This window comes from Sitophilus oryzae, unplaced genomic scaffold, assembly GCF_002938485.1.
Source record: "Sitophilus oryzae breed Bouriz unplaced genomic scaffold, Soryzae_2.0 scaffold_811_pilon_pilon, whole genome shotgun sequence".
In the NCBI taxonomy this organism is placed as follows: domain Eukaryota; kingdom Metazoa; phylum Arthropoda; class Insecta; order Coleoptera; family Curculionidae; genus Sitophilus; species Sitophilus oryzae.
In genome coordinates, this window is record NW_022147430.1 from 1256653 (window position 1) to 1390616 (window position 133964).

The window sequence follows — 133964 nt, forward strand, 5'->3', positions numbered from 1 at the left end:
ACAACGAAGTTACAGGGTGGGCAAAAGTGCCTAATACCTTCGAGAGAAGGATGTGTATCAACTAGGCAGATATCTGCCATTGTAGCCAGTCGATAGTTTTGCCACAATAATTCTATTACATTCTGATTTGAAGATTAATAATGTAGTACATGTATGTTTGTTTTCTGTAGTCTTTTGATATTCCGACAAGGTAGAATGGTAGAATGTAGAATGTTTAGGAGGGGAGTTAATCACCGCGACCTTACAGATCTATTGTGTGTTCCCCTTTCTTGAGTTATAACTCATCATACAGTCCCAAGGCTTTAACAAAAGTCAGTATCTGAAACGGTTCCACAGAGACCAGCTCTCCATCCTTGACATCAGCCGTACCAAAGCTCATGGCACGAATGGTCGTCGTCTCGGTGCACTCAGTGACAATGTGTTCTGGTGTTTCCCCATTTTCCCCACAAAATCTGCATTCGCCGTTTTTTCTCAGATTCAGCTTACTGAGGTGTTCGTTGAGGAGAGAGTGTCCTGTTAGAAATCCCGTGACAATCCGAAGATTGTTTTTACTTAAATCAAGGAAAACCTTTGATTTTTCTCGGTCGTAAGTTCTGAGGAACTTTTTCGAGTGTCTTAGACCGTTGGAGGATACCCATTCCAAGTTACGGATAGAGTCTTCCAGATTCTTCAGTTTCGCTTTCAGTTGGTTCCCGTTTGGAAAACAGAACGGTTCTGGTCCAGTTAGTAAGAATGTTCGCTCCTTTCCTAGCTAGATCATTTGCTTTTTCATTGCCTTTTATCCCTTGGTGAGCAGGCACCCAAAGTAGGAGGACTTTATTTTCTTTGCCTAATTTGTTGAGCTTCTCTAGGCATTCTTTGACCAACTTCGAATTGATGGTTACTGAGTTGATCGCGTGTAGTGCTGCTTGATTATCGGACAGGATGGCAATTTCCTGTTTTCGATAGTTCCTATCTAAGATAAATTGTACGCATCTTTCGATAGCGTAAATTTCTGCCTGAAGGATACTGGGATAGGTGCCCATTGGTTCGGAGTATTTGGTTTTCAGCCCAAATACCCCTATCCCGGCCCATGCTGTGGTTTTGGAAGCATCAGTATACCACGTTATGGTATGGTCTTTTATATGCTGAGTTATGGTATGGTCTTTTATATGGTCTTTTATATGCATTGGAAGCGTTTCTTCCTTCCAATCCTTTTTATTACTCAATACTACAGTGAGGTGTTTCTCAAAGTTTAAAATTCTTAGTATGTCATCCACTGGAAGTTGGAGAAGTGGATGACAAGGTAATGCCCGTTGCTTGATTTCATATCTTAACAAAAAAAAATTGATCGAACCTGATAAAAAATAAAATATAAATAGAATAGTCTCCATTAGTCTCTAAGTTAAAAAAAATATGAAAATGGATTAAATGTTATTACAGTCTAAAACTAAACTGTATATTGTATGATGACTAAATGTAGAAATAGCGATGACAGTAACAAAAAGACTAATCAAATATTCAAACTAATAATGCTATCAATCCGTGTCTATCATATTTGGTAAATTTATGAAAAATTGATTAAATGTTATTACAATCTGAAACTAAACTGTATAATGTATGAACTTTTATAGAAATTAGTTTCTAGCAATTACCTTGAGATAATGAGTCTCGCAGAGGCCATTAGCTTTTAATTGTTCAATACTTATTTTATATACCACTGATAGAAGACGTTTTTACTATAAACTTTAAGCATTTATGGTTGGTTAGGCAAACTTGTGTTACGAGTAAAAAGCTACTCAAAAGCTATGTTCCGTTTGGACTCTATGCAGTGGCGTTTACAAAATATAACTATTTTTTAGATTTATCTTTCAGTGGCAAAATACCTAGGCTTTTCAAGAGTCTTGTTAAAAAATGTAGAATGTCTAGAAGGGGGGTAATCAACACCACTTTACAAATCTATTGTAAGGTCACGATGATTAACACCCTCCTATGCATTCTACAAATATATTATGTTTGTAATTACTTCCATACGATGAATAAAAATGGTGCCAGAGCCAGTATATATTTTTAGGGAACAATTTCTGTTACATTTTTTAGAACAAAAGTAATTTCAGTTTAAGATGCACATGTTTTTCTCGATCCTATTCAAAAGTGAAAGTTTATGGATTTACTGTTGGTGACGGTTGGTCTTGTGAACCCTTGTCTATTAATTTATGACCGAAGACAAGGGTTCCTTCGAGGACGTAGTTCAAGTGGCTTTTGAAGTAGGTATTGAGTTAAAAACATGTGCCTTATTTTTTAGAAAACTGAATATTTGGGATTTTAGTCTTTAGTATCGTATAGATTTTAAAGGGAAGCGGAAGGCGGAGTCGTACCGGGTTTTGTCAAATTTACACTTTTCCATTCTCTTTTTAGTTAATCATTTATTCGTGGATTTTGTTTATTATTAGTTGCAAGTAAGCTCAGTAGTTTGTAACATTTTATTTAAAATTCACATAATTAATATAAATGTACAGAATTATTTTATTTAAATAATTCAAGTTTAAGTCCTCGCACCGAGATGGCATTCTAAATATTGTTATTATCTTTTATTTTTTCTACAAGTTTATTTCTGGCTAGTTATTTCTGTCCAGTCGAAGTTTGTTCGTCACTTTATATCTGACGGTGTATAGTCATACCTCGTGCCTACCTTCCCTCGCCATATTGGTGGCTAAAGGCTGAACCCGATAGAGCTATCGGCGTTTGTTGGCATTTTGCCAATTTGTTTGGGAAAACCCTCTGAGCCGAGATAAGACTCTTAATTTAAACGTAACGTTGAGTAACGTTTCCTAATACCTTTCTTTTCTTTCTATAGGGTTTTAGTTTACGGCAGAATTTTATTGTAAGGCATTTTATGGTGGCTTTATTTTCTGGTGCCATATTGTCTTTTTGGTCTTTTTTGTACCTGACATTTGATCCACGTTTTGTCCCTACATTTCACACCGGGAATAACGGAGGAATCTCGTGAATCCACACAAGTTTTCGATCCTGTCTGTCCAGAGACGTTTTATACCACAATCCAGTTCCAGTAGCAGTTCACTATAACCAGCTTGTGACCAGAACGGATAAAAAGGCCAGATCATTTAATAAATAATTTAAATTCCTTTTAACTCATTAAGCCCTTTAGGCATATTATATATTTGATTGCTTTAGAGTTCACTTTAATATATTTTACACATGTTATGCATATTTCTGATATTCACATAATACGTTTTTTTAATATAAAGAGTCCCTACATTTTGGTACCAAGATCGCCAGACTTTATGCGGAATAATTAGTAAAATATTAATATTCAGAAGCGTGCAGATTTAACTACCATTTTGAGTTATCTATTTTGATACATACAATTTAACAACAAATATTTTCAAACATCAAATTTTTCATAGTCTTATTTTATCCTATTTAACATTTAATTATTAATTATCCTTAGTTATTATCTCAGCGTTCCATTTGTGTAATTCCTAAAATAAGTAATACCTATATTCTGAGTTGATTTCTCAGTTCTCAAATTAGAAGTTTTCGAAAGTAAATGGAAAACTAAGTGGCGCCCAGTATCTTATAAAGACGTAAGTATCACAGTTTAATTTTCACTAGCTTACGACCCATTGCTCACCGGCGAACAGCTTCGTCGCATAGTATTAGTTGTTTTAATATTTTTCCAAAAGAAAATTCTTATAAAAAAAACATTCCATCTTTTTTTTAAACTGCTAATGCTACAAGTTAATAAAGGTTGTATATATGTAAATAAATATGGCTTTTATTTCCAAGGAGACGTGTTGTTAAGAGGTAGGTAGTTTTAGTGACACGACAAATGGCATGAATGCTAGCTAGGGACTTACCATCGATAATAATTTTGGTTAGGTCAAGCCCTAGACGCCATTTACATGGCCCTTACTTCTTTCTTTAATGAAGCTTACTGCCAGTTGGTCTTCAGAATGTTCAGAAAAAAAATATTTTTTACAAATAGATTTGTGTGTCCGAAAACATTCTATCCTTTTTTAATATTTTTTTTTTAATTTTTTATAATTAGTGTTAATTTTTGACAAGTTTTATGTCAATTTTTAGTAAATAACGTCTACAGATTGATCTCGCCAAAATTTTCATCGATTATCATTTCTCAAAGTCTTTGACTGACTTTTAATAGTAATAATTGCATTGTTTTTATATACGTAAAAATAAAATCAAACATGTGACCATTTTTTAATTAAAATTAAAGATAACGTGCTTTCTATTGAATATATGAACATGATTTCTATTAAATAAATAAAATGCTTTTTTGTCTATTATAATAACATGTTAAAAGATAATAAACAACAATGAAATAATTATATACAAAAAATAGAGTTTATAATAAACCTAACCCTGATTACTATTCTTCTGTTTATGACCAGTAATATTTTATGCGCAATTTAGAGAAAAGCGTTTTCAATATGCTCATTTTCTTGCCTAACTTGTTGTGCTCCTCTAGGCATTCTTTGACCAACTTCGAATTGATGGTTACTGAGTTGATCGCGTTAAGTCAAGCAGCACTTAACGCGATCAACTCAGTAACCATCAATTCGAAGTTGGTCAAAGAATGCCTAGAGAAGCTCAACAAGTTAGGCAAACAAAATAAAGTCCTCCTACTCTGGGTGCCTGCTCACCAAGGGATGGAAGGCAATGAAAAAGCAAATGATCTAGCTAGAAAAGGAGCGAACACTCCACTACCTGGACCAGAACTGTTCTGTTTTCCAAACGGGAACCAACTAAAAGCGGAACTGAAGAATCTGGAAGACTCCATCCGTAACTTGGAATGGGTGTCCTCCAACGGTCTAAGACACTCGAAAAAGTTCCTTAGAACTTATGACCGAGAAAAATCAAAGGTTTTCCTTGATTTAAGTAAAAACAATCTTCGGATTGTCACGGGGTTTCTAACAGGACACTGTCTCCTGAACGAACACCTCAGTAAGCTGAAACTGAGAAACAACGGAGAATGCAGATTTTGTGGGAAAATGGGGAAACACCCAGAACACCTTATCACTGAGTGCCGAGACGACGCGCGACACGACCATTCAGCCACCATGAACCTTGGGTACGTCTGATGTCGAGGATGGAGAGCTGGCCTCTGTGGAGCCGTCTCAGATACTGGCTTTTCTTAAAGCCCTGAGACTGTATGATGAGTTATAACTCGTTATAACTCAAGAAAGGGGAACACACAATAGATCTATAAGGTCGCGGTGATTAACTCCCCTCCTAAACATTCTACATTCTACATTCTTCAATATGCTCGTTGTTACAATAGGAATAGTTAAAACAAAAGGAACGTGTTAGAACTTGTGTTCTTATTTACTCAAATTCCCGAAATTTAATAGAACTAATACGGTAAAATATAGACTGTGAGCGAAAACGGCAATTCGTATTTCATATTGGAGCCATGCCATATTAAATGCATCGGAATAAGCGGCGAAACATGTTTTTGTCGGTTATGCAAAGTGGATAAAAATAATTTTTCTTTGCAAACTAACTTGATTGAAAAAATATATACACTTCATACCAAATAAACCTTTAGTCACGCGATTAACCTCGACAGGTACAGAGTTGCCGACTTTTACATATTTTCCTTTAATTACAATATTTTAGGAAACAAAAATGAATGTACTACTACATGTAAAGTTTTTTTTTTCTACAAGGTCTGGTAGTAAAAAAGTTTAAACCTAAAATATAACAGCACAATTCACTTAAACCAAAAACTCGTAATGATAGAAAACTACTGCAACTGCAACTGTCAAAACTAATCGAAATGTCAGGAAATAAAGAAATAAATGTGGCAACTAGACATTTTCTACAGCACAGATACCACCTAAATCGCCAGCGGAAAATTTAAATTCCACTTAGTCAGCACGGCGTCGAATATGTCGATGGAGGTATGTCCAACTCTTAATTTAAAAATCACGCCCTCGATAACGTAACTAAAAGTTATTTAATATCTTATTTGGTATCGCTTAGAGTGTCCATAAGCTCTCAATAGATTATCTCTTTTGTATGTGATTATTTTTATGTTATCGGTATCAAGAAAGGGCAATATATTCAGTAAATAAAGTTAAATTTTAAACTAAAGATACTACATATAGATTTGTCCTAGCCCCCTAGGCCTCTGTAAAACAAGATTCGGAGGCCTAGCTTTCAATTTTTGCGATAAGTAATAAGATAACCGCGATACTTCGTATCTCGGTTATCTTATTACTTATCGATACTTCGTATCTCGGTTATCTTATTACCTATCGAAAAATTGAAAACTGAGCGTCAATAGATTTTCGCTGGGAGCTGTCATTCTTGAAATATGACTGAAACTTAAAAATGTTATTTTAAATGGAATATCCCCTTTATATTATTAATAACAACGATGTAATTACATAAAAAAACTGCAGTTAATAACAAACCTAACCCCGATTACAATATTTCTCTTTATGGCTAATAATACTTTATTCGCGGTTTAGAGAAAGGTGTTTTACTATGCTCGTTGTTAAAATCGGAATAGTTAAAACGAGGTGAACGTGCTAGCACTTGTATTCTTAATTACAGAAATTCCCGAAATAACCCGGTAAAATATAGACTGTGAGTGAAGACGGCAATTCGTATTTCATATTGGAGCCGTGCCATATTAAATGTATCGAATAACTCCAGCTATATTACTACCCAAAATTATTTAGCTACTATCAAATATACAGGGAAGTTTACCGAAATCTTTACTGTATACCAGGGTCGTTGTACAAATTTCCATAAGTAATAAATCTGGAAGTAAATAGTTCTGCTTCATTTGTATACAACATAATAATTATTATATAATATATTGACGTTACAACACTTTTCAAGCTTCCAGAAAACTAATAAAAAATTAGAGAAAAATAAAGAAAAAGTATAATAGTATAAAACTATTATAATATGAAATTAGATAGACACTTATCGTTATATTCGAGGAGTGATTATGAATCCATTTGTAATTAGGTAGTTTGGAATATGAAACTAAACGTAACGTAAGTGCTTAGCGACGAATTTTAAGTGACTAAAATCCAACGTAATATGACGTTGGTAATTGGTAGGATTACATTCCCATTAGGTCAGATACCGACGTCGAGGTGACCCGAATCTGTATTCCCCATTTAGGTGCAAATAAGGGTCGTCAGGCGGTGGAACCGACGTTGGTACCCGACGTCGGGTTTATTGAACGCGACGTTTACCCGACGTTAGATAACGTCCAAATGCTACTTGGGTAAGCGAAGACGGCAATTCGTATTTCATGTTGGAGCCGTACCATATTAAATGCAACGAATATCTCCGGCTACATTACTACCCTAAATTATTTACTTACTATCTCAAATATACAGGGAAGTTTGCAGAAATCTTTATTGTATACCAGGGTCGATGTACAAATTTCCATAGGTAGTAAACCTGGAACTAAATAGTTCTGCTTCATTTATATACAACATAATAATTCATTATTGACGTTAAAACACTATTCAAGCTTCCAGAAGACTAATAAAAAAATAGAGAAAAATAACGAAAAAGTATAATAGTATAAAACTAACAGTACAAAGAAGCGGTGAATCATAGCTTTGTCGGTAATGAAAAATGTATAAAAAATAATAATTATTGTTGTTTGCAAACTAAATTGATCAAAAAATCGAACAAGAAAGTATAGAGAGTGGATAATCTCTCAAGTAGTAACTTCCTTCCATTTTATCGGCATCAAGAAAGACAATATATTAAATAAATAAAGTTAAATTTTGTTTTTTGTAAATGTATGTGTCCGTCATTTTAATTTTAAAGTAGTTAAAGAAATAAGTTGATACAATAATTGGAATGCAAAACGAGAAATTAAATTATTTCTGTAAGATGTCAGATTTATTTCTCGTAATAATTGTAATGACTAGGAAATTGCACATCACCATAATTATAAAAGAATACAATAATCTACCGTTTATATTACAAAGTAAATCTACACTAACTATATTCTCTACCACAACAGAATTAACTTAAGAATATAGTTTTTAATAAGTAGAATACCATATCGTGTAATTGCCAAGTCATTATAAAATATGTCTAATATTGATACTAACAATTTATAACAAAATTGTTGAAAAGGCGCCTTAATAAAAACTAAATAAAATAAACTGACTTGGTTTTACATAAGATATCACAATTTTATCTAGTCAAAGAACTGCGTTGCGAGACTTGACATTTTTTAAGTGAACCTTCTTTACGTGCGATGGAAGTAAAAATTGAAGGCCGTAACACACGAGCCGACAGGGCCGTGACACACGAGCTCGCGAGAGGAAAAGTGGTAACGATCTTAGAGCGTCGTAACTCGGGTTCTATGTTAGCTAGGGGGTTGAAACTCGGAATGTAGATGGAACTCGAAGAGCTCGAAGAACTTTTCATGATATTTTGACGACATTTCGTGCATTATGAAACCCCATCATCAACGGCGAAAAAGTCGTCCATTTAATGGGTCTTTGGAGCGTCGTAACTCGGGCCCTATGTGAGCTAGGGGGCTGGAACTATCCCGTTTTCATTTTCATGATATTTTGACGAGGGTTCGTACACTACGAAACCCCATCATCAATAAATCAAATTAAAAAATCGTCCGATTTAAATGAAATTTTGGTATGTCGATTGATTGGACCAAGGCCAACTTGACCGTGTACGACACGTGTCACTGTGACAGTTAGTTTTGACGTAACAAACGTCAAAATTTGATGTCGTCCGATCGCGACCAAATTTGGTGGGTAGGCAATGCGTGTCCCACCCTCCAAACTTGGATACGACGTTTCGTTTACATCTTCATCAGGGTGGGATTAAAGATTTGATATGAAAGAAAAATGTGGGTCAATTTCGGCATAATTGGCGACGGGCTACAGGATGACGCCCTCGACCGCGACAATTCGAACCGATGATGCGTCTAAATGGACAAAATCATCAGGATTTTTCTTAATTATGGGTCGATCGGAACCAAACTCAGCAAGTGGATAGAGGTACCCGAATGGAATCCTCAGATGGACAGACGGACAAACAAAAGTAAGGAGAAGTTTCACTTTAAATATGCGTACAGGGTGTCCCACTAAGAATAGCTCTCGGCTGTATCTCAGAAAGTATTAGGCGTAGGGCCTACGGAAAAAAATATTTATAACTAAAGGGACTATGAGAAATTGCTGGAAATTATTTTCAAGTTTGTAAAACGACCGCTAGAGGGCGCAACTGCAATGAAAAATAAGCAAATATAATTTTTACAGAATTTTGCCTAGATAATAGGTACTATAAATAACAGCTTCATAATCTTCAGTAAATTTTGGATTTTTTTTTGTTAGAACCACTTTCCCCCTTGTCTATCTTTATTTAAATGTTAATAACTCCGGACTGGATGATCAGAATCCAACGAGCGAGGGCTCGTTTAAAAGAGCTTTTCTTACTTTATATTGTACCATAAAAATAATAATAATAAGGTTTTGAATGTAGACGCTAAGAGGCGCTTTCTTACAATTTAACAAACAGCGCGTTTTTTCAAAAAAATTAAATACCATAGTATATGTAATTTTAGCTGATAGTAAAGAGTAGTAAAAGCTTAAAAAGTCAGCGAAAACTGCATCGTGATATCTTCTTTCAAACCAAAGATATTAGCAAAATTATAATAAATACCAAAAAATAAGCCCTTAATTACCTTATTTTTACAACACGGTATCAGTAGCCCTCTTGATTATGCCCATTCTAACAAAAAAAATAAGATATAAACAGTTTATTTTAAAATCGACGAAATACCACAATACTATAATACCACACAGATATATTAATATCTAATAATAATTAAGATATCAATAACAGTGAACAAGAAACGATAATTCAGTGAAGTCATGGCAGGCTTTCGAAAAAAGTTGCTTTTGATGTAATAGAATTAACGTCAATTAGATCAACATTTTGATAGCCTTAACAGCGTTTTTTATCTTTTAATTGCTTTTTCAAAATGTCTTTATTATTTGAAGCTGTTGGCATTTTGAAAAAGCAATTAAAAGATAAAAGACTATCAAAATGTTGATCTAATAACAATTTGACGTTTATACTATTACGTCAAATGCAACTTTTTTCCAAAGCCTACCATGACTTCACTGAATCATCGTTTCTTGTTCACTGTTATTAATATCTTAATTATTAGTTATTAAAACATCTGGTATTATGGTACTCTGGTATTTCGTCGATTTTAAAATAAATTAACTGTTTCTATCTTATTTTTTGTTAATATGGGCATAATCAAGAGGGCTACTCTTACCGTGTTGTAAAAATAAGAAAATTAAGGGATTATTTTTTGGTATTTATTATAATTTTGCTAATATCTTTGGTTTGAAAGATGATATCAAGATGCGGTTTTCCGACTTTTTAAGCTTTTACTACTCTTTACTATCAGCTAAAATAACATATACTATCGTGTTTCATTTTTTTGAAAAAACGCGCTAGGTTTGTTAAATAATAAGAAAGCGCCCCCTAGCATCCACGTTCAAAATCTTATTATTATTATTATTATGGTATAATATAGAGTAAGAAACGCTCTTTTAAACGAGCCCTCGCTTGTTGGGTTCCGATCATCCAGTCCGGAGTTATTAACATTTAAATAAAGATAGATCTAACCTTCCCCCACTACTTTATTTTAGCAGATAGGGAAAATAGTTCTAACAAAAAAAATCCAAAATTTTCTGAAGATTATGAAGCTGTTATTTATAGTACCCATTATCGAGGCCAAATTCCGTAAAAAATATATTTTTTTATTTTCTTATTCAGTTGCTAGCGGCCATTTTTCAAACTTAAAAATAATTTCCAGCAATTTCTCATAGCCCCTTTAGTTATAAATATTTTTTTTCCGTAAGCCCTACTGCTAATACTTTCCGAGATACAGCCGAGAGCTATTCTTAGTGGGACACCCTGTACATAGTGCCTCACAATTTTTTTTACATTCTGTTTTTGGTGAGATTTTATTATATTAAATTTAGTCACACTTTTAATAAAGCATTTCTATGCGCAGATATTATTATGTACAAACATGGCACTCGTTGCATTTAGTTGTAGTAATATAATTCACCGCATCATTTCCATTAAATCTGCGGAATTTATATAATTAAGAGCACGACTACAATACGCGCAGACCCCGTTTTAAGCTTGCCGCGTTCCACGTCCACAATGTAATGAAAACGATGCTCTTTGGACGACGAATACAATTATTACTGACATTCGCGTACGCGGAGATTGTTTCAAATAGTGTGCAACACTGTGTACGCCACATAAGGAAGCTTGAAAACGCAGTAATAGGTCCTTCGCAGTTAATAGTCCGTTACGTTAAAGTCTAGTACGTAATTTTAAATTTTAAATTCTGGAATAAAAATTATAAATAACAAAATATTCTAACAAAATATCGTCATTAAAACGGATGCAGGAAAATTGTCCAAAAACAAAGAAGCGAAGGAGAACTACCCGAAAAGAAAATTGACCGAAAATATAGTTCCCTAAAAATAAAAATCACCGGAATACAATAATTGACAATAATAGAAATTCTTGATCAAATATTGAAAAATAGTGATTTTTGGTAAAAAATGCTTTAATACATGGGCATTTAAAAATGCCCAGAAAGTGTTGCCAGAACTCCGGATTAATCCGTAGATTATGGATTTTGGGTACAGTACGTTAATAATACGGATTTTCTATCATTAAACAATTTAATATAATATTATATGATTAAATAAAGAACGGCGTCAGAGTTGGCTTGGAACTGAAGATTGCTGTTATTTAATATGTAAAATATTATGGTAAATGTCAATAATCGTCATTTACAAGCCAACTAAACGACTTTTTTCGATCATACGACATATTCAGTACCTATAAAAGAATTTTTATTTCGATTATTTATTCTATGTTTAACACGAATAAATGTTCAATACATAAACGCGGATTTTTCATCCAAAGATATTTTCGACAAACGTATTACAGATATTACACGTTTTAATATGGCAACACTATCGCCTGTTAGTTCCACACCGTCTTCGATATGCCTTCGCTGGCCGAATTAGAGAAAATGAGTGTTTTGTGCGTTGGCCGAAAAGCAAGTGGTGGATCCACCGTACAGCACTTTAGACGTAAGGGGTAATCAAATCAGCCTTGTCACGAATTCGCCCATTATGTTGCGTATCTTGCCAATTCTTTCAATCAACGATATAAAAGTCTTTGTGTTGCATAATACGAAGCGCGTTGGAATTGGAACAAATACAACTTTTAAGAACATTGAATGACCTCCATATACAGGGTGTTTCAAAAACCATGTGCCATCTCTCGTGGGAAGATTCCTCAAGTAAAAATAAGATTTCTTTTTCCTATCAACATATGTCCAATTCTATTTTGTTTCGTAACTACAGGGTGTTAAATTCTTAATAACTTGTGAGAAGACTTTTCTGACTGTTTTTGCTGTTTTTTCTTCGGCCGTAAGGTATTTTTGAAATGAGAAAAAAAATGAGCTCTTAATCTTATCTACTTTTAATATATAGGGTCTTCTATTAACGAAAAACAAATTTATTACATCAATGCCTGCGACATTTGACAGCGTTTATGAAAGAACATTTTCAGTTACACGTATGAAAACTTGACTAATTTTTAGTAAATGTATGGATTAAAAAATAGCAATGCTAAAGCATTTTATTATGATTTATCTATTATTGGAAATACCCTTTATCTATTATTGGAAATACCAACTTTTTTTTCAGTTTCTTCTAAGTCGGGAAATAATTGTTTAATCTGCTTCTTAATAAGACTAAAATTAAAAAATATGTTGCGATATAGATTTTTTTATGATTTTAATACGCCAGGTTAAATATTGTTTATTTGATTAAAATTTAATGAGTTCCGCTTCAACTCCTTTTTTAACATTTTTCTACTAAATAGATGTTGCAGGTTAACTTTAGTAAAACAAATTAGACGCATAAAATAATTATTTAGTAACTAAAAATCAGAATTAGGTTTTGATTAAATTTTAAAATAAGAAATTATGGTCTTCCTTTGGGTTAATACAATTTATATTAAGTTATACAGGATTGCTCTAGGATGTAAAAATTGTTTCTCTAAATACTTCTTTTATATTGAGTACATATTTTAAATTTTCTAATATATTTTCCTTTCATTCCTCGGTTAATATCATCATAAGAAATAAACTGCTTCTTAGGATACGTAAAGAGGATAAGGTACCATCAATTCTCACTACAAAAAATGTTCAATCAATTAAGAAGTTAATGTACCCAATATATTACCGTTAAGCGTTAAGTCCAATCTTATTCAATTTCTTACTAAGTAAAGGTTTTGGTACATTGTCAAAAGCTAATTTTATATCTAAGGTGACAGAAAGAAAAAAAATAGTTTTTTATGCGTAAAGTGTTTTTTCTGCGGTTTTTTAACAGAAACAAATAGTTTTTGAAGCGTAAAAATTAATTTTTTACGTGTAACAAATAGTTTTTTACACGTAATTTTTTTTGCGTAAGAAAGGTTTTTTACCAGAACAATAAGTTTTTTACGTGTAACAAATAGCTTTTACACGTAAAAAAATTTTTTTGGGGTAAAAAATTTCTTTTGCCAGAAACAATAAGTTTTTGACGGGTAAAAAATAGTTTTCTACGTATAACAAATAGTCTTTTACACGTAATTTTTTTTTCGTAAGAAAGGTTTTTTACCAGAAACAAGAAGTATTTGACGCGTAAAAAAATAGTTTTTTACGTGAAACAAATAGATTTTTACACGTAACAAATAGTTTTATACGCATAAAAAATAGTTTTATACGCGTAAAAATAGTTTTTTTACGTGTAACAGTTTTATTCGCGAAAAATATTAAAAATAGTTTTTACGTATAACAAATATTTTTTTACACGTAAATTTGATTCGCTTTTACAAAATTTGTATTAAAATATCAATATTATTATGCGCGTCAATACGTTTCGTTACAACTAGCTCGTGTGTCAGGGCCGTCTCGCTAGCTCGTATGTCACGGCTTTGAATTTTTACTCCCAGCGCGCGTAAAGAAATTTAACTCTAAAAATATCATAAATCATGTCCTAAAATTGCGTTAACAACTAGTAATATTTACTATTCTATTATATAATTATAATTATTTATTATATTATATTATAATAATTATAACAAGTAACCACAACACTACAACATAAAAAAACTATACACATATAAACTAAAATTCGTAAAATAAATGGCAAATAATAATTATTGTTTTTACACACCACTGGCACTAGCAGTAGATTGTGTTTGTGGCCGAATTTATGCCCCGGCTCGTCCACAATTCAATCCCAGCATTTTTTATCTTCGTCTCTTCAACGCTAACCGCGCCGATCTCGCCAATCTTTTTCTCGCAGGATTGATTGTTGAACGGACCGGGAATGCACGAGCTTGCGACGTTACTAATTGACATCCTGATAGAAATTGCAGACCTGCCGCGTCTTTTGCGTGTTTTAATGGACGCAAATCGAAAAAAACGCTTAAAACGGTAAAATCGCAAAAAAGCGTTTGAGACGGAAAAAACGCAAAACGCTAAAAACACTTTCTGTGTGGCCGTGGGCTAAGGCTGGCCACTGAGAGGATTCATGAAAGTGATAGTTCTTGTCTGCCCATTTTAATTCTGAAATTTTTGGAATGTCGTCTGTCGAAATATTCCCTGGCTCGTTAGATAGACGTTAACAAAATATGTATTTGACTTTTCGATTTTTTTAAGTATTTGAAAATGCAGGATAATAAAATAAGTAAAAACACATATTCATAGAAAAAATATATTCATATATATTTACCTAAAACAAGTTCTACAAACAGATGAAAGTTGAGCAAAGCAGGAATATCCATTACAGGAACATACAGATATTCCATAATACACTACCATGTTTTAAAATAGAATAATCTCATTTTTAATTAGTCGTTAAATGTATAGAAAAAAAATTACATACAAAAATGTTTATTTTTTGTAGCTATTATAAACTTATAAATGTCGTAATGTTTAGATTATTTCATTTTAATATTTTAATGGGAACTCTTAACGGGAAATATTTAACTGAGTAAATAATATTTTATAAATTTCATACAGAAACGAGGAAAAAATGTCAGAAACTGACAGAGATATAATCAAACAAGATTATCAAACAATAATTTGAGAAAAATATTTCTAAAAAAAGATATGGGATATTGTCACTGTGTCACTATCAAACTAAAACAATTTTCTATGTAAACTACTTTTCTGCTACGATTTACCAAAAAGAATGGAGATAATACTATACTAAGGGCTGGCAAAGATTAGTCTTGGGTCCAGATTTCCGTATGTAAGAATACAATGCGTTTATAATGTATTAAACAAAGAGAGAACAGTAAACACGTTACCAGGCGCCCGAAATAAACCGAGAAACTGTGCACATTGCTAAGAGACGTTGAAGGGGATAAGCAGATTTGTCGCAGACCACCGGTCGACCCAATCAGTTCTTCTGTCAGTACCTAAAGTTCTAGGGAAAGGTGTACAGGGTGTGTGTTTCGATCGAACTATGCGATTTGCTTCCACACATCGACCCAAGTTCCGACCCAAAAGTAATAGTTGCCAGCACGGTATAACATCTCCATAATATTTAAAAAAATGTCAAATACAATGTACTTCAGTTAGGCAATACCTATATTTAAACACCAAATAATAAAATCACTTCAATTAAGTATGCCAAATGAATACTCAGTATACTTTATAAATGCATTTTCTCATTGAAGAATTTCAAGCATAGTAGAACAAAATGATAACTAAAAAGTAAATTTGGTATTTTTTAAAAAAAATTCGACGATATTCATAGAATAGAAACCAAATTCAAAATAAAAAAATATATGTATATTAAATAAAATTGTTATGTTAAATCAATGAAACTAAAAAAATAAAAATTATATTATCAAATTATGAATATCAATACCGTATTTCAATGAAAAATTCTAAATATAAGATCTTTTATAGTATTTACGTCCAAAATCAAATGAAAAAATATATTTAAAACTAAGGCGTCTAAAAAATTAAAAAAAAAGTCAAAATAATCATGAATATAATAAAACTTAAACTGGAACTTTAATACTAAATCTGATGACAGTGCAAAAGAATGTTCCTTATAGTCAAAATAAACTTGGTTTATTCTCATTCCAAAAAACAAACAATTTATTCCAAAGGCTATTGGAATATAAAATCTAAATAGTAAAAATAAAAAAGATTGTTATGTATAAATTTTAGAGATGTTTTATTTTTTACGTACTTACTATCAATGTGTAACAAATAACTGGAAAAATTGGCACTTAAACTAGGACTTTATAAAAGTTATCTTTTAAACTAAATAAAACGATGGTTGGATTTGTTTTTCGCATTTTAACGTTCCATATTTCATCACAGATTTCATTTATGTACTGTCTTTCTTTTTGGTGTCTGAAAAATAAAAAATATATATCAAAGCGATACAAACATTACACCCAAATAAAATATTTATCTAAAAAATAAAGAATCAAATAAATAGATGACAAATAATAAGCTTTCAAAATCTATTTTACTAATAAATTTAACGGGAGCTTAAGAGAACCTATCGGTATACCCAAAAATAAATATAATCATCGGACTAGTGGTGGGCAAAACCGTTATTTTTAAATAACAGTTGAAACTGTTACTGTTATTTATATATAACAGCTTAAAATAACAGTTTTTTTTAATTTTCTGACATTAATCTTAAACGTCTAATATAGCATACACATTGTCAAATGCACAACTCAAATCAAATTATGTTTTAATTTTTAGAATATGTTTATTATATTATTAATAATTAAGAAAATAATTATTAAAAAAATCAATGTTAATAATATTAAAAAAAATAATTAGCTTAAACAGTCTTTTATTTATTTAAGTAGTTGAAACGCACCAAAATTCTAATTCATTTAATCTTATTTTTCCAAAATTACTGATAATAGGCAGCTCCGCTTTTTTTCGAAAATTAGATTTTTAATGAATTACAATTTAAAAAAATTGGCTGGTCGTTTCCTGCAACAATCAGTTCTCTCAATATAGCAGTACATAAATGGCGACGTTAGTTGGAGCTGCCTTGCTCTGGGTTTGCAGCAAGAACCGAGCAGCTCGATTTCCCACAAATTTATTAAAATGGAGCTGCCTGGTTATTGCAGCAACCCCTTCAATTATAGAAATATGAGCTCTTTCCGCTTTCCTGAAAAAGATAGTAAACAACTTTATTATTTGTTATGATATTTTCAAAACGTGTTTATAAAGAGACATCTATCAGGTACCTATGTACAGAGTGGGTCAAATTCGACGCTTTTAAATGCAAACACCCTTTCCTATAGGAGATAGACAAAAACTAATATCGGTGTCTGGAGCTCAATTTTTGTCAAAAACATGATGGTGAAAACCGCATATCGATATGTGTTACCGTTTAGGAGTTACGGGGTGTTTTTCAAAAATATGCATTTTTAACAAATCGCTGTAACTTTTTTGCTATGGAAAATTTTGTATTTCTATGAAAATTTTTCCAAAGCATCTTTTTACGTAGAATTTAATGGTTTAAGTATAATTTTTTTAAAATTAATAATTTAAGAATTATCAACAGAAAATTTGATTTTTTAAATGGAGCACGCTGTATATTTTTAACTCATTGAAAATAAATTAAAATTACCATTCCAAAAATATAGCACACTTGATATTTTGCTCGATTCCTCTTCGAGATATAGAGTATATAAAAATTCGCCCGCTTTAAATAAGTAGGCTTTGAACGACACCGGCCGTAATGCAAAAAAATTCTAGCTGTAAGCATCAATTAAAACGAAAATAATATTTGCTATGAGAGATGCAGAATTTTATTAGAATTTAAAATATATTTAACCAACATCAACACATTTAAACTATATTTAATAACAATAAAAATAAATAGCAAACCAAGACATGAGATTTTGCTACAGGTGTTCAACATATCGACAGTCTTCTGTTATGGACAGACGGGGCAGTTTTTGAACATTTCTCGCGGAATTCATTAACTCAGTAGGGGTGAAAGATACCCTCTCATAACTGCTAAGTATGTATATATATATATATATATATATATATATATATATATATATATATATATATATATATATATATATATATATATATATATATATATATATATATATATATATATATATATATATATATACGCCCCGGCTCAGTGTATTTTTTCTACAACTGGCTGGATATATTTTTCTATGGTAAGTTAGGGTAAATGTCATTTATACTGTATAAATTTTATAAATAGGATTTGTTTCATTTAGCAGAACAATGTCTAATTATTATGAAGAAGAGCAAGAAAAACTTTGTCGTTTATGGGAGGAAGTTGCATCAGAGGAAGAGCCGTATGATGAAGAAGAGGAGTTGGCGTTTCAGGAAAATCAAGTTGAAACTCGAAGCACTGATAGCGAATCCGAACAAGAGTGTTCTGATAGCAGTGACGACGATGTACCCCTTGCAAAATTAGCAAGAATTCCAACTTTCGTTGGAAAAGATGGCACAACGCGGTGGCATAAACATTTCCCAAACAAAACAGTAAGAACGAGAAGGGAAAATATTATTGTGCGATTACCAGGCGTCAGAAACTGTGGGAAAAACGCCAAAACACCCGTTGAATGTTGGTCGTTATTTTTTACTACTGAAGTGCTCAACATTGTAGGGGAGAACACAAATCACTATATTTCTGGATTAGCGAAAAATTATGCGAGAGAGAGAAGAGGAACGCCCGCACTATGAAACAAATGTGCCAAGATCGGTGAAATAAAGAAGACAAGAAGTCGCTGGAACACAAGAAAATATGAAAAATGAAGAAATCCAACCAGGTAACAGAAGAAGATGCTTTTTTTGCAAAAAGGATTCAAAAACCAAATATTTTTGCAAAAAATGTAAAAAATTTGTTTGTCTCTCTCACATGGAAGCTTGGTGTCCTGAGTGCTCAGAAATTGCCATAAATTAATAAAAACTATTGTTCTATAATATTTTTATAAAGTTTCACTAGAAAATCTTATTTTGTTTACCTATTTACCAGTTGTTTCCTAGTTTTTAGAAAATGGTATATTTTTTGACAACAAATTTTAGAACAAGATAAAATTTGTCTATGTATATTTAAATCATGTTCCTATTATAATATTTGAATAAACTAAGGTATATTTTTTCAATTAAAATATAGTGTTTTAATTTTTTTTCCAAAAAACGCGATATTTGACGATGGGTCTCAGAGACCCGGCGCCCCGGCTCATGAGCTACACAAGGGCGCCCCGTCCGCAGGGTTAAAAGTGCCCAGTTTATGATTGTTTCAATTCCTATTGAAAAGCTCATATCTAAAATAAAAGCTTCTTCTAAAACGATATAAGTATGTCCTTGTTTACGTGCGGTTCGTATTTCTTTTTATTTTATCAGTTGCAATCAATAATTATTTAGATAAAAGAAGAAAATTCATTTTAGTGTTCGGCAGGTGTTCGGTGAAATTTGGGTGAGATGAAAATGAACCAAATAATAGTAGTATTCTTTCGTTCTGAACGAAATGAAAATTTTCACTTAAACTGATTTATTCCTACGTGGTATAGGATATAACAATGATTTCTGGATTTTTCTATATCGGATCGTTCCTTTCTTCGTCGATTCTCTTTATAAATCAGTTGTGTCAGTTAAATCAACAGTGAACATTTTCAGTTCGTTCAGAACGAAAGAATACTACTAAATAGTACTAATTACTAATATTCGTCCATAACAGGTTATGTTTTATGTTCATTTGTAATTCGGTTACCACAGATATAATATAAAATACTACTAATTTTTATCTCGATTATATCGAAAAAGATAATTCGAATTAGTTAGTTTTAATTTAGTATCGAATTAGTCGTATTATTTAATTCGAATTTTCCCAACACTACTGATAACTTCAGCGTTCAGAGGCGGTGCGTCGTCTTGTTGGAAAAATATGTTTTCGAGTTCCATTAAGGGCATATCATCAATAAGGGGTCCAAAGCCTACTAGTTAAAAGTGGCGAACTTTTAAAAATTCTGTATTTTGAAGGGGATTGTAACAAAATATCAAGTGTGCTATATTTTTGGAAAGGTAATTTTAAATTCCTTTCAGTTAAATAAAAATATATAGGGTGTCCCAAATAAAAAATCAATTTTTCTGTTGATAACTCTTAAATTATTAATTTTAAAAAAATTATACTTAAACCATTAAATTCTACGTAAAAAGATGCTTTGGAAAAGTTTTCATAGAAATACAAAATTTTCCATAGTAAAAAAGTTACAGCGATTTGTTAAAAATGCACATTTTTGAAAAACACCCCGTAACTCCGAAACGGTAACAGATATTGATGTGCGGTTTTCACCATAATGTTTTTGATGAAAATTGAGCTCCAGACACCGATATTAATTTTCGTCTATCTCCTATAGAAAAGGGTGTTTCCATTTAAAAGCGTCGAATTTGACCCACCCTGTACATATCCAAATTGTTACGTTAAAATAGTTTGCTTTTTGTTAACTTTTTTTTAATAATTCGAATCTAATTCCTACTTCTGCATTTAAAATTGGTAGGTGGGTGGGCAGAATAAACACTGTTATTTTTTGTTATTATAGAATTTTTTTATTTATTTTTATGTATAAATAAATATGTTTATAAAACAGTACAATTTTTGCTTTTTTATATTTTCCCTTATACTAGTATTCTTTCGTTCTGAAGGAACTGAAAATTTTCACTGATTTCCACAAATTTCCCGCCAGCCAGAATGTGCGATAATGTCTTACGATACGTTTTATAAGACAGCAATAAAGACGTACGTTAACTTTTTTTTAATGCCAATTGGTCTCAAAATTGTTATTCTGAGTTGCGCTACGGGAACGCGGTCCCACTCTTTACAATGAGATTTGTCAGTCTCTTTTTATTTATTTGTCTATGGTTTTACATGAGATCTCACAACATACATATATGGAACAGGTGCCTTTATATAAAAATCCAAATTTTCAAAACAATCATATCACCAATTCACCTATTACTATCGCCGAAAAGTCAGTTACCGTAAGCGGCTAGACAGCTAACTTTTAATCTATAAGGATATTTCGAGATTTTTCATTTGTTCCTTCCATTATAAGCTTAATGATACCTAAAATTCAACATTTAAAGTTTGTGACACTTCTAGAAGTACCTAACCATTATATGTTTGTGACACTTCTAGAAGTATATGACACCATTCATATACAAATAAAATCAGATAAGATCAATTTGATTAATTCTAGTTTCCTATCTTTCTCTAGACTGGAAAGTCAGAAACCGTATTAATCCGTAAGGATATTTTGAGATAGTTCATTTTTTTTCTTCCATTATAAGCTTAGCTACCTAAAATTCAAAATTTGTAGTTTGTGACACATCTAGAAATACCTTAGAATGTTTGATGATGTCAGTGAGTCAAGTACTGAAGGTACGATTTTAGATAATTTTACTACGGTTCTATTTAACAATTTATTTTCAGCAATTATTTCAGTGCTTTTTAGTAGCCTTAATATAAGGCTACCTATTGTTTTTTTTTCATTTGTTTTTTTATATATCATATAGCTACAGTTTTTTCTCATAACAGCACGTGCTTAGACTTATCGTAAGATAGTTACTCTACTATCTTTCGAGTTATAAATAACTAATTATTGTCTTTATTTTTTCTACCTATATATAATATACGGAGACGCCACAACGTGGAACAGGAACACAGACAGGTGTTCGATACAGAGTCAGGCTGTCCGAGAGAAACAACTGCTGCAGGAGTACGATCAGGAAGATCCCAGGAAAAGCAGGCATTTGGTAAGTAAAGCTTTTATAATTTCATTATTAACGACTATAGTCATCTTTGAAAAAACTTTCCTTGCCAGAGGGTGGCTTCTCCATACCTGGACCCTGTGGTGGTTATTTTTCTCGTTTGACTCCTCGACAGATAAGATTTTTCTGATTTCTTTTTCTCGCTTTATCTGTCGATAAATTTTTTATTAATAATATTTTTTTTATAATTTAAATCATCGTCTCTTCGTATTGTTTTTTTTTTGGATTTTGTTTTTTTAGCACGTGCAAAGCAATAAATAATTGTCTGATGGAACCACATTTTTTTATATTTATCTAATAGAATCGTACCTATAGTGTGGTAGTGGTCTTGATATTTTTTTTATTAAATTGATTTTACATTTTTTTGAGAGAGAGACAGAGAGAGATATACATTTTATCTTTGCCTATTTTTTTAAAATAATTTGGACAATACTCAATTCTAATTTCATTTAAGCTGTTATAGCCAGATTTCAAAATTTATTCAATTGAATTAAAATTTTATTAATTTAATTATTAATATTAAATTTTCAAGTTGATAGTAGAATTTTGTCTGCTATTCATAATTTTTTTATTGGTTGGCTTTTAGAGAAGACTAACAATTTATTGGTTAAATACTAATTTGTTTTTGATGCCTTTTGGCTTTTGTATTTTAAAATTGATCAATTTTAATGTTAATTTTAGAGTTAATTTTAAGTTGATTTTTAGTAGTAGTTAATTAGATTTAATTTAAATATTGTTAAGGTAAATAACTATACCTTTGATTTAAATTTTGATTGACTCTCATTGTACATTATATTGGCAACCACAGACAGTCGACTTGGTACTGTAGAACACTACCACATAACTGGGTACTTAACCATTATTTGGAATAGCATACTGCTGTTTATTATCTTCTAGGAAGATACGAGAACTGACCCTCCCCATAAGTAGCTCACGCACTGAGACTGGTGGAGTCTCACAAGCTCTCCAAGATTAGCCAGACAATCACGCTACCCACCAGCGGATGAGTGCAGCGAAGAGGGCGAGGCCTTTCTCCCAATCAACTGAAGCAGAACCATATATCTAAGTATCCCAGTTAATTACCTATTTACTTTATAATATAGTCAAGACTGTCACAGCCAGCCAATTGTACTATAGTGAGAAATTGTTAAGTAAATATAAGTTAGTATTTAAAAAAAAATAATATCTTGTTTTATTTAATTCCAAAGCATACTTCTAAATTCATCAACATCTAGAATTTTGTGGGTTATATACGTTCATTATTATTTTATTAATTTATCGTCACACGTCATTTACCAGTTGCCTAATTACGAAAAGTTTCATATGACATTAACCTCAAAAATGATCTTTAAAAACAAACAACAAACAGAGCAACAAATGAACAAATAGGTACATAATGACTGATAATGATAAGTGATAATAATAACTTTAATGATATGAAGGCTGATGAAGGTAATTATAAACATTATTTTGAGTTTGTTTAATAAAATATAGGATACAATATAACTAAGCAAAATCAAACAGTTTTAGACAACCAATACAAGATTTAGAACTTGACATCGTGATAAACAAATTATACATTCAGGAACTCGTTTAAATATTATAGGTAAGTAATATTTTCACAAAACTAAACATTTTAGCATAAAATCACAGAAAATATATAGAATATTACCTATGATAAAATGTTAAATACTGATGTATATTTATTCTAATCACATTTAAATTTAAACTCAAAATTTTCATAAAAAGAAAATGATAATTTTTCGTAAATATAAAGTAAATAATATTACATATTTCAGGTTGATTGACGAATACTCTACAGTTGATTAGAGCCCAAGAACGTCCACACCTTATTTCACCCCGTTAGAGGGCGAATTTCCAAAAATTGTTCCTTAGTGCTAAATTACGTTACATAAGGAACGTCTGCGCAAAATTTCATAATTCCAAAACCGATTTTAATGAATTTTTGTACAAATTTTCATCCCTTAATTCTTATGGGGCGAATGCCTAAAATCCGCTTCTGAGTACTCACTTTCATCACTTGAGGAACCTCTGTGTAAATTTTCATACTTCTAGGACAGATTTTTTTCAGAACGTTCACCCCTCATTTCACCCCCTTAGAGGGAAAATTTCGAAAAATTGCCTCTTAGTGCTAAATTAAGTTACATAAGGAACGTCTACGCAGAATTTCATACTTCTAAAACCGATTTTAACAAATTTTTATACCATTTTTCATCCCTTATTTCTTATGGGATGAATGTCCAAAATTCGCTTCTGAGTACTCACTTTCGTCACTTAATTAACAATTTCCAAATTTCAAACTCCTCGGACTAATTTTAAAAAATATGCAAAATTTCACCCCCAGTTTCACCCCTTAGGAGAAGAATTTCCTAAAATCGCTTTGAACTGTTAAGTTACGCTACTTAAGGCACCTCTGTACAAAATTTCGTAGTCCTAGGACATGCTTTTTTTGTATACAAAAGTACCCCTCATATCACCCCCTTAAAGAGCGAATTTCCAAAAATTGCCCCTTAGTGTTTAATTACGTCAATCAAGGAGCACTCGTGAAAAATTTCATACTCTTAAACCAGATTTTAACAAATTTTTATGCAGCCTTTCATCCCTAATTTCACCCCCTTAGCGGTCGAATTTTCAAAAAATCCCTTCTTAGTGCTCATTTACATCACTTAAGGAACCTATGTGCCAAATTTTATTTATTACTATATAGATAACCTTTACCCTTATTTTCAGCTAATGAATATTAAGAGACAAATAATAAAAATAAAATCTAAATTATAAATTTCATGGCTATAAATATCATACATATGCATCTAGAAATTCTGACTTTCAAACATCCACTGCGACTAGTATTTTGATATCCAATTGTCTAGTATTAAAGTCCGAATATACATTTTCCCTGGGTTTGGCCGGGAATTTGCTTATAAATGTGAACAACCGGCTACGTCGCTTCACATCGCGTGGCCGTGGCGTGACTCCAAATTCGTTCGTTTTAAAAATATTATTAGATTTGGCTATAGGCGCCCTCTGTGTCATTAATAGGGAACTGTCTCATCGAAAACATGCTGTTCCGTAAGCAATAGCCATCTGGATTATGTGTTATCTGTGATATTACTTACATGAGGTATAATTACTAGATATTTTGATAATCTAGCCAGCCACAGTTATGTCCTCATGTTTAGTAAAAATTAATATTCTTGTTTTATCCATAACGAAGTTACAAGGTGGTCAAAAGTAAATAAGTGTCGCAATGTGCACAAATACGCTGTGAAGTACGGATGTGCTCGACTTGGCGTATATTGAAAGCCCTAAATGGGAAGTTGATGGCTTATCTAAGATAAAATTTACTTACTTTGAAATACACTCTTCTGCCGCCCTAAAGAATACGTCTTCCGATTTGAAGTCTAAATACGAATTTAAAGTCCTCACTATATTTGATTCGGCAGTAATTCCCACCACGGTTATGAATCCACACAATTTTTTAAATAAACCATCTAGCTGAGTTCTCGTCTAAAACATTACATTATAAATATCAATATAAACTCACTGGCAAAAAAACCGGCCACCAAAAATTAGACCTAATTTCAAAGTTGGATTTCTCGCGAACCACTCATTAGATTTTGATATTTTTTTTTAAATTGTAAATTAATTCCTTTTTAACGGATGCTACGTCAGAAATTTTTATTCCGAATTTATTTTGAGCATATACAGGGTACAACAATAAGACGAAGTTTTTTGCCCGAACTTTATAACACACTGTAGGGTGCAGCAGAGGTAGTAGCTATTGCTAAATTAAATCACATTGTAGCTTCATCTTTTGTGAGCATTTTGTTTTTTTAATCACCACATTATCTCTTTTTGTATTGGAGATATGCTGTTTTAAAACGAACTTCTCAGAAAAATGCTTCGCAGGCAGAAAGTTTTATGTATAAATAATCAAGGCGACATAGGTGAAGAAGGATTTATGAGTATTTGCCATTGCCTGGAAACTTATATGGTGAAATTTTGATAAAATAATTTAGTACACACTAAAAACACGGTGTGTCGCTAGTGGTAAGAAAAATAATTTTTAGAGGTTACTAGTTTATTTGGTTGCCTGTGATAGGCATATACAGGGTGTTTCCTAATTAATCTAAAAAATAAAAAATCGTTAGAAAACGAATTAAGGCTCTTAATAAGTATATTTATTTTTTTCTCGACAACCGTTTGATGAACAAGAAAAACTCAAAAGATCAATTTTGTTGAAAAAGGATGGCCAGTCAAGAAAACAATATATTTTCTTTAAAAAAGTAGTGGTGTACCATTTATGTTAAGCAAAAAAATTTTTAATTTTTAACACCCTGTAGATCAGAAAGGAAGTACTTTAGACCTAATGGTTATATAAAAATTGTTTTAAGAACACATGAGAAATCACACCATATTTTTTTTAGACTAATTCGAAAACACCCTGTATATTGTCAACTTGACAATGACTGCTGATAAATCAAAAAATACCTTTTCAGTGAAAAAAGCCTGATTTTCGCAGGAAAAATTTTGATTTTTATTGAATTTGGGCCTGCGTTTGCAAATACTCGTTTGTTTTTTAATTTTCTATCTATCTAAATTTTAAATATCATAGTCAGAAATAGTTTTATTATTTATTAACTGTAAAAATGGTGTTTTCTTGTTGTGTTGCATCTTGCAAAGAAACTAACAAAACTGCAAAAATGTACGTGTTTCCAAAAGACGATAAGGTATGTATCTTAGATAAAAGAAAAATATATGGTATGTATTCGTTGTTTGATTTTTTTCGTTCGCTTTAAAATCTATAAATCTCGGTCTATTCATTAGACAGCCAGTCGACTTACGATCATTTACATGAAACTCTGTAAAATAAATAAAAAAATAAATTGTAAAATATATATATATTCTTATGTTTTATTAAAGTTACTCTGGTATACTAATATATCAGTGTAACTTTAAAAATAAATCCTTTGAATTCAAATATAAACATAAAAAACATTTACAGCAGAAAAGGCGAAGGCGCTGGGTTAAACGTAGTCTCCACTAAAAACACGGAGGGGCGCTTTGACCCAAAATTTTACTATTAAGTTTCATATCTATCTTAATAGTAGATTATTTTCTTTTATCTATGGTATTTGCAATATGACAACAACGGCTGTCAAATTAAAAAAATGTCATTATATTATATTCCAAACGGATGTTGCTCGTATTGTGGCTTTAATTAAGGATGGGCGAAGTCAACGTTATGTCTCCGATACCCTGGGTACTGGATATATTTAGAACAACAGTCCAGGATGCCTGGAATCGATATATGGCAACGGGAAATTTCACCAGGCGAGTGGACACTAGATATTAGTCCCTTAAAATGTATTTACCATTCATTTTAATTTTCATGTATGAGTTAGTTTTTAGATAAAACCTAACTACGTTCTGATGTTTGACTTGTTTTTAAAGCTTTTTTCGATGCGTTTGTTTAAAGCAGCGTATCTCCAATACAAACAAAGATAATGTCGTGATTAAAAAAACAAAATGCTCACAAAAGATGAGGCTACAATGTGATTTGATTATTGTGTTACAAAGTTCGGGCAAAAAACTTGGTCTTATTGTTGTGCCCTGTATATGCTCAAAATAAATTCGGAATAAAAAGTGCTGACGTAGCATCCGTTAAGAAGGAATTAATTTACGATTGAAAAAAAAAACAAAATCATCAAAATCTAATGAGTGGTTCGCGAGAAATCCAACTTTGAAATTGGTTTGTTGGCACTGTTTACTAAAAATAACCATTTTATTTTGTGAATCTGCCACAGAGGCATAGACATTTTTTAACATTTATTATAATGTCGCTTTAATGACAATCATCCTGTAAACCCTATTGCATTAATATCCCACCTGCATATCATATCTTCTCTTTGCGGTGGACGATGCTTTTCCAGAAATAACTAACACAATATCCACGACTGGCTCAGAATCATTTTTATCCGTATAACTATTCTTGCTCTCCGATCTTGAAAGTATATTACTCGTCTGCGTACCCTCAACAATACTATCACTACGGCTTCTAAAGAGTTTCGAGAAATTATCTTGCAAATCTAACGTATTGTAGGTTTTCTCTTGAAATTTATCAAAGCTGTAAAATAAAAATATGTGTGTCTCTATGATGAAATATATTTAAAGCATACACTGTTATTACCTGTCCTTAGAACTAACGTCCCAACTTTTAACGCGAACTTGATCGTTGTCTTTAAAAATAAAAGCGTGAGGCACCCCAATTTTCATAAGTTGTTCTTGAACCTCGACAGAATTAGTTTCCTCAATTAAAGAGCTCTTTATTCCATGTCTCCATAAACATTTCAGCATCTAAAATGTTACGAAAATACAATTAACCTAAATTTAAATAAATTTTAACTTTGAATAAGAAGACTAAGGAAGGAGCATATCAAAAATCTTAGGTACACCGCGATGGGCCTCAAATATGGCCGACTTAAATTCCGGTTTATCAGTGTAGTTCTAATTTTATTTTAAAAATGTAAAACTATGATGTAGGGTAGACGTGGGGTAGACTCAATAATTTGTGGTTTTATTTTACGTTGTGAATAAATGTTGGTAGTTATTAAAATTGTTATAAAAATATATAATTCTAATAAAAATAGATAAGTTATAATAAGTATTTATTAACACAAACATCCGATACGCTACTGAAGCAGTTAAGTCAAATTAACGTACCTAAATTCTTTGACATTTAATCTTTGACAAGTAATAAATAAAAGCTAAAATGCAAGAAAAATATATAATTTAGTTAATTTAAGTGAATTTCATAAATGATCGGTTTACTACACGTATGTATATTATATAGTCACTTACTAGCGAAAAGTTGTTCCATTATTTCACTCAATTTTTGCCGAGATCTACAGCACGCTACACAACCAACTACTTTAGAATCTTTTTCGATAAATAGCGATAGTATCACTGTTAATTTAAGTTCTGCCACAATTTCTATCTAGATTTACTACCTTTATACAACTATCAGTAGTAGAATAAATAATAAATAACATAAAATAAGCTCCGTAAAGACTGACAAATCCACAAAATTTCAAATCAAATTCAAATGTGTCAAATGAATCGTCAAACAGAACTGTCAAGGATCCCCACCCTAGAGTGCTTTTATGGTGCCTTTTCCACCCACCATGCATGAATACATGGATAGCATTATGCTCCTTCCTTAGTCTTCTTATTCAAAGAATTTTAAGGACAATTTTTATAATAGTACATCCATATGAATCACGTGACGGAAATATATAAATAGTTCCTAGAGATGCTAATAAAAGGTATGTCCGAGAGGATACATGACGGTGACAGTTATATACCATTTTAGTGCAGGGTTGGCAAATATCATGATATTTATATAAATATCAAATATCAGATATATATCCGATATATATCTGATATATATCCAATATATATCAAGTTTTGATATTTATTTTTGCTTTTATTTTTTATGTAAAACTGCGTTTAGTATCAAGTAAAATCAAGAGCTCAAGCAAATGTATTTATTTCAACTTAATTATTGTTGCTTTGCACATAATAGGAACAACATTAAAACAAAAATATATAAAAAAATATACAGAAATTCTAAAAAAATAAACAGGAATTCTAAAAAATAAACAGAAATTCTAAGAAATGAACAAAAATTTAAAAAAATAAGAAAGAAATAGTGAGGGAAATGTATAAAAAAGAAGAAAAATATTAAACGGCTCAGTCCTCAACAACTCGCAACCGTATACACCATTCTAAAAAATAAACGGAAATTCAAAAAAATAAACAGATATTCTAAAACTAACAACAAACAAATTTATGATTATTTATTTATAATTAATCGTCAGATTCGTCAGAACTATTATTATTAAAGTTACTGTTTCTGGCAAAGTTTTTGGTACATTTGAATTGACCCAGATCCAATCAATATTATCTTTTTTTGTTTTTTTCTTTCTGATTGTTGAGTTTTATTTTTTATAAATATCATGATATATATCAAGGTATAAATATCATGATATATATCAATGATATATATCCGATATATATCACTGATATATATCATGCCAGCCCTATTTTAGTGAACAGATGTCAGTCAACATTTTCCCAGACTCGTTCGGCAGACTTTAGGTATCTGTATTTATTACTGACAAATGTCAATTTTTTACACACTCTATACGTTATCAGATAAATAATTGAATGCAGAATGCCGAATTTTTAATATCCAATTAAAAATTCGGTCATTTCCTTTTTTATATTTTATTATTGTTGTATAATAACTAATGAATTGTTTTGAACGACACACATATATTTAATATCAACTAATTGTTAATATCAATTAATAAATTCATTGTTGCCAACCACGGACATAACTGGAATTTAAATTTCACGCTGGAGATTCAGGTGGTAGCTCTGCTGTAAAAAATGTCAAGTTTATTTATTTATTTCTTGACATTGTCATTCTTTTTGACACTTTAATTTTGTATTACGAGTTTTTGGTTTAAATAAATAGTGTTGTGGTACTTTAAGCTTAAAAATGTTTACTAGCAGACCTTGCAGTCGAACATTGTTCTTTTTAGAACCTATTTTGGTGCAAAGTGTACAAGGTAGCTTAATCGCCGTAAAAAACGCATCGCAACATTATTATAGATTATTATAGAAGAATATTTTGAACGGGAAAGCAGTAGTAAAGGCCCTTTATGTCCCTTAAATTCTGTTAAGAAGGTGAGTTTTGTTGATAATGTAAATAATAACAGTTTGTACAGGGTGGCGCACCTCATTCGCCTCAGTTGATTATACGAAAACGGAAAGATGTAAAAACAAAATATTTTATGGGTATATGTAGGGAGACAATGTGCACAATTTAAAATTATTTTGAAATATACAGGGTGTTTCAGAACTAAGATCTATACCAAAGTTATATTTTTTCTTATGTAACACCCTGTATTTTATTTCATTTTTGGATTCTGGGGCCCAAAAAAATGCATTTATTATAAATTATTATATATTTATTAATGTATAAAATCTTTCGTATTTGAGATATTTCAAGATATTTAAATTTGCATGCTACAATAGAATAGACTATTAACACCCTGTACATTACTTTTCAGAATGAATTCTCATGCTGAGTTTAAAGGTAGAGAAATAAACTTTACTGAAAAATGGTATTGGTTCCTTAAATTTATACAGGGCTATCAAAAGTTGCTGATCTATTTTAAGGATATATTTTATATAAAAACGTCGTTATTTCAAATGCAACACCGTGTATTTTTTTAAATAAATCGAAGCAGATTTAAATGCTCTTTCAAACTATATTAGGGTTTCCTATATCGATCTAGCTCAGATTTTGAATAAAAAGCGATTTTTAAATAAAATTGCAATCAAGATGGCTGGTGTCGCCATGGTAAGTTTCTAGTGACAGAGTTAGTAACTATTTTCAAAGTCGATATTAGTTTATGGACATTATTATTTATAATTTTAGTTTACAGTTTATTTAAATTTACCTACAATAGTTTAATAAGTAAGTATTCATTATTTTATCAAGAAAAATAAAGCAGTATTTACTGGCGGAACGAATAGATATGTTACTAGTGATATTATTTTTGTGAGGAAAATTGCTTCTTGGCCTCAAGGGCTTATGCTCAAAGATATTCAAATAGGAATCTTCCTGATAAGCATTTCATTGAAAAACTTCTTGTCCTATTTTGCAGAGCTGGTAGTGTGCTTTATAAAAAACCTATTAGGCAGAAACTTGTCGTTGGAAATGAAGAAAATGAATTTGCCGTAATTGGCTCTTTTATAGAAAATCTATATATCTACAAGTCATCGTAAAATAATTCAAAGAACTATCTCTTCGTTTTTCTTGATAGAATAATAAACACATATTTAATAAATATTATTTATTAAACTATTGTAGGTAAATTAATTAAAAGTAAACTGGTATAAATTTAAAAAAGTCCATAAACTAATTTCTTTTTAGTTTAGTTTTAATTTTGAAAATAGCTACTAACTACTACTAAATAACTGTCACTAGAAACTTGTCACGACGACAGACAACACTAGCCATCTTGATTATAATTTTATTAAAAAATCGCTTTTTATTCAAAATCTGAGCTAGATAGGTATAGGAAACCCTAATATAGTTTGAAAGAGCGTTTAAATCTGCTTCGACTTATTTAAAAAAATACATAGTGTTGCATTTGAAATAACTAAGTTTTTATGTAAAATAAATATTTAAAATAGACCAGCAATTTTTGATACCCCTGTATACCTTTAAGAAAGGAATAACATTTTTCTGTAAAGTTTATTTCTCTACCTTTAAACTCAGCACAAGAATTAATTCTGAAAAGTAATATACAGGGTGTTAATAATCTATTCTATTGTAGCATACAAATTTAAATATCTTTAAATAGCTCAAAAACCAAAGATTTTAAACATATTTAACCCTTATAATAAATACCTTTTTTGGGGCCCAAGAATCCAAAAATGAAATAAAATACCGGGTGTTCCATAAGAAAAAATTTAACTTTGGTATGGATCTTAGTTCTGAAACACCTTGTACATTTCAAAATAATTTTAAATTGTGCACATTATCTACCCACATATACCCATAAAATATTTTGTTTCTACATCTTTCCGTTTTCGTATAATCAACCGAGGCGAATGAGGTGCGCCACCCTGTATATTAACAATTAATTTATTAGAAAGACAACAGTAAAAATATTCTAATTCTACTTCTAAAGTAAAATGACAGACAACTGTCACTTTCATGGATTTGTCATCTGGACATTCTATAAAATGTTATACAACCACTTACTTTAATTTTCTCTTTCAACAAATGATTGCTTCCAACAGAGCAAACTACAGTATCTAATGTAGTCACTTTAGGTAACTCCTCAGAATCTTCTTTCTGTATCGCTTGAACTAGCTTGTCCAAAGAAATTGATATACCTAACAGAGAAAATAATCTACATATAATTGAAGGGCTTATTGTAATAATATGATATGCCAGAAATCCATAATTATGAATAATTATTAAATTTCACAGTTTTGAAAAAATGTGTAAATTTAACTATTATAAAATATAATATAAATTTGAAGACGTTTTAGAGTTAATTTAGTGTAACAAGGCCAGACACTCCGGACAGTTTATTCGTGACGTCATCAACTGGAGGCCTAAAGTTTGATTGCATTCCCAAGTAGCATCAATCTGACTTCGAACTAAATCTGAACTGAAGCGACGTCAGACTTTGTGCAAATTTAGGTTGGGTACTGGTGATACGACTGGTGACGTCGCTTTCCTATTAAAAGTGACGTCGTTGGATCCGAGTCGGTAAATCCAACGATCTGTCGACGTACAAAATAACAACGTACCATTTTTATTAATTTCCCAACGTCGTTCCAACGTTGGCTTGCACGACGTACCTATACTTGAACTAGCCCGACGTCTACCCGTTGTCCGAATAGGATACGTCTCACTGATAATCCCTAAAGTAACGTCCAATTATATTTTGTTGTATTTTATGTTCATATTGTTAACCTAATTTACGTATCTCTATTTACGTCCATAAATACAACCCATTAAGTAGCATTTGCGGCCTAATAAACATCATGAACATAACCTAATAAAAGTTTTTGTAAACAAACTTAATTTTTTTTATTATGCCTAAAAAAACACTAAAAAGGCATTTAGACATTCATCTACATTTTACAGAAAGAGGTCGAGGCTTTTGCAAAATAATAATAGTAGTAGTGATATCTTCCCTCCGCCCACGAATGCTTTTTATCCGGAAGAGATGCTGCATTACATTGGTGCATCTTAATTTCATTTTTTAGCTTAGGAAACCAGCAGACCCAATCCTCCTCCCACATGTGAGGTGCTGGTTCCAATTCTTTTAAATTTTGTATATACTATCTTAAAAAAGTGGCTGCCCATTGTTTTAAAGAGAAAACAAAAACTAAAATATAGTTGCACAAATCCACAAATCATTGATACGCAAAGTGAGGTTACGTGGCGTACGTTGGAATTATATACGTCATAATACGATTGCCGGTCGTCCGGTTTGATGACTTCGGTCGTGTGAGACGACTAATGTTGGAGACCCGGTCGGAATTGGTATATTGGTAGTTCATATTAAGTCGGACACAGAAATCCGCCATTCTTAACAGGTATCCGATTGTCAGCAATTTTAAAATCGTTTTTTGTTTTTAAAATTTATATTCACATTCCGATTTCTAGTAGAATAATATTCATAAGGTTGAGTTTGGAGGGAACCACAGTACAGTTTTATGATTAAACCAGCTAGAAAATAAAAAAATATTTTGCGAGTTACTTTTTTATAGAAATTTATTTCATGAATCTACCTAATTTTGAAGGCGCTCGTTGTTTTCCGGAGTATTTTAATCAGATATATCAAACAAGTGACTTCCGTTGACAAAACTGATGTCTGGATTAATGATTCAGAATTATTATAATACGAAATTAGTAGGCACTTATAGTTCTATTCGAGGAGTGATTATGAATCCATTTGTAATTAGGTAGTTTGGTTAGGTTTTTATGTATTCTTGGTAGCGAATATGAAACCAAACGTAACGTAAGTGCTTAGCGACGAATTTTAAGTGACTAAAATCCAACGTAATATGACGTTGGTAATTAGTAGAATTACATTCCCTATTAGGTCAGATACCGACGTCGAGGCGTCTCGAATCTGTATTCCCCATTTAGGTGCAAATAAGGGTCGTCAGGCAGTCGAACCGACGTTGGTATCCGACGTCGGGTTTATTGAACGCGACGTATACCCGACGTTAGATAACGTCCAAATGCTACTTGGGTTTGATACTGTTTATACGTATATAATGACTTTAAAGCTTAATTGCACCGAATTTTTAATAAATAATTAAACAAAAAATTAAAAAAAACAACATCAGACTGATATCCCATCTCACATTATCCATCGTTATTGTATTTATTTATGCTGAAAGAGTTTTTAACTTTCTTTTATTTCCTTTTCCGAGTCTATAATTTTTTTTTACCACAGTAGTTTTTCAGACGTGTATTTGTAATAGAATTATTTATGGCAATTTTCACAATAACTTCAGCATTATGAAGTACATTGCGAAAAGTGCAATAATGTGTTTAATTAATTAAATAATAAATTAATTTAATAAAATATTTTTTATTGTGAATTCTAAAAAACTCCTCATAACTTTGCAAAACTTTGTTAAAAATTATATATTCAATCTACAGGGTTGTTCACCACATACGACACGGAGTATTGTAACTAAACGATTATATTTTTACAAATTGTAAGTTTTGGGTTCGATGAGGGACTATTAGAGGTACAATTTAAAAATAATTTTACAAGATACAGAGTGTCTCAAATAAGTAAAAAATATCGAAGTTGTATTTTTTTATATGGAACACCCTGTATATTATTACATTTTTAGTTTCTACGATTAAAATAAAGGTAAATTTGATTAAGGTTTATTATACTTAGACCTTACCGTTTTTGAAATATTTCAAATTTTGTGAAATTGCAGTAAAAATTTTAAGGCTTCATTTCTCCAAGGGTATCAAAGTTTTTAATACTAAATATTTACTGAAGTTTATTTATTGATCAGTTATTGTGTTGCAATAATAAAAATAATACTACTTTATACAGAGTGTCTAAAAATTTATTTTAAATAATTTCTAGCTTTAAACGCCAATAACTTCTTTAATTTAAATGGAACGCCCTGTATATTTTAGGAGAATCAGATGCACAATTTAATTGTCTATCAAATCGTATTATACCATCTTTTACCTATCCCTTCAAGTTTTCGTAGAAAATGCATTTCCTTATAATTTAGACCTCATTTATCAATATACCCATGGAATATTGACATTTTAGATTGTTTTTAAAGCAACAAATGTACAAAATCTACAGGCTAGTAATATTACGATAAAAAATTACCGACCAAATGATAATATTACTAGTAATAAAACGATAATATTACTAGTAATATTATCATTTTTAGCAAAACGATAATATTACTAGCCCATTTGTATGCAAAAAGAAAACTATTTAAATCCTTATAAAGAGTATATAGTTAATTAAATATAACACAATTATTTCGGTCCATATACCAATCAATTACATACTTCATTGTGTTCGTTAATAAATTATGCTAAATAAATGTGGATTTGAGTCAGAAATCAATATAATAATAAGTTATCAAAATGAACGTCTCTGTTGTTATAAATAAGCATTTATTAAAAGGTATTTTAAGGTGTTACTTTTTACCACACTGTCTAATACACATACAAAACCCTAACTAAGTTTTTTAGTATTTGGGTCAATTATTATTAATCAACGCAAACAGTCAGTTAATGTAGTTTGACTGGAATCATTTTTTAGTAGTTTTACTGGAATCATATTAATTGGTCTTCTTTAACAAATATTTAAACAGTTTTTTTTTATTTTTTAATGAAATAAACGAATTATATCGACAATATTAGTATCTGTACTCTTTAAAAATTTGGTACATCTTTAAAAATAATCTAAAATGTCAATATTCCATGGGTATATTGATAAATAAGTTCTAAATTATGAGAAAATGCATTTTCTACGGAAACTTAAAGAGATAGGTAAAAAATGGTATAATAAAATTTGATAGACAATTAAATTGTGTATCTGATTCTCATAAAATATACAGGGTGTTCCATTTAAATTAAACAAGTTATTGCCGTTTAAAGCTAATAATTATTTAAAATAAATTTTTAGACACTCTGTATAAGGTAGTATTATTTTTATTATTGCAACACAATTACTGATCAATAAATAAACTTCACTAAATATTTAGAACTAAAAACTTTGATACCCTTGGAGAAATGAAGCCTTAAAATTTTTACTGCAATTTCACAAAATTGAAAATATTTCAAAAACGGCAAGGTTTAAGTGTAATAAACCTTAATCAAATTTACATTTATTTTAATCGTAGAAACTAAAAATGTAATAATATACAGGGTGTTCTATTTAAAAAAATACAACTTTGATATTTTTTACTTATTTGGGACACTCTGTACCTTGTAAAATTATTTTTAAATTGTACCTCTAATAGTCCTTCATCGAACCCAAAACTTACGATTTGTAAAAATCTCATCGTTTAGCTTCAATACTCCGTGTCGTATGTGGTGAACAACCGTGTATATTAGTTATTTCATCTTTTGAAAACCTAAGACTGCCTCTAGTAAGTTTTATAAGTGAATTTTGTTCAATATGAATGTTGGCTGAAAATGTTAAATTATTCTTACATGTATCGCATTTAATTTTATTTAAGACAATATAACAGCAACATCATCCTAAATAAGCAATAACAGGCAGTTTTTCCTTCACACTTTCGATATCTTCTTCAGAAATAGTAATGTCAATCTTAAACCAACCTGATTCGATGGTACTTGTATCGCGTGGTATTTCTTTCAAGGTATTGTCATCATAAAATCATAACAAGAATCGCTTTTTATAGAACAAAAACAAGTAGATTTTAATGAATTTTTGATCTTAAGTTTATTTTCGCCTTCATATAATTATTGAATAGAAATATTGTACTGACTCCCAGCTAACTGTCTATATTTTCCAAACGTACTTTCAAGAGGATCAGTTTGACATTTTTCTCTATACTCTGTTTTTTTTCTCAGGTAAGATTTCGACAGACGATGACAGAAGAAAAGCCGATGACGTCCCATACCAATCTATTTATTTTACTAAAAAAAGTTTCTAGTAATTTTTAAGTTATCTATGGATGGGTTTAAATATAAATCCGTCATGCGTCGTGTCTTGTTGTTTTTAACCAGTTTTATTGGTTTATTTAAAAAATGACAGATCGTATTTCAATTTTATTGGTTTGACGGAACGATGAACGACAAACGGACGCCGATGCGTATGAACTCGCCTTTAGATTTTTGTCATTTTTGACGCTTGTCAAAGTCTTGCCAAATTATAGGTTATAATTTTGTGCCAACTTTTGTTAAATACCCTGCGTTTTGGAAGATGATGCATTTTGATTCGTATTATTACGTGTGTTTTGTGTCTTTTGAAATCAAGTGGAGGAAAAATCGAGTGAAAATTAACTGTAGACCCAGAGCACAGTTTATGGTTAATACTCGCTGCCCAGGCAGAAAGTCTTATACACCAATGAAGTTGCCATCGATAAAGTTTGTATACAATTTCGTCGTAGATAAGTGCATCTCGTATATGGTAGAAGGATCAAACTAAACACATACTAAAAACTGGAGTAGCTGTAAAATATCGACATCACACGATAGGTAAATAATGGATTTTAGTACTGCAGAAAAATAATGTCAAAAGGTACTGGTTTAAAAAAATTAAGATTAAAGTTAATTAATCAACCTCTAAGGTATAAAATTTGGTAGGTGTTATTATTAATAAAATAGTTTGTTTTATTTATCTATGTTATTTTATTTATTCCTGTGGAATATTACAAATTTGTATTTGTACATAAGTTATATTGATAAATATAATCATAAATGCGGGTAGTTTCATAAAGCTTGAAAGTAAATAATAATTCTTTTTTATATTTTTTTGGTATGTACCGTTTTTACAAAAACACATACCGTTTTTATTAAATAAAATAACTCGATTACATTTTTTCAGTTTTATACAGTTTTTTTCACAATATTTTGAAGTAATCACTTGTCATCTTGTCAATCAAATTTTAAATATATCCTGCTATGCGTTCCAGTTGTACCAACTTATTTCTTTGTAAAATAAAATAAACTACTTTGAAATTAAAATGACAGACACGTCTATCACTGTCAAGGATCTTCTCGTTGGACAGACTATAGTAAAACATACCTCATATTTATCTCATTAAAACAATATTTTATATTACTTCAAGCTCAACTTTTTACTCAACTCAAGTTAATAACTTTAATTGATCACATATAAAAGTTAGAAATTTATTATTTTCATTACATTTTAAAGAATTTCGTAAATAACAAGCAAGACTAATAATTTGTTCAGTATTTTCAAGTATATTCAAACAACGCGCGGCGTCGTCGCGCCGTGGAAGGGAACGTAAAATACCGGTAAAATACATCAAATATGCTATAAAAAATATCTATTTTTTATCGTTTTTTTTTATGTTATACGCTATTGTCATCTTAAAGTATCCCTTTATTAAATTTGATTGATAAAAAGTGAGAGATAAACATTTATTGACTGGTATGACTTTTTTCCGTATACTATTAAATTGTAGCATTTTCATTTTCCACAAATGCTACTTTCTTTTATTATAGACAGTTTTTTATTATTGTATCGATATTCTTTTTACATTTCTACAACACTTAAATTTCGGAACGCTCTCTATCGAAAATATTGGATCGTACCCTGGTGTATCGACAAGACGGGAAACGTCAAAATCGTCACCTCGGATAGCCGAGGTCACTGTGCCGAGGTCACTGTGCCATTTTTAAGAAAATTTTATTTGGCTGGTATTTTTCACAATATGGGAAAAATATTGTGATTTTGTTATCCTATAGATGGTTGAAGGTCCCATATAGCTTTTGATTGTTGAGATTTTAATGGATCTATAGTTTTGGTAAGATTTTCTTTGACATTCCATTCGTTAAGAAATTAACAATACTTAACATTTTACTTTTAACTGGTTAAGTACTTGCCTTCAGCATTACTTTAACCCTTAAGTTATAAAATTTGACATTTTGTTACATTTTATATTTTTTTAACGCTTTAAGTATTTGCCTTCAGCATTACTAAAACTTTACCTGTATTTGATTATTAAAATAATCATGTTGTATGAATTGATCATTCGGATTTAACATCTGTTTATCTTAACCTTTTATATCATTACGATCTTTGACCTTTAAGGGCAATCTTGGGTACAGATTTTCCCCTTAACTATATATAAACAAAAAGGTTCATGAATCTTCGTAATAAGTCAAGTCAAATTTAAATATTTATTATTCGAATATAACCAAGACCGTCTCTAAAAGTATTCCTTTTATATTATAATTGTTTGAAAAAATAATATTTAAAAAGATATAGTTTGATTTTAGACAAGTTTTAAGATAGAGTTTCTTAAACATATTTCTTATATATTAATGTACATAACTGCTGTGCCGAATAGGTACCGAATATTAATAAATCTTATTTTTTTGGGTATTTGAATTGTTTCATTGGTTGATCCAGTTTCTCAAAATATAATATATAATTAATAGCTATACTAATTTTAGTTTCCATTCAATTAATACACTTGTACAAATTTTCTTATTTCAGTCTGTACTATCCTTTGTAAAGTATCAGCATCTTTTTGAAATAAGTGGCGCCCTTTGGTATGGAGTGTAAGGTATAGGTGGGTATCATATTTTTTTAGCCAAGTGCAGAAGCAAAAGCTTGTTCCCACCGCCTCCGATATAAGAGTAGCCGTTCGCAACATTTTGACTTAAATTCTCAATAAAAGGAAAGTTTTTGTCACAAAATCTATTTTTATATATTATAATATTTTTAAAAACTCGAATAAAAACATTTTAAAACTTCGAAATATAACAGCCGAGTGAAGAAAAGATCCACAATTTGAACTTATATCGGGTAATTATCAATGCTGCTAAATAGAGTTACGCCTCCAGTTCGTGACGCCTCAGTCATTTCGCAGGTGCCGATTTAACTCGCTAAGTATTTATCTAACAAACTTGTTGGATAAAAGGCAACAAAAACACTAGATACTAGTTAATATGTCCGATAAGTTCTGAACATATTTATATCAAGACATGTGAAAATAACTTACCAACTGCTGATTGTTGAACGTCTTTTGTGATCATATTAGTTTGTTCCATAATGTTTCTATAGTAGGCAATCATTGCATCGTATCTTCCGCCTATGGCTACAACTTCTTTGTTATCGTGTTTCCTTTTCTTTTTCAGTTCGCAGACAAACTGACAGATCATTCCCGAATATTGTTGAACATTATATACTAATCCCGGCGCAACCACAAAATCAAACTATAAAACAAATCCTATCTAATACAAATTATCACAGAAATACATAGAGGGTGTCCCAGAAATGAGTGCAAATATTTTAAGGGGTGGTAGATCTGGTCAAAATAAACATATTTTCTCTTCACCATTTTTAAAATAAATTGAAAATAACAAGAGTTATTTAACTTTGAAAATTTAAAAAAATAATCGCAACATTTTGAGAACCGCCGCCGCCGGCAGATATCGCCAACTACATCCAATTACCCGGATCGAGCCCGGATTTCAGGTAATTCGACGCACTGTGTTGCCATATGGACAAAAAAGTATATGTTTAAAAGTAAGTCATAAAATCACAACACCTGAGGAGTTTGCAGAGATGCATTACATTTTTAAGATTGTGATATTATTACATAAAATAAATTAAAAGTTAAATGTTTAAAAGTTAAAAAAGTTAAATTAAAAAACTTACCCCAACATTAAAATATATACTTATGATGATACTTATGACAGATCGATGTAACTGTGACAGTTCTCTTTTTCGATACACACTTAACTAAAATACACTTCACTGTGCTGCTTTTTCAAATTCAAGACATTCGAAGCAATCAAATTCGTATTAAATTTTAAAAATAAAACAAAAAAACATGAAAGGAAACAAACAAAACACAAACGAATTGATTATTGATAAGGCTACGAAAAAGAAATTTCTAAAATGTTTATCGTAATTCAGAATTCAATATATCGAAAACAGCCCGACGAATAATACGTGTTTAAAATTTTTGAGTGAACCATGTATTTTCTTAGATTGAAAGTAGTTCGTACAGTGGCGATAAGAGATAATAATTCTGAACATTTATTCATTCAGAAAGGTATTCAAAGTAATGTGCGCTTTTCAATGTGTTTTGTAAATCAGTGGTTGAAATAAAATAGAGAAACATGAAAGAAAACAAACAAAACAAAAATGAATCGATTATTCGTTGGGCTGTTTTCGATATATTGAATTCTAAATTACGATAAACATTTTAGGAATTTCTTTTTTGTGACCTGATTGTTAATAATATGATAAATCATTATTTAATTTATTCCAAAATAAAGTTATTTTGCAGCATAACAAAGATTTTCGTAAACGTCATAAACGTAATGTAACTAAAACATTACGTTTATGACGTTTACGAAAATCTTTGTTATGCTTTTTTTTATGCTAATCTTTGTTATGCTAATTTTCGGTGGTTTTTGTTAAGTTTTCAATGAAAGGATAAGTACTAAAAATAATTAATGTGTTTTTTTTTCTATAATTATTAATAATGAGCACTGATAAAAGAGAAATTTAACATTCCTAATTTTTGGAGTAGAAATTTGTCTATGAATGTATAAATGTAAAACTATGTAGCATGTGGATAACATAGGAGGTTGCAACACTACAAGTGGCACTAAAAAGTTTTTTCAAATTTCCCGGAAAATGTTAAGAAAAATTTTAAATTTTCAACATTTTTTTTTCGCAAAAAAAACTCATTTGCGTGTTTCTGGGGTTGAACTATACTACCAGTTAAAATATTTGCACTTATTTCTGGGCCACCCTGTATAATTCAGCCGCTTACATCAATACCATACAGCTCAGCATTGTCTACGATTGTTCTTAATTCTGCTAGAGCTTCTTTAGCCAAATTGCTTGCTTCGCTTGATTTCTTTTTTATTATCATCTGAAACTGGTTCACGACTTTGTCCATTTCATACTCGCTGTACAACAAATTAACTAAAACGTGGATCATGTTATCAGATAGACCTCTTTGTTGTAAAAAAGTATGAATTTGTAATTTTGGTACTTTGCCTTCCTATAATTTTAAAAAGAAACGTTTAGCTAAATGAAATCAAAATATTGGTACAAATATCATAATTTAATATTTTTTTTAATAAATTAATTTAATCAAACGTCTTGTACAACTAATTTGTTAGTGTAAATACAGCTTCATTAATTACATACACATCGAGGATCTTTTGTTCAAATTCTGTTGGTGAATTAGAACATGTACCGGGTGGCCAACTAAGAATGGACGCCGGCTGTATCTCAGAAACTACTTATCGTATAACTTTGGGAAAAAAATTCTAATAAGTAAATCGACCAAGAGAAATGGCTGGACATTATTTTCAAGTTCGAAAAATGTCCGCAAGGAGGCGTTTCTCTAATAGCCAATCAGAAAACAGGGCCTTTCTCAAAAATATGCAGGTGAACAGGTATTTTAAATATTACTATTGTAAATCATCAAGAAATTAGGTAATTTATTTTATATAGAGTATTTTGCTCTATCTCAGAAAATAAAGTGGTGGGGGAAAGTTAAACTTGTTTTTATTAAAATAAGGATAACTCTGGTTTAGGTTGCCCGATTTAAAAAACTAGGGCTGGTTTAAAATAGATTTTCTTGGTTACACAATTTTTGTCGTAGTGGCTAGTGGACATTGTTTGACATCATTACAGATATTGCGCTTTTGCATAAAAAATTTAAATAGGAGGCTATATTTCTCTTTGCATAGTTCAATAGAGCACAAAATTTCCAAAATATCAACGTAAACCGCTACTTTCTATCTTCTCTCTAACCGGAGATATTAAGAGAACAAATCATGTTAGGCTGCCGCTTAGGATTATATAGTCTAAAATTATAGTAGTAGGCTAGAAACAAAAACAGGTAAACTGGTCACGTCAAAATATCAAAACGTTTAAGTCATATACAAACTAAAATATATGGGAAACTGAAATTGAGAACTTTGAAAGGACTTTTTCACCGCAACCAGTTATACACAAATTTATTAGTTCTGTGACGAACCACCGGTCGCGCTTGAGGAAAAAATATTATGACTTTTAGCGTACCTATTCTCTGCTTTTAGCGTTTTTCAAATCAAATCAAGTCAGTTTTAATCAAATAATATGCACCGTCAAAAATCGAAAAAAGTTTTACTGAAATTTTAGTGATGGTTTAAACTTTTTATTAAAAACATTGATGGAATCAGGCCGTAAACCCTTTCATAAGTATGTTGTTCCGATGCCGGCATGCATGGAGTTGTTTTCCAAAAGACATACATTCTCGAAGAACGGCCCTTCATTATTTCAAAAGTGATATCTATAAGTGCGAAACCTTAAAAGTAAGTATATATGCATTTAGTTAAATAAAGAACGTTTTCAGATATTTTGTTCTAATAAAATTAAAATAATCTTTTAGATGATCAACCTACTGGTAATTTGGTGTCCAGTGATGGCAATCCAGGTACAAACCCTGTATTTACAGACAAACATTTGTTGTAGAACTTTTTGGTGGACCACTCTCTCGTTGGTATTAGACATGTACTGTTACCTGAGAAAAGCAGTAACTGAAAAGGGTAGGTACCTACACCGTGGGCCAAATTAAAGTCGCAAAATATTCAGTAATGAAGATGAACATTATTATTTTAAAAAAAAATATCATATCAACTTTATAAAAAATATTTTAATTGAGCTGTAAATAAAAAAGTTATGGCACTGCCTACTTTAATTTGGCAGAGAGTGATTCAATTATTAGATATTCCAAAGTTTATTAAAAATATTAATATGTATTACGAATCCAAACTGAATTTGGTTTATTGAAATTATCGTTTTAAATGTTTTAAATTGTATCTATCATTTTAGAGAAAGGATCAGATAACCCAAATCATGAATCTTCAGAGTGCAGATGATGCAGTTTTTGTGAGTGAGGTAAGATCTGCCTCTTGTAAGACCTCTTTCAAGAATTTAACCCAGGGTTTACACCCAAGTTAGGTAAGAATTAAAAAATATAATAAGTGGAGCATACTACTCAAAAATGTAAATTTGCTTTATCAGCAATTGTTTTTGAATCCTGCTTATATTTTTTTTTTAAAAGGCATATAAACACCATAATTATTTCTTATGAAAAATAATGCCTGTGTTAACTTAAAGACTAAGATAAAAAGTTCATAGCCAATTTCTGTTGAGATTTTAGAGCCCTCAACGGCATCAACTTTTAATTTTTTCATCCTATAAACCATACTCGAGGTTTTTTTATGTGTCACATAATTATACATATTTATTTGTTTCAGATCTCAAGCATAACAAAGGAATCGTACAACCTGAGAATTCAGTTTAATTACTGAGATCAAGGATGATGAAACATGCATTATGATTATACAGAGCTACAAAGAGTTATGTTGAGAATCCAAATTATCATAATGAATTGAGACGATTTCTACCCAGGTATTGACCTGGGTAGAAATTGAGGAAAATGCAGAATAAAAGGCATTTTTATATTAATGTTATGAATCCAATGTTTTATCAAATCGTCACATAGATAATATTTCTGTACGCATAATAGTAAAATTAAAAAGGTCAGCTTAAAACAACTTTAATTATCCATCGCGTGCGAAAAACAGTGCTTCGCATATGGCTTCGGCTTCGGCGCGCTTCGCACAAGTGCGCATCATGCTTTAAACTTTTGCGAAGCGTCGGAGCGGCCAAAATGTCATTGGATTAATTGCATGTATTTTGATTCTTCGCGTTACTTCGCTTTAATCCGTGGGTCTGCATTTTTATACATAGATACCATTCATGGTACAAAGAATACAAGGTATGATATTGCGCAGGTTGGTCGCTACGTCACAGGTGATAACAGGCGCTATTGGTCAGCACGCTCCGCGCGCCAGTTCAAATCGTCGAGGTATTGTTATAAACCTGTTTTTTTTGTTTATATACCGTCATTGAATTATCGCTAAGCAAGTTACTGTGGAGCAGTGCGTAAGGAGTTGGGCTAGGAAGCGAGAGACCGAAGTTCGAATCTCGGCGGGACACACGGGGGTGTCACTTGTATGGGAAAACGGGCAACAGTCAAATTTAAACGTGCCAGGAACAACGACAAAGAAAGCAACATCTGCCAGGCATTGGCTTTCTTTGTCACTCACATTGCATAAATCATGATACCGCGGCCATTTTGCCAACAAAGAAGCTGGCCGGGGTGTCCTGGCAAGTGATTTAAAACAATTTTGCTTTTTTACAATATTAAATTACCATTTGGATGTATTTAATGCGATTATTCAGCTAACTGGTAAGTCAGAAATTACACACAAATACTTTATTGGTAAATACAACTAAGATGTAAACGTATTTTTGTATTTTTAGATTTCAACTTTTGCAAAGACCCGCCGATAGAACTTGCCTGGCAGCGTACCTGTTTAACTAAACGTATTATTTCCTGATAATAATATCAAAACACGTAAGTACCTCTATAATTTATGATGAAAAATGATTTTGATTATGTTTTATGTTATTTAAATACTTTCTAACCTCAAATAATAGTAAGATCCTTGTTTATATCGCACAGCCCGTTCAAAACTGTATTGTCTTCAAAAAATGTTAACAAAAAGAAACAATTATTACAAAAACAATATCCTTTTAATCTGATTTATACCTCAGAAGGATGCCAGTAAAATTTTATTAAATCAACATTATATTATTTGGCTATTAATATGCAAAAAGGAGCATATTGCCTTAACTTAAATTTTCTTTTACTTCTGTTGACAATGTTCTCTATATTCTCTATTTTAGTTAGTAAACTTTTGAACAGGATGTGCGATATATAAAATACATAATATATCCAAGGGTATGATCTGATAAAAGTATTTTTTGATGCATTTTTTGGTTGTTTATGCACGTTGGCTTGGTTTATGTTTTATTAACCTTATATTTATTTGGTATAATAGTTTTTTTTGCCTTTGGAATGGCATGCATTGAGGCTAGATAGTGTTTGATTAGATCATTAAAGGAATTTAAATTTGCACATATTTTTTGTGATATTAGTGAGTTATTATGATACAACTACTAGGTAGTTGTATCATAGTGCCTTATTATTTACCTATTATATACTTATGTATTATCACTGATAACATACTACTAAAATGTATTTTTAATAGATGTTTATCTTTCCAATTCACTAGTTATTTGCAAAATGTATTTTTAACTAATTTAAGTCATTAATTGACCATCTTTCTTTTTCAGGTTCCCGGATATTCTTTTTCATTGTTAAAAAAATACATATATTTCAATATTATTATAATATAAATCCCAGCTCTAAAAAATAAATGATATTGTTTACTAAATGTGTAATTTATTTACTATAAATTTTCTCTGAAAATAATAAGTCTTTAATAATATCATTGCTTTGCTGTGTAAAGTTAATAGACATATTTTTTAATACTTTAAATTATATTAAAGTAATAAAAAATATGTTTATTAACTTTAAACAGTAAGTCAGTGATACTTATAAAAATATTTTTTTAAAAATTTCCCCTCTTTTAAGCCCCGCCCCTCCAATTCCCCTCAATTTAGCTAGTACTGCCAGGCGACACCAGGTGGCGTCTGTTTCCATTTTTTAACATGAAGTTAGCATTTCTTTAATGTACCTATTCTCTGGCGGGACATAACTTTTTTTTTTAAATACTGTTGTATTCTATAGTTTATTTTTGTAGTATAAAAGAAAGAACTATTTATTCGGTTATTTTTTAATCTGCGGTATTAATATAAATTGATTGTTGGTACAATACCTCATTTAATATAAAATAATATTCTACTTTTTGAAATGTATCTGGCCCTAATTGTACCTAAAAGTAATATATTGTTACAGTGATATACCAATGTAAACTATTTAATATTTCAGTCACTTAAAAAGTTAATTTGCATTGAATAATTGCCTAGGATCAAAGGAAATTTGAGCTATTTTGCATTGAATAATTGCCTAGGATCAAAGGAAATTTGAGCTATAAAATCCTTGATGGGCATATTCTGGGTATGCAAATACTTCTTCTAAATTTTGGGTTTCGTTCAACCGATTTATTCTCAAAACCTGAAACATCTACATATAAAAAGAAGCACAGGTCACTAATTATAATAAACTTCACCCTTGGAATTACTTCTATCACAATTACAATACATTCATCTGCATTGGCATTTTCTACTTTTCGATGGGAAACAATATAATTCCCAACATTTTTAAATGATGTAACAATTCCTCTTGTGGTTACTTTTCCATAGATATCCTCATCTCTGTCCTCATGTGAATTCAGAGGCAATGAACATAAAAATTATTTACCATAAACATCGCAAACTAAAAACCTAATAAACAATTTTATACCGAATATAGAAATAAATTTAGTATTCTTACCTATCGTTCAAATCCATGTTAATAGATAATTATTATTTTTAAATATATTTTTGGAACTGCTGGTTTTAGTAATTATTAAATTAAACGAACTAAAATGTCTTAAAAATAAACAATTCTTAACCATAACCCCAAAAAATGCAGATCTCCTGTCAACTTTCTTTATTTTTTATTTATTCATTATTTTCCTAGTGACGTCACAGGTGGTATGCGCGAACTGAACGAAATTGGAGCCGCTATCGATCATACCTTGTATTCTTTGTACCATGGATACCATTGATCCAATTCACGTTTTCTCGCCGCGCTTCGAATAAGTTCGCGACCAAACTTTGTTAGTTGTATTTTAGGTAAAGGTGTGGATCCGGTGGCTGACCTTGAAGCCCATATTTGCTGCATTTGATCATCGATACTACGCAAGCGCACATCGTCGATGTTGCCAAATTGCAGTTTATTTTGGAATTATTTCTAGTTGAAATTTTTTTTTGAGTGTTAATCAATAATAATACAAATTCTATAATTAATTATATAATTTCAAATTTATCTTCATATCCAAAATTAAGGTAGAATGTTTTAGAATGTTTAGGAGGGGAGTTAGTCACCGCGACCTTAAAGATCTATTGTGTGAAAATTAAGGTAAGAAGGATAATGAAGATTGTGAAATGAAAGTATTATGAATATATAAAATTGTAATAATAATAACATTTATTTATATATTTACATTAGAATTAAAGATTATCATTTACGGATTTTTTCGTAATGGTTTTAAACTTATTAGAATTATTTTATTTCTTTCAAGTTATTTAATTTCTAGTTATTTACAGGTAACAATAGTTTTGATTATATGTATTGATGTATTGAAGTACTACCACGGTACTACCATGACGAGTCTTATAGAACAATACACGTCAATGGGAGATAGAGGTAACATTTTACCTATAATGTTACTAATATAATATACTTTGATTATAATGTCTGTGTCATAATTTCTTAAAAATATCAAGTTAGTGGATTAATAGCAATTTTAGACATATATTTTATCGAAAAGTGTGTTGATAAGACTAAAATAAGCTTTATGTTTTATCTTTTTCTCTGAGATGGTTTGTGTCGTAGAATACATTACAGTATTTAATATCGTCTACTTTGATATTCTTTTCTTAATTTAGTGTAATTTTTTGTTTCCTATAATGCCAAATCTTGACAATATGGTGAAGGTTGATTTTTGATCTTATTAGTTTTATACCTGTGTTTATACAAGACCAAATTAAGACTTAGTTTGTGATTTATATTAAGATCTTTCTTATAATATTTGGTATGTCTTAATCTTAATACTATATTATGCTTTGTCTGAAAAATAAATGTTAAAATATCTTAATTTTGCATATCCTATTCCATCCTTCCATTTATCCAATCATATTATGCTAAGAAAATCACATAAATTAGGTGTAAGAATAGAGAAATCTTAAGGTAGCAGAAAAATTAATGCAATATATGTATAAGCAGAATTAAACAAGGTAACTGTTAATGTTGCTGCAGCTGATTCTACAATTTTAATTACGGAGGCTAAAAGGCCTTTTAAGGCCTCCGTAGTTCCGTAGTTTTGATGGAATGTTAAAAAATCCTATTATGAACATGACATGGAGCTACAGCATTTAAAAATTAAAAAAAAAGAAAAACTTGGACACGTCCCGAATTTTTAATAAAGCACTTTTTAAACGTAGCATATAATAATCTAGAGCAATCAGATTAGTTATAGGAATCTAGAGTTTTATTTCTATTTAATTTTATTGACTATGAAAATACATAATAAGCGTTCACCTGTTGTGCGAAATATTAATATAATAATATAAATAATATACCTCGTACTATGATTGAAAAAAATAGCGTCAGCGATGACTATGAAAATAAATGAAGATCGCTGTCATTTTATATGGGAAATGTCCTCAATCGTCATTTCCAAGACAACTGGGCGCCGTTTTTTCGATCATATGCGCGGTATATATTGACAAAAAAACACTGAAAAGCACATATTTGTTTTCTACTGAAAATAATTCCAAAATAACTTGCAACCTGGCAACATCGAAGATGTGCGCATGCGTAGTGTCTGTGACTATATGCAGCAAAAACTCGTTTCAAGGTCAGCCACCGGATCCACACCATTACCGTATTTTATATTATTTAATGCCATTTGTATTGATTTATTATTATTATTGTATTTATATGAACAAGTTAAGAATAGCAGTGTTATAATAAAGTTATTACTAATAATTATTATTAAACATATCCAGTTTTAATTATTTTTATTTTATTAACTATAGCTGTTTTTTCTATCTATTTGATATTTTTTGATGAGGATAAGTTAATTCTAAATGTAATGTCACCTGTTTCAGAACAATACTATATAATGGAGCGATGTCGCATTTAGAGTAACTCATTCTTATTAAAAAATAGGAAATAGAAAAAATAATCTATTTCTGTACAAAAAAAAATTACGTTCCAAAAAATTGATAATAAATGGCGCTAGAGTGGACAAAACAATTAAAGTTACCTGTAGTTAAAATGTAAAGTTTCCTGTAAAATAAAATAAAATTGTATCATAAGTTGTGTAACGACCCGGTGCATGGCGCCACTGAATTCTCCAACAGACAGTATCATTTCAGTTTCCTATATATTTTAGTTTGTATATGGTTTAAGTTCAGTTTTCATGCATCCGAATTTCGGACGTTTTCTTTAAAAAAAATGACGTCATAATTATTTAAAAGTGTTTATGTAACATTATCATCCATTCATATAATTTTTACGAATTTCTTGGTTAATTATACGTAAGTATAGATCTCAGATTAAAATCGGAAGTCGGACAATCAATAATTTTATTAAAATTTCTAGGAATTTTGTGCTGCCATATTGCTTTAACAGAAAACGGCCGAATTTCGTATGGCCAAAAACTAGGGCTTTATTTCATGTAACGTCATTTAGTTATTAATCCAAGATCATCCTTGATTTCACTTGTTTTCGTGTTTAACCTGTTATTTGTATTATTTATTATTATATTATAAAGTTTATGTCGTTTGGGTCAATTTTCATATAGCACCCTTCATTCGGTGCTATATGAAAATTGATTCGGTCAATTTTCTTAACAACCTTAACAATATGCACTACTGGTCCAAATCTACCCTTAATGCAAGTAGTTTAACACCAAGACCGTTGGTCGGTAAATGTTTACGCAGGGATTCTAGGATGGCTTTTTTAATTATTTGAATGAAATGAACTATCCATAATTTCTAATAGTGATGGGTTGTTATTTAACTATCTGTTATTTTATAACAATTATTTAGAAATAACATAACGCAACCGTTACTGCTTTTAAAAAATAACAGATATAAAATAACGACACGCAGAGATCGAGTGTTCGTGAAACGAAGTCGGCGCTCTGCACCGCCACGAAATTCGATGCTGCTCGAAACAATTCCAAAAAACAACTAGTATGGATGGAAAACCTATTATTTCGACAACCATCGATACAGGCGGCGAGATACAACGGACAACGGAGTGGGGTACGCGCTACGGCGCGGCGCGTCGTGTTGGGCTGACAACAGCTTAAAAATAATAGGATATAAAAGAAGCAGCTTTTTTGAAACAGTTGCGGGCATAACGCCTGGCTGTCGAGATAACAGGAGTGGGAAAGGAGCGCTGCTGCATCGATCGATTGTCGATGGAGGCTCGCAACGGGTTGGAGAATAACGCATCAGTTGTTTTAGCTATGTTGTTTTTTTACCTGTTACGAGCATAACAGAACGGCGTTCGAGATAATCGGAGGTTTGAAACAGGTTGGAGAATAACGCGTCAGTTGTTTTAGATACATATTGTTTTTCAACCTGTTACGAGCATAACGGGCGGAGGTCGAGATATTATGGCGCTGTATGTTTCAATACTTTGTTATTAAGTTTCAATATTTAAGTATTTATTTATTCTAAAAAATTTTCAGAATAATATTTTAAGATTTTTTAAAAATGTATACAGGGTGTTTTGAAAAATCTGGTCATTGATTAATCACGATCCTGCTTAAAGCCCTTGACGTAAAAAGCTGATTTTTGGAAAACGGATTGACTTTAGGGTGTAGAGGTGCGATAAGAAGGGATTTTTCGAAACTCAAATTCTAAGTGAAACCACCCTCAAATATTAGAATATTTTTATTTAAAACTGGTGAGTTTTTCGAAAAACTCTTAAACACGTATATTTTATTTTGTTGTTTTACATATTTTGAGATTTTTACAAAATATATACAGCGTGTTTCATGAAATATGACCACTGAGTAACCACTATTCTGCTTAAACTGCTTGACGTTTAAAGCTGATTTTTGGTAAACGGATTGACTGTGGGGTGTAGAGGTGCGATAAGGAGGGGTTTCTCGAATCTCAAATTCCAAGAGGGTGAAAACGCCCCTCAAATATTACAATATTTATTATTTAAAAAACGGTTAGTCTTTCGGGAAAACGATTGGACACGCATAATTTATTTTGTTTTTTTACATATTTTGAAATTTTTAAAAAATAATACAGGGTGTTCCAAAAGTTGAGTAATTGATTAACTACGATTCTGCTTAAACTTCTCGACGTTTAAAAGCATATTTTTGGCAAATGTGAGAAAATTTTATCCAGTTTGTATGTTAGAAGAGGAGGCGTAGGTAGATCGGAATTTATAGATATAGACGAGTGGCGGTATTTTGGCTTTTATATCGCAATTTGTAAACAGCGCTTATTTGTAAACAACCCCGTTTTTAGAGAGGTATTTTAGATAACAATCGATATTTAGAAATGTTATGACACCCTGGAAATACTACCACCGAGCATGTCATTGTTGCAACTGCGTTAATACGCCTGGCGGTGACCGCCTCATATTCTTTCAGATATTTAGCAATAAAATAAAGAAACCTGTTATTTTTAAGCTGTTATTTTAAGCTGTTTTTTATAAATAACTATAACAGTTTCAACTGTTATCTAAAAATAACAGTTTTGCCCATCACTAATTTCTAAGAAATGAATTTTGTTAGGGGATCCATCATGATAAAATTGCATTTGTTGCAATTTCATCAGCATGAATGCAGTTGGTGTAGTTGAGGCAGTTATGCCGCTTATTTTGCTATGAATGTGTGGGGCTTCTTGGATACCACTTACTTCAGTAAATAGAGGCGCTGGAGAGGCATATTTCCATGCCAGCTAGGTCATCGGATTCAATATACCTGGGTTTTAATTTATGGGATCGAATCAAGAACGAACATGGATAAATAATAATTAAATGGAAATAAAATATATGTTTTGATATTTTGACGTAACCAATTTCCCTCTTTTTGTTTCCTAGCCTACTACTATAATTTTTAGACCATATAATCCTAAGCGGCAGCCTAACATAATTTGTTCTCTTAATATCTCCGGTTAGAGAGGAGATAGAAAGTTGCGGTTTGCGCTGATATTTTGGAAATTTTGTGCGCTATTTAACTGGGCAAATAGAAACATAGCCTCCTATTTAATTTTTTTATGCAAACGCGTTATGAGCAATATCTGTTATGATCAGCAAACAGCGCCCTCTAGCTACCACGAAACAAAATGTGGGAAAAAAATTATACTGGAGATCATTAAGGAAGAAAAGCTCTTTTAAACGAGCCCTAGTTTGTTTAAATCGGGTAACCTAAACCAGAGTTATCCTTATTTTAATAAAAGAAAATTTAACCTTCCCCCACGACTTTATTTTATGAAATAGAGCAAATTACTCTATATCAAAAAAAATATAAATTTCTCGATGATTATAATAGTAATATTTAAAATACCTGTTCACCTGTATATTTTTGAGAAAAACCCTGTTTTCTGATTGGCTATTAGAGAAACGCCACCTATCGGGAATTTTTCGAACTTTTTTTATTTCGAAAATAATTTCCAGCGATTTCTCTTGGTCGATTTACTACTTACTACTTACTCATTAGAATGATTTTTCCCAAAGTTATACGATAAGTAGTTTCTTATATATTTCATGTAATTCTCACTTTGATCTACATTATTAGAAATAGAGATATTGAATTGGCAAAAAAATACCATTTATTGAAAAATGTATTGTCAATTTCATTTATTTATTGAAAATGCTCATAAATATAAGAATTCGGATATAACAGAAACGAAGTCTGCTTTTGCGAATCACTTGTTGACCACAGGTCACGATTTTTCCATCTCAGGAAATGTTAATGTTCTACAGGCTTGGTGCATTCTCCGCCGGTGTTGCCACCATCAGAGAATATTGTAAACAACTAGTATATACAAATACACGGGTTTATATAGCGAATATTATTTAATTATTCTAAAAGTGTTAGGAAGTATAATTTCTGAAAATTCTAAAAATAAAAATAAAAAAGTAAATATTTTAATATATTCAGATAGTATAACTTGTAATATAATTTATTTATATTCGTATAGGCTACGCGCGGCAAAAAAGTAAAAAGCTTGATTTATTAGAGAAAATGGAAATAACTAAAGCCAAAAATTACGTTTTTAATTTGGAACCAACCTTAATTTTTAATAATCTAAAAATCTGAAAGAGTAATTCTGGCGGGTATTATTTACTTCAAAATTATTCTTTCAACAGCGGGATAGCTGAGTGGTTTTAGTTCCTACTTCCTACCCGGGAGGCCTGGGTTCAAATCCCACTATGTTTTTTTTTATTTTTAGGTTTCATTTTTATTTTTTGTTCCTTTTTGTTTTTATTAAAAAATATTCATTTTAAATTTATTTAAAACATCTAAAACTTTAACGCTCTAACGGGTGCGTCTCAAAAGCGGCTCACTCCTATAACTTTTTTACTTTTTCAGATAGTAAAACGAGATATGGTATGTTAGTATACAAGGTATCCCAGAAATAAGTGCAAGTATTTTAACTGGTAGTATAGTTCAACTCCAGGAACACGCCTAGGAGGTTTGTTACGCGAATTTTTTTTTTATTTTTTTAGTTTTTAGTTTAAAAACATAATTTCTTGATAATATGGCAACATAGGTATTAGATTAAATTTACAAGAAAGAAATCCAGAAAAGATTCAGTGGTTCTCAAAATTTTAGCAAAAAATCATTTTTTTTAATTTTCAATGTAAAATAACTCCGTTATTTTGGACTTATTTGAAAAACGATAGGGAGAAAATATGTTTCTTTTATCGAGATCTACCACCGCTTAAAATACTTGCACTTATTTCTGGGACATCCCGTATAACATAAATTAGGATTGATTGACGTATTCAATTGTTTTTGGTCACTTTTGATTTTTAAATGGCACCCTCGGTATGTTTTTACTTTATTCGATAGAAAATGTCACTCTGAATAGAATGACATGTCATATGTATGTCAACTTTTGACATTTTTGCATATGATTTATTTGAAATTATAACATGCGGTTCATAACAAAAATTTTACTCGAAATACCAAGTTTGTAGTATCAAATTATTCGTAAAAAATGCTTTATCCAAATATGCTAATGAGCCACCCTCGTTCCATTTGAAAAAATTGAGATATGATTAAAAATACGATTTGAGCATCTTTTAACCAGCCAGGACAAGACACTAAAAAGATTAAACGATCAAATCTATTTTTCCAAAGCCCCTTGATTAAAAATTAGTGTTTTTAACATAGCCATGGCACTCGAGATTCAAATTTAAAATACAATTATTATTAAGCGGGAATGTCAAAAGTTGACATGATATATCATTCTATTAAGAATGTCATTTTCTATCGAATAAAGTAAAAATATTCCGAGGGTGCCGTTTAAAAATCAAAAGTTGTAGTCATTTCCGGTGAAATAGGAAGTGACCAAAAACAATTGAATACGTCAATCAATCCTAATTTAGGTCATATGCTACCATACCAAGTCTCCTTTTTTTAGTTATAGGGGTGAGCCACTTTTAAAACGCACCCGGTATAGAATCACATTCTTTTGAGCATATGCAGTTTAATCAAAAAGAAATTATGTCAAATCGCCTTATCAAAAAATCACAGTGGAATAGACCAAAAGTCACCTCATAAACTGTCACGTCAAAGGCCATTGTGATACCATTTATTTTTCGATCATATAGTAAAAATAAATTCCTAGATTTTCTAAAAGACTTACCTTAATATCTAGTAATAATTTAAACAGTTCCTCTTGTTTTTCTTTAAGGCCGCAATATAGTAAAATCGCCTTTAAGAGACCAGTATGATTAAGTTTGATCACAAAATGCATATTTGCAATTCCAGGCAATTCTTTAATAATTTCATAGACTATGTACAAAATTTCGGCATCGGACATAAGATAACCTTTGGTAGGACTAACAATATCAAAGGCACATTCGTAAAATTCCCTAGGTAGGAAACCAAATACTTTTTTCTCCTTATATACTCGTTCGACTGCATAACGTCTGAGAAGATTTATATTATTCCAAGCGATGTACCTCGCAAATGGTACTCTGAAAATTAATTTATTCTAAAGTAAATAAGCGAATAAAATGTACTAATCTTATTGTGAAAAGATTTAGAAAAATTACACATATTAACGACGAAAATATATGTATATATACCAAACTATTTTTTGACACTTTCTACACTTTAATTTTACACGCAAATTTCACTAATCGCTTTAGTATTATCAGTAGAGAATTAAATCTCTTCAGTTATAATGTTACACTGGTTTTACTGTCACATTTTATTTAAATAATGTACTCGTAATGTTAGTAATGGTTAGGCATTAACACACACATAGGTTATTTAAACAAGTATCATACGAACGGCGCACAGTAGAACGATCGTATGTTTGATGCTGGACATAACACTTAAAATCGTATTTAAACTTTTAATACAAATTTCTTCAAATACATATTTAGAAAACCATAATTTAATCAAGTGGAAATCGAATTTTATTGAAAAATTCACCCAAAGCTATATATTATGGTATACAATATATGCGGTTCTTGTTAAAGATATTTAATATGAGGGAAATTTATAGAGCAAATTATGGATTAAATAAATGACTTAATTCATGTGCCCCATACAAAAGTTTTAGGCCATATTTTTACGAATAATTTAAAAGAAATTTTGAAACACTTGGGTGCTATTATTATTATATATATTTAACTCTATTCTCCGTGAAAATATACATTTTTCAGCGAAATTTATTATAGGTTGCGTCTTTCTTTCGTAATTATCAAAAAGTCCCACCGAGTCCCGATTATTTGTTGGTGGGTATGACTTCTCTATTTTATGCTAAACTTATGAATACAAAGTTTTCTTGCAGCCGCTTGCAGCAAAGATGGCTATGGAAAATTTTGTTTAAAATTTATTTTTTTGTGATACACTATACAATAATTAAGACTTTCAAAATTTAAAAAAAAAATAGAAAAAAACAACGCTTTATTGTACAAAAAGCCAAAATAGCTTCATCGACAAAGCACAAAAACAAATATACAAATAATAAAAAAATGTCATACAATACAAATCAATTAAAAAAAAAATTACGTCATAAAATTATAAATAAAACATATATGGACATTTTACAAAAAGAAAACTGTAAATGGATAAAATCATGTTATAATAACATAAAATCAAGAGTTATAAAATATTAAATACTAGACCTTTAACCAGTGTGTGAGATGATCAAAATATTAAAATTAAAATTCTAAATTGTTCATGATTAACCATCAACAAAAAAGTCGTTTACCGCATATAGGACTCTCTCCAGTAAGTATGATTTCAGAGCTTTGCGAAATGCGGGAAGGAATGAAAGTGACTTGATATGCGAAGGCAAATGATTGTACATTTTCTTGGCATTGTACAGTATTGAGCCCTTAACTAGTTCTGAGCTCGGGGTTGGCAGATAAATATCGTGCTCCGCATTCCTAAGTGGATAGTTGTGAGAAGGCCTTTCCGGAATAGAGAATATGTGCTTGCGGATTAAGCAAACGGATTCAAAAATGAATAAGGAAGGAAAAGTCAGTATTTTGAAATTTTTAAAGAAATTCTGGCAGTGAGTTCTACTGTTTAGTCCCAATAAGTATCGAACTGCTCTCTTTTGAAGTTTGAAAATACGATCAAATTTTGTCGCGCAGCAAGTACCCCAGAATGGAAGGGCATAACGAAGATGCGACTCAAAAAGGGCATAATAGACCATTCTAGAGGTTGACGAGTTAAGTTCCTTAGACACTGATCTTAGCGCAAAACAGGCAGAGCTTAGTTTCTTTGATAAGGCTTCGATGTGCAAGTCCCATTTTAACGAGTTGTCCACAACAAGTCCTAAGAATCTCACAGAGTCCACGACGTCAATAGTGATGTTATTAAGTACAAAAGGTTGTATAGTACTTTTATATGACAAAACTTTAGTTTTTGAAAGGTTGAGGCATAGGATATTAGAATCGCACCAAGATTTAATGGTGCGTAAGTCACTGAATATAGTATCATATAGTGCCGTAACATCTGGGCCGCTCCAAGTGAAACTAGTATCGTCCGCAAAGAGGCAGATTTTACCGCTAATGTCCAGATTTGCAATGTCGTTGATAAACACTAGAAACAAAATAGGGCCAAGTACTGAACCCTGAGGGACACCACATTCTATAGGCTTACAAGAAGACATAGACGTATCAATCCTCACAAGCTGCCTTCTGTTGCCAAGATACGACTTAAGCCATTCGAGCGGCACTCCCCTGAATCCATAGTATTGCAATTTGTTAATTATGATATTATGATTTACACAGTCGAAAGCCTTAGAGAAATCACAGAAAATTGTAGCTATAGAGTGATGGTTATTCAGGCTAGAGTATACATTATTAAAAAGGTCGAATATAGCATCATTTGTGCAACTGTTACTTAGAAATCCAAATTGATGGGTAGAAAGTACTTTATATTTAAAGAGAAAAAATAGAAGCCTTTTTTAACCAATCTTTCAATGATCTTAGATAATGTGGGCAGGAGAGCAATTGGGCGATAGTTTGAAGCTTGATCTTTATCTCCTCCTTTATGCAGAGGAATAATTATTGCTGTCTTAAGGCAGTTTGGAAAAACTCCTTTTTGGAATGACTCATTAATTAAAGTAGTAAGATAGATTAATGTGCATTCCGGAAGTTCAGAGAACATTTTGAGAGTAAGCCCATCAGTCCCAGATGAGAATTTATTTTTAATACTTTTAATTGTACTACGGAGCTCATCTAATGCTACGGGCGTGAGAAAAACTGTGTAAATTCTCATTTGCTTTAGGGAGATATGAAAGTGAATCATGAGAAGGAGTTATGGTGTTCACTAAATTTTTAGCCACATTAACAAATAAGTGTTTAAATCTTCAGGTGAATTAAAGACTGTGCCAGACGAAGAAGTCTTATTCCTTAAGTCATTTACAATAGCCCAAGTCTCTTTGGCAACATTACCGGATTTGGCTAGCCTCCCATTATAATAAATGAATTATTGTTATTGAATACATGTTGGTATTGAAGAACTGGACAAATCGCAAGGTCATAAATCATATAGAATAAAAATATGATAAAAAGTTCATTAAGTTTTGGAATAAGTATGAGATTATGCAGTTTAATTTGTAATAGTCAATTTAATATGGAAATTCAAATAAAATATATATTTTGAAAAAAACACCCCTGCAGTATTCAGTAAGTTATCTATAATAAAGTTATGACTATTTTTAGCAAATTTGAAGATTTTTGAACACATTTATTCAAAAAAATGTCTTAAGTAAGAAATTTGGCATAATTGCTGAATGTCCAGCAAATCGCATTGGGTCGATCCACTGTACGGCGTTAAAGGAATAAAAAAACGGCGTTAAAGGGGATGGGAAACTATAGATAATAATTTTGGCACAAGTCAAGCCCTAGACGTCAATTACTTAGCCCAAAGTATTTTAGTGAATACTTGTGGACTGTTATTCAAACATCTGTTCACGATACTTAACCAAACCAAACCAAAACAAACGATTAGCAAGTACAGCAACATACACCTTATAAAAAAGTTTATAGTTAAGTGTGTTAACATATTAACACAATTAATTATAAACTTTTTTTTTAATTTTCATAATACTGATATAACTCATTTACGATTTTTCCTAAATTAAAACCAAATAACATAACGAATTTAAAAAAGGTAATTAAAAAAGGTATCTTGGTAAAAATCGGTAGGGGTAACAGTTCTCAAGTTATTTAGAATGAAAATAGTCAATACACGTCATTATTGACAAAAAATAAACATATTGAATAGATAGTTATTTGACTCAAATGATAAATTTGGGAACTTTTTATTTTTTTAAATTAATCATAAATTTTTCTTCAAAAAAATGATAATAAAACAATTTCTGTTGAACTATTGGCACGAAAACATTTCAAATTTATGATTTCAGTCTAATATCTATTTAGCCAACATGTTTAATTTGTGTCAATGATGACAGTTATTAATAATTTAGATTCCTAATATCTAGAAAACCATTACTCGTAGCGATTTAGAGACCTTTTTTAAGTAAAAAACGTCGTAAATGTATATTTTTTACTCAGTAGTTATATACAGGTGCGAACGAAAAGTTATTAGTCTTGAAACCAGTTAAAAAAATATGTAGGTGACACCCACAAGTAGGAGTCATATTGACATCAGAATCAAAGTTCTCGTGTCAAAAAAACTCCCAGACACCAATTTTCATCCAAATATTTACGTTACTTCAGAAATTATTTGGAAAAAATCACAATAAAAATGAAACTTCTACACCCTGTATCTTCGAAACTAAGAATTTTGGGATATGCGTACTTTTTACTTATTTTTTATCTGCAGAATATGCTACCAAATTTTCCGGAATACGGTTCAGACTACCCTGTATAGTTATATAATTATAAATAACAACAATAAAATTCCACATACCTGAGATCATGTGGTAGCAATACAATATTACCAAAATGGGTCATTAATTTGACACAAGATTCAATTTCCTCATAATATTTACTTTTAGGCATTAACAAAGGTGTAGCCAAATTTTGACCTCCGTGTTGTTTAAATATCTATAACAAATAAGAAAAATAACCATACTGCAAGTTATGCATTGTTTTTTAAAGTACATATAACCAATATCCGCTACATTTTCTACAAAGTTGCGATACACAAGTTGTTATTCCATGTTTATATAATTTATTCAGAATATAAATATGCTATGTTAAAGTCCAACCAGTCACAAGATTTAGACAGACGACATCCAAAAAATGTCAGAAAATACAATTTACCTGTAAATTAAAATGACCAACTATCACGTATACTCGTTGTACCGACTTTAGATATACTAGTCCTGGCTAAAAGTTTACCACGAAAAATTAGAATTATATTCTTACCTTAATACAAACATCTCTTACAAACTCATAGAGATTCAATGGCTTCGAAAGACTGGGAGCAGTCGGATCTCTGTCGTACGTAATGTCTTGCGCAAGCGTAATAGTTTGCTTGAAACAAGAGGATATAAGATATCGATATCCTAAAAATTATCCGATAACAAGAATGACTAAAAACGCATTAAGCTGAAGATAATGTCCATACCTTTTAACTGGGGATTACTTAAAGTGTGTCTCACTAATTCCTGTAATTCCCTTTCTTCTAATACTGGGGGCGGGAGATATTCAGACTGTAACAACTCCTGCGATGTAGGTCTATTCGAAATATCGTGATTCAATAACCATCTAAAATAATTATAAAACTTTTTTTACATAAAGTAGCAATAAGTTCCAAGTTTGTATAACATGACAATAAATTATAAATACCAATATAAAGATTGTTCAGCGATCATTCAGCGTTACGTCATCATTTGTAAAAAAATCGTTTTAGGGTGTGTCTGAGATCAATTCATATAATTTAGAATTTGTTTTCTTACAAAATGTCTGTATGTTTAAAAAATACACAAATTTTGTAAGATATTTTTAAAAGCGTCATTCCAATTTGAATGATATTTGGGGTGCCTATGTTTTGCCAAGTACTTTAACATTCGACTTTCACAAAAACCAAGAAAAAGTACGGGAAAGGTAAAAACTACCCACACCGCTACATAAATTTTATTATAAATATTTTCCAATTCCACCAATCACAGATATTTTTTTTTCATAAAATGGTCCTTCTAGTATTTACTACATTTTTTGTCTCTTGTAAAAAAACGCCACCACGCATACTTCTTGAGGAGAAAAATATTTTTCCGAACCTGACTTCCAAAAAAGGTTTCTTGTCTCATAATATGTAGGCCCATAAAATTTACTATGTGCTAATAATCTAGTTGGCGAAAATATGGAAGGAAGTAGTAAAAATATAGTAAATACTAGGAGGACCATTCTAGGAAAAAAAAATCAGAGATTGGCGGAATTGGAAAATATTAAATTTATACTAAAATTATTTCTTTTTCGTGATTTTTATGAAAGTCAAATGTTAAAGCGCTTAACAAAACATAGGCATCCCCAATCTCATTCAAATCGGTTCTTAAAACACCTTAAAAAATGTGTTTATTTTTTTATTTTAAAGTTTGGTGCCCTCTTCATAAATAAGTCATAATATAATAATAGGTCAATAAATAAAAAGATTAAGAAAGGAGTTATTATTTTTATATTATTACATTAGATATGAAAAGAAAGTAACCATTAGTATGCTAATAGAGACCGTGGCCTAATTTCATTTTTATAAAAGAACTTATATTGTATTGCTTATTGCTTACTTAATTAAAAATCGAGCTCTGTCATTGTCATCAAAATCCGATGGAAAGCCAACATCCTTCATACGTAATTTATTGAGAATTTTAATCCTCTCCATTCCAGTATCTAGCGGTTTATAGCACATTTCAAATAATATTATACCTACAAATAAGTATTGTATTATATCAACATATTACTAATAATGTATACCGATTTGGTCATTTTAGAAGTGTGGTCTGGATTTTAACGTAAACAGCTTAAATGAAAAATCAGATGTATTAAAAAGAGATAAAAGTTAGGTTGCTGTTCTTCTATACGATATTGCCAGATTTTACATCAAAAGTTCAAACCGCACAAGTAGGCGTTTATGGAAAATGTTGCATCTAGGGTTGGAACCCTATTTTTCACTATTAGTTACTCATTTTACTACAGATGTAATACCGTATGACCGAAAAAACAACAAATATATATTTTCTACAAACTTATATTTCCTACAAACTTAAAAACAAACGTAAAAACCGGCAACGCTGTATGTGGTTTTTTATTTTGTCTCTCTGTCTGTCAACCGGTCATTTATATTATTCTCTGTTTTACACGTTAAAATCCAGACCACACTTCTAAAATGACCAAATCGGTATAAAAGCCTGGTAGAAATGACAGGACTGACAAAAACAGGGACTGGCTCCTTGCTTTACATTTTAACGCGTAAAACAAAGTACAGGTAGTTGCCATATAATGCCATATGACGAGTTGATGGTTAAAAACAGAAAAGAAGTTTCTCAACTAAAACTTTTCTTCGCCCAAATTAGTCTTACCAACCTCTCGAAAGACACATAATTGTATTTTAAAATACAATTATCTACATAATATGTAGCATTTTATATATTATATAAAATGCTAATGTTTATCTGTGTCGTCTCTACTGAAGTAACGATTTGCTCTAGAAAGTTGCTTTTTTTACTAAAAGATAGCTAATTGGTTCTTCTAAAAACTGTCGTCGCCGGATTTTTTGTTTTTCAATTAATTAAAAAAAAACAACTTAAAACTATTTTTTTGCTTGCTAATATTAAACTTAGCAAATTTTGCTAAGTTTCAATAGAACTCACAGCCCGACCTGTTACATAAGACCAGCGAATATCTAAATAAGGACGCGAATTTCCATGAAAATGAACGTAAGTCGACAGGTCTGGTTGTGAATAGAACACTTAAAATTTCAAAATATAAATTTAAATATTTGCAAAAAAGAAAAATTTACTTATTTGTATTAAATATTATGTATAATAAATTATGTTAATATTTCGAATGCAAACATTCACATATAATTTCGACTCGATTATCGCGATTATTTAGTTGCAGAAGTGAAAACGATTTATTCTTATAAAGCCGATCGTCCGACTATTTCATTGCATATGTGTTCAGCTTCATAATAATATATTGGTTTCAATTCCGCAACAAAATAATCGACCAAAAAAAACAAGCTTAAAAACAACTTGCTTAAAAAATAAGTCAGGTATCAAGAGAACTAAATAAAAATTTCACAAATTACAGATTACTAATTAAATTAAATTATAGATATATACAATATATTGTTTCAAATATGTGCATATTTGAAATATGCAAATTTTTATTTGCATACATGCATCGCGAAGCGAGAAGATATCGGCATCCGCTTGTAAAAAATTACTGTAAATTCAGAAGACACCGCTTACCTAAACTGTAAATGTCCACTTTTTGATTATAATTAGCTTTGCCTGATGAATTAATTTCAGGTGCGATATAAAGAGCAGTTCCAATGTGGCCAGTTTTACTTTCATCGGGCATGTCTTCTTTCAAACTCTCGGCTTGGCTTTTTGTAACACCTAAAGATATGAATACTGGTAGCTTTAGAGCATAAGAGAAGCTTCAAAGCTTATTTAATAGTAGGGTAGCTTCTACAAAATTTCGCCTTAAGTTTTTCTTGGAAAAGTTGTATAAATACACCTTTTATTAATATAGCTAGTTTTATTTTTTTTAAAATGTTGTTTATCTTATTTTATTTACAAAAAGAAATTCAAATTGTGACTACTTTGGCAGATCGCGGCCCCACAATAACAAAATAATTCATACATACCAAAATATTCGCCTTGTCTGGAGCGCATCGCAATTCGAATTGTAGTAGCAAGACCAAAATCTCCAATTTTTACGTGATCAGAATAATCCAAAAAAATGTTTACTGGCTTCAGATCTCTATGAATCATACCTTGTTGATGAATGTGCGCTAAACCTAATATAAAAAGAGATGGAAATATTACAAAACATTAAGAAATTAAGAGGTAAACTAATACATAAATACATTTTAGGCGTAACCCAAAATAAAATTTAGTCCAGGCAATCATCAAATATACAGAGCATCAAAAAAATAGTGTATCTAACTTCGGTGAGTGATTCTACAGATAACAACAAAACAAAAAGTTCCTATAGATATATGCCCTAAAATGGTTCGCGAAGAAGTTACCAACACTCAAAAGAGTAAATAAATAGTATATTATTCAACGAGCATATAGTTCAGTAATATTATGGCTCAAATTGCGATATATCTGACAAAATTCATAAAGTTTTCAAAATTGGTGAAAATAATCAGGACATCATATGTATTAATAAAGTGAAAAATTCCCACCCCTAAATAGTGTGCGTCATCCCCCAGGGCATCGTTTCTACCCCCATTTTGAGTTTTTTTAGATAATCTCGGCAACGGTGCAATTCTATTAAAATAAAATATAAAATATATAAAATTGTTCTTCATAAAATTCTCTATCAAAAAGATAATTACACTTTTTTTTCTAAAGTTAATAATAAAGTGGATAATAGGGCGCAAATATAAGGGTTAGTTATGACTAGCACTATCAGCAGTTCTTGCAGTTCAATCTAATTTAAAGTTTAATGTTTAACGCTAACAAAAAGCAGTAACCACTAAATTATACTTAGAATTTTAATATACGTTCTTCTCTCACACTCCTCTGCCCCTATAAAAAGGGTGATTTGTACTTAGTTCCACATTACAGAGGTATTTGATGCGTTTTTTTTAAAGTAGGCCTAATCCACTAATTATCAAATGTTAAAGGTGGGATTTTTTTTAAAAGTTTAAAAGTGCGTCGTGCAAATCGTGTAAAGCCGACATCTAGTTTGAGCAATACAATGAAAATGAATGGCAATGATGTTCAAGTTGACTCAACATTACTATTTCAAAGAATTATTTGCACCGTTTATTCTAGTCTGGAGTTAAAAAAGTGCTTTAGTTTCGAATTAGCTTCAGTACCTCTCTTTTCGATGCGAAAGGCCTAATGAGGAAAACTAATAAAGCAGCTTGATACCAGATTGTCAATAAAGTTCCAGAACGAGACCATATTTTTGAAAACAGCGAGTATGTCATTGATCGAGGATATTTGCTTCGCCGTAATATGGCCAAAAAAAGGGACATTTAACATTGTTTACAACGCTTACGTTAGTTACATTAAAAACATTATGGAAATAGAGTAACTGTCTTGTTCGATGGTTATATGAAAAATGCAAACAGCACGAAGGGCCTAGAACGACAGAGGCGGCTACTTCAAAGAAGCTGTCCCTAAATTATATTTGACGAGAATACTGTTGTCTCTGAAACTCAGCAGAACTTCCTAAGTAATTTGTTTAACAAAGAACGTTTAATCATAGAACTAGTAAACAAATTTAGGAAAGAAGGTATAGAAGTATAAGAAGTATTTGTTGCTGCGGATGACGCCGATTTATTAATAATTCAAGAATGTCAAACAAAGAGCCAGCCCCCGCATCTGTGTTAACGCTTATTTCCTGTTCATGCAAATTAGGGTGCGAATACAAATGTAGCTGCAGAAGAGCAGGCTTGCGTTGCTCTACAATGTGTTATCATTGTCATGGACAGTCATGCTTGAATGTTGAACCTGTGGAAGATGAGGAAGATTACTAGTTAACATTTGATAATTAGTGGATTAGGCCACTAGGGGATACCACTTTAAAAAAAACGCATCAAATACTTTACCTCTAGGGTGAAAATAAGTACAAATCACCCTTTTTATAGGGGTAGAGGAGTGTGAGAGAAGAATGTATATTAAAATTCTAAGTAAAGTAGTATAAAAATATAAAGTATAATTTAGTGGTTACTGCTTTTTGTTAGCGTTAAACATTAAACTTTAAATTAGATTGAACTGCAGATAGTGCCAGTCATAACCAACCCTTATATTTGCGTCCTATTTGCCACTTTATTATTAACTTTAGAAAAAAAGTGTAATTATCTTTTTGATAGAGAATTTTATGAAGAACAATTTTCTATATAGGTATTTTGTCGAGAATTATACCATTGCCGAGATTATCTAAAAAATCAAAATGGGGGGTAGAAACGATGTCCTGGGGGGTGACGGACACTATTTAGGGGTGGGAACTTTTCGGTTTAGTAATCCTCATGCTGTCCCCAACATACCTATCAATTTTCAAAACTTTCTGAATTTTGTCGGGTTTAAATCGTAATATTACTGGATTAATATAATGGTGGCTGTTATTCACGCGGATGAAGTTTCGTTATATTTCCTCGACTTATACCGAGGATGTCCAGGAAGTGACCAAAAAGAATTGAATACGCCAATCAATCATAAATTATGTCATATACTAACATACCAAATCTAGTTTTTTTTTTATCTGAAAAAAACAAAAAACTCATAGGGGTGAGCCACTTTTAAGACGCACCCGGTATAGAGGGTGGCCCAGCGAGGAAGTCTAATATCGTCGTCGTTGTCGAAGATATCAAAAAAGTTTTATACAGGTGTTGCATGGTTTATAATGGGGCATATTCTAAAAATATTTTTTTTGTATACCTGTCTGTTTAACTGGTAGTATAAATACCGAGGCCCAGTGCGCAAGAGGACAGACGTTAAGTTACGGCCAATGGGTATCTTAAAGCCGGCGCTAAATACATTCAAAATAAATTAGAGAAATAGTTGTAAATAAGTTTGATAGTTTTTAAGTATACTCTGTTTTTTTTTTTCTCAGGTAAGAATTCGACAGATGACAGAAGAAAAGCAGATAACGTCCCATACCAATCTATTTTACTAAACAATTTATTTTACTAAAAAAAGTTTCTAATATTTTTTAAGTTAACTATGTAAAAAAATCCTAAAAGAAAAAAAATTTTTTTTTTCAATTTTTACTAGACATATTAAATCCGATTGCAAATAACACCGATTGATACATTAAAAACACACCACACTTTATAGAAAAAATTTCAAAAATTAATATAACACCTGACAGTTTAATGGTTAGTTTTGACGTTGTTAGTCTTTTCACTAACGTGCCGGTAGATAAATCACTTAAAATAGTTAGGGATAGATTAGAACAAGATACACATTTAATAGATAGAACAAAATTAAACATAGATAGTATTTTGGAATTGTTGACACTTGTTAAAACTACTTATTTCCAATTAAATAATGCATTTTTTCAACAAGATTTCGGTATGGCAATGGATCACCTGTCTCTCCTTTGTTAAGTAATATTTTTACGGAAGATTTTGAAAATAATACCATAAATAGTTTTTCAAAAAAGCCTGTAATATGGCTGCGTTATGTTGATGATATTTTTGCAATATGGCAACATAACGTTTCTGAAATAGACATTTTCTTGGATTATATAAATTCTCGCGAATCTACCATAAAATTTATATTAAAAGTAGAGAGAGGTAATCGTTTGCCATTTCTTGATGTTTTAGTGTCAAAGTTTCAAAATAAACTAATTTTAGATGTTTACAGAAAACCCACAAACACAGATAGATACTTAAATTTCACATCTAATCACAGTATAAGTGTAAAAAAATGTGTGATAAAAGGTTTATATGATAGGACAAAAATAATATGTACAGACAACATTTCATTAAATAGAGATATAAACCACATAAAAAATACATTAATCAAAAACGACTATCCACCATATTTTATTGACAAAACATTAAACGAAATACAAGCCCCAAATCATAGACACAATGATAACAATACACAATATATATACAACTTACAATTCCATACACACGAGGCGTTTCGGAAAAATAAGAAGGATAGGAAAACAATATAACATACGAACATCTTTCAAAACACAAAATACACTTAGATCCATTTTATCACATACTAAACCAATCAATACAGAACAACAAACAAAAAATGTAATATACCAAATACCCTGTGAATGCGATAAATTTTACATTGGTGAAATATCTAGACCCTTAAATGTCAGAATTAAAGAACATAAAGATTATTTAAGAAAGGGAGATTTTCACAAATCTAAGATTTGTCAGCATTCTTGGGACACAGAATAAATTTTAATAACGCCAAAATTATAATGAAAGAAGCGATAGCCTCTAAAAGAAAAATAAAAGAGGCTTTTTTAATTCAATCTAATAAAAATAAATGTATTGCTCATGCATCTGTAGATGTTAGTAATGTATGGCAATCGCTTCTTTGATTTTAAAGAACATAACATAAATAAACATAACATACGTAAAATTTAAAAATAATCATAGAGAAAGTTTGGGCTTTTTGGTTTTACCTTATTAAGTAATTATCAGGTAGTAATTGTTAATTTTGAAGTTTAACTTAATATAATGTCATTTTAACAGAACGTCAACGATTTCTTGTAGACGTATCTGTTTTAAAAAGTAAAGTGTTCTCGAATAGTTCAATTTAAATATTTTAAATAGTTTTTTCTTTGATTCTTTATATTTTTTTTGCTCCGACGACGGAAAGAGAAAACTTTCCGAAACGTTAAGCATTTTTTTCTTTGTTAGGCAAATTTTTATTACTGTAAACACAACTTCTGACAAGCAGCGTCCGTTTAGGTTTAACGCCCAGAAGTGTTTACAAAAAATAACTATTTTATTTTGTAGATTTTTCTTGCAGTGCAGTGGCGAAAAACCCATAAGGATTTTTTTGGATAGATGAATCCGCCACATAGGTATAGACATTTTTTAAGTTAACTATGGAAGGGTTAAGTTAACTATGGATGGTTTTTTTTCAATATTAGATCTATGAACACCAATGAAAAAATTAACGAACTGGAAGACGAGCTCTCAAGAATAAAATGGGACATCTTAGGTGTGTCAGAGACTCGACGAAAATCAGAAAACCGAATAGATCTAAATTCCGGTAACCTACTATACTATAAAGATAACGAAGAAAACACCAATTTCGGAGTAGGATTTATAATAAATAAAGGCATAAAGAAACACGTCGAAACTATTCGAATCTCAGATCGTGTTGCCTATCTCATACTAAAAATGAAAAGAACATCGCTTAAAGTAATCCAAGTGTATGACCTACGATGACGAGCACATCGATTTATTCTATGAAGATATTTCAAAGGCTATGGAAGAACATAAAACTCGCCTTACGTTAGTAATGGGAGATTTCAATGCCAAATTAGGTAAAAAAAATAACATAGAAGAAACTAAAATAGGGGATTTTGGATATGGAGAAAGGAATGATAGAGGCACGGCCTTAATGAATTACCTAGAGGAAAAACACCTATACGCAATTTTATAAGAAGAAACCGCAACGAAAATGGACATGGCTCAGCCCTAATGGAGCAACGAGAAACGAAATTGATTATATACTAACTACTGAGAAAAAGATCGTTAGGGATATAACAGTCCTAAACAGCTTTGCAACAGGCAGTGATCACAGAATGATCAGAGCAAAAATATCTACTGATAGTAATTTCGAAATGAAAAAGAAAATTAATAGCAACCACGAACAACTGGACATGAATAAACTTGCAGAGAATAAAACCACTTATAAAGAAATGCTAAAGGAACAGTTAGAACAAACCTTAAGAAGTGAAAATGGGGAACGAAACAAACGATACACTGACAAGAGCGATGAAGAAAGTAGGAAAAGAAGTCGCACAAAAGGGCAAAAAGAAAGAAAATTACATCTCAGAAGATATAAAAAATCTCATGGATAAAAGGCGTAAGCTGAACAAAGAAGGAAAAAGGACATCGATGGAATACACAGGGATAAATAAAACCATAAGAAAAATGATAAAAGAAAATAAAAGAAAAAACCAAGAAATACAAATTGAGAGAGTAATAGAAAATAACAAAAGTATGAAATGTCTAAAACCCACTCTAGGTAGATTCGAAATAAATAAAATAAAGAACAGGAACGGCATAGAAACTAACATTAAAGATTGCATTATATAAATCACAGAGATGTTCTATACAGAACTATACGAAACAAAACGGGAACCGCCGGTAGACACCGTAAAGAAACTCCAAACAAAAATAAGAAACGTAAACTCAGAACTACAACCTGAAATAAGCAAATCGGAAATAAAGAGAGCATTGAAGAAAATGAAAAACAACAAATCACCTGGAAAAGACGGAATAACAACATAAATGCTAAAGTACGGCGGAAAAGCTGTAGTTAATACTCTTTATATTCTCCTGAATAAAATCCTCATAGAAAAAATAATCCCAAACGACTGGAAGGAATCCATAACCATCATCCTACATAAAAAAGGTGATAGGGCAGATCTACAAAACTATCGTCCTATAACACTCCTTAACGTAATTTATAAGTTCTTCACGAAAATATTAACCGATAGACTAACAACAAAATTTGACGGATACCAAGCAAAAGAACAAGCAGGCTTCAGAAAAGGATACAGTACGGTTGACCACTTATTAACTATGAAAATACTAATAGAACGAGCCAACGAATACAACTTCCCACTATATATATTGCATTTGTAGATTTTGAAAAGGCTTTTGATAGTATTGAGCACTGGGCAGTTAAAACTTCGTTAATAAATAGCAGGATAGACTACAGATACGCAGACTTAATAGCCAACATATATAGCGAAGCAACAACAACAATTAAAATCCACGAAGGAACAAAGCCAATTCGCATAGGAAGAGGTAGACAGGGTGACACAACATCCCCTAAACTCTTTAATCAGGCATTAGAAAACGTTTTCAAAAATTTAGACTGGGAAGAAAAAGGTATCAAAATATGTGGACAATACTTGAATCACTTAAAATATGCGGATGATATCGCCTTAATAACAGAAAAGAAAGAAGAACGGGTAGAAATGCTGGAAGAACTGGATACAGCAGCTAGAAGAATAAGCCTAAATGTGAACTACACTAAAACTAAAGTCATAACAAACACCGATGAAAACATAACAACCAGAAGAAACCAAGAAAAAATAGAACAAGTTGAAGTATATATATATATATATATATATATATATATATATATATATATATATATATATATATATATATATATATATATATATATATATATATATATATATATATATATATATATATATATATATATATATATATATATCTGGGACAAATGATTAAACTGAAAAGAAAACCAAACAGCTGAAATAAAGAGACGAGTAAGACTGGCCTGGGCAGCATTTGGAAAATTAAGTTACATATTAAAAAACAAAAGATATCCAAAGTACCTCAAAACCAAAGTATATAATCAATGTGTACTCCCTGTACTTACTTACGGATCCCAGACCTGGACATTGACAAAATCAAATATGGATAAGGTACTCAAAGATCTATGGAAAGACATGTAAGGCTGGCAGATAGAAAAAGGAATGAGTGGATCAGAGGAAAAACTAAAGTAAGGGATGTTAGAAGTGAAGTAGCAAAACTGAAATGGAAGTTTGCCGGTTTACAAAGTCAGACAAAAGGATGATCGATGGAACAAATGCATCGTGAACTGGAGGCCCTGCGAGAATAGAAGAAGTAGAGGAAGACCTCAGATGAGATGGGCGGACGATCTGAGGAAACATGCAGGCACAAGATGGATGAGCACGGCGACAGAGAGGGAAGAGTGGAAGAGATTGGGGGAGGCCTATGTCCAACGATGGACCGAAGAGGCTGAATAGATAGAGATGGATGGGTTTAAATATAAATACGTCATGCATCGTCTCTTGTTGTTTTTAAGCAGTTTTATTGGTTTATTTCAAAAATGACAGATCATATTTCAATTTTATTGGTTTGACGGAACGATGAACGACAAACGGACGTCGCGCGTCGATGCGTATGAACTCGCCTTTTTTGGGGCTTTTGTCAACTTATGCCAAATATCTGCGTTTTGAAAGATGATGCATTTTGATTCCTGTTATTTATTACATGTTTTGTGTCTTTTGAAGTCAAGTGGACAAAAAATCTAGGGAAAATTAACTGTAGACCCAGAGCACAATTTATAGTTAACACTCGCTGCCCAAGCAGAAAGTCTTATACACCAATAAAGTTACCATCAATAAAGTTTGTATACCATCTCATCGTAGATAAGTGCGTCTCCTATATGGTACAAGGATTGTACTAAACATATACTATTAGTATTTTAATAAAACACGCTTTTAGATGTATCAAAAAACTTTTAATAAGAGTAACTTTAACTCTACATATATGTTTCGGCTTGTTAGGCCTTTTTCAAGAGTTTTTTAAGAACTAATCGTCTAACTACACTGTAACTATATATATATTTGCTATGGGGGTGGGTTCAGAGAGTTTACAATAGGGGTAATAAAAAATGTGTTTAGAAATCCTTGTTGGTCGTTAACATTATTTTACCAACAAGGATTTCTAAACACATTTTTTATTACCTCTATTGTAAACTCTCTGAACCCACCCCCATAGCAAATATATATATAGTTACAGTGTAGTTAGACGATTAGTTCTTAAAAAACTCTTGAAAAAGGCCTAACAAGCCGAAACATATATGTAGAGTTAAAGTTACTCTTATTAAAAGTTTTTTGATACATCTAAAAGCGTGTTTTATTAAAATACTAATATTTCAACGATGTTTTACAAGGAACCAACCACAGCTTCAGTACAATTTATTAAACATATACTACTGGAGTAGCTGTAAAATAGCTACCACACGATAGGTAAATAATGGATTTTAGTACTGCAGAAAAATAATGTCAAAAGGTACTGGTTTAAAAAAATTAAGATTAAAGTTAAGTAATCAACATTTAAAGTATAAAATTTGGTAAGTGTTATTATTAATAAAATAGTTTGTTTTATTTATGTTGTTTTATTTATTCCTGTGGAATATTACAAATTTGTATTTGTACATAAGTTATATTGATAAATATAATTTTTTTTTTCAGTTTTATATAGTTTTTTTCACAATCTTCTTTGTAAAATAAAATAAACTATTTTGAAATTAAAATGACAGACACATCTATCACTGTCAAGGATCTTGTCGTTGGACAGACTATAGTTTCTTGTTTTGTTATTCGTTAGCGAAAAAATAAATTGTATTAATGACTTTAATTAAATTAACCACACGGAACTGAGTAAAAACGTAACATTATTAAAAAATACTGATACTTTCCAGGCAAATAATAAGAATTGTTCGATATATCTCACCTTCAACAATCTCCCTGAATAACCTCCATACTCTGTCTTGGTCCAAATACAGATCACGATCGATTGCAGTTCTCAAAGTACTCTTTTCACAAAATTCCATTTGAATATACAGATAATCGAGTTGTAAAAGTATGTCTTGAGAGCTATCATTAACAGGACCTGCAGTTGACTTAGACAGACTGGCTGTTTTAGACTCGCTAGTTTTAGACGACTCGGCATCAGATCCTCTGTCAAATTCGATACTGTCCGAATCGGAGTTTGTAGTACTAAATCTAATAAAAAAAGTAAAAAAAAGTTTTAAAGGTATATTTTAGCTAATATATCTCCGTAAATATTGGTTTAAGAAAAAAAAATTAGAAGTTTTAGAATTTCTCAAGAATTCCATTTTTTAAATAGAATGCTCTATATCCAATTCTCCAGTTAGTTAAATAAATATACTTCTGATTTCCAAAATACAGGGTCGCTGATATGTATGAGAACGGTCGATTATTAGGTAAAATATACGAGGTACCGCAAAAAGCTAAATATAAAAGGGGTTAATAATATAAAATAGGGTTCACCTACTACCATACCAAATCTCGTTTTTTTTTATCTGAAAGAAATAAAAAATGCATAGGGACGTTTTGAGAAACACCCGATATACTAGTTAAGCTAGTTAATAAGTTTAGCATACTAGTCTTTTCACATAACTTAACCACAGATGCAGTAATTTTTGATTGTGAATAAATAATTGTACGTTGCGTTGTTTATTGTTAGAAGTAATTACTATGAGAAAAGTTAGAGAAACTACACCAAACAAAAAAAGACAAAGCAACTGCATATTTTTTCCAAATAAATAAATAAATACCCAAAATAATATTTTAAAAAGAGAAAACACAAAAATAATGAAACTTACTTTATAACAGGGGATTTTGAATAAGCATCATTACTAGAATCATCGTCATCGTCCTCATCATCATCGTCAGAAGAAGAAGATTCATCATAAGGAGCTTGAGATTTACTATCGTAAGTTATAGAGATTTCCACATTCTTCATAGGAGGCGCTAATCTCTCTATGTCGTCATTTAAAGTAAACTAAAATGTACCTTAGTCAATTATTGTGCTCTTAGCCAATAATAAACAAACAAATCAAAACCCCAACAGAAACTGCAATAACGCAACTAATTAACCAATGATAAAATGGAGTTGGTATAATTTGTCCAACAAAAAGATATATGAGGGTGACAGCTCATTTCTATCAATAAAATTCAAAGATAAATTATTATTGAATGTTGTAAAGAAGACGTTAACTTAACACATTAATTTTTTAGGTACATACTAAGTTTGAAGACAGAATATACCGGGCGCATCTCAAAAGTGGCTCACCCCTATAACTTTTTTATTTTTTTAATTAAAAAACGAGATTTGGTATGTTAGTATATGACATAAATTAGAATTGATTGACGTATTCAATTGTTTTCGGTCACTTCCGGTTTCACCGGAAATTACTACAACTTTTGATTTTTAAATAACACCCCCGGTATTTTTTACTTTATTCGATAGAAAATGCCACTCTGAATAGAATGACATATCATATGTCAACTTTTGACATTGTCGCATATGGTTTATTTGAAATTATAACTTGCGGTTCGTAACGAAAATTTGACTCGAAATACCAAATGTGTGGTATCAAATTATTCGTAAAAAAATGCTTTTTCCAAATAAGCTAATGAGCCACCCTCGTTCCATTTGAAAAAATTGAGATATGATTAAAAATACGATTTGAACATTTTCTAATTGGCCAAGCCAAGACACTAAAAACATTAGACGATCAAATATTTTTTCCAAGGCTGCTTGATGAAAAATTAGGGTCTTTAACATAGCCATGGCACTCTAGATTGAATTTTAAAATACAATTTTTTATTAAGCGAGAATGTCAAAAGTTGACATATGATATTAGATCTATTCAGAATGTCATTTTCTATTGAATAAAGTAAAAAATACCGAGGGTGCCATTTAAAGATCAAAAGTTGTAGTCATTTCCGGTGAAACAGGAAGTGACTAAAAACAATTGAATACACTAATCAATCCGAATTTATATCATATACTAACATACCAAATCTCGTTTTTTTATCTGAAAAAATAAAAAAAGTTATAGGTGAGTAGTAGTATAGAGTATATGGTGAGCCACTTTTGAGACGCACCCGGTATAAAGAGTTCTGCAATAGTGCGTTGGGCATCTAGAGAGCATCTATAATAAAGAATATAGGATAACATTTAAATGAACACCTAAACTGTCTACTGGGACGTATTTCAGGAAAATATTGTTGCGGACCCGTGTGGGACTCGACCTAAACTAACTATATGTCCCGCCCCCAGATGACCTTAATATCGCATTAAAGAATGGATACCGTAATGATACATTCGACCGTTCGAGAACAATCGAGTTCCACTGGAATAGAGTAGTACATATGAGAACATTCGAAACCTTCTCTATGCACCTAATGATCTATGGATTATTCGAGAACTCTTTAGCTGTGGGTATAAAATCCGACGGCTGGGGCCTGAGGAGGACAGAAATAAATAGACGAGTACAGTTGTCGCGCTAAATTCAAAATAAATTCTTTCTAGATAAATAGTTATAAATAGTTTGTATATAGTTCTTTAAGTATTTTAATCGTTGTTGTTTGTTACTTAGTGTAAATAAATTGTGACTTTCTATCCACACGGAACCGACGAAAAACATAACAATAGGTTTACTTGTACAGGATTCTCAAAAAAGTGAATGGGCGGAGGCAACTTTTTTTAAATGGAACACCCTGTATATTTTTGAATGTTTGAATTCCTTCCTGATCACTTTACATAACCGTAGATTATTACTAGATTTCTTTCAATTGTTCATTGTCCCTGAGAAATAAATTAATAAATAAAAGAAGGTATATTTTGTACCATGTTTTCAAAAGTTTATTAAAAAAATATAAAATGGCGTCCAACTGAAATCAAAACAACGCCCGATATTTGCTACAGTTATTCTGTATTTAATATCTTAATTGTTAATTGTACAGGGTGTTCAAAATTTAAAGTCAAAATTATTAAAATAGAGGCCTCGATTTTTTTCAAATAAAACCTTGTCGAAACATTGAAAAATCTAATATTATTAGGTTGAAGTATTTTTTATTTATTATTTTATTACTTTGTTTTTCTTTTGTAATATGGCATTTATTTTTTTATTTCATTTATAATATGGCGCGCTCAGACGACTCATGTACTTGGCAAACATTTGTTATTGGTATATAGGGTTCGGCCTACCGCGTCGGGCATCTATTAGAGTTTCTAAGTTATTTGTATGCCAATCACAGTTATTTGCCAAGTACACGAGTCGTCAGAGCTTTAGAGTCTTAACACCTAGACCATAAATGATTAAAACACTTTTAAAGAAATATTTAAACGTGTTCATTTTTACAGTAATCTAATTATTTTAAACACGTTTAAAACGCTTGTTCAAAAAACACAAAAATTCTAAAATGTAGGCATCACAAAGGAGAAAAATAGTATTTTTCTCCTTTGTGATGCCTTCATTTTACAAAGTTTTGCAGTTTGCGTTGGGGGCCCTCAACGCGACAATTTATAATACATACGTCATCTTTTCTTACAACCTTCGGCATTCTCTGGTCAGTTTCCGTGGTTGTCGCGCTAAAGCTAGAGTTTTCTTCGGCATCGCCTTTAACCGTTGTCGTTTCTATCCAGGAGTTGTAGTAGCGTACGACATTCTCATGGTTCAATCGAGACAATAGCGTAACTTCTCTTACAATTTTCTTGCTTAATACCTTATTTTTGGGGTTCAGTCGGATTCGTTTAATAGCATAATAACCTCCATCTAACTTATTTCTAGCCTGAAAAGTTTCTAATATGAAAATTTAGATGTTTTTTAACCCTTAGCGGCTACAGAGAGGTCTGTTAGACACCTCGAACAAAGTTTTCCTCTATATTTCGCAAACGCAGAAAATTATAGTAGTGGTGAGGATGCATGTACCTTCAAGTCAATAGGCGCTGAATAAGTTAGTAAAGGAATAAACTCGTTAGTAACCGGAGTGCAGATTTATATAATGTAGAAATTCGAGAGGTATCTACCCGACCCCTGTGTAGCGATTGTGTAATATTTTTTTATGAATTGACTCTATCGTAAAGTTTAAGATATTATCTCGGATATTATCTTTGCTAGTTTTAGTACAAACATAAATAAAATTAGTTAGGTATATTAGTCTTCTAGTTAACGATAAGTTATACGAAAAAAAATATTTTCTTTTAAAAGCCGATCATTATTTTTTATTGTATCCTTGTTATACAGGGTGGTCCGAATTGTATTCCGGAAACTTCGGTAGCATATTCTGGAAATAAAAATAAGTAAAAAAGTTCGTATAAATGTATGTCCTAAAATGCTTAGTTTCGGAAAGACAGGGTGTAAAAGTTTCATTTTTATTTCGATTTTTTCCAAATAATTTATGAAGTAACGTCATTATTTGGATGAAAATTGGTGCCTGGGAGTTTTTTGATATTAGTAATTTGATTTTGATGTCAATATCACTCTTACTTATAGAGGGCGCCACCTACATATTTTTTAACTGGTTTGAAGAGTAATAACTTTTCGTCCGTACCTGTATAAAACTACTGAGTAAAAAAATATACATTTACGAAGTTTTTTACGTAAAAAATGTCTCTTGGTAAAAATCGCTACGAGTAATGGTTCTCGAGATATTTGGAATCGAAATTATCAATACCTATCATCATTGACATAAAAACATGTTGACTAAATACTTATTAGACTGAATTAAAGACATTAAAGACATAGTGGAACACGTAACTCGAATGAAATGGAGATGGGCAGGTTATGTGGCGAGAACATCTAAAGACAGGTGGACTAGAAGATTGTTAGAATGGCGACCTCGAGCAGATAAACGTAGCAGAGGCAGGCCACCGACACGCTGGACCGATGATGTAAAGAGGATTGCTGGAAATTGGATGATGACGGCCCAAAATCGAGAGACATGGAGAAATATGGAGGAGGCCTACGTTCAGCAGTGGACAACGATGGCTACATGATGATGATGATGAGACTGAAATCATAAATTTGAAATGTTTTTGTGCCAAAAGTTCAACAGAAACTGTTTTATCGTCATTTTTTCGCTGAAAAGTTTATGATTAATTTAAAAAAATAAAAATTTCCCAAATTTATTATTTCAGTCAAGTAACTTTCTACTCAACCGTGTTTATTTTTTGTCAATAATGACGTATTGACTATTTTCATTCTAAATATCTTGAGAACGGTTGTTCGTCGTGATTTTTACCAAGAGACATCTTTTACGTACAAAACTTCGTAAATGTATATTTTTTCACTCAATAGTTTTATACAGGTACGGACGAAAAGTTCAACATCTTCTCTCTTCAAAACAGTTAAAACACATGTAGGTGGCGCCCTCTACAAGTAGGAGTCATATTGACATCAAAATCAAATTTCTCATGTCAAAAAACTTCCAGACACCAATTTCCATCCAAATATGGACGTTATTTCATAATTTATTTGGAAAAAAATCGAAATATAAAAAATCGGTAAAAAAAACTTTTAAGTTAAACGGTTTTATCTTATGTGCACTGAAAACTAGAAAATAATAATAACAATTAGGTATTTTGAACTTCTAGTTCAGAAATATTTTAGTACTAGGCAGAATAGCTTTTAGGCATATTAGACTAAAATAAAAACGTGGGGCCCATTAACTATTGCTGTAATACTTTCTTCTATACTAAGTGTGGATTGCATCGACTTACTATAATCGTAACTGGAGATTTTGACAATCAATAACCAGCCGTGGCGGCTTCACCAACGAACGCCGAGCTCATGATCTACCAAAGTATAAAGATATGCTTTGCCATAGGTAGGATTTCAGAGGGGCCCACGTTTTTATTTTAGTCTAATATGCCTAAAAGCTATTCTGCCTAGTACTAAAATATTTCTGAACTAGAAGTTCAAAATACCTAATTGTTATTATTTTCTAGTTTTCAGTGCACATAAGATAAAACCGTTTAACTTAAAAGTTTTTTACCGATTTTTGTTTTCTAGTTTTAGTATTTAACGGAAATGCCTACCGAATATTCCTCATTCTATTTAATTCATTTAGTGCATCATTATTACATGGTTTTTTACCTGATAATTTATTACAATCTAATTCCTCAATACATAGCCCTTCCAGAGACTTGACTCGACTTAGAGCCACGTATGCTTGCCCTTCCTCAAACAATTTTGAGCCCAAATACACTACTGCATGGTCGACTGTGCTGCCCTGCATTTTATGGACGACCCCCCAGAGGTCCAGTAGAGGGGCAAGGCTATAATATACAACAAACGCCCAATCTTGAGGGGAAAACGCTTGCGACATTACATTTTTAGCCACCCTAATGCCATACAGTCCTCAGCACGTTTTAACCTATTACCTTAACTTGGGTGGTAAAGCTACCGCTAACTACGTAGGTACATCTAATCACCTATTTTTTTTATCTGTCCTTCTAACGTCACACAATCTTGGACACAACTGTTCTGGACACGACTACTCATGCCCTCACCTAATACGCCATTTTGTAACGACGTCCATCTTGGATTTTAAATTTTGTCATAATCACAGTATTCTACTAGTGTAGCCCTTTCATTTGATACCCATATTGAGGGGGTTGTGGAAAAATATGAAATCCGCCTTTTGTACCGGCGGCCATCTAAGATTTACAATGTTATTGATATTACTATATTGTATTGTCATCGGAACTAAAGGTGTGTACCAAATTTCAGATCAATCTGACAACAGGAAGGTACTTAAATTTCAATTTCTAATTTTGACCCAAACAAATAAATAAATACCGTACGGGTCGAGCTAAATAAAACCGTTTAAAAAATGAAACTTCTACACCCTGTATCTCGGAAAGTAAGCATTTTAGGACATACATTTATACGAACTTTTTTACTTATTTTTATCTGCAAGATGTGCTGCCGAAGTTTCCGGAATACAGTTCGGACCACCCTGTATATGAGCTCATATCTTTAATATGAGTTTTAAATAAGTGCAAATATTTTTAGGGGTAGTATATTTCGACCTCAGGAACACAACTATGAATTTTTTTTTTGAAATTTTAGATTTTTTTTTAGTTTTTAGTTAAAAAACATCATTTCTTGATAATATGGTAACATAGGTAGTAGATTAAATTTAAAAGAAAGAAACCCAGAAAAGATCCAGTGGTTCTCAAAATTTTAGCAAAAAACAAGTAAAATAGCTCGGTTATTTTGGATTTATTTGAAAAACGGTAAAGAGAAAATATGTTTCTTATCGGGATCTACTAACCCTGAAAATATTTGCACTTATTTAAGACTCACCCTGTATAAATATCTTTTTTAATACGTTAACAAATGCTTTACAGTTTTGATTTCGTTGTCGGGTTTTTGAACTTTTGTCACCCTTATTTTGGCAATTATGTTGGCACTTATATTTTTCTCCAAAAAAGTGTCTTTTGCTGTCGGGAAATTTGTGACGAAATATAGGAAATTTGCTAAATACAATCCAGTTCGTCTTAGTGGCCTTGGAAAAATTTCATATCCATTTTTTTACATGCTTCTAATAGTCAATTGACTCAAATTTTGTATGAACATCGACTATATAAAACATTCACGGCTTTTAAATTCAGTTATTTTTATTTTGCAACTTGATCAAATTCAAAAAACGTACCTATTAATTTCACTCATTTTGAATCTCAATAATGGAAGTAATATAGGATATGGTTCACCTTCTTTCAGTAATATAGGATATGGTTCACTTTCAAAACAAGACAAATACTACTACCGATACTATGAACGTTTAACACTGCGCGCTGAATCCGCTTACGATTGGTAAATTGTACGATCGGGCGTCTTCGGCAAATCGGACCACTGCGCTGGCACTGCGCTGAATGTGGATAGGATCGGTAAAAATGCGTCCCGGATCAAAAGAACTGGGAGGAACTAAAGGAACTAATTAAAAGACTAGTTCACAGACAGATCGGCCAGCGCGATAATAAACCGAAGCTAACCGGGAGTGTGGAGTTCCAGCTGTATGTTATCGGTCAAAATTATACAGATCATACTATGAATAGTTCTGATTTATATCGAAACCCGTGAGCAAGCAATGGGGATGTCAATGTTAGTCGGAAACTAATGTCCACTAAAGATCTAATGAACTATTCCTCTGGAGGGTCTAGAACTAAGGAACTACTTCCTCCCAAGGAACTAGAATTCCCATGTCTAATGACGATTATTTTCAAATGACCAAAGTTATTAAAATACCTTGAAAATGGAATGTCTGGATTTTTTAAACGTCTGGCTAGAGCTGTTACAAACTCCGCTGAAGGAAAGAGATTGCTTTACCAAAAAAAAATCCAAGATAACTTATTACAGGTTGAATATTGGAAGACGCCATCGTATGCGAAACAACAGCTGAAAAGCACCACCTAGAAATGAGACATCTTTGCTCTAGGCGTCCTTATAGGCTTGGTGCAATCTCCGCCGGTGCTGCCACCATCGGAGAATATAGTAACAATCTATATATACAAATACACAGGTTTAAATAGCGACTATACGAAAAATTTATTATTTAATTATTCCAAAAGTGTTAGGAAGTATAATTTGTAAAAATTCTAAAAATAAAAATAAAAAAGTAATTTTTTTGATATCTGCTGCAAAAGGTCTAACTTGTATTGTAATTTATTATTCCAGTTAAAAACACATTTTAGATGAGTTCAAATGGTACATAATTATAATATTAGAAGATGTTCATGAAACATTTAATCTAGTTGATTAAAAAAAGTATACCATTAATATTGCAAATTATATTTTATCCTCTCATAGTATATGTCTATTTAATTTTTAGATTATGTAACGAGCACATTGTTTACTCAGTTCTTTCGTCGAACTACTTGAATCTTGAATTTATTTTTGCTTTTCATCAATCGGTATGAGAAACTATAAAAAACCTATAAAATGTTGTTTCGGAAGAGTTGAATATCCGGGAAAGTTGAGTTATTGAATGTTATTGCACCCAACAACGCCCTAATTACGCCCTCCTTTACACGTTTGCATTTTTTCGGCAATTTTATTAACATTTGAAATTGTCACAACACAACACGACGCGCGACGCCTAGTTCGAATTCTTTTTTTTACTTATTTTTTACTACCCGAAACAGCGATACATCACACAAACCTCATACCTGAGTGTTTTATAGTCTCAATTACTGCACCAGCAAAAAACTCAAATACTTAAATATTATGATAAAACCACGATTTGAATATTATTTTAATGCGATCAACATACGGCGGGGTGAAGTACATAATGATAATTTCTGATGTCTGCCGTAGAATGCGCTGCGGTCGGAATTTGTTGAAATCAACTGAAATGCACGAAACTTATAACATCAAAAGAAGAGCACATTATATCCATAGTATAAGGAAACTAGTAGTTTTACTCCTTGTCAAATCCTTTGTTCTTTTTCTGCCACTTTATATGACCTTGTTCTCGCCTCCCGTGACCACTGACGTAGCTGTATAGTCGTGGTCTATTAACTAGGCAAAGCATAGTCGTGGCACTCGCCATAGTTTCACAGATATGTATTTAGGAAAATATGAGTTCAAAATAAAATAAAATAAAAAAATTGATCATCGAGTAAAAACTTGCTTGAAAACAGAATATTTTCACATTTCGCGTAGGTAACAATTCTTCTGTATCTGAAAATCTTCTGATTGGAAGAAATGCGGAAAAAATATATAATGACATATTTTTATATTATTATCTATTTCAGATATTTTCTACAACTTTTTTTTATTTAAAAAATGTTTAATTAAAATAAGTTTAATTTTCTGTACATAACTGGATTCGGCATAAAATTCTGCATATAGTACACCGTCTTTATTTAAAGCACACTGCGGTGTGGCCATTCTATTTCTTATTTACTAAAACTTTGGTTAAAAACATTATATACGAAAGGTGGTAAAAAACTAGAGTGAATATAACCTTATTAATACTTATCTATGTTTTCTTAAACACGAAGGATACCAGAATAAATTCGTGTAGAAAAATTTACTTTATCGTATACTGGATATTTTTTAAGGCGTCACCAAAATCGTAATATTTAAAATATTGTATCTCATTTTTTTTAATGCAACACGTTGTATATTATTTTTCTTTCAGATGTAGAATTAAAAATTAAACATTTTTTGTATTTAAAGTGTTCTTAAATTTTTAGCCGTTTTGCAAATATTTTCTGTATTTCATTACATATGGGATTTCCAACGATAAAATATCAGACAAAGATCATATTAGGTGGCTTTGATAAACATTTACTGTTTAAAGAGCCATATGTAATATAATTCTGCGAATATCTGCGAAACCGTTAAAAATTTAGAAACCCTTTAAATAAAAAAATGTTCACTTTTTAATTCTGCATCTGACAGAAAAATAATATACAGAATATCGTCAGTGACCTGGCAATATCTCCTATCTGCCATTTTTGGCCAAAATGAGATAAATGTGGAATCTTGATAAGTAACTGATCGCGCGTCATCCTGTAAAATATCCTAACTATAAAAAAATTCTAAACAGCTTAAAACTCTTGTTGAAAATTCTCTCACCTGAAACGCCGCAAAAAAGTAGATGCAACACGTCCTATCTTGTCAGATTACATTGTGTCGCCATAAGAGTAACGCATGTGTGTGAACCGCTTGTGTTTTTTTGTGAAAAAATGTAGAACTTGGTAAGTTTTTTAAAGTAATACAATAGTAACTTTTTAGAAATATTGTTATAGAATACAACTCGTTACATTTGTTATTGAAATAAGCAATATTATAATAATAAAAACTTATTTTAATATTTTTTTTCAGATAGGAGAATTTGCATCGGAATCGTACTAATTTAAAATTTAAGATAGGAGAAATTGCGACTAGTTTTATCTAAGTTTTAGTAAGTTTTATAGTAGTCTTTGGCTATTTCATGAACTAATTACCTATTTTTATAAATTTGTAAGTATGCTTACTATACCGGATGTCTTAAAACATCATTAAAATATATGACTTGTTTTAAGACTTTTGCTTATACAAAGTTATTTCTACAAGTTTTTTTGTAAGTCATAAGGGCATCTAATTTTGCAAAAAAAAAAACAAAAACAAAATACGTTGCTAAGTAATATTTAAACAAGATGCATGAGTGCTGGTGGCAACAAAAATCCGAGTCAAAGACAAGTATTTTTGAACCTGTACTTACCTGTGCTTACAAAACATACTACCTATACCCATTATACCATTCAAGTCTAATAATATGTATTACTAATGTTTCCTGTAATGTTCACGTTATCGAACTGGTCACCTGTTGTGATCGAATGACCACTGGTACTCGATCACACGTAACCTGTTTGATAACGTGAATGTTACAGGAAACCTTAGTGATGCATATTAGACCTGATCCTGATTGTCCCATTACTTGTTGTCAAAGGAATTGTAAGTTTTGGTGACAGCAGCTGTCAAGTTTTGCCGCGGGTATACTCGAAAAAACTGCTGACAGGTGCTGTCATACAGTTTTTCCATCTAGAAACCATTTGTAATTCAAAATTGCGCGTTTGTTTTAAACAAAATTGGTGGGAATTAAGACGAGAGAAGTAATCCTTAAAGTCTATTTGGTTAGTATTTTGTCATGTGATTTCACTTTTTAGATAACGGATTTGTGTTGCTTTGAAGTATCCAGAATGCATAATGGCTAAAAGAACATTACACATCTTATCTTTGACACGAACACAAAATCTTATGAACCATGAAGAGGAAATTGAAAATGCAAGAAGTACAGAAAAACAGAAGATTGATGCCGAAAACTACGAAAATGCAAGCAGTGCAGAAAAAGAGAAGATAGATACCGAGAACTATAATGTTAGGTCACCCCTTTTACCCCTAGATAATAATATATTGGATATAGAAAATCTTCCTGTAATATTTTTACCAGAAGATGCTTCTCTTTCCTTGACTGAAAATGATAAGTTTGATTTACAAAATGATTTGAAAGGTAATCAGACTGAAAGCTGTAATATAGAATACTGCTCCATAAACATTATACCAAATAGTACAAACAGCAACAATTGTGATACAAATAACCAAACAATTTCATTGGAAGTAAAAAGTGCAAAAATTAAACCATGTCTTGTTCCTTATGAGTGTACCAGTACCAGTGATGAAGAAGAAGTATTTGCAACCCATAATCATTTAGCTGCCGCAAGTAATAGTCAGAAGCCCTCAGGTAACATTGATGAAGATGAATTCGTCCGTGAAACTCATCAATATTTAAGTGCCAGTGTTAGTCCAGAGCTTTCAAATACCAGTACTACCGAAGATAACTATGAAGATGATACAGACGTCAGCTCTGAAGAGGCCGAGAAAGGGACTGAATCAGAAGAAAGCATGAACAATAATAATATAAACAGCGAAAGAAAACGACAGATAAAATCAGATAAAGACGAATGGATAAGAAACAAAAATAAAAGGCTGAGAATGCAAGGCAAGGCTTATTTAGGATTTAAGAAAAAGAAAGGAGAAAAGATCAAGCAAAATCAACCAAGAAAAGCAAGATCGTTGAAGGAGACTTGTAACTCAAGCAAATGCCTAAAATCTAAAGTGAGGATTTTATAGATAAAGGATTTTATAGATAATTGCCGACAGGAAATATTCGAAAAATTCTGGAGTCTTAACTGGGATCAGCGCAAGACCTTTGTAGCGTCACATGAATTAAAAACCCCAACTTTTAAAAGGACTAAAGAGCAGTCAAGAAGATTAGGCACTTGCTCATACTATCTAAATAATGGAAAGGAGAAACTACAAGTATGTCGGGCTATGTTTGTTAACACGTTGGATATCGGATATACCAACTGCAACTTCTCCTAAATGTTAAAAAGTCTGGACGAAATTCTCCTATAAGTCATTACATTTCAAACAGTATCTCCTATCTAATTTTAAACAATAAGAGCAAAATATTGTTAAAAATTACATAAAAAATCAAATTCAGCACACTTAATTACATATCTATGACTGAAAAATAATTGAAAATCAAGCAATTCATAGATGTATTGGATTTTTTTTGTCTCCTGTAAAATTTAGGTTAAATGACATAGGAGCTATTGCCAGGTCACCGACGATATGGCATTTAAAAAAACTGAGATATACCATTTTAAGTATTCCGATTTTGGTGACGCCATAAAAAATACCCTATACACGGTGTCCCAGAAAAGAGTGCGTAATAAATGAGGCTCCAACACAGCAGCTATGCTATCCGGTGATATTCTCTCTTTCAACGGTAAAATAAGTGCGAAATAGAATAATGTATATAGAATGATGTAAAATAATTAAAAAAAAATAAAACTAACTTTACCATAACTTTTTTGTGACACCCTGTATATAACAAAATATTTTAGGATACGCCCCTTTATAAACCTTGAAACATATGAATAAAACTTTTTTCACATCTTCGACAACGACGATGATATTGGACTTCCTCGCACTAATGGGCCACCCTGTATATTTAAGGTGGTTTAAAGCTAGGTGTAGCACTTTTCTTCCCTCAAATATAAACTCGATATTTTGTCTATAATATTTTGAATATTGTTATATTACGACCACTTATAATAAAAAATAAATAAAAAAACATAAAAAAATACAGTCCACTAAATTTATAAGAGATTATGCTATTATAAAATTCTTTCAATTAAAAAATATGAATAATTTGCGGAGACTTTAGATGTACAAAATATTTACTCTAAAATTGTTTCAAAAAGAAATCTATATAAATTATCTCGTAAACTATTATTGGAATGAAAATTTTATGGCAAATCCCCTGACCAAAAAATATTTTCATGCGCATATTTGAGACAACCTGTATATCTAAAAAACTATTTTTAAAATCTGCCCACATGCTAAAAAAAATAATAACATTTAATTAATTACATAATATCTCAGCTTCTAAAATAATCAAATATAATTAAATGTTAATTGATAATTACTATCAGCTTGCCGATTTATATCCGATGGAAATCTAAAAAAACTCAAAGAACAATTTTTTAAATTATTACTACAATTGATAGCAGAACACAGTAATGCACTCATTTTTTATCAATCCGTCTCTGTGCTGGAACGCAACGCTCGAACCTCGCAGCTCGACGGACGGAATTCAACTGAAACGCTTTGCAACCTGCCGATATTCGACAGCTTGCAAAAACTGGCAGAAAATATTTGCGAGAGTGCAACTACTCTTTTCCTTAAACTATGTTATATCTGTACAGGGTGGGTCAAATTCTGTTGATAACTCTTAAATTATTAATTTAAAAAAAATTATACTTAAACCATTAAATTCTACGTAAAAAGGTGCTTTGGAAATGTTTTCATAGAAATACAAAATTTTCCATAGCAAAAAAGTTATAGCGATTTGTTAAAAATGCACATTTAGTGTAACTCCGAAACGGTAACAGATATTGATGTGCGGTTTTCACCATCATGTTTTTGATGAAAATTGAGCTACAGACACCAATATTAGTTTTCGTCTATCTCCTATAGAAAAGGGTGTTTCCATTTAAAAGCGTCGAATTTGACCCACCCTGTACAGTTAGTAAAAAAAACATTTCTCTATACAGGGTGTCCCAGAAATGAGTGCAGATATTTTAAGGGGTGGTAGATCTGGTCAAAATAAACATATTTTCTCTTTACCATTTTTAAAATAAATTGAAAATAACCGAGTTATTTAACTTTGAAAATTTAAAAAAATAATCGCAACATTTTAAGAACCGCCGGCAGATATCGCCAACTACATCCAATTACCCGGATCAAGCCCGATTTCAGTTACTTCGACGCACTGTGTTGCCATAGGGACAAGAAAGTATATGTTAAAAAGCAAGTCATAAAATCACAACACCTGAGGAGTTTGCAGAGATGCATTACATTTTTAGATTGTGATATTACATAAAATAAATTAAAAGTTAAATGTTTAATAATGTGTTAAAAATGTGTTAAAAAAGTTAAATTAAAAAACTTACCCAACATTAAAAAAGATACTTATGACAGATCGATGTAACTGTGACAGTTCTCTTTTTCGATATACACTTAACTAAAATACACTTCACTGTGCTGCTTTACTTGTACATGCTATTATAATAACTACTAAAATAACAGTCCCCGTTTTTAACACATTATTTTCATATAGGCCTCATCACAATTTGAACCACTGATTTACAAAACACCTTGAAAAGCACACATTACTTTGAATACCTTTCTGAATAAATAAATGTTGAGAATTATTGTCTCTTACCGCCACTTTCCGAACTACTTTCAATCTAAGAAAATATATGTTTCATTCAACAATTTTAAATACGTATTTTGTTTTTTCGCTATTTTTTCTATGTATTTCAACAATTCCATCGACAGCCCAAACGTCGCGTCGGCCGTCGGCCAAGAGAGCGGCGCATCACTGGTAACTGCTCCTTTGTCGCGCCGCCGTGTCGAGCTTGCGTCATGCGAGGTTGCCGTAGTTTCAGCAATTTCAAATTCAGGACACTCGAAGCAATCAAATTCTTATTAAATTTTAAAGATACAGAAAAACATGAAAGGAAACAAACAAAACACAAATGAATTGGTTATTGATAAGGTCACAAAAAAGAAATTTCTAAAATGTTTATCGTAATTCAGAATTCAATACATCGAAAACAGCCCGACGAATAATCAATTCATTTTTATTTTGTTTATTTCCTTTCATGTTTCTCTGTTTTATTTTTAAAATTTAATACGAATTTGATTGCTTCGAATGTCTTGAATTTGAAATGGTTGTAACTACGGCAACGTTGCTTAACATCGTCGCCTGACGCAAGCCCGTCACGACGGCGCGGCGACCGGCGACTCAAAGGAGCAGTTACCAGTTCACACGCGGCAGTTCTTGGCTGATGGTTAGGCTGTCGATGGAATTGTCGAAATACATCGAAAAAATAGCGAAAAAAACAAAATACGGTGTCAATAATTGTTGAGTGAAACATGTATTTTCTTAGATTGAAAGTAATTCGTAAAGTGGAGATAAGAGACAATAATTCTCAACATTTATTCATTCAGAAAGGTATTCAAAGTAATGTGCGCGTTTCAAGGTGTTTTGTAAAACAGTGGTTCAAATAAAACAGAGAAACATGAAAGAAAACAAACAAAACAAAAATGAATCGATTATTCGTTGGGCTGTTTTCTAAATTTCTTGAATTGAATTCTAAATTATGATAAACATTTTAGGAATTTCTTTTTGTGACCTGATTGTGAATAATATGAACCATTTTATTACATTTATTCCAAAATAAAGTTATTTTGCAGCATAACAAAGATTTTCGTAAACGTCATAAAGTAATGTTTTAGTTAATTTTCGGTGGTTTTTGTTAAGTTTTCATTGAAAAGGTAAGTACTAAAAATAATTAATGTGTTTTTTTTTTCTATAATTATTAATAATGAGCACTGATAAAAGATTAAATTTAACATTCCTAATTTTTTGAGTAGAAATTTGTCTATCAATTTATAAATGTAGAACTATGTTCCGCCGAACTATGTAGAATGTTGATAACATAGGAGGTTGCAACACTGCAAGGTTTAGATACACCGTAGGGAAATCTCAGGTGAATAAACAAGTGGCACTAAAAAGTTTTTTCAAATTTCCCGGAAAATGTCAAGAAAAATTTTAAATTTTCAACATTTTTTTTTTCGCAAAAAAAACCTCATAGGCGTGTTTCTTGGGTTGAACTATACTACCAGTTAAAATATTTGCACTTATTTCTGGGACACCCTGTATAGCTCAAGAGAAATATGTTTAGACTGATGCGAGAATAAAAATATATAAAAAGATTATTTTTCTTTACCATATAAATTTTAAATTTTCAACATTTTTTTTTTCGCAAAAAAAACCTCATAGGCGTGTTTCTTGGGTTGAACTATACTACCAGTTAAAATATTTGCACTTCTGGGACACCCTGTATAGCTCAAGAGAAATATGTTTAGACTGATGCGAGAATAAAAATATATAAAAAGATTATTTTTTAAGCTTTACCATATAATTTTTAAATTAAAGTTTGCTTTCTGATTTATAATTTATTTATGTGGTGTCAATATATTTTTAACTAGATCATTAAAACTCATATGAATAGTGTATAGATAGAAAAACATTTTGATTTCTATTAAATTATGTCACTTAAAAAGAAGTGTATACCGGACCACTCTGTACCGATTAAAGGAAAATTATTTAGTGTAGCCGTTAGGGGTTAAGTGAAATGCAATATAAAAAGGATAATACTTGTTTTCACCTTCAAAACGTCGCCGAAAGCACCCTTCCCTAAGTGCTCCAAAATTTCGAATTCGTTGTCAATACGCGACTGGCTGTTTCCAGTGGATGATGCAGAAAGATTATGTGTGATCTCTGGAGAAACGTTTCTTTCGAGCGGCAAGTCTTGAAGTGCTTGTTGTGGTGAAAAATGAACAATGGTTTTGTGAAAGAATGGATGATTTAGTAACTGATTGGCAGTATAACGACTTTTCTCATCTTTATTCAAGCACCTAAAATCAATTTAATTATTAGAGAGTGTAACAAATAGAAAAATAATTGTCTTACCTCGTTAAGAAGTCATATAAATCACTTTGTATCAGATTTGGAATTTCGACATTGTCATTGGCTATATTTTGTCCAAGTAAGGCAAGAATAAATTTGCCGAAATCAAATATATCTCCTTTCTTGGAATAATAGACATGAACTGGCGAAAGCAAGTCTAACATCCTTCTATGAATACTATAATCTGACACTTTAATGACACCTAAAACACCCAAATGCAAAGTTGTTGTTTACCAATATGTAATTGTATTGATAAAAAATATTGTAAACAAAAAAGCGACTAAGTAAAATCGCAAAAGCTGGTAAAAATAGTGTGTTTAAGATACAATACCGAGTGTTTTGCAGATATGGCTGACCCCCTATAACCTTTTTATATTTTCAAACAAAAAAAGAACGTTGATGTTTAAGTATATGACATTAATCAGGACTGATTGACGTATTTAATGAATTTCAGTCACTTCCTGTTTCAATAGAAAAGACAACAGCTTTTGATTTTTAAATGGTACCCTCGCAATTTTTAGTATTGAAAATACTTCTGGCCGCGTTTATATGGGACCCATCTTTGAAAAAACGACATGCTAGACGCAATATGGGTTCAATAACCTGCCTGTCAACACGTACTTATGTCGATAGAGCCTGCATTGATGAGCGAACAGGGCAAGGCCGTTCAAATCTGGACCGGCGGATAAAGAAAGCGATATTATTTTAAAAGAAAATATTTCAAGGCATGGGTTGTTAAGTACAGTTTGACTATTTTAATTAGTAGTGGGAAGTATCGAATGAATACTATCGAAACATTCGATAGTTGCAATTCATTCGAATAATTCGATAGTTAGCAAGAAAACATTCGTTGAAAACTATTCGAATAAAAATTATCGAATAGATCCGTCATCTGCCTTGAAATATTGTATTCTAGTAATTCGGCAGCAAAAACCATTCATTTATAGAATTCATTCATTTATGAAATTCATTTATTCGTCAGGATCGATTATAATAAAATATTAACTGAATTTTAGTTGTCGCCCGGCGACGTAGGTTTCTTTCCAAGAAGCCCGACAGCGGTCGGTGGCAATGCTATGAAAGAAGCCGGCATCTTTGATTTTTTGCGGAGTCAGATATAGATAAGGACACATTATTTTTTTTATTGAGGTGCTAGTATTTACACAGAAAATACATTATGAAAGGCGCTGTTGCCATATTTTGGTATTAGTTCATATTAGCAAAGAATATTATTGTTTGGCTTTAGTTAGTTAGGGATAGTATGTCTATATATTCTTCATTTTTTTATTAATATTCTGTTGTTACACTGCAATAATACTTGTTATTTTGGATGTAGGAAAATGATTTTTAATGTTTTTAAGCAAAGACTGGTTTAATAAATAATAATAACAGTAATAATTTGTTATAAATATTAACAACAAAATTTAAAATCATTTAATATAAATATTTTTTTTTAAGTAGTAGCAAAATATAAACAACAAATTAGATGTCAAAATTATTTATATTAGATCCTATTTAAAAATAATATAGTCTCTAAATTTTTTGTGTGTGGCAACGTTGGTTTATTAAATAATAATTACAGAACTACTTTGTTATATTAACAACAAATTTTAAAATCATGAAATATAAACATTTATTAATTTTCTAAGCATGCAGTGTAATGGAAGGAAAATATAAATAAAAAATTAGAAATCAAAATTATTTATATTAGGTGCTTTATATTACTATTTAAAAATTATATTTACTTTTACTGGCATTTACTTTAAAAAATAAATGAAATATTTCTTCGCAAAAAACTACATGTAAGAGAATCAGCATAAACAAAATACAAACATCGTTAACTTTTTTTTTAAATTGGCACATGTAAAACTTTCATTTTAATTTTCTCACCCCATAGTTTGAGTTCGATAACCATTTACTTAACCACATTACTTAAATATGATTATTAAGTTCCAACTAATTCATATTATTAAAACATCTAAAATACAAATATGTATTTTTAAACTTAATTGTAAGTTCATCTCATCTCTCTTAAAAATTGCTACTTCTCAAAGTTTCCCATTAAAAAATAGACCATATACCATATAAAATTAAATAATTGAAAGATCGGACTACCGAAAACCACACAAATTTTCAGAAAAATTTTGACCACCTGCACATGCACACAATCCTCAATAAATAAAATTAAAAAATAACTACTATTTTAGTATTTTAACTATTTTAATAAACGCAAAAATAGCACAGTATTTATACGGCGAAGTTATAAAAATTTGGAAGAACCAATAATGCACTGACGCATACAAAAATCAAACGAATACTAAATTTCATTTATCAAAAGCATTCGATAGTCGTGGCTCAACGATAACCATTTAGTCGCACGGCGAGGTTGTCACATATGCTTTAGTATACAAATGAATGAATGATTTTATTCGAATAAAACCATTCGATAGTTGAAATCATCATTCATTAACCATTCGATAGTCTAATTTCATTCGATAGTTCCCATCGCTAATTTTAATCTATTTCCGTAAGGGGCAAATTATACGAGAAAGAGCAGAATCACATAAATAATAAATTTAGACTAATTACCATATTTTTTTATATGATTATTATTTTTTTAATTAACAACTTAGGACAAAGAAAAAGCTTGCATGGTTTCCACCGCCAACAGGCCTTAAAACAAATGAATCCAAGGCGTTGTCAAATATTTATTGGGATAAGTTGATAAGTTTTTACCGTTTGAATATTGTTGTAAATAATAATTATTATCATTTAATTAGTGCTAACTAAGTTCACAACACGGCGAAATTTCAATAAAATCGGCCAACGGATCTTTGAGATATTAATAATAAAATGTCTATTAGGAAACATCTTGACACCCTGTATCTTTAAAATTATGCATTTCCGGACACATGTTTAAATTAACTTTTTACCTTAAAAACACTCAAAGAATCACCTCCTGAATTTGGCCAGATACTACTTAATTAACACCCTGTATTTAAAAATGGCTAGCTAGTGATTTTGTAAGTAAAGCTAGGTTTATTCTAATAGAAAAAAAATACATTTCATAAAAAATAAACAAACCCATAATTCAATTACTATACACTAATTAATTAACTTTAAATGTATCTAAATAGGCACTTTAATAATTGAAAAATGGACATGAGCACTTCATAGAGTATACCAAATATGTAAAAAAAAATCCAATAAAAAATCCACAAATGGCACATTAAAATCTGCATTATCTGAAATCAAATTATAGGTAGGTACCAAAGACATCTAAATTAGATGTCTTTGGTAGGTACCTAATCGGCCAATCAGCCAGACAACAGTGACAAGACGCCGACATCGATGAGCAGTTTTTAATAATTATTCCGAGTTAATACTTCAAGTAGCATTTCTTCAAATAAATTTGAATTTAAGTATTGTTAATATAGTCATATTAATGATCATAGCCTCTATGATTTCTAAAATAAAAAATCAAGCGTGTTTTTATCAGAATAATTATTAAATGATTAAATAGAAATAGTTAATATTTATTAACTTCGTAAGTGTTACATTTTAATACCGTATGATCGAATAAAAACGGCGTCAGCGATGGCTATGAAATGAAGATCGCTGTCATTTTATATGTGAAATTATATAAGAAATGTCATCGATCGTCATTTCCAAGCCAACTGGACGCCGTTTTTTTTTCGATCATACGGTATAATTATGGATTTAATAATTAAATAATTATCTTAAAGTTAAATTGTGGTAAATTTGTTATGAGTTTCAATCATTTATATTTAAAATCTTAGGGAGGCAATATAGATTTTAGGCAGAAGAACTGAAGGGAAGGACTGTGTAATTAGTAATTAAAACTTTACATTTTTTTACTTGCCATTTTTCTTGTTGTGTCGTGTTGTGTTGTGTTGTGTCACACACAATCTGAATTTCGGATATGATGCAGAACTGATAAATTAGACCAAATATATTAATTGCAAGGTATGCAAAGAAATATTTTTGTTAACTTTGCAAATACTTAAGGCATGCAATAATTTTAAAAAAAATTGACGTGAGATTACTTCATAATTCTTGAAAGTGGATGATAAAAATTTTAATTATTATGGTTCTGTTTTGTTTAAGAAGCTAATAAATCATTTCAAAAACTCAACTATCAAAATATAATGGTAGAAAATGTTAATTGGACATACTGAATGTAAACTAGGTATACATAGTTGCTGCAATCGATAATATATTTTGCTGCTTATTTTACTCATAACCAAAAACCGTCAATACCTCTACTCCCATTATGAGCACCTTTTTATGCTTAAATCTCATAATGATTTTTAAAAATACATATGTAGGTACATACTATAAGTAGTGGTTGTCACGGTTTTTTTATTAGGTATGATGAAAAGAAGCTGTAAACTAAATTATCGTTGGAGCCAACTATATTTTAATTTATTTTTATCTACAGTAACTATGCACGGTAAAGGTTCAAAATATGCCTATACTGTGAGGCAACTCAATTCGAGTATAAATTAACACTTACATTCCTTGTATAAATTAACACTTACATTCCTTAAGTATCTCCTTGGTCTACCGGCACCCCGTTCACCCTTATTCCATCATTTCTATAAAAATAGTATGATTTATAACTTTTAATTTTTATTGAGAAAATTGGTGAAATCTTGTTGTACGGCGAATTTAAATTTATGGGCCGTCCATAAATTTATACCGTAAGTTCGAATATTAGTTAAACCTAGGAATACCCAGGTAATAGCCGGAAATATGCAAAAGAAGGGGTGAGTTTAGGAGTAGAATTAGGTTTTAGTTGGTTTTGAATTAATAAAAATATAGACCTAATCTAAACTTAACCGAAACTGACCCACTTTTTGGTATATTTCGGGCAGGAGTTAAACGTAGAATTGCCCACGCAGGAACTGTGGGTTCGAGGTGCTATTGCAAATTAATGCAATTAATTCTATATATACACTTTCATAAAAAGCCATAACATTTTTTCTGATAGAATTTACAAATTTTGCGTCACTGATAATTTTTACCCTACCGAAATCCAACATTTCTTTAAACAAATAGAATTATTACATCTATTAATTTTAGATATATAATATCAAAAAATGCAAGAAAAGTTACCGAATTGTACGTATATATAACCCAATAATAAAATAAAAAATAGGGTATTCCCATTAGAAAATATGTTATATCCGCAACACTTTTTTGAAGTACTCTGTATACTCTATAGTAATGTTAAAATGTGCTTCTTAACCTTACCAATAACTTTTCTATTTAACATTTTGTTCTAAAAACATTAAAAACCGTATTATGTAAAAAAAGTCGTGTAAGGGATAAAGGGGAAAACAGCCAAAAGGGGAAAACCGACGATGAATACTATGTTAAAGACCGAATACCATATTAAAGATACAAAAATTTATTACTGTATGCGTTATTATTTGGCCATCGTTTGTTATATTCAATTGCAATTTAATATGTGTTTGGCTTCCTTTCACTATGATCCCACTCGGCTTGTCTCGTGGCAGGTTTGCGTAAAAAATTGATAGAAAATGTCTCGCTCTCGTCTCGCTCTTGTCTCGCTCTTTGTCTTGCTCTCGTCTCACGCTCGGCTCGTCAGGTCTGGACGCACCATAGACTGCCGGAGTGCTGACGTCACGAATGTCAAATTGCTGTTCAAACAAGGTTTAGTTCTTTTATATTTCTATTGAGCTCTTCCAAATGACGTCACAAATTAATATGAAATGTAAAAAAAAACAGGTGATTGCCGACAACCACCGACTTGTGTCTGGTATTTTCAATACGCCTATGATGGTTGCGCATATTGCAAAATTTGTGAATTTTTTTCCTTCATTTCATATGTCAACTTCTGACATTTTCGTTTAGGGAAAATAGTAATTTAAATTTCAATCCAGAGTGTCTACGAGCTCTGTTCGTAACGAATATTAGACTCAAAATAGCAAGTATACGGTAGCAAACTATTCGGAAAAAACGCTATTTCCAAAAATGCTACAATGGGCCACTCTCGTTCCATTTGAAAAAATGAGTTATGATTAAATAAATTTTAGAAAAAAACTTTTTTAAAAACAAGCTTTTTTTTAAATACACTAAAAAGAAAAAAGAAACATTTTCTTTAAAACTTTTATTATGAACTTATAACGTCATTACACAATTTTATATTTTATAAAAGTTTGTCGCGAGATTTGAGTAAACAGTTGAACTCATAAAAATCTGGTACAAGTTGTAATTCCTGGTCATAACACAAACTTTGAAAAGGAGACAGTGTAGACACAGGTTTTAGTTAATTTACTTGTTTATCGATGTAGAGAAATCTCGCGACAAGCTTTTATATAATATTAAATTGTGTAATGACGTTATAAGTTCATAATAAAAGTTTTAAAGATGTTTATTTTTTTCTTTTTAGTGTATTTAAAAAAAAGCTTGTTTTTAAAAAAGGTTTTTTCTAAAATTTATTTTCTACTTTTTAGTTATGCTGGTTTCTCAGTGCCACACACTTAAACTCAATTTTTTTTCTTAAATAACTTCCTATGGGCATCCTAATAATATGTATGTATATCGATTTTCATTAAAAAAGAAGAACTTGAAAAAAACGACAACTATTAAATTTGACAGTTCAAATGTGAGACAAATAAAATGAAAACCGACTAATGAGGTAGGGGGCATCCAATATATCGATTTTTATCAAAATCGGACAACTTTGAAATTTTTTTGACAGCTGTCAAATTTGACAGCTCAATTTTTTTTCTTTCATTTTAGCCCATGGCCATCCTATATATCGATTTTTATCAAAATCGGTTGACTTTGAAATTTTGACATGCCATTAAACTGTAACTTTTTCAAGATGGCGCCTATATATTTTTTTCATATGTATATACCCACAATATACCTATATATATAATTTCAGCCCGATCCATTCATAAATAGAATTTTAAAAAATCAAAAACTTCAAAAATGCCGCCATTTTGACAGCTGTCAAAAATTCGGGTCATGGCTTGCAAAAAAATATACTGTCATCGGGACTGAACCTACACGCCAAATTTCAATTTCCTACAATAAAAGGAAGCGGTCCTAATTTAGCTTACAAGATTTGTCCCGAACAAATAGTACGAGAGCTAGCAACGTAGAAAAAACAAGTTATTTTAAGACGTCTGGCTCTTTGATATATCTTTTAATATGCTCTCTAGAACAGCATGCGACCCGTCTGGCTGCCGGTAAACGTTGCGTTCCCTACTGTGCATTGAAAGAAGATACTATATTCTATTAGTCCTTTAAATTCTAGTATTGAATATAAATCGAATATGTCTTCATAGCTCAGCGCGTAGAGTTTCTGCCTATCAAGCGAGGAGTCAGAGTTCGAATCTGGGTCAGTGCAAAAAAATTTTTATTTTATTTTCGTTTATATTCTGATAGTAAAGTATTAAATATTAATAATAAATAATATATTGATAATAATTAATAATAATTCTTAAATATTATTAATTATTAATATTTAATACTTTACTATCAGAATATAAACGAAAATAAAATAAAAAAAGTTCTTGCACTGATCCCTGACTAAATTAAAAAAATATATATAGGATCTTCTTTCGATGCGCAGTAGTGAACGCAACGGGTATCGGCAACCAGACGGGCCGCATGATGTTCCAGAGAGCATAGTAAAAGATATATCAAAGAGCCAGACGTCTTAAAATACTTTCTCGAAAACGTTGCTAGCTCTTAGACTAAAACATACATACATACATAGATAGTTACATACAAAGCAAGTAATAAAAGCTTATAAAATACAATCTTTTACGCGCACACTATAGCTGCACGGACCGGCACGGACCAGACCAGTAAAATCTACCGGTGAAGGTGACCGTGTTATTTAATAGAGTAGCGCATACTAGACCAGCACCAGCACGTACCGCCACAAGCCACGACCGTCAAAACAGGTCGTGTCGGTAGAGGACAAATATGACCGGCAATATTTATGCCTGGTCGTGCTGGTCCGACCTAATGTGCGCACCGGCGAACCAGAACACCTCTACAAACATGCAAATATTGAAGGATTCGTCAGTCTTTCGAGTACGCTAGCTGGCTCAAGTCGCATGTTGTAGGTTAGATTTTGTTTATTTTTGTTCGAACCTTCAAATCGTTTTAAATATGAATGAAGAAAAGCTTAATTTAAGTATCCAGAGCTGTGGGATACGAGCCACGCATTTTATAGAGACCAAGAAAGAAAAGATGCAATATGGGAGGAGATAGCAAAAAATAACTAATAAAATTTGTTTTGTGACATTCGAAAATATTGGAAAAACTTTTCTTCGAATCTTTTTAATTCAGGAAACAAATGATAAAATTCGCCATATTGCTTTCTCTTCTGATTTATAGGGTGAACCCAAAATCTTTTTTTCTTAGCTTCCTCCTCTTCCTCCTCTTCTTCACCACAACATGGCTAAAATAATAATGTCTTCCTCTGAACTACTCATTTTCAATACTTCTATGTTGCACGCTCAACTACTACTTGACAACTGTAGTTTTTTCGAAACTCTCGCTTATGTTGCTGGTCTGTGGCGGTAAAGTGTGCGACGTTATGCAGGATGCAGGTTTGTGCTGTGCTGGTCCGTGTAGGTATAGTGTGCGCGATCTGTTAACCGGCCATGAATAGTCACGAAAAACATTAGACGATCAAATATATTCTTCCAAGACTCCTACAGTGCCATGGCACTCTAGATTGAAATTTAAAATACTATTTTTTCCAATCAAAATTTTACATATATTTTTTTTATGGGGAGAAAAATGCTTTTTGCGCACGCCCAGTTAAGAAAAAATAGACATATGATATGTCATTCTATTCAAAATATCATTTTCTATTGAATACAGTAAAAAAATATCGAGGGTACGGTTTAAAAATCAAAAGTTGCAGTCATTTCCGGTAAAACGGGAAGTGGCCGAGGGTAATTGAATGCGTCAATCAATCCTGATTTATGTCATGTATATGTTACGGTTAAGGTCCGATGTCCGGTTAATTTCGATAATAACACACAACAAAACAACCAAAAACATAACCTAACCCAAACATTAACATGTTAATGTCGACATTAACCGGACATCGGACTTTAACCGTAATATAGACACATACAAAATCTGTTTCTTTTTCTCAAAAAAATAAAAACGTTTTATGGGTGAGCCACTTTTGAAAAACACCCGGTATAATAAATTAATTTTTGGTAAAGTGTTTGTGTTAGGTTAGGTTGTAGAAGAGTTTTGCAACATAAAACTTACCTTTCTCACTAACAAAAACACAAAAATCCCCAATATTCTTATGAACGACGTTATTTCGATGCAGATAATCTATAGCTGTTAATACTCCTTTGGCAAGATGTTTTAAAAAGTTAATCTCAACTTTAATATTTGGACTGGTAAACAATGAACAGCAATTTGAACCTAGACAGTAAATATTAAATTATACTATCGTGAATATAATAATATATGTTACCAGACCATATATCGTCGGTGATATGTGATAAACTGCTAACTCCATTAATCCTAATTTTAGAGGAGAAAAAGAAAACGGTACAAAAAAATATGTACACAGGTAGCAAGTATATTCATGCATTAATATGATACAGAGATAACAATAATCGTTGCTGGGGAACAATAAAACTTAATATTTTGTTAAAAATTTTACGAATGTATTAAACGTACTATTTAGTTAAAATCAAAAATGGAGTTAGCAAGTTATCACGTTTCACTGACGATATGTAAAACTGGACACTCAGAAACATAAAAAATACCATAGGCTAAAATATTACCATAGGAGCTATCTGTTGATTTTTTTTAGGTAACTCTTATTTTTTGTTATATTTTTATATGGAATTTAACGGTTTTATGTTTTTTTTTAATTTTCAGTTGACATGCGAGCGCCCTAAACCTCTTTAAAAAAAGGTTTACTTTATTCCCTCTCCTCACCTCCCAAAATGGTTGCCCCTCAATAATACCGTGTTGATTATAATTATCCTTATAGACCCTATAATATATTCCTACTTATTATCCTTATAGACCCTAATATATTCTTCAACCAATTACACGTTTTTTTGCTCTAGATTCTCTAGATCCTGATGATCAGCAGTTAGGGTCGGTATACCTCTCCTATTGATCTTTTCTGCTCACCCATTTGAGATGTCTGCCCAGTCTATTACAAAGTCTTAGCAGACATTTATTATGTACCATATGATCGAAAAAAAAAACGGCGTCCAGTTGGCTCGGAAATGATAATCGCTGACATTTCCCATATAATTTTACATATAAAATGCCAGCGATCTTCATTTCATAGCCATCGCTGACGCCGTTTTTATTCGATCATACCCTACTTTGCCTTAATAGGAATATTGCTTATACAGGGTGTCTCAAAAAACATGTGCCATCTCTAGTAGGGATATTCCTCACGTAAAAATAATATTTATTTTTCATATCAACATAGGTCCGATTCTGCTTTGTTTCGTAGCTACAGGGTGTTAGAATCTTAATAATCTTTCGATTTATTATAATTTTCTTCCAAGTACTTTTAGTGGTTCGAATGAAATTTTGAGGTTTACAGTTACTATAAGTGCTACATATTTTAATGCAAAAAAAGGGTCGATAAATCTATCAGAGATCTGCATATGGATTATCACTGGAATATTTTTCACAAACACGTCCGTATGCACGTCCCTGGTGAATATATAGACACTTTTTTAGCTTTAAAATATGTCGTATTTATAGTAACTTTTACCCTCAAAATTTAATTTGAAACATTAAAAGTACTTGGAGGAAAATTATAATAAATGGAAAAAATATTAAGACTTATAACACCTTGTATCTACGAAACAAAGCAGAATCAGACCTATGTTGATATGAAAAATAAATCTTATTTTTACGTGAGGAATTTTAGAGGAGAATGATGGCACATGTTTTTTGAGACACCCTGTACAGAAACATGTAGGCACTAGCACAGGCACTAGTTACAAAATTTTTGTTTCTTTTAAAAATAAACTATTTTCAAAAGAATTTAATACTGCTTAAAAGATTTTTTTTTCAAAAATGTGTAATTTAAAATCATTACAAATGTAGAATCATACCATTTTTCCAACTTAAATATCACAAGTCTACTATGCTGTGATGGTTTATTTTATGTTATTTATAATTACATTATACAGGGTGGGGCATAGAAACTTCCTTTTTTTGCGATCACACTGTAACAGCAGGTGAGATCGTAGAAGAGTGGGGAAACAGGCGCTGAACGCAGGCACTCGGCAACTTTTCTTTTGTATACGCTGCAGTCGTAAAAATGAGGTGGACAAGAGAACAGCGTGCATTTGCAGTGGAAGCGTATTTTTCGAGCAATTCATTTGTGGCGGTGCAACGAGCGTTCCGTGTCCGCTTTGGGATTCAGCCCAGGGGTGCAGTTCCCGACCGTAAGTCAATTCTTTTGTGGGTAGAGAACTTCAGAACAACCGGAAATGTGATCAAAAAAGGCCCGGGACGACAAAAGACCGTTACAACGCCAGAAAATATTGAGGCAGTTCGACAGTCCATTCTGAGATCTCCAAGGCGCTCTGCTCGCAAGCATGCGGCAGCCCTAGGAATATCTAACCGATCAATGCGTCGAATACTTCACAAAGAGCTTCACTTTCAACCATACAAAATGGTTGTTGTGCAAGAACTGTTACCCCGTGATTTTCATAACCGCGTAACGGCATGCGAAACTTTATTGGAAGATTTACCCCATGACGCACTGGTTTTCTTTAGTGATGAAGCACATTTTCACCTATCCGGCTGCGTCAATAAGCAAAATATGCGCTATTGGAGTGACAATAACCCTCGGGAACTTCATGAGAGGCCCCTGCACAGTGATAGAGTGACAGTCTGGTGCGCGATGTCTAGAAATGGATTATTGGTCCTTTTTTCTTCGAGGATGATAATGGAGGAGCAGTTACCGTCAATTCACAGCGGTATGTGAACATGTTGCAAACTTTTTTTGCACCACGTCTTGAAGAAATGGAACGAGAAAATGTGTGGTTTCAACAGGATGGTGCAACCGCCCACACATCCCGTGCTTGTATGGAAGTTTTAAGGGCAATGTTCCCCGGGCGACTCATCTCTCTTCGGGGTGACATCACCTGGCCAGCGCGCTCGCCTGATATAGCCCCCTGCGATTTTTTTTTGTGGGGATATCTAAAAGCGGAGGTTTTTAAACATCGCCCCACAACCCTTCTGCAGCTAAAAAATTGTATTCGGCAAGAAATAGCTCAAATTCCACTAGCTATGTTGGAACGTGTAATGGGAAGCTTTCAAAATCGAGTACAACAATGCATAGATAATGGAGGGCACCATCTTCAAAACGTTTTGTTTAAAACAATATGAATTAAAACTTTCAATTGCATATATTCATTTTTAGAAAATAAATATTTTTTATAAGCAGTACTTGTTTTTAATTTGCTCTCGGAAAAAAGGAAGTTACTGCGCCCCACCCTGTATATTAAATATTTTATCATTAATATTATGAGATAAAATACTATAAAAATATGTGTCATTTCAGTTTCTCGATACTCTACTATTTTCAAACTGTCACATTCAAAAAAAACTTAATTATAAAAATAATAAACATTTTAGTAAATTTTTGTTTAGAATTATTATAATTATAATGGAATATACAGGGTGTCTCAGATTTTAATCGGGAAAATTTAATAGACGATAGAACTTGCAAAAATAAAACAAAAAGTTTATATCAACTTGTAAGATTTAAAGCTTCCTTTTCGAGATACAGGGTGCCATTAGAATACCAATTATAATATTAATTACCAATTAGAATTTATTTTTTTTCGCAAGAACTCAGCACGATAGACAAAAAAGTCAGGAGGCAAAAAAATAATATTTTTAATTACTAAATCCGAAAATAATATTAAACCTCTAAAAAAGCAGTGGCGTGCCTATTTTTTCCTTTAAAATAATTTAACAGTGATGCCCCACCGCCGCCCCTGGCCATTTAACTTAAATCTAATTACATCAAATTAAGTCCCATAGTAAGTATTATAAACGGGTCAAGTTATATCAAAATCGATTAAATACTTTTTCAAATATCTTAAATTATTTTTCTCTTTTAAGTAACTTTAACACCCTGTATCTCTAAAAGGAAGCTTTAAATCTTACAAGTTGATATGAACTTTTTGTTTTATTTTTGCAAGTTCTATCGTCTATTAAATTTTCCCGACTAAAATCTGAGACACCCTGTATAATTCTAATCAAATATATTCTATTGACAATATTTTTTAATAAATTACTTACCAGATATAAATTCTTTCAGGATATAAACATAAACTTGGTTTTCCACTATTTCATGCTTGAATCCCAGATAATGAGATAAATTAGTGTGCTTTAATTTTGTAACATAATAATTGAGTTCCTGTTCAACATTACTCAAAATTTTTAACAACTGTGTAGTATCATTATTTTTTATTTCCAGTCTCCATTGAGATATTTCCGTTAGCTCTCCTGTTTCGGTGTCTATACCCACAAATATCACATTATTAGGTTCAATATGCCCTGCAAAAAGAACTCCTATATTACTATTCAGCTCTAAATAAATTTATTACAAAAAATATCCAGTGAAAAGAATATATTCAAAAGTGATTTTTTTGGATGTCTATATTCTATATTAGTGTTGTAAATGGAAATATTGGAAATTTCCAAACGTGTCTCGGAAATATTGGAAATATTTTAAAAAATACTTAAATCTTGTCATTAACGATTCAAACCCGATGTTTATTAATATATCTTTCATATTTTGTAACCCTATAAACATTAAACTTACTATAGAACAGTTTTACAAACATATAATATGGTGAATATATCGAGTTTGAGGATTCACCATAGACTTAAAATAAAATATAGACTGAGCATCTCATTCATAAATAGCTGGAACATGCGGTCGGACACTGTCTTGTTATTGTTGTGTTATTGTTTTAGGTTATAACGACAGTGACACGAGCGATAGATAGGTTGTCTCTGTCGTAACGGTCGTTCCCTGACGACTCTGCCGAGAAACACAACACTGTCTTTCGTTTCTCAAGTACACCTGAACTCTCCGTATCATAGCCGGGTAATTTTTTTATTTTAATGAAGCTATAATTAAATTAAAAATATATCGTATTTAAACTTTTTTATATTTTATTAAGATTTAGGACAGGTTTTTTACATAAAAGTTTAGAAAAAACGTCTTAGAGTCCGAAAAGGATAAACATAATAAAATACACGTTATAGAAGAAATTTTATAATCGAAATTACGTAATTTTTGAAATTAATAATAAATTATTAATTTTAGTCAAACATTTACAACCCCTAATATTAATCAAAACCGGATCTATTCCACAGATATAATAGAATCGGCGACAGGGAGAGAAAAAAAAATGATTGTTGTAATTTTTTTTCTAGTTAAGTGATGTCTTATTATGTAAATTAGAGAAAACATAAATCTGTTCCATTAAAGCAAGGAAGGTGATAGGAAGTGGATAAAATAAAAACTACATTTATTTAACTCGGTACTGTCTTTATTATACCGGGTGCGGCTCAAAAGTGGCTCATCCCCATAATTTTTTTATATTTTCAAATAAAAAAACAAGATTTAGTATGTTAGTATATGAAATAAATTAGGATTGATTGACGCATTCAATTGTTTTTGGTCACTTCCTGTGTCACCGGAAATGACTATAACTTTTAATTTTTAAACGGCACCCTCGGTATATTTCTACTTTATTCGATAGAAAATGACACTCTGAATAGAATGAAATATCATATGTCAACTTTTGACATTTTCGCATATGGTTTAATTGTAATTGTAACACGCGGTTCATAACGACAATTTGACTCGAAATACCAAGTGTGTGGTATCAATATATTCATAAAAAAATGCTTTTTCCAAATATGCTAATGAGTCACCCTTATTCCATTTGAAAAAATTGACATATGTATGATTAAAAATACGATTTGTACATCTTTTAACCGGCCTAGACAAGACACGAAACCTATTAGAACTTAGTGGATTGAAAAAAACTGGATTGAAATTTAAAATAGGATATGTTTTTAAGCGACAATGTCAAAAGTTGACATATGATATGTCATTCTATTCACAGTGTCATTTTTTATCGAATAAAGTAGCAATATACCGAGGGTGCCTTTAAAAATCAAAAGATGTAATCATTTCGGTGAAACAGGAAGAGACCAAAAACAATTGAATACGTCAATAAATCCTAATTTATGTCATATACCTACTAACATACAAATCTGTTTTTTTATCTGAAAAAATAAAAAAAAGTTATAGGGGTGAGCCACTTTTGAGACGACCCGGTATATTAAAAAATATTGTTTCATAATGTAATATCATTTTAAAATTCTTGTATGTTATTTTAGATTCTGAAGATAATTTTAGAATAAACCGGAATATATTTTTAATAAAAACATTATTAATTATTAACAGGGTTATAATTATGATTTTGTTACAATGTAAGTAAGTAAATAATGTAATGTAAGAGAAAAAATTCAGATTTTACATTTTACTAAAATATTATCTAAATAAGCGCCTTTCTACAACAACGCCACTGACTCCCAATGGGTAAATTGAGAGTTGCCTACCGGTCAAAAGTCGTTTCAAGACTTAAATGGATTATTTAAGTCAAATTTCTTGCAAATTTGGCACTGGCGAACCATATTTTATAGTTCTTGAACAGAAAAAGTCAATAAAATAAACACTTAAGCACTACAAGCTAAGAAAATGCGTTAATACAGCCGGGGAGATAGCGGCAACAAAGCTTTACCGCACACGTGCGACACGTACTACAAGGTAATAAATGAATGAATAGGCTCCCTCGCCTCTAATCGGTGTTGTCATATTGTAAAGAACTTATCCTTTTTAAACAGTATCCGACTTATAATTTAGTAGTATAAGGACTATTTAATACATCTCTGGAATATTAAAACCTACTTTATTAAACTGTAGTATTAATATCTCAATATATGTGAATAACAAGAAAAAAAATATTGATAATATTAAAGACGTGACAACATAGGCTGGATGAGGAAGGCTCGGTCGACTGTACCCAGAAGTAAACATGTGTACAAAAAAGGTTGTTTGCCCGCGTTGAGATGTAAATAGTGTAGTCTATATTTTATTTTAAGTCTATGGGATTCACCAACTTATTTGCAACCTCGCATTTCTACGGGGAAGTCCCGAGCTCGTAAGTCGTAGAATAGTAAAAACTCGCTGGTCTTCAATTTTGACCAATTTAAAAAGTGTATACAATACTAGGCTCAGTTTACAAGGAGTTGCAGTTAGTCAAGAAGCAACACAAATGATTAATAAAAATGTTAAGCAGTGGATATTAGGTGACGAAGTATTTTGGGCCCAAATTTCCAACGTAATTAACATTTTTGAACCTATTGGCAAAAGGTTAAAAATTGCATAAGGAGATTATTGCACTATTCATTTTGCTGTAAAAGCATTTTGTGATATTAGAAGGGTAATTCAGAATAATCTTGCATTGTCCTTACTTGACGACAAAGAAAAATCCGAATTATTGGAGTTTGTTGACAAAAGAGAAAAATTTGCTATTAAACCCATTCATTATGCTGCAGAATTACTAAATCCAAAATCACAAGGTTCTGAACTTGATGAAACCCAAATTCTTTCTGCCATAGTAAGCCTCTTAATATATCAAAAAATTAACTCAATATAAAGGAACAAGAAATAATAGATGAAATAGCAGATTACCATTGTAGAAGTGGCAAGTTATTTGGAAATAACTTCATATGGAAAAGTAGTTTTGATAACCTAGTCTCCTGGTGGAAAGGACTGTGTTCTTCATCTTCATTATCACAAGTAGCTTCACGAATGTTGATGATGCCAGCATCTTCGGCTGCCACGGAATGCAGTTTTAGCGTTTATAGTCATATTCATTCAAAAAAGAGAAACAAGCTTACTAATGATAGAGCCGCTAAGCTACTCTATGTATCCCACAATGAAAACTTGCTGAAGAAAATAGGAAACGGCAATAGATCAATTTTTATTTCCGATACTATTGAAGATTTTGAGGAAGTAGACTGGCAAGAAGATGTTATTGAGTGTGATGCTGATCACAGCGATAAAGATATGCCTCTTGCTCGACTAGTGTGTCAAAAATAATTTTTTTTGTACAAATTTAACCTTAATTTACTTTTTAAATTGAAGAATAACTCTTTATTTGTGTTTATGTATAAGCATTTTGTGTTTTGCGATGTTTTGTTATGATTTTTATAAATAAATATTTCAGTTTTTCTTATTTTTAAAAATACACAAACCGGAAAAGTCTAGGGATATTACAATTTTATCCGGCCATCGTCAGTAATTTTATTATTTGCATTTCTGATATAATAAAATTAAAATAAACAAATAGTTTACAGGACGTATTGGAAATAAAAATGCGAAATTTACCGAATTTTTCAAATTTACCATGATTTTTATTGAACTCAAAAAAATACACACATTTTTTTTATTCTAAACTGTGAATTAAAAAAAAATAAAACCATTTTTACTTAATAAAGGGTATAGCCTCCTCTACTGTTCATTACAGCCGTACATCGTCTCTCCATGCTACTGATAAAGTTGGCGATCTCTTCTTGAGGTACAGCCTGCCACGCTGCATTCACGGCCCGAACCAGATCCCTACGAGTTTCACGAGGCATACCCATTCTCAAAATTCTTCTTTGGACCGCGTCCCATACGTACTCGATGGGGTTCAGGTCAGGAGATTGTGCCGGCCAGGGTAAGATGTTTAATTGATGAGCATTGATAAACTCATTTACCACTCTGGCTGTATGAGGCCGTGCATTGTCATGCATGAGAATGAAGTTTCTCCCAAAGTCATTGGCATATGGTAACACGACAGGCTCAAGGATTAAATCACGATATGTGATTCCTGTTAGAAACCTTTCAAGAAAAACGAGATCGGTTTTTCGGCCTAACTGGACTCCTCCCCAGACCATAACTGTTCCACCTTGATAAGGGTGCACTTCCTGAACATGATCCAACCGAATAAGATTTCCCGGTTCTCTCCATACCCTAAGCCTTCTCGAATCCGGATGAATTCCAAAGCGTGACTCATCCGTAAAGAGAACGTTGGCCCATTGTTCATTCGACCACTGAACATGATCTTGAGCCCACAAATATCGTAACTCTCGTTAAGGGTTGAGCTCTCCAGGGGCGTCTGCTTCTTAAGTTGACCTCTCTTAATCTATTGCGAACAGTGTCAGGACTAACGGTTACATTATGTGTTTCCTGGAAAATTAAACTAAGCTCTGGTGCTGTAAGAGTCGGTCGGCGTCGAGCATTAAATTGTAAAAAATGATCTTGCTGAGGGGTAATAATGCGATGTCACCCTGTGTGCCTTTCAGCAACATCACCACTTTCACGGTCGAGTGCACTTACGGTAGCGTGCACGATATTACACTTTGCGTTGTATTTAATGCTCTAGCTACGTCGATTTGGCGCATTCCAGCTTCGAGCATACCCATGGCCCTTAGCCGTCTCTGTTAAGATGTCTACGCTCCATAATGTCGTTTAATACTAAACAGAGTTATTTGAATGAATTCTGGCCAGTTATCATAAAAACATAGCCAGTACAGGTTAAATTCGAACAATTGATGCTAGGTGCTTTTTATACATTTGACAAAAAATGCACAAACACTTCTGCAAATATCCAAAATTTAGAAATAACTAGTGTGACTACTTCGTTTAAGTTTAATCGAAGTAGAAAGAATCGGCCTCCAAATATGTGGTTGTTTATTCAAAACATTTATTTTTAACTTTAATAAAATGATATCCCTAGATTTATCCGGTGTGTGTATTTCATATATTTCCAATATTTCCATATATTTCCAATGTTTCAGGAAATATTTCTGGAACTTTTACATCACTATTCTATATTCTCCCATTGGATAGACTATACGTACTTATACATTGTCCCCTCTGTATTTCTCTGCCATTAAAATCCAAACAGACGACCCCTCTGTGATTACAAACAAATTCATCGCTGCTTTCGGTTGAACTATTGTGTCGCTTTCTGAAATTCAACAAGTAAAATTAAATTTGTGTATTATGCCAAGTTATAATTTATACAGGGTGTCCTAATATTCCCTGGATATAAAACTACTAAGTATTTTTGAAAGCAAAACAAGTGCTTCGTTTATCTGTTAGAAGGTTTCAAACATTAAAATAAACATATTTTTCAATATATTTGAAGAACCGTTATTCCGATTTAAATTGCTAAGATAAGAGCTTTAACATGTAAGTTTTACAAAAATTAAGAAAAGGTACGAGAAGGGCGAAAACAACCCCCACCCTACATAAACTTTAGTAGAACTCCACTTGTAAAAACTCCACATCTCACAGTTCTTGAAAAAAAATTCAGAATTTTCTTCCCATGGCAGATCTAAAAAATATACAGGGGGTTCCAATATTCCACGGACATAAAACAACCATAATACATATTTTTTATCTCCAAATTATATTTATAATACCCCGCTGGCAAGCGAACCCTTGGGTCGCCGTTTACATGTATAGGAGTGAGTCGGTATGGCAATCTAGTAAGTCGGAGTAAGCAAAAATACGAAGTATTTATTACACAACTACTTAATCTGACGCTAGATTCCATGCGCTTGGGAAAATACTCGCCTTCTGTTGGCCGTACTCTTTGTACAGAGTGGATCAAATTCGACGCTTTTAAATGGAAACACCCTTTTCTATAGGAGATAGACAAAAACTAATATCGGTGTCTGGAGCTCAATTTTTGTCAAAAACATGATGGTGAAAACCGCATATCGATATCTGTTACCGTTTCGGAGTTACGGGATGTTTTTCAAAAATATGCATTTTTAACAAATCGCTGTAACTTTTTTGCTATGGAAAATTTTGTATTTTTATGAAAACATTTCCAAAGCACCTTTTTACGTAGAATTTAATGGTTTAAGTGTAATTATTTTAAAATTAATAATTTAAGAATTATCAACAGAAAATTTGAGTTTTTATATGGGATACCCTGTATATTGTTAATTTATTGAAAAGAATTTAAAATTACCTTTCCGAAAATATAACACACTTGATATTTTGCTCGATTCCTCTTCGAGATATAGAGTATATAAAAATTCGCCCGCTTTAAATAAGTAGGCTTTGAACGGCACCGCCTGTAATGCAAAAAAATTCTAGCTGTGAGCATCAATTAAAACGAAAATAATATATGCTATGAGAGATGCAGAATTTTATAACAATTTAAAATATATTTAACCAACATCAACACATTTAAACTATATCTAATAACAAAAAAAAAATAAATAACAAACCAAAACGCGATTTTGCTAGAGGTGTTCGCAGGGGCACAACTAGACATAGATTGTAGGGGGGCTCTCAAGTCTTTTGGGGGGCTTAGGTCACTAAAAGCTAATATTGATGTAATGTTAAAACCAATTTCATACAACACGCACTGGAAATCTAGGGGGCTAGGCCCCCCTTGGCCCTCCCCTAGTTCCGCCTCTGAGTGTTCAACATATCGACCGTCTTCTGTTATGGACAGACGGGGCAGTTTTTGAACATTTCTCGCGAAATTCATTAACTCAGTGGGGGTGAAAGATACCCTCTCATAACTGCTAAGTATTTCTAATTCTTGTCTAGATTATACGGATAAAGGAACCTTTATTGTTCCGCAAATATATCCATAGGATTAGATCCATGGGCACTAAGTCAGACGGCCTCGACGGGCAACGGCTGTGATCTTGGTTAGCTATTCAATTATTCTTGAAATTGGCTGCAAAAATTTGCTGATAACTTCAGCGTTCCGAGGCGGTGCGTCGTCTTGCTGGAAAAATATGTTTTCGAGTTCCATTAAGGGCATATCATCAATAATGGACCCCTACTTAAGCCTACTAGTTAAAAGTGGCGAACTTTTAAAAATTCTGTATTTCGAAGGGGATTATAACAAAATATCAAGTGTGCTATATTTTTGGAAAGGTAATTTAAAATTATTTTCGATTAATTAAAAATATAGAGGGTGTACCAAATAAAAAATCAATTGTTCTGTTGATAACTCTTATATTATTAATTTTAAAAAAATTATACTTAAACCATTAAATTCTACGTAAAACGGTGCTTTGGAAATGTTTTCATAGAAATACAAAATCTTCCATAGTAAAAAAGTTACAGCGATTTGTTAAAAATGCACATTTTTGAAAAACACCCCGTAACTCCAAAACGGTAACAGATATTGATGTGCGGTTTTCACCATCATATTTTTGATGAAAATTGAGTTCCAGACACCGATATTAGTTTTCGTCTATCTCCTATAGAAAAGGGTGTTTCTATTTAAAAGCGTCGAATTTGACCCACCCTGTACACATGAAAACCGGCACCCAAGACGAAGAAATGCCGACCCTTAGTATATGTAGGCAATGGTAGCGCACATTTTTAAAATATTTTTGTCCATATACATGGTGATTCAAACATATTTTCAAACCAAAGTTATATATTTTTAAATGGAATATACAGGGTGTCCCAATATTCCGTAGACATAGAACTACTACGTATTTTTAAAATCAAAATATGTTTATTGGATACAATTTACCTCTATACAAAAATGCTTCGTTTGTCCGTTAGAGGGCATCAAACTTTAAAAAAATAGATACATTTTTCAGATATTCTAAACCAAACCAAACCAAACCGATAGTCTGATTTGAATAGGATTTGGAGTGCCTATGTTTTGCTAAGCGCTTTAACATTTGACTTTCACAAAAATCAAGAAACAGTACGGAAAGAGTAAAAACTACCCCCACCCCTACCAGAGCTGCAAGCTCACAGAAAACTGAAACCTTTTTTTGATTTAAATCATTTTAATGACTTAAGTTTTTCAAATCAAGATCATTTTAATGACTTTGAGTTTAAGTCATTTTTCGGAAGCTGACTTAAGACAGCACAAACAAATAAAAAGAGACTGGCAAATTAAATGGCAAAGAGAGCGACAACGTTCCCGTCGTTCCCGTAGCGCAACGCAGAACCATAGATAAAGAAATAAAAATAGACTGACAAATCTCATGGTAAAGAGTGGGACCGCGTTCCCGTAGCGCAACTCAGAATATCAATTTTGTAATCAATTAGCAGGACCATAGCAGAACGTACGTCTTTATTGCTATCTTTCTTTAATATGTGTACTTCATATGAAAAAGAAAGAGATAAGTATAAAACGTATCGTAAGACATTATCGCACATTCTGGCTGGCGGGAAACTTAAATTAGCCATTATTAGTATTATACTATTCTGTCGTTCTGAACGAACTGAAAATTTTCACTTAAACTGATTTATTCCCTATACCACGTAAAGGGAACGTGGTGTAGGGAATAAATCAGTTTAAGTGAAAACTTTCAGTTTCTTTCAGAACGAAAGAATACTACTATTATAAGGGAAATTATAAAAAAAGCAAAAATTGTACTGTTTTATAAACATATTTATTTATACAAAAAAATAAATAAAAATTTTATAATATAATAACAAAAAATAAGTGTTTATTCCACCCACCTACCAATTTTAAATGCAGAAGAACTGACTGTTGCAGGAAACGATCTGCAATTTATTTTAAAGGGCATTAAAAATCTCATTTTCGAAAAAAAGTGGAGCTGCCTGGTTATTGCAGCCACCCCTTCAATTATTATCAGTAATTTTGGAAAAATAAGCATTTTTATATATCTTATATCTATTTTTTAAATTAGTTTATTTTAAGATTATTATCATATTGTTATATAATCATATTGTTAAATAAGTTTAAATAAGTACCTACATTTTTTAACCATCAGTTTTTGTCAACTGCCTAACTGCAATAACAAAGTGATGAATATCCAAGCAAAGAAGACTTTATGAGAATCATGACCCTGAACCATTTTCAAATCCAGTTTTAATCCTAAAACAAAAGTAAAATAGGTATATTATCTAAGTTTCTATCTGGTTACTATACCAGCTATAAACTACCCAAAAAAATGAAAAAAATTAAATGTATTAATTTGTTATGTTAAGAGAGGTTCGAAACATTTTTGACACTACTACCACAGATTATACAGATTATAATCTTTGTTTTTTCTTTATTGTTTTTCGTGGTTCCAATTTTCGGAATCGGGCACTAGTTAGGTGACTAGTTTGCGCACATAGCACGCCCACTTATGGCCTCTAAAATTGCGCACAGCGCCTGACCGGCACAGTTATTAGAAAGATATCGGAAAACCGAATAGCGCCATCCAGTATTTACGCGTACCTTATCATGGTTACGATATGCGCGAGTCAATTTTTAACGCAACACCCGGTAATAACGTTACCGCCTGACGTAATTTGCGGATCAATTACACCAAGCGCTCTTTCTAAATAACCTCTAATAACGTTTAAAAATTGCTTAAATGGGCATATGCGGCATAATGTGCGGGTATTTGACAACCGGACCCGGCCGGCGAGATCTTTTATTTTAGGTTATGTTTGAAATGTTTTGAATTATTGCTTTAGTTTTATTAGGTAATTTGATATTTAAGTAGCTGGGATTAGTTTTAATTAAATAAATATGGCTCAAAATATGGATTCCACCTCTTCCAATACTAAAGAACCTATAAAGAGTCTTAGGTTTACAGCAGATGATAACTTAGCCCTTCTAAGAGAATTTGTTGCTTGTTGCCCTAAACCCACTGGCAGACGTTGAACAATAAAGCACTGGAAATAAGCACTTTAGCCCTTTAGTTTTAAAATACCCAGTAAAGAAAACAATTTCAAAGTTAGGTTAAGTTTAAATAGCAGACGCGACGCGATCAGAATTCTTTCCGATCCGATAACTATAAATGAAGAGAGTTAATACCACCTCACGTAAAGGAAATAACACGTGGCCTTATTAACGTCCATGCACGCTATTCGGTTTAGCGATATCTCTCTATTACGCTGTTTATTGTTATTTTACGCGAGTTTATTTTTGCGCACAGGAAATTTGACTCGTTTGCACATCGTCATAAAAAACAATTTTCGTACCACGAATTAGGGACAAGATTTTTATCTGTATACTTATAGGATACCTAATCTGTGCTACTACTTCTACTTTTTTCTTAATAGATTGATAAATATAACATACTTACCCATAATACTTACCTTTATTTTACCGGGTGTCTTTAACATATCTATCAGAGAAAGGGAGTACCAATACATATAAAAAATAGATGATACTGGCTCCTGCAGCAAATAAAATAACAAATAGTATAACCTAAAATTATAAGTAACAAAATATAAATACCTATCTGAAACAAAGGAATTTGTTCCCTATCCATATCCATAAGCCAATAAAATGTAGAGTTTAGAAAAAAAAGGTAAATCACCAAAAGAAAAATTAACAAACATGACGAATTGTCATGATGTTGTCATCTTGATTGTCATGATGATGAAAGGCGATTGTTCTAATCTATATTTAGAAATTACGTTTTATATGGCTGCTTCTTTCTCTCTTGTTATATTAGAATGAGATAGTGGGCCCAATAGACGCAATGCGCAGATCAACATAAATAGAACGAAATTTTGCGTTCTGAGTTGCGCTACGGGAACGTTGTCCCTCTCTTTGCCTCAAAATTTGGTTCTATTTATGTTGATCTGGGCATTGTGCATTGTATCTATTTGGCCCACTATCTCATTCTAATATATAATAAGAGAGAATGAAGCAGCCATATAAAACGTGATTTCTAACAGAGATTTTCTAAATAGAAATTAAACAATCGCCTTTCGTTATCATGACAACCAAGATGACAACATCATGACAATTCGTCATGTTTGTTAATTTTTTTTTGGTGATTTACCTTTTTTTTCTAAACTCTCCATTTTATTGGCTTATGGATATGGATAGGGAACAAATTCCTTTGTTTCAGATAGGTATTTATATTTTGTTACTTATAATTTTAGGTTATACTATTTGTCATTTTATTTGCTGCAGGAGCCAGTATCATGTATTTTTTATATGTATTTGTACCCCCTTTCTCTGATAGATATGTTAAAGACACCCGGTAAAATAAAAGTAAGTATGTTATATTTCTCAACCTATTAAGAAAAAAGTAGAAGTATAGTAGTGTCAAAAATATTTCGAACCTCTCTTAACATAACAAATTATTACATTTCATTTTTTGGGTAGTTTATAGATGGTTTATAGTAACCAGATAGAAACTTAATTAATATACCTATTTTACTTTTGTTTTGGGATTAAAACTGCACTTGACCATAATACCTAGTAGTATCCTTTCGTTCTGAAGGAAACTGAAAATTTTCACTTAAACTGATTCATTCCCTATCCCACGTTCCCTTTACGTGGTATAGGGAATAAATCAATTTAAGTGAAAATTTTCAGTTCGTTCAAAACGAAAGAATACTATATTATACTAATAAATGGCTAATTTAAATTTCCCGCCAGCCAGAATGTGCGATAATGTCTTGCGATACGTTTTATACGTATCTCTTTCTTTTTCATTTGAAGCACACATAATAAAGAAAGATAGCAATAAAGACGTACGTCCTGCCATGGTCCTCCTAATTGGTTTCAAAATTGTTATTCTGAGTTGCGCTACGGGAACGCGGTCCCACTCTTTACCATGGGATTTGTCAGTCTCTTCAGGTCTCTTTCTATTTGTTTGTCTTTGCTTAAGACTTAAAATTTAAGTCTTTTTCAAAATGACTTGTGATTTAAATCTTTATTCCGAAATAGAAAAAGATTTAAGTCTTTTTAGAAATGACTGATGTCATTTTTATAAAAGACTTAAGTCATTAAAAAGATGTAAGACTTTTTAAAAAAGGCTTAAGTCAGTAATGTATTAAATTTAGTCACTCCATGTACTAAATTTTGTTTCAAGCATTATGACTGTCTCAAAATAAACAAGAAATAAAAGCGCTAGTATAACAATATGCAAACCTGTTAGTAAGAGAAAATTTCCTTTGCAGTTCCCCATCTGCTTCATTCTCTGAAGTACTTCTCTGTCTTTCTCTTCTTAACCTAGCTTCAGATTTTAACATTTCTTGTCTCTCTTTCACCTCTTTCATCATAGTTTCTTTCTATATAAAATAACAGATATAAAAAATATATTACAAAAAAATTTTACTTACATTTCGATCCTCCTCTAATTGCTTTTGCAATTCTTGTTCCCGTTTCTTTTCTTCCTGTGTTAATAACATTTCATGATAAAGGCTTTTCATAGCAGGCTTGTTATGCTGATGTAATTTTTCTCGAATATGTTGGCACAATTCGTATATCATTTCAGTCCCCTCGAGTTCCTTAGCCTGTAATTGCAATTCTTCTGTCAGCTTTAGTAAAATTGTTTGAGACATTCCTTTTCCATTTTCGAGTAAAACTTTAGGTGCTCTAAAACATACATGTAAGTATAGTTTGAAAAGCTTTTCGCTTATAAGATTCAGTTAAAATATATTAACTTAACACAATAGAAATAATAAGCCACATACTTGATAGGATATTCTTCTGGGCATATTACATGTAAATCAACTTGAACGTAAACTTCCTGATTTCCTGAACTCCCAATTTGTGGAGTTAAGGTAACGGCAAGATCTAAGGGACTCCAATTGTTCCATGCTGGTTTTTTCCTTAGATCTTTTATATCCTTGCCATAAATCGCCTGTAATGAATAATTCAATTAATTAAATAAGTTTAAATCAAAACCTTAATAAGACAATGTCATTTACCCGTAAAGCTGTAAACTCGGATTTCTGACGTGCTGCGGGGCTCTCTTCGCTAGACATATTTAAGAATTTTTGGTTTACATTTTGCAAAATAAGCAAAATGTTTTTATAACTTTTTTAAAAACGTTCCTTTAACCTCAAAATCGCTTTCTTTTTGAAGCTCTTTTCTCATTGGTTGGCATTTAGAATTTTCTCCTGCCAATTTAGGGATTTTTGATTCTTTTTATAACAATTTTTAATTCTTGATTAAAAATATAAAATACTTTCATATTATTTAGGTTTGCATTCGCACGTAAAATTGTTAAGCTTAATTTGTATTTTCAATTACTAAATATTTAATTCGGGAACTGTTCGCGAATAATTTATTTTCTCAAGTAGCAGGATTCAGCAGGATAATGGCTAGTTACTTTTATTTCTTTTTGTTTTTTCCCCCAAAGATGAAAGTGACAGCTGGCCGACATCAAAGAAAAAAGATAGCTCGTTGTTATTTGTCATCGTCATTGATTTACCGCTTATAAAATAGTTTTTAACGAAAAAATACTGTATTTAATGAATCCAGTCAATCATATTTAGTGATAGAACATAGGATAAACGTACCGGCATAGCCATGTCAGAAGAAACTTACCCCAAGACACTCTATGTGGGCAATCTGGACTTATCTGTGTCAGAGGACCTGTTGTGTACATTATTCTCGCAAATCGGTCCGGTAAAAGGTTGTAAGATTATTCGGGAGCCTGGAAATGATCCGTATGCTTTTGTGGAGTTTACTAATCATCAGTCAGCTTCTACAGCACTAATCGCGATGAATAAACGGGTGTTCCTTGACAAGGAAATGAAAGTGAATTGGGCAACAAGTCCAGGAAATCAACCCAAAACGGACACTTCAAATCATCATCACATATTTGTAGGCGACCTGTCGCCTGAAATAGAGACTGAAACATTGAGAGAAGCCTTCGCTCCCTTTGGAGAAATATCTAATTGTAGGATCGTTAGAGACCCCCAAACTCTAAAATCTAAGGGTTATGCTTTTGTATCTTTTGTAAAGAAAGCCGAAGCTGAGAATGCTATACAAGCAATGAATGGTCAATGGCTTGGATCGCGTTCTATTCGAACTAATTGGTCCACCCGCAAACCACCACCTCCTAGAACAGAAAAAGCACCCCAGAGTAAGAAACAAATTACTTTCGATGAAGTTTATAATCAAAGTTCCCCCACAAATACTACAGTATACTGTGGTGGCTTTGCAAGTGGACTTACCGAAGATCTTGTCCAGAAAACGTTTGCTCCATTTGGAGCTATTCAAGATATTCGTGTTTTCAAAGACAAAGGATATGCCTTTATAAAGTTTGTTACCAAGGATAGTGCCACACATGCAATTGAAACTATTCATAATACAGATATTAACGGTCATACTGTTAAATGTTTTTGGGGAAAAGAAAATGGGGGCTTAGGGCCCGAAGTCAATCCAGTCACCGCTTCTGGAGCTACGGTTTCTCCTGCCGGCCCTCCCTATTCTTACGGATATGGAACTGGATATTGGTACCATCAAGGTTATAGTACTGGTTACATGCAAGCTGGTTATCCGTATCAGCAACAGTATCAATATCCAGCAGGACAGCAATACTGTATGGTGCCTCCTCAGGGACAGTGGTCGGGACCAGCCGGTCAGCAACCAAATATGTCCGTGATGTACAAATATCCGACGCAATGAACTAATTTTTGAAATATTTAGTTTAGTGATTTGAGACATTAAATTTGGAATGAACTAACGTGCTAGTACCATCATATCTTACAGCTAGAATATCTTGAAGACAAGGAACTAAAGTATATGAAACTGTAAGCTTTATTCATATATATATATATATATTTTTGACGCGCACAGTCTGATTTGCTTTTTTTATTTTGTTGACACAATTTTTTTTATGTTCCTAGCATTATTTTTCCAATAAATTAGTATGACAAATATTTCTACACATTTATTCAAGTAAAATATTTTTAACTATAATTCTTTACAGTGAAAATATGAACAGTAGCATGTTTTAATAGTATAAATTAAATATTTTTCTAATGTATCCAAAATTTTTAGTTTTTTCCACTGTACTAATATTGTAATATTTTGTTCGTTATGGAATATTATAGTTCCATACGTTATTTATGGTCCATTTTTTCTATGTGATGGTACTAAAGCATCAGACAAGGGAATCTATAAAATATTTGCTTGTATAAAAAGTGTATTCCCTTGACTTGAGTGTGATAGTTTCAAAATTGAAGTATTTCTAATTAAAAAAAAAATATTTTTCTTTAACGTCTCAACGACAATAGTTTATAATAAATAAATGTTACATACAATTTTTATTTATAAAAGAATGTATGTAATATTGAAACATCATAACCATGATTGAAAGTTATACCCAACCCTTTGTAGATTGGCGTGTATATTGAGCTTTTGTAGTTTTCGGTTAACTATTAAATAATTCTAATTTGTTTGTAAGAAAGATGGATAACTCTTTTTTCCGAAAATATAATGTATGACTGGAAGTTTGAATTGAAATAATGTGCAGAATTTTATAACGAAATGTATATTAAGCTAGTTGTTAAATAAAAAATAAGGTCTGGGAATTGTAATTTTTTTTATTAGCCTTTATCCCAATCACATTTTTTCAAGTTTAAAGTGTTATATTTTTTTTTACTTTTAGCCCTATTTTTATGAAATTTTTAGCAAACTGTATAAATCTAAACTTTAATTCATAAACTCACTTTTTTATTAGTATTTGGCTTATTATTCAAGTTGTTCCTTAATGACATGCTAATACTTAAGGGGGTGATTCTTGAACCTATTCTAAGACAAAAACTTCATATGAATGTAGGTATGCCCTAAACATCTTAATTTCTGAGGTAGAGTGGTAAAATTTTCTTAAAAAATAACTTTTTGTCATAATAACTCTGATTTTATTATAGATATCTTTATGAAACATGATACACATCTTCTATGCATAAAAATACCTTTTATGGTATACAAAGAATTACAGTTGAGGGTTGGAACCTTTGGTGTTACACAGCAAAATAAAAACACTAAATCACCACAATACACCAAAACACTTTTACTTTTACACTGGACGCGCGTTTCGCTAACCATGTTAGCATCATCAGCAGATGATTATAAACTGGAGCTTATATTGCAGATGATTATAAACTGGAGTTTATAATCATCTGCTGATAATGCTAACATGGTTAGCGAAACGCGCGTCCAGTGTAAAAGTAAAAGTGTTTTGGTGTATTGTGGTGATTTAGTGTTTTTATTTTGCTGTATACAAAGAATTTTATTTATTTCAACTAGTGCCGTCCATTCGGGTTTTACATTGAATATTTTTGGAGAAAAAAGTGATACACCACTGACTTCTCTCAAAATAAAAAGTATTTTCAAAATCTCTATTCAGGCATTGTTTTTTCTTAAAAAAATTAAAGTCAGTTTACTTCAGGATCAAATCGCTGAAAATCTGATGTGGTGACTGTTGTGTGGAAATCATTTCTGCATCGGCTGGAAGGAAATTAAGAAATTAAACAATTTTTTTTGGTATGTCAAAATAAACATTTTGATGCATAGAAGACGTGTATCAAATATACAGGGTCGTTAACCACGACACGGAGTATTGTAGCTAAACGGTTAGATTTTTACAAATTGTAAGTTTTGGGTTCGTTGAAGGATTATTAGGGCTACAATTTAAAAATAATTTTACAAGATACACAGTGTCCCAAATAAGTATAAAATATTATAGTTGTATTTTTTTTTAAATACCCTGTATATTATTTTATTTTTAGATTCTACGATTGAAATAAAGGTAAATTTTATTAAGGTTTATCACACTTAAACCTTACCGTTTTTGAAATATTTTCATTTTTATGAAATTGCAGTAAAAATTTTAAGACTTCATTTCTCCAAGGGTATCTAAATTTTTAATACTAAATATTTACTGAAGTTTATTTATAATAAACAAAATTCTACCTTATACAGAGTGTCTAAAAATGTATATTAAATAATTACTAACTTTAAACGGCAATAACTTGTTTAATTTAAATAGAACACCCTGTATATTTTACGAGAATCAGACGCACAATTTAATTGTCTATCAAATTGTATTATACCATTGTTACCTATCTCTTCAAGTTTTCGAAAAAAAATGAATTTTCTAATAATTTAGACCTTATTTATCACGAAAACTTGAAGAGATAGGTAAAAAATTCTATAATACAATTTGATAGACAATTAAATTGTGCATCTGATTCGCGTAAAATATACAGGGTGTTCCATTTAAATTAAACAAGTTATTGCCGTTTAAAGCTAGTACTTATTTAATATAAATTTTTAGACACTCTGTATAAGGTAGTATAATTTTTATTATTACAACACAATATCTGATCGATAAATAATCTTCAGTAAATATTTAGTATTAAAACCTTTAATAATCTTGGAGAAATGAAACCTTAAATTTTTTACTGCAATTTCACAAAATTGAAAATATTTCAAAAACGGTAAGGTTTAAGTGTGATAAAGCTTAATCAAACTTACTTTTATTTCAATCGTAGAATCCAAAAATAGAATAATATACAGGGTGTTTCATTTAAAAAAATACAACTATAATATTTTTTACTTATTTGGGACACTCTGTATCTTGTAAAAATATTTTTAAATCGTAGCTCTCTAATAGTCCTTCAATGTCATTGACAATGAACCCAAAACTTTTTCAATTTGTAAAAATCTAATCGTTTAGCTACAATACTCCGTGTCGTATGTGGTGAACAACCCTGTATAACATCAGAGATATTTTAAAAAAAATAGAGAGTTTCACAACCCCTGTATCTGAAAAGTTAATATTGTTTAGGATATACCAGGTGCCTCTCAAAAGTGGCTCACCCCTATAACTTTCTTATTTTTTCATATAAAAAACGAGCTTTGGGACATACCACATATATTCACATGAATATATGACATAAATTAGGATTGATTGACATATTCAATTGTTTTTGGTCACTTTCTGTTTCACCGGAAATAACTACAACTTTTGATTTTTAAACGACTCTCTCGGTTTTTTTTTACTTTATTCGATTGAAAATGACACTCTGAATTGAACGATTTTTGACATTTTCGCATATGATTTATTTGAAATTGTAACATGCGGTTCATAGCGACAATTTGGCTCGAAATACCAAGTGATAAATAAAAAAAGTATCAAATTATTCGTAAAAAAATCTTTTTCTAAATATGCTAATGAGCCATCCTCGTTCCATTTGAAAAAAATAAGTTATGATTAAAAATACGATTTGGGCATCTTTTAACTGGCCAGGACAAGACACTAAAAACAATAGACGATCAAATCAAAATTAGTGTTTTTAACACAGCCATGGCACGACTCTTAGATTGAAATTTAATTTACAATTTATTTTTCAGCGAATATGTCAAAAATTGACATATGATATATGTCATTCGATTCAGAGTGTCATTTTCAATCGAATAAAGTCAAAAAATACCGAGGGTCTCATTTAAAAAAATTAAAAGTTGTAGTCATTTCCGGTGAAACAGAAAGTGACCGAAAACAGTTGAATAGGTCAATCAATCCTAGTTTATGTCATATACTAACATACCAAATTTCGTTTTTTTTTATCTGAAAAAATAAAAAAGTTATAGGGGTGAGCCACTTTTGAGACGCACCCGGTATATGAAGTTTTATATTTCTTGGAATAGGTTCAAGAATCACCTCTTTAAATATTACCATGTCATTAAGAAACACCCTGTATAAATCTATCAACTTTAATTCATAAACTCAGTTTTTACAAACTTTAGTATTTGGCTTATTATACAGGGTTAATTGAAGGGCTGTTTTTTACCTTAACTTTAAAACACCCTGTACAAGAATTTCATGAGGAACTTTTTCTAAAACATTATTTTTCAAAAACAAAATATTCAGGAGACACTGTTCTGACCGAAATTGTTGCACAGGGTGTCTTAAAGATATGGTAAAAAACAACCCTTAATTTTAAGGTTAATTGAAGGGTTGTTTTTTACCTTAACTTTAAAACGCCCTGTGCATTTAAGCTCAGAATTACATCCTCGCGAAATATTGATGATTAATTTCAAAAACTAATAGTAAATTACTGTTTTCAATACTAAATATATAGGTATGTCTTTTTGAAATTGACCCGGAGTAATAAAGCCTTATTATACATGCAAATGGACAACAGCATAAGGTACCAATAATTTATGCAAATTCAATAGTTTCTTCTGGTTTATTCTTATTGAAATGTGTCCCTTTTTATCAAATTTTAGATAGGACTACTCGGTTTATGGTCAATTTTGGTATGTTGTCCATTGTTATCCGTTCAAAAATTAGGGTCATAAATACAACATAGGCGTACGTATAGGATGGAATGTAAACAGAAAAGAATAATTCTTTATTGTTAAAATAAGGAATTTTAACAAGTACAGTGGTTTACATTATATTTTTGGGGTATGCGGTCTGTTAAAGTAAAAAAAAACTACTGTTTTAAAATAATATCAAATTATTATAAGTAATCAGTCATGATAAAATTAACATGAACACAAGCAAAGAAAAAATATATAGGTAACTTAAAATTGCCACACCTCAAACAACATAAACCAATTTAGAGAAAAAAGCTTTAAAATATTGAATTGAAAATGCAAATATCTATTAAAACATAACATAAAATATAACTAACACATTAAGCAACATTAAACTAAATAATAATATAACATATTTAAATACTAATAATTGCTAATAAACATTATAGGAACTTCGAAGGAGAAAAAAAAACAAGAATAAAGCAAGAAAGAAGCAATAGTAGGGTACCGCGGGGTATTGGGAGCCATTGGGTAATGGGAGCCATTGTGTAATTTTGAATAACGCGCCCTGATCTGAGCACTGACAGTTGCTATACGCGGGATCCCCCATTAAATGTTTCCTAAAGCAACCACCGCTTTGTTTTAGTACGATTCCAAGTCTGTTGAAAACGCATCGTGTTTACGGGACTTCTTTATACAGTGCACGTTTTAAAAAATTAGTGGTAAGTTGTATTTATATTTTGCTTTAGAACAAAATAGCGGTGTTAAATGAAATCTACTGAAGTGTAGGTTCGATCTGCGCAGTTGTTTTGCTTCTGTTAGCGCATTTAATTTTGTTATTTTTAACTTGCAAATATGTAAACAAACAAGGTAATCGAAGCCAGAGTGGAATATATAATATATCAACTGAAATAACTTGAATTTTTATTTTAAAAGATTTCAGACATATGTATTTTTCTCTTGTGTTTTACCCTCGGTTTTACCTAAAATAATTCAAATTTTACCTAAAATAATTCAGTTTTTTTTTGCATACCAGTAATGCTTATCTAAAACAGAGAACTGATACTTATATTTTATTTTACACATCACGAACTATCTAGAAAAAGAAAATTGGTTGCAAGGAGTGGAATAAGTAGCATTTTATTTCAGGTTTTCCTTAGGTGGCTCTTATTGCCCCGCGCTACCCTAAGTATCACTTCTATTTAGAAAAGTTTGATTTCGATCGCTAGAAGCTATGAAAAGACTTTTTCACGTAACAAAAGGTTTAATTATTGTTACCAAGTCCTGAAAGAACAGAGAATTAATTTCGAGGCCCAGTTCTATGATGGCCAAAAAGAACCGGGATGGAAATGACCTTTCAAAACCGGGATTTCCTGATTTTGAACTCTAATTGGGAGTATTAATTAGGGTTTCCGGAGCCTGAGCTGTTTTTCGCAACCGGAAATTTTGGTACCATATGCCTCTAACGAACCAGTACTCGCAAATTTTTGTTCAATGATAGTGCAGTTCGTCAATCAGGAAGTAAGGGATGGTTTTCAAAAGTAAAACCGATAAAAAATTGACTTTTAACACAAGTGAACATAAGCAAGGAAAAAGACGAAAAAAGCATGGGTAACTTTACAGGAACAATACAGGGTAATTTACAGGAAACAACATAAAGCAACTTACCTTTTGAAAAAAAATCTTACATTTTCAATTAAAAATGCAAATGCCTACCGGATGCGTATCAAAAGTGGTTCACCACTATAACTTTTTATTTTTGCAGATAAAAAAAACGAGATTTGGTATGTTAGTATATGACATAAATTAGGATTGATTGACGTATTCAATTGTTTTTGGTTACTTCCTGTTTCACCGGAAATGACTACAACTTTTGATTTTTAAATTGCATCCTCGGAATTTTTTTACTTTATTCGATAGAAAATGACATTCTGATTTAAAAATGACATTCTGATTACAATGACATATCATATACGTCAACTTTTGACATTCTCGCTTAATAAAAAATCGTATTTTAAAATTCAATCTAGAACAGCCATGTTAAAATCACTAATTTTTAATCAAGGAGCCTTGGAAAAGTAGATTTAATCGTCTAATATTTTTAGTTTTCAGTGTCGTGTCCTGGCCAGTTAGAAAATGCTCAAATTGTATTTTTAATCATATCTCAATTTTTTGAAATGGAACGGGGGTGGCCCATTAGCATATTTGGAAAAAACATTTTCTTACGAATAATTTGATACCACATACATTGGTATTTCGAGTCATATTTTCTTTACGAACCGCAAGTTATAATGTCAAATAAACCATATGCGAAAATGTCAAAAATTGACATATGATATGTCATTCTGTTCAGAATGCTATTTTCTATCCAGCAAAGTAAAAAAATACCGAGGGTGCCATTTAAAAATCAAAATTTGTAGTCATTTCCGGTGAAACAGGAAGTGACCACGTCAATCAATCCTAATTTATGTCATATACTAACATACCAAATCTCGTTTCTTTATCTGAAAAAAAATAAAAAAGTTATAGGGGTGAGCCACTTTTGAGACTCCCACGATATAAAAACATAACATAAAAAAATATATTAATACATTTAGAAACATTTTACTAAATAATAAAATAATTTATTTAAACTTCAAAGAAGGAACTCAAAATTAATAAATTCAAGTCCCGGTTCTTTGATGTCTCAAAAGAACCGGAAATTCCCGGTACCTTATTTCGGTACCGTGATTTCCCGGTTCTGAACCCTAGTATGGAGGACTAATAAAAAACAAATATTTTTTATATATCAACCCCCACCCCTAAGAAAAATAATTTTTCCAAAAAAAATTAAAATAATTTATACGGGGTGGCGCACCTCATTCGCTTCGGTTGATTATACGAAAACCGAAACATGTAGAAACAAAATATTTTATGGGTATATGTGGGAAGGCAATGTGCATAATTTAAAATTATTTTGAAATGTACAGGGTATGTCAGAACTAAGATCCACACCAAAGTTATATTTTTTCTTATGGTACACCCGGTACTTTATTTCATATTTGGATCCGTGGACACAAAATAACGCATTTATTATAAGGGTTAAATATCTTTACAAGCTTTGGTTTTTGAGATATTTAAAAATGTTTAAATATGCATGCTATAATAAAAAAGATTGTCAACACCCTGTACATTGCTTTTCAGAATTAATTCTTGTACTGACTTTCAAGCCAAGAAATAAACTTTACTGAAAAATTTGATTGCTTCGTTTAATGTATACAGGGGTATCAAAAATTGCTGGTCTATTTTAAATATTCATTTTACTGAAAAACGTTCGTTATTTCAAATACAACACCCTGTATTTTTTTTAAATAAATCGAAGCAGATTCAAATGCTCTTTCAAACTATATTAGGGTTTCCTATACCTATCTAGCTCAGATTTTGAATAAAGAGAAATTTTTCAATAAAATTGCAAAAATTGCAACCAAGAGGGCTAGTGTCGTCATGGCAAGTTTCTAGTGACAGTTAGTAGTTAATTTCAAAATTGAAATTAGTTTATGGACTTTATTTAAATTTATACCAGTTTATTTTTATTCAATTTACCTATAATAATTTAATAAATAATATTTATTAAATATGCATTTATTATTCTATCAAGAAAAACGAAGTAGTTCTGTGATTTATTTTACGATGACTTGTAGATATATGGATTTTCTATAAAGAACCATTTACGGCAAATTCATTTTCTTCACTTCCAACGACAGGTTTCTGCCTAATATGTTTTTTGATAAACCACACTACCCGCTATGTGAAATAGGACAAGTAGTTTATCAGAGGAACGCGCGCTTATCTGGAAGATTCCTATTTGGATATCTTTGAGCATAAGCCCTTATGGCCAAGAAGCAATTTTCCTCACAAAATAAAATCACTAGTAACCAGGGTTGGCATGATTTAAATCAAATGATTTAAATCATGATTTAAATCAAGTGATTTTTTAAATTTTAATCATTGATTTAAATAAAAAAAAATAATTTTATTAAAACTTTATTATAAAAAAAAATAACTGTAAATGTTATAAAAATGTGTCCTAGAAAATTATAAAAAATATTTCTGTAAAAGATATAACAGATAATAAATCGAAAAGTAATTGTAAATGTTATAAAACTACGAGTATATAAAAATATCTATTCATCAATTTAAATGTTGAACCGATTTTTGAAGTAATTTCGTGTGAATCCATTAGACCGCTAAACGCGGGGATTTATTTTAAAATTTATGTATAAATGACAAAAATTCGCTGTTCGAATACATATCATTCGCAGTCTAGTGCAGAACTAGGTTCTTCTGATATAGAGACTATATCTTCATTCCCGAGAATCTATAATAATCGTTGTGAGGAAATATGTTGTTTTATATTTTTTTTTTGAAATAGTTGTATTTTTCCAAATTCTTACCGACATTTTGATCTGCAGTAAGTATTTTACACTTTGACATTAGATAATACTAATTTCATTCTCGACTTAAGAATATTTCCGAACAATAGTGTATTGTTTTATTAGGAGTAAAAATTGTACTTTTTTTGATGATGCTGTACCTTTGAAGGACCATCGTAAAGCTATTCCGACGTTACAAGGAAGCACAAAAAGTACATTTTTACTCCTAATAGAACATACATACTATTTTTTTAAAACATTACAAATCATTTTTAATCAATTTCAAACATTGCAAATAATATAAACAGTAATCGAGCAACAATTTGTACACTCGTTGAATTTGACACTTAATATCAGTTTAAGAATATATTTTTGTAGTTTTGTGCTTAGGCGTAACAGTGCTTTACTTTTATACTTAGGCGTTAAAATGACAAAAATTAATACTTTTGAGAAGTTTGAAAAAAATCCTTTTCATCTGAAGCGAGCGACTTTTTGCGAAATATATTGGTGACCGATGTGGAAAAATGACAAACGCATCCTAGAATTATTAATGTTATCGATAACGGGCAGAGCTATAAAGATATAGCCATTTAGGATAGGACTTTAATTGGAAATAAATCCTAGCCATTTGGAAATCCGATTTAAATATTGTTTTGAATTAAAATCAAAAAAATCTGATTTAAATCAAATAAATCTGTTTTTTTTTAAATCATGATTTTTTCCAACCCTGCTAGTAACATACCTATCCATTCCTTCCGATAACATATATTTTTTTGATTTTTCTTGATAAAATAATGAATATTTACTTATTAAACTATTGTAGGCAAATTTAAGTAAACTGTTATAAGTCTAAATGATAATGTCCATAAATTAATGTCGATTTTGGAAATAGTTACTAAATTTCACTGGAAAATTGCCATGGCGACACCATCATCCATCTTGATTGCAATTTTATTGAAAAATCGCTTTTTACTCAAAAAAGCTAGATAGGTATAGGAAACCCTAATATACTTTGAAAGAGCATTTGAATCTCCTTCTATTTATTTTAAAAAATACAGGGATTTTAAAAAATACATATGGCATTTGAAATAACGAACTTTTTATATAAAATAAATCCTTAAAATAGATCAGCAATTTTTGGTACCCCTGTATAAATTTAAGGAAGCAATACCTTTTTCAGTAAAGTTTATTTCTCCACCTTTAAACTCAGCACAAGAATTAATTCTAAAAAGTAATGTACAGGGTGTTAACAATCTGTTCCCTTGTGGTATATGCATATTTAAATATCTTTAAATATCTCAAAAACCAGAGATTTTAAACATGTTTAACCCTTATAATATATGTCTTTTTTTGGACTCAAGAATCCAAAAATGAAATAAAATACCGGGTGTTCCATAAGAAAAAATATAACTTTGGTATGGGGTTTAGTTTTAAAACACCCTGTATATTTCAAAATAATTTTAAATTGTGCATATTGCGTCCCCACATATACCAATAAAATATCTTGTTTCTACATCTTTCCGTTTTCGTATAATCAACCGAGGCGAATGAGATGCGCCACCCTGTACAGGGTGGCGCCTCTCATACTCATACGCCGCGGAAGCTCCAAGGAGAACGGTAGTTTATATCGAAATGAAATTTTGGCAGCATATGTAGGTTAACTGAAAGCATTTTATAAAAATATATAGAATTATACAGGGTGTCCCCAAAAAAAGTTACTCATCACAGTTGTGTTTTTTCTAATGGAACACTCTATATATTAATTGATTTTCGGATCCTAGGAAAAAAATAAAGGTGAGTTTTATTAAAGAAGCATATACCTAAAATTTAAGGATTTTGACATATTTCACATTTTGTGAAAATGAAGAGTAAATTTTAAATTTCGATAACAGCTACCTAAGTTTTAGTTGACCTTGTATAGCCTGATATTTAAATACAGTAACCCTTGTATGTTAAACCAAATTGAAATTTGACCCGAAAAATTATACAGGGTGAGACAAAAATAATATGGAACATTAGACACTTTTAAAAGCAAGTTACTCCTTTATTTTAAATGGAACACCCAGTATATTTTTCCGGTGTTCGATGGGGAATTTATATATCTTCAAAATATTATTAAGGTTACCTACCCCTCAGATGCATATTTTCCTAGATATTTTAATTTTTATGATTTTGCGTGAGTAGATCTTTATTATTTGAAAAAAAATTAGGTAGCTGTGTGATATATCTTTTGTTAATTTAACAAAAATTAAAGATTGTAGAGTAAAATACTCAACGGTAATAAAAAGATACAGGTTTAAAATATATTTTACTTATTACAGAATTAAAACGAGATATAAACTTATAATTATGTGACAAAAATTAGCTAGATGAAATCAAATGCTCAAAATGCTTCCTTTCCTGTTAACTGCATAAAATGATTCTTTTCAAAAGGATCTCTTCATTTTAAAGGGCATATGTGGAGTTCTGCCTCGAAAAACAGCTACAATAATTTCTCTCATGTTGTCCACAATAGTTCGTCGTGTTTTGTAAACACTCTCTTTAACATATCCCCATAAAAAACCAGACTAGATAAAATCAGGAGGATTTAAGTATTCTATTAATTGGTGAATGCAGTGTGCGTGCGTGAAGTGTGAAACTAATAGAACCATATCAATTCTTTCTGATGTAGGATAAGATTGCATTTTCGGAAAATTTCTGAGAAATTTTTTTGTTTTAACTGACACAAAATGATAACTAGTTATTAAAGTTGGACTAATTAGACAGCAATGTTGAAGTAACATCAGACATGTCACAGCCACCTAGATTTTATCAAATAATAAAGATCTACTCAGATCAAATCATGTAAATGAAAACATCTACGAAAATCTTTGTTTGAGGGTTAGGCAACCTTAATAGTATTTTGAAGAGACATGAATTCTCCATTGAATATCGGAATAATATACTGGGTGTTCCATTTAAAATAAAAGAGTAACATGTTTTTAAAGGTGACTAATGTTCAATATTAATTTTGTCTCACCCTGTATAACATTTTGGACCAAGTTTTAATTTAATTTAAACTACAATAGTTAATTTAACTACCTATTAGGCTATACCGGGTAAATTCCAATTTAGGTAGCTTTTATTGTAATTTAAAAATTGTTCTTTATTTCTAGAAAATGATAAATATGTCAAAAATCTTACATTTTAGTCATATACTTCTCTTATAAAACTCACCTTTATTTTTCTCGCAGAATCCGAAAATCAATTAATATATAGCGTGTTCCATTACAAAAAACACAACTTTGATATGTAACTTTTTTTGGGAACACCCTGTAGAACTCTATATTTTTAAAAAGTGCTCTGAATTAACCTACATGTGGTCACAAAATTTCATTTCAATATAAACTGTCGTTCTCCTTGGAGCCTCCGCGGCGTGTGAGAGGCGCCACCATGTATAAATCCACGCATTAGTATTGAACTAAAGTTTGAACTCATAGACTTAAAATTTTGAACTAACGTTGCGTCATTCACACGGTATTATAATCTAATCATTGTAAAGATTAACAAATCAAATTTAGGTACCTACACAGTAGATTTTGATATAAAACTATTTTTATAATAAAACTTAATTGATAATGCGAAATTTTGCATTTACTGTAGATTATTTTATCGTCAAATTTCTTTATCTTGGAAATGTTTTCTTTTTTATACAGAATGGCAGAATGGTTAAAATTTATTTTCACGCAAAAGTTACTTAATTATAGTTTATACCATATGTTCGAAAAAAAACCGGCATCCAGTTGGCTTTTGAACAGAAAATGAACATCGATGACATTCCCCATATAATTTTATATGTAAAATGACAGCGATCTTCATTTCATAGCCATCGCTGACGCCGTTTTTTCTCGATCATACGGTACTTATTACACTGATACTTTATAGTTGTTTAAAGATATGCCAGCTGCCAGAACGTATAATAATAGCATCAAATTTGCGATTGTTTTCATCACTTCTTTAAAATAAAAAAATTATTTAGTTTTTTATAGTTTCTGTCACATTTTATCGAAAAATTTTGAATATCATGAAAAAATCATAACGGCTGTGAAAATTTAAAGCTTCATTTTTTTTATTTGCAGAAAAATTAAACACTGATTCTCTTTGAACGAATATTTGAAATGTTTCGATAAAATATGACAAAAACTATAAGAAAAATTAAAAATAAAATTAATTTCTGTTTTTAAAAAAGTGGCGTCGGTGGTGCACACTCAAAAATAAAAAATATATAAAATTTTAAAATAGTTTTTAATAATACAAAAATGTTTCTGTTAGGTAGTAAGTTAACTAATTAAAATTTTGTGGACCACATGCCCAGAACCAGAGATGCAGAGAACCAGAGTG

The 133964-nt window shown here is 31.3% G+C and overlaps 2 protein-coding genes and 1 long non-coding RNA gene across 5 annotated transcripts; 2 read left to right on the forward strand and 1 right to left on the reverse strand.

Annotated features, from left to right (window-relative positions):
* Positions 1–15771: 15771 nt before the first annotated feature.
* On the reverse strand, positions 15772–118980 carry LOC115889155 (eIF-2-alpha kinase GCN2). Of its 3 annotated transcripts, none has more exons than XM_030909098.1 (27): positions 118821–118980; positions 118584–118753; positions 118230–118485; positions 118039–118178; positions 111041–111150; positions 105347–105604; positions 101306–101467; positions 92006–92204; positions 91701–91950; positions 77933–78187; positions 75211–75389; positions 74316–74587; positions 64983–65135; positions 64582–64731; positions 62896–63034; positions 61740–61879; positions 61538–61677; positions 61077–61213; positions 56317–56650; positions 42593–42826; positions 40805–41018; positions 32820–32953; positions 28164–28330; positions 27863–28100; positions 25323–25480; positions 16348–16510; positions 15772–16278 (listed from the first exon to the last, which is right to left on the reverse strand). In XM_030909098.1, exons 1-26 carry the CDS (start codon positions 118875–118877, stop codon positions 16384–16386), a joined length of 4773 nt encoding a protein of 1590 aa, XP_030764958.1. In that variant the 5' UTR covers positions 118878–118980; the 3' UTR covers positions 15772–16278; positions 16348–16383. The 3 variants fall into 3 exon arrangements, with proteins under 3 accessions (XP_030764958.1, XP_030764957.1, XP_030764956.1); XM_030909097.1 differs by having other exon boundaries at positions 16344–16510; XM_030909096.1 differs by having other exon boundaries at positions 15772–16510.
* Positions 43884–44727, forward strand: LOC115889157. The gene is made up of 3 exons (XR_004051377.1): positions 43884–44129; positions 44207–44363; positions 44650–44727. It is a non-coding gene; the product is annotated as an uncharacterized LOC115889157 (long non-coding RNA).
* Positions 118981–119240: 260 nt separating the features above from the next.
* Positions 119241–121436, forward strand: LOC115889179 (nucleolysin TIAR). Its single transcript, XM_030909134.1, has one exon. The coding sequence runs from the start codon at positions 119425–119427 to the stop codon at positions 120526–120528; it is 1104 nt and encodes a 367-aa protein (XP_030764994.1). The 5' UTR covers positions 119241–119424; the 3' UTR covers positions 120529–121436.
* The last annotated feature ends 12528 nt before the right edge of the window (positions 121437–133964 follow it).

Bases quoted from the DNA above. Each gene is read 5' to 3' on its own strand.
- LOC115889155 (XM_030909098.1), bottom strand. From the start codon at position 118,877: ATGTCTAGCGAAGAGAGCCCCGCAGCACGTCAGAAATCCGAGTTTACA. The intron at 118,486-118,583 runs GTATGTGGCTTA...TGTATGTTTTAG, and splicing joins CCAGAAGAATATCCTATCAA to AGCACCTAAAGTTTTACTCG. The intron at 101,468-105,346 runs GTAAGTAATTTA...TTTACTGTCTAG, and splicing joins CCTGAAAGAATTTATATCTG to GTTCAAATTGCTGTTCATTG.
- LOC115889179 (XM_030909134.1), top strand. From the start codon at position 119,425: ATGTCAGAAGAAACTTACCCCAAGACACTCTATGTGGGCAATCTGGAC.